The sequence below is a fragment of the Coregonus lavaretus genome, assembly GCF_964263955.1.
Source record: "Coregonus lavaretus genome assembly, chromosome: 10".
Taxonomy (NCBI): Eukaryota; Metazoa; Chordata; class Actinopteri; order Salmoniformes; family Salmonidae; genus Coregonus; species Coregonus lavaretus.
In genome coordinates this window covers 7125397-7268158 of record NC_139997.1, presented here as the reverse complement: position 1 = coordinate 7268158, position 142762 = coordinate 7125397, and the positions used below count along the sequence as shown (strand labels likewise).

At 44.6% G+C, this 142762-nt stretch overlaps 4 protein-coding genes and 1 pseudogene across 10 annotated transcripts in view; 3 read left to right on the top strand and 2 right to left on the bottom strand.

Annotated features, from left to right (window-relative positions):
• LOC311135810 (uncharacterized protein) overlaps positions 1-15568 on the top strand; it is a gene marked incomplete at its 3' end in the record, with an annotated part of 21801 nt that extends 6233 nt beyond the window's left edge. Inside the window, exons 4-5 of the mRNA XM_084169850.1 lie at positions 13810-13887; positions 15548-15568. Of these exons, the coding sequence (XP_084025976.1) occupies positions 13810-13887; positions 15548-15568 (99 nt within the window). The remainder of the gene's footprint in view (positions 1-13809; positions 13888-15547) is intronic.
• A 6022-nt stretch (positions 15569-21590) lies between these two features.
• On the top strand, positions 21591-23085 carry LOC311136093 (vimentin-like; the record flags this gene model as incomplete). Its single annotated transcript, XM_084170176.1, has 2 exons — positions 21591-22080; positions 22409-23085. The coding sequence occupies 2 exons, from the start codon at positions 21591-21593 to the stop codon at positions 23083-23085; spliced, it is 1167 nt and encodes a 388-aa protein (XP_084026302.1).
• A 1277-nt stretch (positions 23086-24362) lies between these two features.
• LOC311135809 (nucleolar protein 14-like) lies at positions 24363-46539 on the bottom strand (annotated as a pseudogene). The gene is made up of 15 exons (XR_014615414.1): positions 46534-46539; positions 45668-45811; positions 45334-45513; positions 44747-44889; positions 43870-44272; positions 39808-39977; positions 39513-39684; positions 39228-39347; positions 37880-38126; positions 37010-37141; positions 32112-32265; positions 31096-31255; positions 28014-28100; positions 27192-27310; positions 24363-26892 (listed from the first exon to the last, which is right to left on the bottom strand). The product of XR_014615414.1 is annotated as a nucleolar protein 14-like (transcript).
• Positions 46313-90402, bottom strand: LOC311136695 (alpha-adducin-like). Of its 5 annotated transcripts, XM_084170931.1 has the most exons (18): positions 90273-90402; positions 76783-76995; positions 73403-73565; positions 70064-70215; positions 69617-69697; positions 66380-66529; positions 65928-66071; positions 65409-65507; positions 64724-64891; positions 64129-64383; positions 61019-61114; positions 60433-60525; positions 60065-60082; positions 56266-56349; positions 55818-55974; positions 54876-55268; positions 53533-53625; positions 46327-48887 (listed from the first exon to the last, which is right to left on the bottom strand). In XM_084170931.1, exons 2-18 carry the CDS (start codon positions 76975-76977, stop codon positions 48556-48558), a joined length of 2673 nt encoding a protein of 890 aa, XP_084027057.1. In that variant the 5' UTR covers positions 76978-76995; positions 90273-90402; the 3' UTR covers positions 46327-48555. The 5 variants fall into 5 exon arrangements, with proteins under 5 accessions (XP_084027053.1, XP_084027054.1, XP_084027055.1 ...); XM_084170927.1 differs by lacking the exons at positions 56266-56349; positions 60065-60082 and having other exon boundaries at positions 46313-48956; XM_084170928.1 differs by lacking the exons at positions 56266-56349; positions 60065-60082 and having other exon boundaries at positions 46313-48887.
• Positions 90403-105574: 15172 nt separating this feature from the next.
• Positions 105575-142762, top strand: part of LOC311136623 (dymeclin-like) — a 142527-nt gene continuing 105339 nt past the window's right edge. Inside the window, exons 1-8 of one of the 2 annotated variants that reach the window (XM_084170812.1) lie at positions 105575-105746; positions 107247-107462; positions 113530-113582; positions 113933-114026; positions 116792-116925; positions 125180-125252; positions 133274-133399; positions 134950-135092. In XM_084170812.1, the coding sequence (XP_084026938.1) occupies positions 107323-107462; positions 113530-113582; positions 113933-114026; positions 116792-116925; positions 125180-125252; positions 133274-133399; positions 134950-135092 (763 nt within the window). In that variant the 5' untranslated portion in view covers positions 105575-105746; positions 107247-107322. The remainder of the gene's footprint in view (positions 105747-107246; positions 107463-113529; positions 113583-113932; positions 114027-116791; positions 116926-125179; positions 125253-133273; positions 133400-134949; positions 135093-142762) is intronic. The other variant, XM_084170813.1, reaches the window with a different exon arrangement.

Genomic DNA, 142762 nt, shown 5'->3' with positions numbered 1-142762 from the left:
TCTCCCATCTCCACAGAGGAACTCTGGAGCTCTGTCAGAGTGACCATCGGGTTCTTGGTCACATCCCTGACCAATAACCTTCTCCCCAGATTGCTCTAGGAAGAGTCTTGGTGGTTCCAAACTTCTTCCATTTAAGAATGATGGAGGCCACTGTGTTCTTGGGGATTTTCAATGCTACTGACATTTTTTGGTACCCTTCCCCAGATCTGTGCATTGACACAATCCTGCCTCGGAGCTCTACGGACAATTCCTTCGACCTCATGGCTTGATTTCTGCTCGGACATGCACTGTCAACTGTGGGACCTTATATAGACAGGTGTGTGCCTTTCCAAATCATGTCCAATCAATTGAATGTATCACAGGTGGACTCCAATCAAGTTGTAGAAACATCTCAAGGATGATCAATGGAAACAGGATTCACCTGAGCTCAATTTCGAGACTCATAGCAACAGGTCTGAATACTTATGTTAATAAGGTTAAAAAAATCTAAAATCTAAAAACCTGTTTTCGCTTTGTCATTATGGGGTATTGTGTGTAGATTGATGAGGGGAAATAATTATTTAATCCATTTTAGAATCAGGCTGTAACGTAACAAAATTTGGAAAAAGGGAAGGGGTCTGCGCTGTATTTCATCAAATTGCAATATTTGATTTCTCTGTTAATCGCCTTTGCGACGACACAATCCCCCGTCCATTTGATTTGTTTTGAAAGAGGTTTGATTGTGGTATTTCCTGTAGCCAAATGGCCACCAAGCTCTTTATCTCCAAACCCTGTGTAACGCCTAATCATGTCCTCCGTGTAACGCCTAATCATGTCCTCCGTGTAACGCCTAATCATGTCCTCTGTGTAACGCCTAATCATGTCCTCCGTGTAACGCCTAATCATGTCCTCTGTGTAACGCCTAATCATGTCCTCCGTGTTATGCCTAATCATGTCCTACATGTAACGCCTAATCATGTCCTCCGTGTAACGCCTAATCATGTCCTCCGTGTAACGCCTAATCATGTCCTCCGTGTAACGCCTATTCATGTCTTCCAAAAGTAGTGCACTATGGGCCCTGGTCAAAAGTAGTGCACTATGGGCCCTGGTCAAAAGTAGTGCACTATGGGCCCTGGTCAAAAGTAGTGCACTGTATAGGGAATAGAATGCCATTTGGGACGAAGCCAGAGACTGAATTGGATTGATCTCATTTGGAGCTTTAATATGTTCCCTGCTTGTGTTCTGAGCCCCAGTCATTACAGTGTCCTAGCTTTAGTATGTTCCCTGCTTGTGTTCTGAGCCCCAGTCATTACAGTGTCCTAGCTTTAGTATGTTCCCTGCTTGTGTTCTGAGCCCCAGTCATTACAGTGTCCTAGCTTTAGTATGTTCCCTGCTTGTGTTCTGAGCCCCAGTCATTACAGTGTCCTAGCTTTAGTATGTTCCCTGCTTGTGTTCTGAGCCCCAGTCATTACAGTGTCCTAGCTTTAGTATGTTCCCTGCTTGTGTTCTGAGCCCCAGTCATTACAGTGTCCTAGCTTTAGTATGTTCCCTGCTTGTGTTCTGAGCCCCAGTCATTACAGTGTCCTAGCTTTAGTATGTTCCCTGCTTGTGTTCTGAGCCCCAGTCATTACAGTGTCCTAGCTTTAGTATGTTCCCTGCTTGTGTTCTGAGCCCCAGTCATTACAGTGTCCTAGCTTTAGTATGTTCCCTGCTTGTGTTCTGAGCCCCAGTCATTACAGTGTCCTAGCTTTAGTATGTTCCCTGCTTGTGTTCTGAGCCCCAGTCATTACAGTGTCCTAGCTTTAGTATGTTCCCTGCTTGTGTTCTGAGCCCCAGTCATTACAGTGTCCTAGCTTTAGTATGTTCCCTGCTTGTGTTCTGAGCCCCAGTCATTACAGTGTCCTAGCTTTAGTATGTTCCCTGCTTGTGTTCTGAGCCCCAGTCATTACAGTGTCCTAGCTTTAGTATGTTCCCTGCTTGTGTTCTGAGCCCCAGTCATTACAGTGTCCTAGCTTTAGTATGTTCCCTGCTTGTGTTCTGAGCCCCAGTCATTACAGTGTCCTAGCTTTAGTATGTTCCCTGCTTGTGTTCTGAGCCCCAGTCATTACAGTGTCCTAGCTTTAGTATGTTCCCTGCTTGTGTTCTGAGCCCCAGTCATTACAGTGTCCTAGCTTTAGTATGTTCCCTGCTTGTGTTCTGAGCCCCAGTCATTACAGTGTCCTAGCTTTAGTATGTTCCCTGCTTGTGTTCTGAGCCCCAGTCATTACAGTGTCCTAGCTTTAGTATGTTCCCTGCTTGTGTTCTGAGCCCCAGTCATTACAGTGTCCTAGCTTTAGTATGTTCCCTGCTTGTGTTCTGAGCCCCAGTCATTACAGTGTCCTAGCTTTAGTATGTTCCCTGCTTGTGTTCTGAGCCCCAGTCATTACAGTGTCCTAGCTTTAGTATGTTCCCTGCTTGTGTTCTGAGCCCCAGTCATTACAGTGTCCTAGCTTTAGTATGTTCCCTGCTTGTGTTCTGAGCCCCAGTCATTACAGTGTCCTAGCTTTAGTATGTTCCCTGCTTGTGTTCTGAGCCCCAGTCATTACAGTGTCCTAGCTTTAGTATGTTCCCTGCTTGTGTTCTGAGCCCCAGTCATTACAGTGTCCTAGCTTTAGTATGTTCCCTGCTTGTGTTCTGAGCCCCAGTCATTACAGTGTCCTAGCTTTAGTATGTTCCCTGCTTGTGTTCTGAGCCCCAGTCATTACAGTGTCATTGCTATCGATCAAATTAAAAAGGTCCAATCGACCGACCGACCCCATGTTAGAACCCATCAAAGGGGCACTTCTGCCTAGGGGTCTCCGACCCAGGCTCCATCTCTCGTTACTGTTATTTATCCCTCTATCGTCTCTCAATCCCTCCTTCCTAAAGCAAGCAAGAGATCAGCAGGCGAGGGAGCTGAGGGATCCACTTTCATGTGGTTGTCCACAGCAGCCAGCCACCAGCCATCAATTAGAGATTGGCTGTCTGACGACGAGGGAGGAAGGGCGAGGACGCTGGATAGAACACACACCAGGGTTTCCGTTAGCCGGTAACAGCCGACTTTTGTCCGATATTTTTTTTTAAAAAGCCGATGTATAAAATTGCCGCTGGCCAATTGTCCAGGAGAAGAAGAAGAAATCCCATTGTGAAATAATGTTTTTAGCCTCTTCATTGATGTAAATACCAGTCCATGGAAATACATTTGACCGGTCATGCTTATCGGTTTATAGGTTAATTTGCAGAATTTATATTCGTATATTCGTTATGTATCTTTATTATGTTTATATTCGTTATGTATCTTATTTATCACACGCGTACAGCACACAGATACAGAGTCTTTGAGTGGAAAATCTGTCAGACGGCGCGAGAGCTACTGCTGCTGCAGCATCTTGTGGTGCTTTCAAGACACCTGGGAACTCAGAATAATACGAGGTCAATCATGACGTCAGTGATCTTCAGGTCGGAAAGTCAGCGCTCTAGAAAGAGGCCCATGTTCCCGAGTTGGAATTCCGAGTTGGATGACTGTTCAAAACGTTTTTTCCCAGTCGGAGCTTGTTTTTTTCCCAGTTCCCAGTTATCTTGAATGCACTGACTGTCACGGTTCAGACAGACGACCAGAGGACCACAATTGCGTCACACCAGAAAGTTTATTAAACTTAAGGAAAAAGGGAAGTAGGGAGTGAATGAAGGCTCCAGGGGTAACAGGGATCCCGTCCAGTGCGCTGGGTCTGTGCCCCCCCCAGTGGCAGCGATGCGTCCTATGAAGCCGGTGGTGGGTGGTCCAGAAGTCCTGGGGGGGGGAGACACAGACACAACAGGGCGGAATGAAACCAGGCAGCAGTACAGTTCAAGGGAAATCCAAAATACGTAGTAGCAAGGCAGAAGGCTGGTCAGAGTTACCGGGATTGAAGAGAAGTCAGGAGTCGTAATGGCAGAAGCAGGTCTGGATCTCCTGAGGCAGAAGAGTATCCAAAAAACAGGCAGGTCCGGGGTCACAAAACCAGGGTGAGCCAGAAGCGCGAGCAAACAGGTTCCGGGTGTGAGCTTTGCAGACGATCTGACACCGGAGAGCTGAAAGACAGGGCCTTAAATACTGGGAGAGGTAGTGGGTAATGCAGCGCAGCTGGCAGAGTAATTAGAGCAGAGCAGAGCAGGGACAGGTGGAGCTAGTTAGGCTGAGTAGAGAGAGTGGTGAGCAGAGTGGAAGAAAATTAAGGTGGTAACCCGGTGGAGTGAGAGGCCCATGACAGAACCCCCCCCCCAAGGGACGGCCCCAGAAGTCCCAAGAGCAACACCGCGCCGGGCGGGAGGAGGGGAGCCGGAGGAGGGCTAGAACTCCTCCGAACGGTCCGAGTGAACGTCCTCATCCTCGGAGGAAGCCGGAGGGCCGTGGTCGGGAGATGGGACAGGTCCCGAGACAGGATCAGGCACAGGACAGGAAGCCGAGCGGGCCGGACGGTTAGGGACCCCTCTGGGGCGGCCCCTACGGATTGTAGGTTGATCAGGATGCCGTTGGTGGAAAGCGGTGATGAGAGTCCTATCCACAATCCGACTAGCTGGCACCCAGGTCCTTTCCTCAGGTCCATAGCCCTCCCAGTCAATGAGGTACTGGAGACCCCTACCCCTCCGTCTGGACCGAAGCAGGCGGCGGACGGTGTAAACCAGACCACCATCGACGAGCCGTGGAGGAGGAGGACCAGGCGCAGCAGGGACCAGCGGACTCTCATGGATGGGCTTAATCTTAGACACATGGAAAGTGGGGTGCACCCTCAGGGAATTAGGCAGTTGGAGCCGGACAGCAGTTGGGCTAATCACTCTTATGATAGGGAATGGGCCAATGAATCGAGGTGCCAGCTTCTGCGACTCCACCCTGAGTGGCAGGTTCTTCGATGACAACCACACCCTTTGACCAACATGGTAGGTGGGAGCAGGAATTCTCCGACGGTTGGCCCCGGTAGTGTAGCTGGCAACGGATCTGAGGAGTGTGGCTCGGGCTTGTGACCAGGTGCGGCGACATCGACGGGCAAAAGCAAGTGCAGATGGGCAAGTAACCTCCTCCTCCTGGCTGGCAAATAGAGGAGGCTGGTATCCATAAACACATTGGAAAGGGGACATACCGATGGCAGAGCAGGTCAGAGAATTGTGTGCGTACTCCACCCATGTCAATTGCTGCGACCAGGAGTGGGGGTTGCGTGAAGTCATGCATCGCAGTGCCTTCTCGAGCTCCTGATTAGCCCGCTCTGACTGCCCATTGGATTGGGGATGGAATCCGGAAGTCAGACTGACTGTGGCTCCCAGCAGGTGACAGAACTCCTTCCAAAAAGCGGAGGAGAATTGTGGACCACGGTCAGAAACTACATCCTTTGGCAGTCCGTGGATCCGGAAGACGTGTTCCAGGACCACCTGGGCGGTCTCCTTGGCGGTTGGGAGCTTGGGGAGGGGAATGAAGTGTGCCATCTTGCTGAAACGGTCAACGATGGTGAGAATGACGGTCATGCCACTTGAAGGGGGCAGCCCCGTGACAAAGTCAAGGGCGATGTGAGACCAGGGACGTCTGGGCACAGGCAGGGGCTGCAGCAATCCGGCTGGGGGCTGGCAGGACGACTTGTGTTGGTTGCAGATGGGGCAGGCTTGGACGAATTCCCGTACATCCTTCCTCAGAGAGGGCCACCAGAACCTCTGGGCGAGCAGGTTGTAAGTGCGGGTGGAGCCAGGGTGACAAGCTAGGCGGGAGTCATGTCCCCACTGAACGACCTGGGACCTCAGGTCTTCGGGGACAAAAAGGCGGTCAGCTGGGCAAGTGCTGGGACCTGGCTGGTTACGGAGAGCCTCCAGCACCTGTTCCTCAACAGCCCAGGTCAGAGCTGCAACGATGCAGGGACTTGGCAGAATCGACACAGGGTCCTTGGAGGGGGTGTCATCCTTCTGGAATTGACGGGAGAGGGCGTCTGGCTTGGTGTTGCGTGATCCAGGCCGGTATGACAGAGTGAAATTAAACCTGGTGAAGAACAGGGCCCAGCGGGACTGCCTGGAGTTCAACCGTTTGGCCGTGCGGATGTACTCCAAGTTCTTATGATCGGTCCAAACGAGAAATGGAATGGTGGACCCCTCCAGCCAGTGACGCCACTCCTCCAAGGCAAGCTTCACAGCCAGCAGCTCACGGTTCCCTATGTCGTAATTGCACTCAGAGGGGGACAACCGACGTGAGAAAAAGGCACAGGGATGGAGCTTCCTATCCTCCGCAGCCCACTGAGAAATCACAGCACCAACTTGGTAAAAACAGTGGCTCCCTGGAGCAACTCAAAAGCAGAGGTGAGCAGAGGCAGAGGGTAACGGTTTTTCACTGTGATGTCGTTGAGTCCCCTGTAGTCGATGCAGGGGCGAAGAGATCCGTCCTTCTTCCCCACAAAGAAGAAGCCAGCACCAGCAGGAGATGAAGATGAACGGATTAATCCTGCGGACAGAGAGCCATTGATGTAGTCCTCCATGGACTTTCTTTCAGGAGCAGACAACGAATAAAGACGACCCCTTGGAGGAGCTGTTCCAGGGAGGAGGTCGATGGCACAGTCGTACGGTCGGTGAGGGGGCAGAGATGTGGCTCTTGCTTTGTTAAACACCTCTCTGAGACCATGGTAGCATTCTGGGACATTGGAGAGGTCAGGAGCGGAGTTAGTAGGTACTGGCCGAGGGGGTAGTGCGGCAGCAAGCAGGCAGGTTCGGTGGCAGTCCTCTCCCCACTCCCTGATCACCCCGGTCACCCAGTCGAGCTGAGGGTTGTGCCGGCGGAGCCATGGGTAACCCAGGATGAGGGGTTGGCCTGGAGAGGGGAGCAGGTGAAACTGGATAGTTTCTTGATGGTTTCCGGACAGACCCATCGAGACCGGGGCCGTGACATGAGTGACCGATCCGAGTAAGTGTCCGTCCAGTGCCCGGGCAGGAATAGGAGGTGTCAAACGGAGGTTCTCCAGTCCCAGTTGGCGTGCCAGCTTGATGTCCATTATGTTGGCTTCGGCGCCAGAATCCACCAGAGCAGCCAGGGTGTGAGTTGAGTCAGAGAGGCGGAGGTGAACTTGCAGCAGGGGTTTGCGGTCGGAGGACTGGATGGTCATTGAACTCAACCGGACTCCCCCTATGCCCGGTGAGCTTCGGCCCTTTAAAGGGCAGGTTACCACACGATGTCCATCACCTCCACAATAGAGGCAGAGGTTTGAGGTGAAGCGGCGCTGGCGCTCTGCAGGAGTGAGGGAGGCTCGCCCAATCTCCATAGGCTCAGACTGATCAAGCTGACCTGGGTGAGTGGCAGTAGATGACAGGAGCCCAGTCGGATCTCTCCGAATGCCGGTAGTAGGTGGACCTTGGCGCCCCCTCTCACGACGACGGGTCTGTATCCTTCTGTCGATCCTGACAGTCAGTGCGATGGCTTCATCAAGAGTGGAAGGCAGTTCATGGGAGACCAACTCGTCCTTGATATAGTCAGCCAAACTATGGAAGAACGCGTCCACCAACGATGGTGTGTTCCAAGAACTTCGTCTAGCCAGGGTTCGGAAGTCGATGGAATGGTCTGCGACTGTACGTCTGCCTTGTCGAATACTGAACAGTTCACGAGACGCCTCTGCGGTGGGTGAATCCAGGTCAAACACCTTCAGCATCTCCTCAGCAAACAGGTCGAAGGTTGCACATGCGGGGGTTTGACGTTCGAACTCTGCTGTTCCCCAGAGTCGAGCTCGGCCCGTCAGGTGAGTGATGGCATACCCAACTTTAGCCCCCTCCGTGGCGAAGGTCCTTGGCTGCAAGGAGAACTGAAGTCGGCAGCTAGTCAGGAATGGCCGGACCTGGGTTGAATCGCCGTTGAACCGCTCGGGGTTTCCAATCTTGGGTTCCGGAGCAGCGGCTGCAATGACCGGGGCAGGTAACTCGGGGGCTGGGCTGGTGGGCAGACTGGCTGGGGTAAGGTTGGTGAGGAGTTGAATGATCATGGCGAGTTGTTGTTGCTGCTGCTGGAACTGCTGCTCATGCTCATCGGTTTCCATGTCGGGGAAAGTGTGCGCTGAGTCCATAATGGTCAGATCGTACTGTCACGGTTCAGACAGACGACCAGAGGACCACAATTGCGTCACACCAGAAAGTTTATTAAACTTAAGGAAAAAGGGAAGTAGGGAGTGAATGAAGGCTCCAGGGGTAACAGGGATCCCGTCCAGTGCGCTGGGTCTGTGCCCCCCCCAGTGGCAGCGATGCGTCCTATGAAGCCGGTGGTGGGTGGTCCAGAAGTCCTGGGGGGGGGAGACACAGACACAACAGGGCGGAATGAAACCAGGCAGCAGTACAGTTCAAGGGAAATCCAAAATACGTAGTAGCAAGGCAGAAGGCTGGTCAGAGTTACCGGGATTGAAGAGAAGTCAGGAGTCGTAATGGCAGAAGCAGGTCTGGATCTCCTGAGGCAGAAGAGTATCCAAAAAACAGGCAGGTCCGGGGTCACAAAACCAGGGTGAGCCAGAAGCGCGAGCAAACAGGTTCCGGGTGTGAGCTTTGCAGACGATCTGACACCGGAGAGCTGAAAGACAGGGCCTTAAATACTGGGAGAGGTAGTGGGTAATGCAGCGCAGCTGGCAGAGTAATTAGAGCAGAGCAGAGCAGGGACAGGTGGAGCTAGTTAGGCTGAGTAGAGAGAGTGGTGAGCAGAGTGGAAGAAAATTAAGGTGGTAACCCGGTGGAGTGAGAGGCCCATGACACTGAAGTCGGAACTCTGAGATTTCCGAGTTCCCAAACTGCATCAAACTGCAACTGAAGGCAGGCTTCATCAGCACGTCACTTTGCAATGGGCTGGAGACCGTATGCATGTGCAGTGCCCTTTTGACAACAGTGTTTTCTCGCTAAATGCATTATGGATGAACAATCGCGCGTAGCCTACTGCCTTGTGCACATTGCTGCACTTATAATGTGAAGAAATAATAATTGATCAACATTTTAAGCTAAACGTTCTGATCTGTTACAACAGATTCATTGCTTTTTAACGTTAAAAAATTAATAATGTAGCCTAGGCCAACTGGTTGTATGATTTAGGGATCCATCTTCCCACAACTGTCCCAGAGTCTGTTTGGAATAGGCTATTCTTTCTTGACAAGCTGACCAATAGAATAGGTAGGCTTAACTTTTCTACAATAGTAGATTGACATAGGCTAGTGATTTTTCTGTTCGTTACTCGTCTTGTTGGCTGAGGAAAAGTAAATGTGGACAGTTATTCTAACAGTGCACATCAGAATTCCGTAAGAAGGGCCGCACATCGTTGCATCCTCGACTTGCATGTTAATATTAATTGCCATAATCTAAATGTGATTTCTGTCATTCTGAGCACCGTGGGTGGACGCCCTAATTAGGTTACACACCCAATGCATATGGGTCCGGTACATTTTTCAAATGTCTGTTCAATTAAAATGTTGCCAGTCAAATGTCCGGTGCCACATCTTCCTAACAGAAACCCTGACACACACACACACACACACGGCTGCTGGTGATTGTTTGTGTGAGGAGGAGACGGCTCAGGCTGGTAAATGGATTTGTGCTGGTAAGACAAAACAGAGAACCAACCTCATCAGCTCCCGTAGACTGACTCATTGACTCATGTCACAGATGCTGTTCTGTGGTAAGACCTGTTGTTGAGCCACACAATCAATATCCTGTCAATGTTTCATATGGGAAATGAAAGGCTTAAGAAATGGTGAAGAAATGAACGTATTACTTAGTTACAAGTTACTACTTAGCTGGATAAATATTGTCTTTATACGATAAGTATTATCATGTACTGAACTAACTATATAAGTCACTGAGCTCTTCAGAACGGCCCATTCTACTGACAGAGTTTGTCTATGGCGATTGCATGGCTGTGTGCTCGATTTTATACACCTGTCAGCAACGGGTGTGGCTGAAACAGCCGAATCCACTAATTTGAAGTGTCCACGTACTTTTTTGGTTTCTTGAGATGATTAGCAGAATAGAAAGTAGAACAGTAGAGACAGTATTCATTGGCCAGGGTGAGTGTTGGGAGATGATGTGTGGTGTGTTTCTTTCTGTGTGTGTATGTGTGTGTGTAAGTGTGTGTGTATGTGTGTGTGTGTATGTGTGTGTGTGTATGTGTGTGTGTGTCTCTGGCTCTGCTGCGTGAACAGACGGAGACACGGTGGGCGGTGTCAAATGGAATGGCAGGAGGAGAGAGAGAGGGAGAGGGAGAGCGAGAGAGTGAGCGAGGGAGAGAGAGATAGGGAGGGGGGAGGGAGGAGAGAGAGAGAGGGGGGGAAGAAAGGGAGGGGGAGGGAAGGAGGGGGGAGGGAGGAGAGAGACAGAGAGAGAGAGAGAGAGAGAGAGAGAGAGAGAGAGAGAGAGAGAGAGAGAGAGAGAGAGAGAGAGAGAGAGAGAGAGAGAGAGAGAGATAGGGAGGGAGGGAGGGAGGCAGGGAGAAGAGAGAGATAGGGAGGGAGGGAGGAGAGAGAGAGAGAGAGAGAGAGAGAGAGAGAGAGAGAGAGAGAGAGAGAGAGAGAGAGAGAGAGAGAGAGAGAGAGAGGGAGCACCTGGGCCTGCACTACATTGTAACTGCTCTCAGGTTGTGTCAGCTGGTAGCCGTGTCTCACACACACACACACACACACACACTGAGAGTGGAGCTGTGTGTGTCACCTGTGTATCTTATTAGAGAAGGTCACACCAATGCCAAGCACCAATCAAGCTCTACTCTCTGCTGTGTGTGTGTGTGTGTGTGTGTGTGTGTGTGTGTGGAGGAGCCTCTCCTCCTGTATTAACTCGTAATGCCTTGTATTGTTGCACAGCACAGAACAACACATGGATCAAGAAGCAACTAACTGTTTGGTTTGTTTCCCACATCCTGTAATTGTTAGTACGGTTGTCATTACCAACAATACAAGGCATTACGAGTTAATACAGGAGAATAAGAGCACCTCCTCCCAGCTGCCCACTGCACTGAGGCTAGGAAACACTGTCACCACTGATAAATCTACGATAATTGAGAATTTCAACAAGCATTTTGCTACTGCTGGCCATGCTTTCCACCTGGCTAACCCCTACCCTGGCCACCAGCTCTGCACCCTGCGCTGCAACTTGCCCATGCCCCCCCCCCCCCCGCTTCTCCTTCACCCAAATTCAGACAGCTGATGTTCTGAAAGAGCTGCAAAATCTGGACCCCTACAAATCAGCTGGGCTAGACAATCTGGACCCTTTCTTTCTAAAATTAGCCGCCGAAATTGTCGCAACCCCTATTACTAGCCTGTTCAACCTCTCTTTCGTATCGTCTGAGATTCCCAGAGATTGGAAAGCTGCCGCGGTCATCCCCCTCTTCAAAGGGGGTGACACTCTAGATTCAAACTGTTACAGACCTATATCCATCCTGCCCTGCCTTTCGAAAGTATTTGAAAGCCAAGTTAACAAACAGATCATTTCGAATCCCACCGTACCTTCTCCGCTATGCAATCTGGTTTCTGAGCTGGTCATGGGTGCACCTCAGCCACGCTCAAGGTCCTAAACGATATTATAACCGCGATCGATAAAAGACAGTACTGTGCAGCCGTCTTCATCGACCTGGCCAAGGCTTTCGACTCTGTCAATCACCGCATTCTTATTGGCAGACTAAATAGCCTTGGTTTCTCAAATGACTGCCTCGCCTGGTTCACCAACTACTTCTCAGATAGAGTTCAATGTGTCAAATCGGAGGGCCTGTTGTCTGGACCTCTGGCAGTCTCTATGGGGGTGCCACAGGGTTAAATTCTCGGGCCGACTCTATTCTCTGTGTATATCAATGATGTCGCTCTTGCTGCTGGTGACTCTCAGATCCACCTCTACGCAGACGACACCATTTTGTATACATCTGGCCCTTCATTGGACACTGTGTTAACAAACCTCCAAACGAGCTTCAATGCCATACAACACTCCTTCCGTAGCCTCCAACTGCGATTAAATGCTAGTAAAACTAAATGCATGCTCTTCAATCGAATGCTGCTTGCACCCGCCCGCACGACTAGAATCACTACTCTCTGCGGGTCTGACTTAGAATATGTGGACAACTACAAATACCTAGGTGTCTGGTTAGACCGTAAACTCTCCTTCCAGACTCACATTAAGCATCTCCAATCCAGGGGACGTTGTCCCACTTATTCTGGACATGTCCTAAATTACAGGCTTACTGGGCTCTCATTTTTGATTACTTATCTAAGGCCTTTGATAGAGTTCTAGCCCCAGACCCATTGATCGCTCTGTTTGGTACAGTTGATGGGAATAACCAGGAGGGGAAAGCTGTCTCTCTTTGTACTCTATTAGCCAAAAGGCTCATATTGCAATTTTGGAAATTGGAGACTGTACCTACCTTTGAAATGTGGTTACGGGATTTAGGGAATGTAATCCATATGGAAAAGATTCGATACAACACCTCCAATAGAAGTCCATTGTTTTACAAAATATGGCAGCCGATACTGGATAAATGGTCTAGTCCCGCTTCATAACTGGGCTGACGATCTGCTGCTACTCTGTGCTGTACTCCACTCAATATTTATTTTTGGCTGAACTACACTGCTTGTAATGACTATATGCTGTCTTCTTATACACGTACCACCTAATAGGATTTTGTTTTATTTTGTGTATGTGTGAGTTAACTTTTGTTTTGTCCTCTAAACTGGCCATCCCATCCAACAGTACAATGAATGTCATTGTTTGTATTGCTGTCTCTTTTACTTTATTTTTATTGGAAAATAATAAACATATTATAAAAAAAATAATAATAAAAAAATAATAATAAAAAAAAATAATAATAAAAAATAATATAAAAAAAAAAAAAAAAAAAAAAAAAAAAGCATCTCCAATCCAAAGTTAAATCTAGAATCGGCTTCCTATTTCGCAACAAAGCCTCCTTCGCTCATGCTGCCAAACATGCCCTCGTAAAACTGACTATCCTACTGATCCTTGACTTCGGCGATGTAATTTACAAAATAGCCTCCAACACTCTACTCAGCAAATTGTCACCAAAGCCCCATATACTACCCACCATTGTGACCTGTACGCTCTCGTTGGCTGGCCCTCACTACATATTCGTCACCAAACCCACTGGCTCCAGGTCATCTATAAATCACTGCTATGCAAATCCCCGCCTTATTTTAGCTCATTGGTCACCATAGCAACACCCACCCGTGGTATGCGCTCCAGCAGGTATATCTCACTGGTCATCCCCAAAGCCAACACCTTCTTTGGCCGCCATTCCTTCCAGTTCTCTGCTGCAAATGACTGGAACGAACTGCAAAAATCTCTGAAGCTGGAGACTCTTATCTCCCTCACTAACGTTAAGCGTCAGTTGTCAGAGCAGTTTACCGATCACTGCACCTGTACACAGCCCATCTGTAATTAGCCCACCCAGCTACCTCATCCCCATATTGTTATTTATTTTGCTCATTTGCACCCCAGTATCTCTACTGTCCTATTTATTGCCTTACCTCCATAACTTACTACATTTGCACACACTGTATATAGATTTTCTATTGTGTTATTGACTGTACGTTTTGTTTATCCCATGTGTAACTCTGTGTTGTTGTTGTTGTTTTTATCGCACTGCTTTGCTTTATCTTGGCCAGGTCGCAGTTGTAAATGAGAACTTGTTCTCAACTGGCTTACCTGGTTAAATAAAGGTGAAATAAAAATAAATAAATAAAGAGGAATATACTGCAGCAACAACCAACTAACACAAGTTGTTGACAATAGTCCACTGGGGTTATTTCCAACACTTCTCCATTGTTGACCTGGTCAGTGAATGTGTTATTATTGCAGGATGAAGATGCTATGACTAAAGACTTGCCCATCAAGGAGTCTCCAGCGGACCCAGAGGGTGATGCTGCTGCTGCAGAAGTAGGACATTTACCTTCACTCTTAACATCTTCTAGATCACTATTTCAACAGGTTTACTGTAGATGAAACCTCAGTGTCTGAGGCTCTAGAACAGGGCTCTCCAACCCTGTTCCTGGAGAGTCACCGTACCGTCCTGTAGGTTCTCTCTCCAACCCTGTTCCTGGAGAGTTACCGTACCGTCCTGTAGGTTCTCTCTCCAACCCTGTTCCTGGAGAGTCACCGTACCGTCCTGTAGGTTCTCTCTCCAACCCTGTTCCTGGAGAGTCACCGTACCGTCCTGTAGGTTCTCTCTCCAACCCTGTTCCTGGAGAGTTACCGTACCGTCCTGTAGGTTCTCTCTCCAACCCTGTTCCTGGAGAGTTACCGTACCGTCCTGTAGGTTCTCTCTCCAACCCTGTTCCTGGAGAGTCACCGTACCGTCCTGTAGGTTCTCTCTCCAACCCTGTTCCTGGAGAGTCACCGTACCGTCCTGTAGGTTCTCTCTCCAACCCTGTTCCTGGAGAGTTACCGTACCGTCCTGTAGGTTCTCTCTCCAACCCTGTTCCTGGAGAGTTACCGTACCGTCCTGTAGGTTCTCTCTCTAACCCTAACCTAGCACACCTGATTCTTGTAATTAGCTGGTTGATAAGCTGAATCAGGTTAGTTACAACTGGGGTTGGAATGAAAACCTACAGGAGGGCAGCTCTCTAGGAACAGGGTTGGAGAGCCCTACTCTAGTCTCTTGTGACAATCAAATCAAGATTTCTGAGATATCAAGAGGATCAAACTGAGTCATTGAATCAGTGATTAATGGTTAACTCCTCATCATCCTCCCGTTGTCACTTAGTCATCATTCTCCATGTTTTACTGAGTCATCATCCTCCTGTTATCACTGAGTCATCATCCTCCATGTTTTACTGAGTCATCATCCTCCATGTTTCACTGAGTCATCATCCTCCATGTTTTACTGAGTCATCATCCTCCATGTTTTACTATGTCATCATCCTCCATGTTTCACTGAGTCATCATCCTCCATGTTTTACTGAGTCATCATCCTCCATGTTTCACTGAGTCATCATCCTCCATGTTTCACTGAGTCATCATCCTCCATGTTTTACTGAGTCATCATCCTCCATGTTTCACTGAGTCATCATCCTCCATGTTTTACTGAGTCATCATCCTCCATGTTTCACTGAGTCATCATCCTCCATGTTTCACTGAGTCATCATCCTCCATGTTTTACTGAGTCATCATCCTCCATGTTTTACTGAGTCATCATCCTCCATGTTTTACTGAGTCATCATCCTCCATGTTTCACTGAGTCATCATCCTCCATGTTTCACTGAGTCATCATCCTCCATGTTTTACTGAGTCATCATCCTCCATGTTTTACTGAGTCATCATCCTCCATGTTTCACTGAGTCATCATCCTCCATGTTTCACTGAGTCATCATCCTCCATGTTTTACTGAGTCATCATCCTCCATGTTTCACTGAGTTATCATCCTCCATGTTCCCGTTTCTTCACAATAATGTTTTTGGGTTTCATGCACTATCATCACCCTACGTCTATAGTATGTTTGTGATGAACTTTTCTCATTTGTTATCAGTTATTACACAAGTGGGAACATAACTTAATACTAATAATTCCTAAAGTAACTTTTCCCTCTCTGTACTTGCAGGAGGATTCTGAAGGCTATTAGAGTACAGTGATCCAGAACTACTGTAACCTTCCAGAATCAATTATTAAAACACTCCATGTCGCCCTGCCAAGTCCCGTCGTGCCTCGTTATGGTCCTCAATGGAGTCTGTGCTGTATGTGTGTGTGACGATATGTGTGTGTCTGTGTGTGTGTGTATAGCCTACGTCAGTGTGTGTGAGAGTGTGTGTGTGTGTGTTTCTGTACATCAGTGAGTGTGTGTGTGATGGTGTGTGTCCTGGAGTCTCCGTCAGTCAGTCAGTCCTGAGGGCGCTCTATATGCCCTTCTGGTCCAGCTGTCACCTTCAGTGACTCCCACCCACTAAGACAGCCACCTGGACACAGGGCTACTACCTGTCTGTCTGTCTGTCTGTCTGTCTGTCTGTGTCTGTGGACTTTGTGGATTTGAAGTAAATACAAATACTGTATACAGTAGACTCTGTTAATAGTTAATACTGTATACACCACTCTGCTAATAGTGAATACTGTATACACCACTCTGCTAATTGTGAATACTGTATACAGTAGACTCTATTAATAGTGAATACTGTATACACCACTCTATTAATAGTAAATACTGTATACAGTACACTCTGTTAATAGTGAATACTGCATACAGTACACTCTGCTAATAGTGAACACTGAATACACCACTCTGCTAATTGTGAATACTGTATACAGTAGACTCTATTAATAGTGAATACTGTATACACCACTCTGCTAATAGTGAACGCTGTATACTCCACTCTGCTAATTGTGAATACTGTATACAGTACACTCTGTTAATAGTGAATACTGCATACAGTACACTCTATTAATTGTGAATACTGTATACACCACTCTGCTAATTGTGAATACTGCATACAGTACACTCTATTAATTGTGAATACTGTATACACCACTCTGCTAATTGTGAATACTGCATACAGTACACTCTATTAATTGTGAATACTGTATACACCACTCTGTTAATAGTGAATACTGCATACAGTACACTCTATTAATTGTGAATACTGTATACACCACTCTGTTAATAGTGAACGAGGTTATAGTGATCAACTGCACAGATTAGCACTATATGCGATGTGTACTGTATTACAATTTATGAAAAAGCGCCTAAGTATCTATATAATTATATAACGACTATATGAATTTGAAATGAAGTATACTGTACTCTATTTTTTTTGTGTAAATCGTCACAGTTGTTTGTGGTGGACTACAGTGCTATATGAGGTATTTATGGATTTATAAACTGTATTTTTATGTGCTCATTGTGCAGATAGATCAAATATTGGGTGGAGTTTGAAACAAACACTAGCATGGAACCAAACAATTCAACTAACTATAACGTTGGAGTTTAGTTACTTTTGTTAAATGTTGAATAAAGTATAAATAAAAACATAAAGAATATTTATTTATTCATCAGTTTGCCTTATTACGTCTATTTACAACAAGTGAGTTTGCCTCATAGAAATATAATCCATAGAAGGAGTATAGAACCTCTCCCTTCGGCTGTGACTGGGAAACTCATGGGTACACTCAATATGGCTGACCTGGTAGAGGATTTCCATTCTAGAAATTCTATTTCTATGGTTTGCCTGCTTTCTCACAATACAATATTAGTATGTGACAGGCGAGCCGACTGAGAGATGACAAGCAGCAGACGATCAATAAGAGGTCCTGTTTTGAAGACTATCACCACCATCTATTACCATTACAATCAATCATATCCGTCATACTGTTGTCAGGAACAGGAGAGAGGGAGGGGAAGCGAGAAAGAGAGTGTGGGAGGGACAGGGGAAGTTCAGCCCATAACTGGAGTGGGAGAGAGGGAGAGAGAGAGTGAATTTGATGGAGGCTTTTCCACCACCAATGCCAGTCTCAGCAGGGTCTGAAGGCAACATACCCTCATTATATCAGCTCAGAGAGACACGTGACACGGTGGGGGCTGAGAGAAATGGGACAGAAGGCAGTGAGAGTCCCCAAAGACACTAGTTGTGTGTGTGTGTGTGTGCGTGCGTGTGAGTGCGTGTGAGAGAGAGAGTACATGTGTGTGTCTGTAGTCAGCTTTCTGTTTGTAGATGAACTGCCAAAGGCATCTTAATCACCAGAGACTCGAGATAATGTAAATCAGATGTTATAGACAATGCTCTTTATATGGTTTTAACTAGGTGATTCTCACACAAAAAAAGAGAAACACACACCTTGTGTTCATCAACAAATCTTCCAAGTTTTATTGGCAATTAAATATAGAAACATCATTATTAAGTAATGGTACGGTACTTTTCTAAAATGGTAGTCTCAATGTTACCAGGCACTAGTCGCCCGTCAGAGCTTTAACTTAAAACATTTTAATAATCCAGTATCTGATTTGGCTCTGGTGTCGGTTCTGGTGCCGTAGAGACGTATTATCTACAACCTTCTGCCACTAACCAACCCCGGAGTCAAAATGGCAACTGAGCACTTCAACAACACTCTAAATCAAATCAAATCACATTTTATTGGTCACATACACATATTTAGCAGATGTTATTGCGGGTGTAGCGAAATGCGTGTAACAGCGTCCTCTAAAGTCACTGTAACCATGGTTACAGTTATCAGGTCTACAGAGTAGGTTAGGCCACAAACTTCAGTGAACCTGGAATGCGTTAAGTAGGCACAACATTTAACTGACGACTTGCCGAAGTGGTACTACCTGATCTTGTCCAATAAGAAAGCTTGTTTCTGTCCATCTTCCGTTTCAGAACACGTTTTCCTCCTTACTACTTCCTCAATATGACCCTGGCCTGCATTTGGGACGAAACCTAGTTTATGGTTGGAGCCCGCATTGTTGGTCTCCATGACTCCTGTCACAGCAGAGGCCCAAGCCAATTAACATGCACCCTAGAGATTGAACCTGCTCAGTGCTGAGGCTGGGGCTGAATGCATTATACAGATACAGAGACACACCCACACAGAGATAGCCATGTAATACATACATAGCTAATGTTAGCTAATGCAAAAGCATTACTTAATTTGGTCAGGAGAAGTCATGTCAAATTCATGAATGCAGACTAGAGATTGAACCTGCTCAGTCCTGATGCCCTCACAGGTGAATAAGGCTGACTGGGACTGGACATATAAGGCAGATGCATCCCTCTACACAGCACACATAGCTAATGTTAGCTAATATTTGGTATTACTTCACCATTTGGTCATGTCCATGAATGTAGAGTGAAATTGTTATGAAATGGGGGGGGGCTGGCTGGAGCTGGAGGCATCACAGATACATATACACACAGCTAGCTAGCTAATCATCATGACTATCTACTGAACATAAGCTATTATATACAATATATACACTGAAGAAAAATATAAACGCAACATGTAAAGTGTTGGTCTCATCTTTCATGAGCTGAAATAAAAGATCCCAGAAATGTTCCATACGCACAAAAAGCTTATTTCTCTCAAATGTTGTGCACACATTTGTTTACGTTCTTGTTAGTGAGCATTTCTCTTTTCCCAAGATAATCTATCCACCTGACAGGTGTGGCATATCAAGAAGCTGATTAAACAGCATGATCATTACACAGGTGCACCTTGTGCTAGGGACAATAAAAGGACACTCTAAAATGTGCAGTTTTGTCACACAACACAATGCCACAGATGTCTCAAGTTTTGATGGAGCTTGCATTTGGCATTCTGACTGCAGGAACGTCCACCAGAGCTGTTGCCAGAGAATTGAATGTTCATTTCTCTACCATAAGCCGCCTCAAACGTCGTTTTAGAGAATTTGTCAGTACGTCCAACCGGTCTCACAACTGCAGACCAGGTGTATGGCGTCGTGTGGGCGAGCGGTTTGCTGATGTCAACGTTGTGAACAGAGTGCCCCATGGTGGTGGTGGGGTTATGGTATGGGCAGGCATAAGCTACAGACACCAAACACAATTGCATTTTATCAACGGCAATTCAAATGCACAGAAATACTGTGGTTTGATCCTGAGGCCCATTGTGAGGCCCATTTCTTTTTTAAAGGTATCTGGGACCAACAGATGCATATCTATATTCCCAGTCATGTGAAATCCATAGATTAGAGCCTAATGAATTTAGTTCAATTGACTGATTTCCTCATATGAATTGTAACTCAGTAAAATCTTTGAAAATTGTTGCATTTTGTTCAGTATATTATAAAGGAATGTGAGTGGGGGTATGCGGGTTTATCCAGGCCTGTGAAATAGCTGGCATTGGGGCATGGGGCTGTCTGTGGCTAATAATGTAGCGATGCCACTTTTGTTCGATCCAAAAGCTTGTTCAAGATTCTAAACATTCCATTTACAACAATTGAAATGTTCCTCTATTCTCTCTTAGTTAAAACCGCTAAATCAGTTAACCCAAAACTACACCTCCTGCACAGTATCCAAAGCTGTCTCTCTCTCGCTGCGTTTATATTTTTGTTCAGTGTATATTAATTCACCATTACTTTGGTCAAGAAGACAAGTCAACTCATGTCAATGAATGCAGACTAGCGATTGAAACTGCTCAGGGCTGATGCCCGCACAGGGGAATGGAGGCAGATCGATGGATACACCCACACACAGCACACACACAGCTCACTAACGCTAACAGCAAGCTAATCATGACTCACTACTAAACATGTGGTACATCGAGGTATTCACCATTTGGTCAAGACATGTCATCTTATATCAATGAATGTAGAACCCTCACAAGGGACTGCCAACTGGGACTGAAGGCATCACAGAGACAGATACACCCACACACAGTCCACAGCTAGCTATGTAATACATAGCTAATGTTAGCTAATACAAGAGTATTACCTCACCATTTGGTCAACAACTGTTTTAATTGAATTGAATTGAATTTATTTGGGTAACAGACATATACAACAACATGTAAAATGTGGACCCAGAGGATATCGCTTAAAAGCGAAATAATATCACGTCCATGAATGTAGAGATGAGTGAAAAAGTAATGAAAAGATTGTTTGGTTGGTTGAAGGTTGTATAGTGATTTTCAATCTGATTTGAGTGAGGAGAAACAGAGTGTATGAGCCAACTTTACAAACTACAGAAACCAATAGTGTCTCATCAATCATGCAGATTTCCCTTTTTGTCAGTTCAGATTACCACATCAAGTCAAAAACATCTCCAAACATTTCAATAGTGTGCAGTTGCAGATGCTTTAAACATTTTTTACTAATAAAGTGGTTGTCCATAGTTCTATTAAAATACTTTTCTAATACAAAAAGAGGCACCTGAATCTAAAATATTAAGAAATAGCTTTACTATTATTATTGCCGTTTGGCATAATCCATATCCTGAGACTACATTGAGACTCAAATGAAGCAGTACCCTACTGCTCTCCTTAACGCCATTCCCGGCATTAGGAAGTCTCTTGGTATTCTTGGAGATGGTTTAATTGTATTGTTTAAAGAATGACTCCACTGCAGACCGGTGTCTGACACTTTGATTCATATGTGAGGGAGGCTACAGTGGAGCTGTGTCAGAAAGTCTGACAGGAAAACCTGTTGCCGAAGAACATAAGTCACTTCGTCAGTGTTTTCCAATGCACTTAATGCCCTCCCTCCCTACCCTCCCTCAAGAGTCCCTAGCGGCGCCCTAAGTGAGAAGAGAGTGAAAAATAGCGGGCATACATGATCATATCACTATTTCATACGGAGGCGTTAGGGCCGTGCAAACTCCACCCGTCCTCGCTACTAACAATGCAATGCGAGCTAGCAAATAAAGACTGTGGTGCTGCAGGTCTTTGAAGGGAGTCATGATCCACATTTAAAACATGTCAAAACCCTGCAAGAGTTTCAAGGGAGTCTGAGACATTCTTTGTGGCCCTATAAAAGCCACAGGTCGATCTGAGAGACTGTCAGCACAGTAGCAAGGTGGGCCAGCCAGCAAAGGGAGAGAACACCAGAAGAGGCCTTCAAATCCTTTTTAGTGGAACAGGAACTATACTCAAGAACAAACAAATAATCTGATTCTAGAAAACACTTTGTAATACACTGAGAACCAAACATGAGAGGAGCTTCCTATTCCCAGAAATCCCAGTCCCTGCAGGTGAGCGGGACCCGCAGCAGTATGCGGGTTCAGAGCCCCTCTCCCTCCAGATGCCGTGGATCCTCGTACAACAACCGCGGACGCTCCGGACACCAGGGCGGCAACGTGTCCTCAGCCGTGGAGTTGGGCACAGAGATACACCAGGTCCATGCCAACGAGAAGGAGGAGATGCAGGAGCTGAACATGAAGTTCGCCGGCTACATCGAGAAAGTCCAGGCCCTTGAACAGAGGAACGCCCAGCTGACGGCCGAGCTGGCAGCGCTACAGGGCCGCTTCAAGGGAGGCCCCACCGGCATCGGTGAAGAGTACAACCTCAAGTTCAAGGAGATGAGGGAGCTGATCGAAGCCTTGACCAATGAGAAAGGAGCTGCTGATATCGAGAGGGGATACATTGAGGAGGAGGTGGAGGTGTGGAGGATGAAACTGGAAGAAGAGCTGGCACTGAAAGGTAGGGTCTGGGACTGGCTGGGGAGTGGGGAGATTTTCTGACACCAATCGTATAGATTCACGTCATTGTTAAATAGATGTAAACAGTTGTTGGAGAGGGTATGATGCACTGTTGTTTGCATGAAACATGGAACCAGATATTTTCCTTTTTTGATGTAGAATCCTAGATTGTCACATTTGATTAGTGTGTATGTAGTCAAGTGTATGTAGGCAAGTCTTTGGCTTATCATACACCCCATTAAATACAATTGATGCCAATACTGTATATAGTACTAACACCACCACTGTTGTGTTTTTAACCTATCCACTCTCTATTTGTCCGTCTCCAGAGGAGGCAGAGATGATCCTGAGGGAATTCCGTGAAGATGTCGACAACGCCACTCTGCAGAAGGCTGAGCTCGAGAGGCGCGTCGAACAGCTGGTGGCCGAGATTGAGTTCCTCAAGAAGCTGCATGACGAGGAAGTCGCCGACCTCATGAAACAGATCGAGGACTCCAAGGTGACCGCGGAACTCGACGGTGACCGCCCCGACCTCGCCGCCTACCTCCGTAACATGCGCGCCGAGATTGAGACTGTGGCGGCCAAGAACGTCCAGGAAGCCGAGAAGTGGTACAAGGGCAAGTTCGAAACCCTCAAAGAAGTCGCCGGCAAGAAAGAAAACCAGATGATGGCCATGAAAGAAGAGATCACCACCTTCCACAGCCAGGTGACAGACCTCCAGAACCAGATTGACGGGCTGAGGGCGAGCAACGTGGCCCTGGAGCAGCAGTTGCAGGACATGGAGATGGCCCACATGGATAAGGTCGGAGGCCTGGAGGGCATCATTGCTCAGCTGGAGCACCAGCTCTGCGAGACCAAGATGGAGATGGGCAAGTACATGGCTGACTACCAGGAGCTGCTGCACATCAAGCTGAAGCTGGACGCTGAGATCGCCGTCTACAGGAAGCTGCTGGAGGGAGAGGAGAGCAGGCTGGGGATCTCGGCAGGGAAAGAACCAGAAGCTTAAGGTGTGTTGGTTAATGGTCTTCATGGATCACGGATGGGCAACAGCGCCCCTAGTAGGGCATGAGTCATGTCAGATTGGAGGGAAATGTTTGGGAAACATTAACACAAGTTTCTGCAGCGCTCGTCGAAATCTGAGGCTTACAGGAACGTGCTGATATCAGAAAATAATTCACAAGTCAAATTTTGCTTGCAAATCAACCAAAGCACTGTTCATACTGTTTGCGAGCAGAGCACTGCTCACACTTAAAATACAGCAACATTTACACTTTTATCCCCATTGTTTAGGTTTCTAAATATCATTCCAGACAGAGGAGCACTTCAGATCAAAAGGTACTCACCCAAATTAGATCATTACTAAATTGTTCTGTTTACTTTCTGTCTATGCTCCGTTTTCTTGACCCCCCATACGTAACTGGTTTCTCTCCTCCCCTGTAGGAGCCGTCACAGAGGAGAGGACCACCTCAGTGTCCCACAGTTTGGAGACCCACACAGCTGCCAGACGGTCCGCCTGTGCACCCCACGTTCTCCCCTACCACCACCCCTGTCACCTCCCAGCTTCCCTCCTCTGTTCAACCTTCCCTCCCACCCCTTCCTTCTGCCCCTCCCCACTGTCAACCCCGCCCCAGCCCAATCCCTACCACATTCAATCATACCTTCCCAACCAGCCCACCCCCATCAACCTCCTCCCAGTCCTGCCTGTCCCTGTCAACCCCCCACCACCTCCTCCCTACCAGCCCGCCCGTCAACTCCACCACCTCCTCCCAGTCCTGCCCGCCAGTCAACCTCCCACAAACGTTGGAGTACCCTTGTCATGTCCTGCTGTGCTACTGTATGGTTAACTCTTCAAAACATCACCTTTATTTAAAATGTAATTTAAACCCCCTGACCCACCTATTTTCATTTTATGTAACATAACTGAAGACGTTTACATAAATGTATACTAAGTACTACTTAATAAACAAAGCTTGTCTTGAGTGCATTACAGCTGCTGTGGTTTGTTTCTGGTATTAATTGTGCATCTCTAAACTGTGCCAATCTAAAAATGATGTCTGGGTTTGTTGTTAGAAATGTAGTAGTTCTCATCCACCTTGTATTCGAATATCATAAAGACAAATAGAATGTTTGTGACTTTGAACAGATGCATACTTTTTGCAAATGTGCATAGTAAGATAAGTCAACGCAAAGGCTATTGGGACAAAGGAAGAACATTTTAATTGTATTCCATTTCAAGTAATAACACAGATATTGCATACCCTTGACCCATGGTGGTGACAAAAGTTGAGACCTCAAAATGTAGAGAACATATTTTCATGATAGGATGTGTCAATGTCAAGAATCAATAACATCAGGGGCGGCAGGTAGGTAGCTTAGTGGTTAAGAGCGTTGTGCCAGTAACCGAAAGGTCGCTGGTTCTAATCCCCGAGCCGACTAGGTGAAAAATCTGTCGGTGCCATTGAGCAAGGCACTTAACCCTAATTGCTCCTGTAAGTCGCTCTGGATAAGAGCGTCTGCTAAATGACAAATTATTATTATCATCAAAACCATAAGCATTCTATACACACTGGTTAGAATAAAGCAGCTCAATTAATATCAACCAACAACACAACAGGGCTTTGCAAAAGAATTCAGACCCCTTGGATTTCGTCACATTTTATTGTGTTACAAAGTGGGATGAAAATGGATTGAATTGTCATTTCTCTCTATCAACAATCTACATAAAATACTCCGTAATGTCAAAGTGGAAGAACAATTATTAAAAAAAGATAGAAAGCTCCTTGAGTGAATACATGTTAGACACACCTTTGGCAGCGATTACAGCTGACTTCCATGGGTAAGTCTATAAGAGCTTCGCACACCTGGATTGTGCAATATTTGCCCATTATTCATTTAAAAATGTCAAGGTGTTGGGGATCATGGCTAGATAGTAAGTCTTGTCATAGATTTTCAAGCAGATTTAAGTCAAACCTGTAATTTGGCCACTGCTAAGCAACTCCAGTGTAGGTTTGGTCTTGTGTTGTTGTGTTGTAGGTTATTGTTCTGCTGAAAGGTGAATTCCACTCTCAGTCTCTGGTGGAAAGCAGACTGCTTCTATTTATCTTGTCAAGCATACCTGACGTCCTGATTCCAAGCATACCTGACGTCCTGATTCCAAGCATACCTGACATCCTGAGTCCAAGCATACCCATACCATGGGCAGCCACCACCATGCTTGAAACTAAGGAGGCAGTTACTCAGTGATGTGTTGTGTTTGCCCCAAACGAAAGGCTTTGCATTTTTGTTTAGTTGTTTTGCAGTATTACTTTAGTGCCTTGTTGAGCAGTTTCATTCCTGTCCACCAGCTCAAATTCAGAAGGACGACTATATCTTTGATGTGTCTGGGTGGTTTAATATATAATCCACAGCATAATTATTAACTTGACCATGCTTAAAGAGATATTCAATGTCTGATTTGTTATTGTTACCTATCTACCAATCACTGCCCTTCTTTGAGGCTTTTGAAAAGCTCCCTGGTCTTTGTACTTGAATCTGTGCTTGAAATTCAATACTTGACTGATGGACCTTACAGATGTTGTATGTATGGAGGACAGAGGAAGGATTAGTCATTCAAACATCATGTTAACCCCTCCTATTTCACACAGACTGAGTTCATGTAACATAGGATTTGTTAAGCCAAATTTTACTCCTGAACTAATTTAGGCTTGCCTAAACAAAGGGGCTGAATACTTATGCAACAACTATACACTGAGTATACAAAACATTAGGAACACCTGCTCTTTCCATGACAGACTGATCAAGTGAAAGCTATGATACCTTATTCATGTCACTTATTAAATCCACTTCAAATCAGTGTAGATGAAAGGGAGGAGATGGGTTAAAGAAGGATTTCTAAGCCTGGAGACAACTGAGACATGGATTGTGTATGTGTGCCATTCAGAGGGTGAATGGGTAAGACAAAAGATTTAAGTGCCTTTGAACAGGGTATGGTAGTAGGTGCCAGGCGCACCCGTTTGAGTGTGTCAACAACTGCACCGCTGCTGGGGTTTTCACGCTCAACAGTTTCCTGTTTGTATTGAGAATGGTCCACCACCCAAAAGACATCAAGCCAACTTGACAACTGTGGGAAGCATTGGAGTCAACATGGGCCAGCATCCCTGTGGAACGCTTTCGACACCTTGTAGAGTCCATGCCCCAACGAATTGAGGCTGTTCTGAGGGCAAAAGGAGGTTCAACTATTTTAGTTGTGAATTTTTTATCAAAAATACAATTATTCCACTTTGTAAATTGGTGACAAAAAATGAATTAAATCAAATGTAATCTCACTTGAAATGAAATCCAAGGGGTCTGAATACTTTTGCACTGTAGTTGTTCTCAGCAATTTTCTCCAACAATGTTGAAAACAAAAAGAGAATATAAAAAAAATACTAAAGTTTGTAACTGACAGTACGAAGCAGGTCAGTGTCTGTTCCTCCTCTTCAGTTGTGAACAGGTCAGTGTCTGTTCCTCCTCCACTTCAGTTGTGAACAGGTCAGTGTCTGTTCCTCCTCCACTTCAGTTGTGAACAGGTCAGTGTCTGTTCTTCCTCCTCTTCAGTTGTGAACAGGTCAGTGTCTGTTCTTCCTCCTCTTCAGTTGTGAACAGGTCAGTGTCTGTTCCTCCTCTTCAGAGGTCAGTGACCTCTCAGGCCAGGAAGCGGGTGTCTTTACGGATCTCTCTCAGAGCTCCCTTAAACTCCTTCGTATAGTTGTGGTTTAACCTCTCCTTTTCCCTCTCCTACTTTGTGTTCCCTCACCTCTTCCCATAGTCCAGCCTAGAGAGAGAAAAATAAGAAGAATCGAGAGAAAGTTTCAAATGAATGCCATGTAAAAAGAAATATAAAAATGTTAAGTGAAGGTAACACACTAACGAGGAAATAGTTCCACTACCTAAATCTTCAAGGAGTAATGCTTCCCAACTAACTCAAATCAACTCTCTCTCACTTCCACAATCTGTCTACTATCTTTGGTGTGAGCAACATGAGTTAAGGTGACACTACAGAGGAATATCTTCCTTCTCTTTCCCAATCTTCAGAAAGGCACAAATAACTGAATTCAGAGATGTCTCACTCACACTTCTACAATCTTTGTTGTGAACAGTTTAAGAGGAATGGGTTTCTTCTTCTCAAACACCAGGGGATGACGTGATGTCTGGGAGCCGGATATGGCTGCAAGGACTTCCCCATGATCCTCCTGGAACAACAAAAGAAACACAAAGTACAAGGTTATATCAGTTATATTACAGCTGTCGAATATGAGTTGAATCAGTCAGTCAACATCCACAGATAAAAGGAAAACAGGAAGCTCTGCTTTGCGTCGGTAAAAATTATAAAAGGGTGTTCATTGGAAACATTGTGTTTTGCTGTCAGATACCATCCACTCACTAACCAGCTAGAAGATCGTACATGTTTAGAATACATTCCATTGTGTAGTGGAAAACCTCCTATACAAAAACATGTGGAAGACAACTTACAATCATTGACAACTAGTGGTGAAATAGCCTACATTTCATTGAGGGTGAGCTGTGAATAAGCATCTTTCTGGTCTGTGTGACCTCTGGTGAAGGTCATTTATCTACTGCTTGACCGCTATTCCCATTTGGTGATGGACAAAAACAAGGACTCACTGTAGTTGCAGGCAGGGGAATGAGGAGTAGTCCGGGGTTGGGGTCAATTCGATTTCAAGTCAGTCATTTCAGGAAGTAAACTGAAATTCCAATTCTCCTTATTGAAATTGACCCTGACCATAGTGTTACATACAGGGTCACTAAAGTGACCACTGCTTCTTTTAAGCAAACAAACATACCATTTGTTTTTCTACGCTCGATTTTGGACACTCATTTAGCGCCATAAAGCAACATTTGCCCAGGGCTGGCTGACAATGCAGTTCCACTCACATGTCAGGCTGTAGTGTACGTATTGACAGGAAGGTGTTTGGAGAGCAGTGTGCTGATTGGCTGGAAGATGTGGCTACAGGAGACAGCCTGAGGACAGACGGGGGGGGACATCATTAGGACAGAATACAAGTACACACTGATTTAATGACCATTTCAACAAACAGGCACATACACACGCGAACTAACGAAAAAACACACTCGGACACACTCACTCACTCACTCACTCACTCACTCACTCACTCACTCACTCACTCACTCACTCACTCACTCACTCACTCCGACACACAGAAAACACACACACACTTCTCTCTCTTGCCCGGGGTGGAATGTGTGAATGCAGTCCACTACCCTACAGGGTCATACTGACTCTCTCTAATCTCATGAGGCTGATTCCTAGCAGCTAACACAATGTTGATAATTACCACACGGCTGAGACTTCACACACACACTCCGTCTATTCACGCAGCACACACACACTCTCCGTCTATTCACGCAGCACACACACACACTCTCCGTCTATTCACGCAGCACACACACACTCTCCGTCTATTCACACAGCACACACACACTCTCCGTCTATTCACGCAGCACACACACACTCTCCGTCTATTCACGCAGCACACACACACTCTCCGTCTATTCACGCAGCACACACACACTGGCCGTCTATTCACACAGCACAGCCCTGCATCGGTCTTTGTAAGCCCCACAATAATCTAGACAATTACGATACGACCGCACACCCAGTGGCTATGGGTATAGATGGTTTATTAGTGGAGGGTGTGTGTGTGTGTTTCAGAGGAAACAATCAACTGATTTAAAACAGTAAAGTGGGTGCCAGTATCATTACTGCTCAAATAAACTAACTAGGGTTGTGACAGTCATGGGAGTCCTCTCCTTTGCTCCTGACTGCCACCGAGTGGGTGCTGTTTTTACTAAGGCATTGGGTGCATGTATTTAATGATACTCATTTGCTCCAAAACAAGCAGCAACAAAGTTTCATCACCTTGTAAAGATTCCACGTTGCCACGGAAACAGACTCAACAGCACATCGGCTGCAGCCTTCAGTCAGCTGTTTGTTCCACAACACCATTCTAAAACTGGCTAGTTTTGTCTCCTCTCTCCTTAGAAACCGACTGTTTGGCCTCCGAGAGTGGCGCAGTGGTCTAAGGCACTGCATCGCAGTGCTTGAGGCGTCACTACAGACCCGGGTTCGATCCCAGGCTGTGTCACAGCCGGCCATGATGGGAAACCCATTAGGCGCCGCACAATTGGCCCAGCGTCGTCCGGGTTAGGGGAGGGTTTGGCCGGCCGGGATTTCCTTGTCCCATCGCGCTCTAGCGACTCCTTGTGGCGGAAGAGGCACCTGCAAGCTGATTTCGGTCGCCAGCTGGACGGTGTTTCCAGCTGGACGGTGTTTGACACATTGGTGCGGCTGGCTTTCAGGTTAAGCGAGCAGTGTGTCAAGAAGCAGTGCGGCTCTTCTTACTCCAGGGTCGTGTTTCGGAGGACGCATGGCTCTCGACCTTCGCCTCTCCCGAGTCCGTACGGGAGTTGCAGCGATGGGACAAGACTGTAACTACCAATTGGATATCACAAAATTGGGGAGAAAAATAAGTAAAAATATTATTACAAAAAAATAGAAAGATAATTGACTGTTAGATGTGAACCAGGATTACTTTTACTTTACTGCTTTTGGGTAAAGTTTGTCGACTTGAAAATGAAGTTCATTAAAACGATAATGACGGTTATTTTATTTTCATGGTGGCGTTCCTCCATAATCATGATAAGGTCTCTACACCTGTTGAATTCGGCGCATGTGCCAAATAAAATGTGATTTGACAATCGTCAGTTACACGATTATACAATTACCATGCCAGCCCTACAACTAACAGCAGCACATATCTTGATGACAATTCTTCAGAATAGCACTACTTCATCCACGTTGACCCTCTTCACTGCTCCTCCTACACTACAATTGCATCCCAAATGGCACCCTATTCCCTATTGGCCCTGGTCAAAGGTAGTGCACTACATAGGGAATAGGGTGCAGACTACATCGTCCCACTCAACAACTTCAGAGGAGGGGTCCACTCGAGTTTGACACCTCATTATTAAACCTATTATTCAGAGTAAGGTCTAGGATAATGGCAGAGGAGGACCTGGCACATAACATAGGACATGGCTTATTTGCTAAACTGTTTCAGTCTTTCTCTCACTCTCCCTCCCCCTCCCCCTCTCCCTCCTTCACCCTCCCTCCCTCACCCTCCGCCTACACAACAAATGTAGTGTGAAGGAGCAATAGAATACTGCTGACTAATTCTGACCAATTGGAATTATCCCAGTGCCCACACTCACTGCCTGCCGGATCTCTGAAGACACACAGCCCAATTTGTTCCTTACTCCTTAGCATTGGGCCTAACCGTTCAAGATAGAGATCTAAAAAGGTCTGGATAGGTACAATCAGTGTAGTGGTGGAGCTGAGTATCTGAAGGGTCTGGATAGGTACAATCAGTGTAGTGGTGGAGCTGTGTATTTGAAGGGATAGGTACAATCAGTGTAGTGGTGGAGCTGTGTATCTGAAGAGTCTGGATAGGTACAATCAGTGTAGTGGTGGAGCTGTGTATTTGAAGGGATAGGTACAATCAGTGTAGTGGTGGAGCTGAGTATCTGAAGGGTCTGGATAGGTACAATCAGTGTAGTGGTGGAGCTGAGTATCTGAAGGGTCTGGATAGGTACAATCAGTGTAGTGGTGGAGCTGTGTATCTGAAGGGTCTGGATAGGTACAATCAGTGTAGTGGTGGAGCTGAGTATCTGAAGGGTCTGGATAGGTACAATCAGTGTAGTGGTGGAGCTGTGTATCTGAAGGGATAGGTACAATCAGTGTAGTGGTGGAGCTGTGTATATGAAGGGTCTGGATAGGTACAATCAGTGTAGTGGTGGAGCTGAGTATCTGAAGGGTCTGGATAGGTACAATCAGTGTAGTGGTGGAGCTGTGTATCTGAAGGGTCTGGATAGGTACAATCAGTGTAGTGGTGGAGCTGACACCATATCACTTCCAGACCTGCTCTCTCAGTCTCACCTGTAGTGGTCCGTGTCCAGGTCGGTGGCGAGGGTGAGCTGCAGCATGGCAGACAGAGGCAGGCTCTTCTTACTCCACGTCTGGCTGGACTCTGGGTCTGACAGCACCAGCAGGTCACTGTCCTTCCCGCTCTACCTGAAGGGCGGCACCACTGAGTAACCTGGAGGGAAGGAAGACGACACGGCGTAGTACCATAAATCAGCCACACCCGCTGTGATGTCAGTTTACATGCCAATCCATGTGTTATTATGTGCTGCTATGCAACTCAGTCAGCCATGTAGGCCTGGTCTCTCTCTCTTTCATCACATCTGACGTTAGAGCAGTAGAACGCTGCTCGTCCACTGCGGTCCTAATGAACACTTATAAATAACCAACAACTTCTGCCTGCCTGCCTGTCTCCACTGTGATTGCCTCGCTGTGTCTGCCAGCCACAGTCTAATACTGCAGAGTGCTGCAGAGTGCAGTCAGGGCACCATGGCAGTAGCAGGGCCCGGTGAAATAGTTTCACAGCCATGCCAAGCCGTCATCGGCAGAATTGAAGCTATGCTAGATGTCAAGATCTCAAACGCCGGTTCCTGCTGATAGACTTCGCAGACTTCAGTTTGTTGCTGTGTTCTAATATTATAATATAACACATGCCATTAAGCAGACGCTTTTATCCAAAGCGACTAAGAGTCATGCGTGCATACATTTTATGTATGGGTGGTCCCGGGAATCGAACCCACTACCATGGCGTTACAAGCGCCATGCTCTATCAACTGAGCTACAAAGGACCATTAAATCGGATAAAGCAGATTCCAGCAATCGTTTGCTCCAGAAATGAATGATTGTGTCACAGATGTTTGCCTCCAACACTGACCCCAACCCTGGTAGTAGACTGATAAACTGGGTCGTATTCGGTAGGAACCAAACGGAAGCAAATAGGCAGAAACGATGAGGGACCTAATTCAATTTGTCCAATAAGAGAAGATAGTACAATAACTCATGAAGATAGAGAGAGTAACACACTACCGTACCTGTAGAGGTCTTATCTGGCATGGCCAGGTGTAGCACACCCAGCAGGAAGTTGATGAGCTCAGGACAGAACCTCTTGGAGAAGGAGAGGTCATCTACAGCCAGGCAGCACAGCACCAGGCCTGATGTCACATCATCTAATGATGTCACTGGACACTGACGACATCACACAAACACACACCGGGGTAAAATATTTAAAAAAATATTAAGCAGAAATCACAACAAACATTCACAGTACACACTAGGCTTGGACGATATACCCTTTGTACCGGCTGAATCTAAAACCAAATCTTGTCCCCTTCGCCAATTGATAAAGGGCTACTTGCTGTTGTGTTCGATAGTGATCCCTCGAGTATGCAAGTGTTTTGGCCAAAATGAGCATTGACGATGCGCACTCAACGTCCCAACTGCCACTTATCAATATTCCAAAATAGCATGACTCACTTGCTACGAAACATGGGTACTGGGAACCTGGGGCACCCACAGGAGCATACTCTGATAGACAGTGAGAATGTTGTAAAAACAAAACTACATTTCTCTACTCCTGCACAAAATATGTGCAAGTATATCAGTCGCCAGTGATTTCATCAACTGGTTTTAGCTTGTTGTAGCCTGCCTGCTGCTAGTTAGCTTCACTGACAAACACAGGGATGGAATTTTAGCTAGCTAGCTAAGGATGTTGGGCATTGCACTGATAAACAGCATGTAGCTTGTCACTTATTTATGATAGTTTGACAGCTTGCTGATGAAGTTGTAGACATGTTCCCAGCAGTCAGTCCTCCTTATGGAAGGAGCATTGCATTTAGTGTTGCACTAGCTAGCTGGTTGGTTAGCTTCTCTTTGGTTTCATATGAAGTCACAGGCTCAGAGCTAGCTAGTTAATAATGGACAGTTTGTGTACATGATCAAACTTTTTTTTTTAAACACGAAACTCCTTACCTAGATGTAACTAAGACATCCTCGAAATTAAACTTCAAAATTATTTACAGATATCTTGATATATCTTGATTTATTCTGACTATTTTTGAGGGCGGCGTAGTAGTGACTGTTGTTGCTGGGTAACATGGTAAGATTCATGGGAAGAAGTTGCTGCCAGGGGCGCCGAGTCGGCATAGGATGCCCAGTCGATAGAGGCTTCGGAAGGACTCAGAGGAGCCCTCGATGACTCAACAACTAGCGTTTGAGATTGACTCGTGAACACGCATATCGAGCGATCGAGTGCTGGAAGGGCTCAAAGTATTCGGTTTGACACTCATACTGGGGTATTTAGACATACCGACTATATGATTTTCAATACCTTAAAAATAAGTTACCTATCGAAAATGTGCCAAATAAATTATATACAGAGCAGGGTTCCAGCTATAATTTGGTTTGCTAACTTGCTAGCTAAGTGGCTAGATGTCAAGATCAAGCTTATTGGTTACAGCAGACAATCAATCCCCTCCTAGATCAAGATCCATGTTCTTTAAATTGTTTTGTTTTGTGCGTCCCTTGTGTGCACTTCTGGTAATACCGAATACCCCGTTATGGTACCCTAGCACACACACTAGTGAAATGACTTTGCTAATGTACTAAAAAGAGGCAAACATTCACATATGCAGATCAACTATAATACAGGCAAACATTTACATATGCAGATCAACCATAATACAAACGTCAAGATGAAAAACTGTCTAAAATATGTTTTCTATCTCCTACTACTCCATGTTACTGCTGGTCGGCCTCTGGTTTTTCTCCAACTGCCATCTTTAACTTCATCTTGCTAGCTAGGGAAGTGATACCACCCATTTTCTGTGTTGGGGAAGGCTCTGGGGTTCTCCGGCCTGCCATCAACATTCACATAACTACAAGCTCATTAAGCTGTTGGAGTGTGGATGTTACATAATAATAACACTTTCATCATCTTTTCCCCTGGCTAGGTTTGCTTTGACAACACCACCATATTCAACACAGAAAAACGACATGACTCCTCGGGTTAAAAGGAAAGTCTGAGTCTTGGTGAAAGTGCAGGCATGTGGCAACAGAAACAATTGAGCAACATCTGGAGCTGAGCCCTCTACATAAACATCATGATCAAAGAGAGAACACGCCGCTCTTCTCCTCTCAAACCGGTTCAAAGCGGACCTAGAATTAAATACTATTCGAAATCATTTCAAATACTTTAGCTGTGCTTGATTGAGCTTGCCTGGCACAATGGATCCACTTGAATAGTCGCAAATCCCGCCCATCTGGCACTCCGAGCAGGCTAGAGCAAACGCTGAAAGTAATTGAAAGATTTCAAATAGTATTTGAACCCAGGTCTGGAGCTCCAACTCCCTTCAAAAAGGGAGACTGGAGGCCAATGGAGACTTCTAATGAGGGGTGGGAAAAGGGTTGATTCAAAGGGGATAGGAGATGATGAAATCCTATGAAAGACTTCAGAAGTTAGACAGGATGGATTAGTTGAGAACAGAGAAGAAGAGAGGAGAGGGTGATTGAGAAGTCTTTTAAATAGCTAAGAGACATGCTTGTTTGTGTTTCTATGGTTGTGAAGGAAGAACATTTCCATTCCAGACAACTTGACACAACCACAGGCTCACACACGGTGGGACAATGACCTTGGTGAGGGTCTGGCTGATGCACAGTAGGGCTGGGGTGGTGACGGGTGGTGGAGGTCTGACATTTCCATTCCAGACAACTTAATGATGAAATGCCTATGTACAATTGAAGTCGGAAGTTTACATACACCTTGGCCAAATACATTTAAACTCAGTTTCACAATTCCTGACATTTAATCCTAGTAAAAATTCCCTGTTTTAGGTCAGTTAGGATCACCACTTTATTTGAAGAATGTGAAATGTCAGAATAATAGTAGAGAGAATTATTTATTTCAGCTTTTATTACTTTCATCACATTCCCAGTGGGTCAGAAGTTTACATACACTCAATTAGTATTTGGTAGCGTTGCCTTTAAATTGTTTAATTTGGGTCAAACGTTTCGGGTAGCCTTCCACAAGCTTCCCACAATAAGTTGGGTGAATTTTGGCCCATTCCTCCTGACAGAGCTGGTGTAACAGAGTAAGGTTTGTAGGCCTCCTTGCTCGCACACGCTTTTTCAGTTCTGCCCACAAATTTTATATAGGTTTGAGGTCAGGGCTTTGTGATGGCCACTCCAATACCTTGACTTTGTTGTCCTTAAGCCATTTTGCCACAACTTTGGAAGTATGCTTGGGGTCATTGTCCATTTGGAATACCCATTTGCGACCAAGCTTTAACTTCCTGACTGATGTCTTGAGATGTTGCTTCAATATATCTACATCATTTTCCTTCCTCGTGATGCCATCTATTTTGTGAAGTGCACCAGTCCCTCCTGCAGCAAAGCACCCCCACAGCATGATGCTGCCACCACCGTGCTTCACGGTTGGGATGGTGTTCTTCGGCTTGCAAGCTACCCCCTTTTTCCTCCAAACATAACTATGGTCATTATGGCAAAACAGTTCTATTTTTGTTTCATCAGACCAGAGGTCATTTCTCCAAAAAGTACAATCTTTGTCCCCATGTGCAGTTGCAAACCGCAGTCTGGCTTTTTTATGGCGGTTTTGGAGCAGTGGCTTCTTCCTTGCTGAGCGGCCTTTCAGGTTATGTCGATACAGGACTCGTTTTACTGTGGATATAGATACTTTTGTACCTGTTTCCTCCAGCATCTTCACAAGGTCCTTTTCTGTTGTTCTGGGATTGATTTCTACTTTTTGCACCAAAGTACGTTAATCTCTAGGAGACAGAACGCATCTCCTTCCTGAGCGGTATGACGGCTGCGTGGTCCCATGGTGTTTATACTTGCGTACTATTGTTTGTACATATGAACGTGGTACCTTCAGACGTTTGGAAATTGCTCCCAAGGATGAACCAGACTTGTGGAGGTCTACAATTCTTTTTCTGAGGTCTTAGTTGATTTCTTTTCATTTTCCCATGATGTCAAGCAAAGAGGCACTGAGTTTGAAGGTAGGCCTTGAAATACATCTACAGGTACACCTCCAATTGACTCAAATGATGTCAATTAGCCTATCAGAAGCTTCTAAAGCCATGACATCATTTTCTGGAATTTTCCAAGCTGTTTAAAGGCACAGTCAACTTAGTGTATGTAAACTTCTGACCCACTGGAATTGTGATTATAGTGAATTATAAGTGAAATAATCTGTCTGTAAACAATTGTTGGAAAAATCACTTGTGTCATGTACAAAGTAGATCTCCTAACCGACTTGCCAAAACTATAGTTTGTTAACAAGAAATTTGTGGAGTGGTTGAAAAACAAGTTTTAATGACTCCAACCTAAGTGTATGTAAACTTATGACTTCAACTTTAGGTTATGTTGTACAGTACCAGTCAAAAGTTTGGACACACCTACTCATTCCAGGGTTTTCTTTATTTTTACTATGTTCTACATTGTAGAATAATAGTGAAGACATCAAAACTATGAAATAACACATATGGAATCATGTAGTAACCAAAAAAAGTGTTAAAGAAATCAAAATATATTTTATATTTGAGATTCTTCAAATAGCCACCCTTTGCCTTGATGACAGCTTTGCACACTCTTAGCACAAACATAGTAGGTGTGTCCAAACTTTTGACTGGTAGTGTAAATGTGAATATGAATTAATGCCCATATTTCAGATTACTCTGAAGTATTTATTGCACTGTACCTAATGATTTATGAAAACTTTCTTAGTGGGTCGATGTCCTCATTGTGGTTTTACAGACGAGTTTAATACGTTTTATGTACACACTGTATTAGAATATTGATGAAATGCACATTGTTACCCATTCACAGGTAGGTATAGCAATATATTTGTTTTCAGGGCCATTTATATAATGATCAGCATGAATTCCATGTCGAGATGGCTGAGGTAAACTCCACTAACCTGTAGTTTTAGTTTGTTGCCCACAGCCAGACTGGGGTGGTTAGACTTCTGCGTCCTGGCCAGGATGATACACCGGTGGTCAGCAGGATGACCCTGGAGCAGGGCCCTTCAGATCACTGGAGCTCTCTGGAGCTGGGAGGAGGAGAGGACAGGTTTACATTCTGAAATAACACCCCCTCCCCCTCCCCCTCCTTTGTCCTCAGAACAGCCTGAATTTGTTGGGGCATGGACTCTACAAGGAAATCTTTCCACAGGGATGCCGGCCCATGTTGACTCCAATACTTCCCACAGTTGTGTCAAGTTGGCTGGAGGTCATTTGGGTGGTGGACCATTCTTGATACACATGGGAAACTGCAAAGTGTGAAAAACCCAGCAGCGTTGCAGTTCTTGACACACTCAAACAGGTGCACCTGGCACCTACTACCATACCCAATTCAAAGGCATTTAAATCTGTTGTCTTGCCCATTCACCCTCTGAATGGCACTCATACACAATCCATGTCTCAATTGTCTCAAGGCTTAAAAATCCTTCTTTAACCTGTCTCCTCCCCTTCATCTACACTGATTGAAGTGGATTTAACAAGTGACATCAATAAGGGATCATAGCTTTCACCTGGTCAGTCTATGTCATGGAAAGAGCATTGACTGTTTTGTACAGTCAATGTACATTGTTTTGTTAGAGGACTCAACAAGAGAGAAACAATGTTTTTAAAATTCAATCAAAAAAAGAAAGGCAAAAAATATATATAAAAAATTGATAAATCAATATTAGCTTTCAATTTGGAACCAGAAAATCATTCTAGAGGTCTAGATGTAGAAAGGAATTAGACCTTTAACTATCCAAGATGGATGATATAAAACAAGGTCTTACCTCAAAGTGTCTGGGAGCTCTGCTTTAGCTGCCTCCGCCTGGGCCTTCCTCTCCTCCCCCTCAGCTGAGGTTTAGTTGCAGGCTCTTCATCCTTCTCTTCTTCCCCCTGCTCTCCTCCCTCGCTTTCCTGCTCAGAGTCCAGGTCTGAGTGGCTATCCTCCTCCTCACCACGCTCTCCTTCACCTCCCTCTTCATTGTCACCCCCCTCCATCTCTGCCACCTCCTTGTTGATGTTCCACTTCCCATCCTATAAAAGAGAAACAGAAGGCACGGTTACTCCTATTGGAGGGATGATGACATCAAAACCCAGAGACACGACGGTCAACTCATATTATAAACTGGGTGGTTCGAGCTCTGAATGTTGATTGGCTGAGATCCGTGGTATACCAGACCATATACCACGGATATGACAAAACATTTATTTTTACTGCTCTAATTACGTTGGTAAGCAGTTTATAATAGCAATAAGGCACCTTGGGGGGTTGTGATATATGTCTCCTGAGTGGCGCAGTGGTCTAAGGCACTGCATCGCAGTGCTAACTGTGCCACTAGAGATCCTGGTTCGAATCCAGGCTCTGTCGCAGCCGGCCGCGACCGGGAGACTCATGGGCGGCGCACAATTGGCCCAGGGTAGGGGAGGAAATGGCCGGCAGGGATGTAGCTCAGTTGATAGAGCATGGCGTTTGTAACGCCAGGGTTGTGGGTTCGTTTCCCACGGGGGGCCAGTATAAAATATATATATATATTCACTAACTGTAAGTCGCTCTGGATAAGAGCGTCTGCTAAATGACTAAAGTGTAAATGTAAAAATATGGCCAACATACCATGGCTAAGAGCTGACTGACTTACTTTCTCCTGTTCTTCTTATTTCTAGTTATCATGTGTTTTCCTTCCACCTTGTTGTTTTTAGTACTTCATTGATATTGATTACTGCGTTGTTGGGTTTAAAGCTGGCAAGAAAGGCATTTCACTGTACTTGTGCATGTGACAATTAAACTTGATATTGTCACCTTGGGGAAATGTCGTTTATGACCTCGTGCATATACAAGACATACACTAGAAATATCAAGCATAAACTCAGACATAGGCACCTCTCTTACCTGATAGGCCAGAGTCTGTATGGTCTCTTACCTGATTGGCCAGAGTCTGTCTGGTCTCTTACCTGATTGGCCAGAGTCTGTCTGGTCTCTTACCTGATTGGCCAGAGTCTGTCTGGTCTCTTACCTGATTGGCCAGAGTCTGTCTGGTCTCTTACCTGATAGGCCAGAGTCTGTCTGGTCTCTTACCTGATAGGCCAGAGTCTGTCTGGTCTCTTACCTGATAGGCCAGAGTCTGTCTGGTCTCTTACCTGATAGGCCAGAGTCTGTCATCTCCGTCCAGGATGAAGCCGTCGTTGAGGTCGTCAGCTGACAGGTGAGTCTGGGTCTTGGTGCTGTCTTCTACGACATCTCCCATCATCCTCCTCAGCCTGGGTCAAGGGTCAAACCACAGACAGGAAACAGTGTCAGTAGACGTCGGCACACAGAGAGGGACTGAAACATCCTTACTGGCTTCTTCTTCCTCTATGATCTGGCAGGACATAATTATATCCAGTACTTTCACCCATCAACGGCCATGAAGGAAAGGTAGAGACATCCATACCTCTAGTTTCTGCAGGCGCTCCCTCTCCTCCCTGGCCACCTCCTCTGGGGTCTTCACCTTCTCTGAGGGCTGAGCCTTCATCTCAAAGCCCAGCTCACGCACCTCCATGTCATACTCATCCAGCTGGAACATACAGGGGGGAGAAACAAAATGAGAACAGAAAACTTAGTAGAGGTAGAATCGTTTTTATCTAAAATGTGTTTCTACAGGTTAGTCTCATTCAAACTGACAGACGGGCCCAAAATACACTGTGCTCTAATGGATTTCTAACCAGACCAGTACAGCTCAGCAGGGTGAAGATGGAACAGATCCACAACAGGCCTGATCAGGTTCTCTCCCCTTGGTTTTGTCCTCCTCTGGTCTGTCAGCCTTGGGGGCATTCTTGTGGGACAGCGGTCGCTGGATGCTCTTCCAGTCCTGGCCCAGCTTCTCAGTCAGCACCTGGTTCTGCCTCGCCCTCTGAGGACATCAAACTACCTGTTAGTCTGGTCTCACCCCAGGCACCTGTATAGCTCTGCTAGGAAAGTTACAGTGAAATAACCCAGAACTGGTGGCTTATACTGTACAGTGGGGGGGGAAATACGAGGTTCCACAGTTACTCCTTATCATTTAGGCTAATTAGGCGAACCACCGTTTCAGCACACAGTGGACCTTTCTGAACCATTCACTCTACATTGTTCCCTTTACCAGGGCAACTGGCACCCCCCCGTTTGTAGGCTCGCGGATCAATTCCGGATCAATATATTTTTTGGAACTCAGTCAGTGTCTCAACTTAGAGTTAGAATAATAGAATACACAAGGTGCAATTTCTAAATTTGATTGGGCATCAGCAGTTTCTCTCTTGTTATTTCAGTCACTGACAGTCACTCAATTAGCAAAGTCAGCAAAAAAAGAAATGCGATTGGAAAGTTAGTCTATCCAGCTATCTTGTAGTAATCAATTACCAGCCGGGGGGCATTCAGATTTTCTATTAAAAACTGCAAACATTTCTCTCCATCCTATGGCACAATGTGTAAAATTGCAGCAAACATTTTAAAACTGTAACATTTTCTCTACGCCCCCATGGCAAAATGTGTAGAATTGCGGGAAATTAACTCTAAACTTCAATATTTTCTCTCCGCTGTCAAGAGGTGGGCCGCTAAAATGTTTTGCTCACAAGGTGTGTGTGGGGGGGGGGGGGGGACACCCAACAAAAATGTCGCTTAGGGCCCCCAAAAGACTAGGGCCGGCTCTGACTGCATGTGTGGGTACAGATGTGGGTCCACAGTGGCCACTACAGTGACTCACAGGTCTGTGGACCCACATCCGTACCCACACATGCAGTCAGAGCCGGCCCTAGTCTTTTGGGGGCCCTAAGCGACATTTTGTTGGGTCCCCCCCCCCCTCCCTCATGATTCGTTTTTTTTGTGGCCCCTCCCCCATCAAAGTTGCCCATAGCTGCTCTATACCATTTCTAAAAGTGTCTAAGAAATAGAGTACCACAGTATGAGTCATAATACCCATAAAACCTAGCGGCCAAAACAGGGAAATGGTTCCAATAGTTTTTCCACCATTCATTTTTCCCATAGGGGACTTTAGAAACACTTAAAATAAGGGCTGTGTTTCGTGTAGACTTACCCTAGAGTGACGTTTAGATAATCATGTAAATCTCTCTAGGACAAGGTGACGCAAAGAAAAAAATAAATGTTACCCCTTTTTTCGATCTTGTCTCATCGCTGCAACTCCCCAATGGGCTCGGGAGGCGAAGGTCAAGTCATGCGCCATCCGAAACATGACCCACCAAACCACGCTTCTTAACACCCACCCGCTTAACCCGGAAGCCAGCCGCACCAATGTGTCGGAGGAAACACCGTTCAACTGACAACCGAGATCAGCCTGCAGGCGCCCGGCCCGCCATAAGGAGTCGCTAGAGCGATAGCGCGAGGAGCCAAGTAAAGCCCCCCTGACCAAACCCTCCCCCAATCCCGGACAACACTGGGCCAATTGTGCGCCGCCCTATGGGACTCCCGATCACGGCCGGTTGTGATACAGCCCGGGATCGAACCCGGGTCTGTAGTGACGCCTCTAGCACTGCGATGCAGTGCCTTAGACCGCTGCGCCACTCGGGAGGCACGACAAGGTGACTTTTATCAACATAGTCGCCCGCATTTACCCCCAACAAATGAAATGCTAATTAGCTGCTAATGTGGCTATCATAAAGAACTACAAATGCCATGATGATCTGGATGAGACTGCCAAATCGAGGCAAAGGTAAGAATCTCTGGATTAACTACAGTGAGGGAAAAAAGTATTTGATCCCCTGCTGATTTTGTACGTTTGCCCACTGACAAAGAAATGATCAGTCTATAATTTTAATGGTAGGTTTATTTGAACAGTGAGAGACAGAATAACAACAAAAAAATCCAGAAAAACGCATGACAAAAATGTTATAAATTGATTTGCATTTTAATGAGGGAAATAAGTATTTGACCCCCTCTCAATCAGAAAGATTTCTGGCTCCCAGGTGTCTTTTATACAGGTAACGAGCTGAGATTAGGAGCACACTCTTAAAGGGAGTGCTCCTAATCTCAGCTTGTTACCTGTATAAAAGACACCTGTCCACAGAAGCAATCAATCAATCAGATTCCAAACTCTCCACCATGGCCAAGACCAAAGAGCTCTCCAAGGATGTCAGGGACAAGATTGTAGATCTACACAAGGCTGGAATGGGCTACAAGACCATCGCCTAGCAGCTTGGTGAGAAGGTGACAACAGTTGGTGCGATTATTCGCAAATGGAAGAAAAACTAAATAACTGTCAATCTCCCTCGGCCTGGGGCTCCATGCAAGATCTCACCTCGTGGAGTTGCAATGATCATGAGAACGGTGAGGAATCAGCCCAGAACTACACGGGAGGATCTTGTCAATGATCTCAAGGCAGCTGGGACCATAGTCACCAAGAAAACAATTGGTAACACACTACGCTGTGAAGGACTGAAATCCTGCAGCGCCCGCAAGGTCCCCCTGCTCAAGAAAGCACATATACATGCCCGTCTGAAGTTTATAATAATAATAATAATAATAATATGCCATTTAGCAGACGCTTTTATCCAAAGCGACTTACAGTCGTGCGTGCATACATTTTTTTGTGTATGGGTGGTCCTGGGGTTCGAACCCACTACCTTGGCGTTACAAGCGCCGTGCTCTACCAGCTGAGCTACAGAGGACCACAAGTTTGCCAATGAACATCTGAATGATTCAGAGGAGAACTGGGTGAAAGTGTTGTGGTCAGATGAGACCAAAATGGAGCTCTTTGGCATCAACTCAACTCGCCGTGTTTGGAGGAGGGGGAATGCTGCCTATGACCCCAAGAACACCATCCCCACCGTCAAACATGGAGGTGGAAACATTATGCTTTGGGGGTGTTTTTCTGCTAAGGGGACAGGACAACTTCACCGCATCAAAGGGACGATGGATGGGGCCATGTACCGTCAAATCTTGGGTGAGAACCTCCTTCCCTCAGCCAGGGCATTGAAAATGGGTCGTGGATGGGTATTCCAGCATGACAATGATCCAAAACACACGGCCAAGGCAACAAAGGAGTGGCTCAAGAAGAAGCACATTAAGGTCCTGGAGTGGCCTAGCCAGTCTCCAGACCTTAATCCCATAGAAAATCTGTGGAGGGAGCTGAAGGTTCGAGTTGCCAAACGTCAGCCTCAACCTTAATGACTTGGAGAAGATCTGCAAAGAGGAGTGGGACAAAATCCCTCGTGAGATGTGTGCAAACCTGGTGGCCAACTACAAGAAACATATGACCTCTGATTGCCAACAAGGGTTTTGCCACCAAGTACTAAGTCATGTTTTGCAGAGGGGTCAAATACTTATTTCCCTCATTAAAATGCAAATCAATTTATAACATTTTTGACATGCGTTTTTCTGGATTTTTTTGTTGTTATTCTGTCTCTCACTGTTCAAATAAACCTACCATTAAAATCATAGACTGATCATTTCTTTGTCAGTGGGCAAACGTACAAAATCAGCAGGGGATCAAATACTTTTTTCCCTCACTGTATCTAATGTTGGCTAACTGTAGTAATGAATAAATTGGCTACATTTCTTTAAATGGACAATTCTATTAACTGTCTTGTGCAAGTATTACATTGACACAATAGTCACGCCAGGGTAAGTCTACACAAAACACAGCCCTTATTTTAAGTGTTTCTAAAATCCCCTATGGGAAAAATGAATGGTGGAAAAACGATTGGAACCATTTCCCTGTTTGACCGCTAGGTTTTATGGGTATTATGACACCTCCACTGTGGGGCTATAATGACAATAAAGTGTATCCTCCAATAGTTGAGGGAAGCTCACCTTTTCCTGTTTGGACTTGAGGATGAGCTCCTCCATGAGTTCCTGTCTGGACTTGGCTGTGGTCCCCCTGATCGTCCTTCTCTCCTGGACTTGGCTGTGGTCCCCCTGATCGTCCTTCTCTCCTGGACTTGGCTGTGGTCCCCCTGATCGTCCTTCTCTCCTGGACTTGGCTTTGTGGTCCCCCTGATCGTCCTTCTCTCCTGGACTTGGCTGTGGTCCCCTTGATCGTCCTTCTCTCCTGGACTTGGCTGTGGTCCCCCTGATCGTCCTTCTCTCCTGGACTTGTCTTTGTGGTCCCCCTGATCGTCCTTCTCTCCTGGACTTGTCTTTGTGGTCCCCCTGATCGTCCTTCTCTCCTGGGGTCTTCCTGCTCCTCCTCCGTAGTGGGACGCTGTCAGCTCGGCTGGAGAACAGGTAGATGAGAAAATAATGGCATTGTTATGGTCCCTACTTCAACAGATAATGCTGCCTCATTTTTACAGACACAAATACTATGTACATCTTTACTGACTTATAGACGACTTCCCATTTGTTTCTCCTTCTCTCCTCTACCCCCTTCTCCTCCACACCCTTCTCTATACCTCCCTCTCCTCCATCCCACCCCCTTCTCTCACTCTCTCCTCCACTATACCTCACTCCTCCACGCCTTCTCTATACCTCCCTCTCCTCCATCCCTCTCCTCCATCCCACCCCCTTCTCCTCCACGCCCTTCTCTATGCCTCCCTCTCCTCCATCCCACCTCCTTCTCTCGCTCTCTCCTCCACTATACCTCTCACTCCTCCACCCCTTCTCTCCTCCACCACCTTCTTGCTCTCTCTCACATTGGTCTACAGCTCCCCACCAATTGTGTGAAGTCTAGGGTCATTGTGTGTCTCACCTGAGAGCATTCCTTTCTCATCGGCTTCATCACCACTGTCTACCATGTCGTTGAGCTTCTCCATCTCAGACAGAGACCGGCCATAGTGGGGTCAACTCCTCCTCCTCATTTAGGTTGTACATGTCCTTCTTGTCCTGGGTACGCTGAAGGAGGACAACATCAACACAGGACAATGTTAAGTTATGGACTTATGGTACATCTTTATACAATACAAATGTATTTGTCCAAATCTTACATTGAAAATGTGTATTTTCTCCTCTCAACCCCTCCACAACACACACTTTTGAGAGGAGCACAGGGTCAGCCAAAGTGTAGCTGCTTTTAGCAATGCGGTTGTATCTACATAAACTAGCGTTGCTCCCTGTTGTATTGGGTTGCACAAAAGGTCAGCGGGAAGCCAGAAGTTAAATGAAATGAAATTTCCAACTTACTGTGCGGTTAAATATACCAGCGTTGCTAAAAGCAGCTAGCCTAAGTGCAGCTCTGCTGGAGCTAGTTTTGCGGTTTATTCCATATAGGACAGGACATGGGAGTAAAATGCGCAGAGGAGAGAACAGAGACGTGTGTCAGTCTGTATAGGATCTTACCTGTCGCTCCATTGAAAACCTCTGCAGGATTTTCTCCTCTGGGTCCATGTTGGTGTCATATTCACCAAAGCGTCGGTCTATGAACTTATTGGCCTTGTCCTTGTATTCCTTCAGCAGTGTCTCTTTCCCCTTGCTGTTATTTAGCATCCATCTAGGCTGGTCCCAGATCTGTTTAGTCAACTCTTATGGACAATCAAAGACCATTGGAGTTGTTAAGACAACACAAACAGATCTAGAGCTAGCATAGATCCATCCACGCCGACATGTGTAACCCTTCATGACCCACTACACTCAGTCCAACCATTACGCTGTGTCTTCAGTATTACCGCTTTACCTGGTTAATGTCAAACTTTTCCCGGTTGATTTTCACCTCGAACGGATTGTTTTTGACCTCCGTGGAAGTTTCCGTCTTGCGAACCTTATCTGCAAGGTTCTTATTTTTCGGCGGTTTCCCATCTAGACCAAGAGTCAAGGCAAGCTAATATAATAACCATGTAAAGTATTGAAATACTGTAACGCTAACTAATGTGATAACTAGCCAACTAGCCACGAATGCTAGCTAAAGTTTGCATAAACATTGGTTACGTTGTCAAGTCAAACATCATGTCAATTATGACATACCTTCAGGTGTGCTGGACACGAGTTGAATCGAAGAGGTACATAAACCCCTTGAATATATTTTAGAGAATGTATTTATTTGTCATTGTATAGCTACGTTGTTTCACTCCAGAAATCCAGCATGTACGAGGTCGTAAAGAGGCGACTCCTCGTGAGTTGACTTGCAGGGAATATTATACAGCGCCGCCTTCTGGAAACCCCTAACAGTCCACTTATTTGGCCAACTAACAGAGAGCCTCTTTGGTGCTATAAATAATTAGTTGTGCTAGTAGCTTATACAATATAAAACGAAAATAATCTTGAATCATGAATCTTGAAGACATTAGTCATCTAATAATTAATTGAATCACACAAAAACAAATTGGTTTTGAAGGATTTTTATTCATGGTTAAAAAACAAACAGTACCATGAAAAGAGATGGTAGTGAATCTATAGATGGTATAATGACATGTTTGTATGGGAAATAGTTCAAAGAATACATTGCTGCGAGTTTAAAACAATTCTAAGTGACTACAAATAAAACAGTTACTAAGGACTTAGTATTTTTATTAGCACAATAATTGCAAAGTAAAAGTGAGTTACAGTCATAAATGTAGAGAGACATACAATACAAGCTCAAAGCCTTAGTTTCATGCCATGCAGTCCTTCAGGTTCAGGGAACAGGCTAATGTTCTCAGCTTACATCATGTAATATAGCAGGTTTATAATAGCCTGGACCTAGAGCAGTTAGTGCCGTCTTGCCAACTCCTAGTCATTCTCAAGACATTGTTTCAAGACTGCACAAACCGATCTAAGACCAGGCTAGGTTTTTATAGTGGTCTAAGCCAAGCTTCACAGACAAGTGGGATTCATTAATGACATTATCCGGTATTAATGCCCGTCTGCCTGCCAACCATTTTAAAAGACAAGGTGTAGTCGCTAGCCTGGTCCCAGATCGGTTTGTGTCATCTTGCCAATTCCTATCGTCATTGGCATGGCAGCACAAACATATCTGGGACCAGGCTGTAAGATCTCACCAACTAGATAGATTACTGTACTATATCTCCAGTGTCTTGAGTGCAACTTGAAAGCGAGATGTTTTCTTGAGACAGTCTTTTCATTTCAAAGGGGTTTCACAGGATAGTCCATTGAGCTGTGGTCACAGGTTATGCATGCAGCGTTAAAATGGTGAGATGTGCCTTAAAGCAACGGTATTCCTACATTCCATATTCCCACTATTAGTCTGAATCCAGATGGAATTGTTTCATTTCACCCTCAGTTTGGATCCAGGCAAGCCTACGGTTTCCTCTAAAAGCAATGGTAAAACAAGAGGAGAGTTCCAGGCAGTGTTATATTGAAGTTGAGGTGCTTCAGTTCACAGTGCTCTCACAGCAAGTGAAAATGACAATTGTTTTTTGTTGTTGAGAATGACAAAAGAAGTCGACTATAGCTATATCCTTAACCATACAAAATCTATTTGTGTTCTGTCTTGTAACTGTAGCCATCTTTTGTCCTCTTATGTTCCATTTGTCTTTCCTGTGACTGAAAGAAGGAAGAGCTAAAGCAAGCCAAGTATACCGGATTATATAACAACACTTCTGCCCTAGTTCCTACACCAGGGTTCTTCAATTCCGGTCCTGGAGGGCCGAAACACCTCTGTTTTTCATCCTCTCCTTCTAATCAGGGGCTAATTCAGACCTGGGACACCAGGTGAGTGCAATGAACTACCAGGTAGAAATTAAAAAACAGAAGTGTTTCGGCCCTCCAGGACCGGAATTGAAGAACCCTGCCCTACACATTCCTGCAACATGGCCATACAGCCTGTGTACACCGGTGCAATACCAGCAGTCTCACCAGGTACCACCAACCCTGGTTGATAGAGGTGACTGATATAGAATGTCAAACCCTGATTAAGAGTTAACTTCTGCTATTCTCGACATGATTTGAGTTCTTACGGGCCACAGGGCACACATGCATGATGAGTCACACAATAAATATGTATAAATGGTAGTGTTTTACTTTGTCCATCAGGCCCTTTTATATACCCAACTGTTATACTGCAGAGAGGAAAACCCGCTCTTGTACCCCATGTTGTTTGAGTTAACAGATTTAACGCTAATGTTAGACATCAGAAATTAGCACCGTGCAGTTGGTCGTTTTTAAATCTTGAATCAGTTTCCACCAGTTTAGTTAAATGACAGAGTACAAGCTTTTCTTTGTTTTTGCACTCCTTGTTTTTTTTTTTTTAAAGACACTTTGATATAATTCAATACAACCCCAATACATTCTAGTGGTTAATCAGGTTTTAGTAAAACACATTTTTTAAACAAATAAAAAAGGGAAATAAAAATCTACTTCTCACTTAAAAGTAGTAGGCCTAAATAAACAAGCGTAAGAAGCCACACACTGCACTGAACCAGACTGAATGCACACAGTCATTCACCACAGAGCAACCGTTATTAAAACTTAATAAGCACATTATTTTTAAATATAAAATTGGCACACACTAGGAGGTGAACACAGAGTTATAAAGCCAGACAAACAAATAATAATAATAAGCGTGTGGGGTCAAAGGTTGTGGGGTTGTGGCTCGCTCAAGGGGAAGCGTGAGAGGGGAGGAGTCATCTAGGGTTCCTTAGCTTTTTCAGCCTTTTCTTCAGTCTTCTTTTTGTTTTTCTTGAGGAAGGAAGGAGTGCGGAACTTCTTCTTCTTCTTGGAAGGCGATTTGCTGGGGGATTCGTCGCCGTCCTGTTCGCCGTCTTGGTCGCCGGCAGCATCAGCAGGCTCCTCCCCCTCGGCGGTGGGCTGTTCGGTGGCAGCGGGAGTGGCAGGATCTTCGGCAGGGAGGGAGGGGACTGGGGCGTCGGAGGGTTCGTCGTCTGGGGTCAGGTCAGGGAGGGTCTGTCTCAGTGTAGCCTGGTCACTCTCATCCTTATAGGTGTGCTCCAGCTGAGACTCTGTGGGTGAGTGGGTGGTGGGGGATGTAGTTAGGAGGAAATGGTTCATTTGCAGGACCTGCAAAGCGGCTGCAATACAGACAAAACTACCATTGAAAGCTAATAAGAGATTTGGCTTTTAAAATATCACTCTACTCTCACTTGGGAGGAGTGATACCTCTAATTTTCTTCTGCAATCATTTAGTCTTTGTTCCATAGTCCAGCTTGTGGAGAACACATTATCACTAAAGACCTGTATCACTATATCATCCATGAAAACTGACACGCTACAATACTTCTGCAGATCAGAATCTTTGGGCACCAATCAGACAACATGCTCCTCGGCCGAGGCATGCCTATACAGTGGGGAGAACAAGTATTTGATACACTGCCGATTTTGCAGGCTTTCCTACTTACAAAGCATGTAGAGGTCTGTAATTTTTTATCATAGGTACACTTCAACTGTGAGAGACGGAATCTAAAACAAAAATCCAGAAAATCACAATGTATGATTTTTAAGTAATTAATTTGCATTTTATTGCATGACATAAGTATTTGATCACCTACCAACCAGTAAGAATTCCGGCTCTCATAGACCTGTTAGTTTTTCTTTAAGAAGCCCTCCTGTTCTCCACTCATTACCTGTATTAACTGCACCTGTTTGAACTCGTTACCTGTATAAAAGACACCTGTCCACACACTCAATCAAACAGACTCCAACCTCTCCACAATGGCCAAGACCAGAGAGCTGTGTAAGGACATCAGGGATAAAATTGTAGACCCGCACAAGGCTGGGATGGGCTACAGGACAATAGGCAAGCAGCTTGGTGAGAAGGCAACAACTGTTGGCGCAATTATTAGAAAATGGAAGAAGTTCAAGATGACGGTCAATCACCCTCGGTCTGGGGCTCCATGCAAGATCTCACCTCGTGGGGCATCAATGATCATGAGGAAGGTGAGGGATCAGCCCAGAACTACACGGCAGGACCTGGTCAATGACCTGAAGAGAGCTGGGACCACAGTCTCAAAGAAAACCATTAGTAACACACTACGCCGTCATGGATTAAAATCCTGCAGCGCACGCAAGGTCCCCCTGCTCAAGCCAGCGCATGTCCAGGCCAGTCTGAAGTTTGCCATTGACCATCTGGATGATCCAGAGGAGGAATGGGAGAAGGTCATGTGGTCTGATGAGACAAAAATAGAGCTTTCTGGTCTAAACTCCACTCGCCGTGTTTGGAGGAAGAAGAAGGATGAGTACAACCCCAAGAACACCATCCCAACCGTGAAGCATGGAGGTGGAAACATCATTCTTTGGGGATGCTTTTCTGCAAAGGGGACAGGACGACTGCACCGTATTGAGGGGAGGATGGATGGGGCCATGTATCGCGAGATCTTGGCCAACAACCTCCTTCCCTCAGTAAGAGCATTGAAGATGGGTCGTGGCTGGGTCCAGCATGACAACGACCCGAAACACACAGCCAGGGCAACTAAGGAGTGGCTCCGTAAGAAGCATCTCAAGGTCCTGGAGTGGCCTAGCCAGTCTCCAGATCTCAACCCCATAGAAAATCTTTGGAGGGAGTTGAAAGTCCGTGTTGCCCAGCGACAGCCCCAAAACATCACTGCTCTAGAGGAGATCTGCATGGAGGAATGGGCCAAAATACCAGCAACAGTGTGTGAAAACCTTGTGAAGACTTACAGAAAACGTTTGACCTGTGTCATTGCCAACAAAGGGTATATAACAAAGTATTGAGAAACTTTTGTTATTGACCAAATACTTATTTTCCACCATAATTTGCAAATAAATTCATAAAAAATCCTACAATGTGATTTTCTGGATTTTTTTTCCCGATTTTGTCTGTCATAGTTGACGTGTACCTATGATGAAAATGACAGGCCTCTCTCATCTTTTTAAGTGGGAGAACTTGCACAATTGGTGGCTGACTAAATACTTTTTCCCCCCACTGTATATATATATATATATATATATATATATATATATATATATATATATATATATATATATATATATATATATATATATAGAACAACACTAGCCATCTCCACCGACTAGCTTTACATTGACGACTCAGACAAGTACAACACTAGGTCATTCCACAAAGCCAAGCCCAACACAATGATTTAACGCTCCAAAATAATAAAACTGTCCTATAACTGCAGCACGGTTCCGGCAACTATCGTGGACATGTATCCGGGCCAGCACAGTACAGCTCGGCTCAGTAATGTGAAAAGGGTCCATTAAGTCCACATTCATGTGCTCTAAGTATTCAAATCATTGATTTATTCAGATACACATGCATACTCAGTGCAGAGGGATCTTGTGCTGTAGACTAGTGTGCTTCTTGCTAATATTCATCGGTACAGTGCATGAACTTCATGCTGGTGTAGAACCATTGTGCAGTGTCAGCCGTTGGGTCTCCTTTTCTGACCGTGCATACAACAAGCCACAGACAATGTACTCTATTTCCAACTTGTATTACTTGCAAATATTGATGTCATCATTAGGCTAATTATCCACAGAAGTGTTGAAGCTCCTCAGAATATAGACGAAGATCAAGCATAACACAAAGCATTTAGAAAAACAGCTGTTTATCACCTTACCACTAAGCCAACAGCAAGTTTCACACTTAGCAAAGCGACAAAAGCACTTATTCTACTACAGCCAAATACATGAACGCTGTATACCTGAGATTGGGCTCATCTGGAAAAGAAATATAACATTCAATACATTTTAAAAACCTACATACATTACCTGTTTCATGTATTCATGGCAATTCTAATGCAGGAACATAGGATTTAATATAGATGTATTATAAGATGTTTGCATGTAATACTCAAAGGTTAAGTTCACAATAGGTCAACTCCGGGAAGGAATAGAACCCTAAAACGAGATTTGTTGCTGGGTCTCTCTCAGATCTCTCCACTGTCGCTGACAAGGACCATAAACTGTATAGAAATACGTCCATAGAGGATTGGTGTCTAACCTTCCTGAGTGGTGTTCAGTTCAGACAGGAGAGAAACACATCCATCCCATGAGTCACCATATGAATCATAATCGGTGACAAATCCATTATCTCTACATACTGTTTTCGGGTTTGATTTTGCACCATGAAGACAAGCCTGAGAACAGAGGCCGCCATTTTGTATTTTGTACATCAATTCCATAATTTGAGAAATCTTTTTAGACAGGGAGGACCTCTGAATCGGCACCTGACAACAAAAGGAAATAATGAAAGAAAGAACAGGAAGTCTAAGACCATAGTGAGGAGGAATAGATACTCAACCCTAGCGGATGGGTTTGGGCCACAGAGAAGGAGAACGAGAGAGAGGAGGAAGAGTGAAGAGTGAAACCATGCAAGGAACGGAGGGGTTAATGGTTTGAACACAAGCCGTGGAGGTGGTTGGAACAGTACGTACTTACTATGGCAACAGGTACTCTTTAGCATTCCCATCTCCTGATAGTAACGCAGCCACAAAGAAGAAGAAGAAGCACAGGTAGAAACAAACGTCTATAGATGCAAGTCAATCACAGCCACAGTGTTAAAATTATAAAATTAAAATCCAAATGAAAATAGGAGAAACACCAGGAGAAATTAAATTTAAAAAAAGAATGGCGACAAGCCATTCTTACAAGACTCCAAAAGATGGAGAATGGAGAAGTGAACGGGGAAGATTTAACTTAACGTAAAACAAGTGTTACAGTCTTGCAAGACCATCTTTGATTAGATTACACCAGTGATTGGCCTAGAAGACAGAACACAGTTTGTCATGGTTTATACTGGGAGAAGCACAGCCTGACTTCTGAATGTCAGGAGATAACTATGTCCCTCACAGGGCTCCATAGATCTTGATGCATTCATTCTTGTATAAGCCATGGCAAGTGTCTCTGAGAAATACTGTACTTTATGGTTTTAGAACCAGAAGTGTCACTATATTAGACATTCTCCTGCCGTATGGTTTTAGAACCAGTAGTGTCACTATATTAGACATTCTCCTGCCGTATGGTTTTAGAACCAGTAGTGTCACTACATTGGACATTCTCCTGCCGTATGGTTTTAGAACCAGTAGTGTCACTACATTGGACATTCTCCTGCCGCCTTTAAAAGGTGTAATCCAACCGTAATAAAGACCAAGAGGGATAAATATAATATGAAACAAAGTACTTTCTTAAATTATCATAATCTACTTAAATCTTAAATCTCATGTAAGAAAGAAAATCACCCAGCTGTCTAAAAATTATGGCTATCTTTGGTATAGTCCCCATTTGTAGAAATCTACTGATCTTGAGGAATCATAATCTAAGAGGATATTCCTTGGACGAAAATGTAATAATCCTCCATCTAAATTACACTGAACTTTCCATTACCTGATCTTACAGTTGGTTTGTTTCCCATATAACCCAATTAAGCCCCATTGACCTCAATTCGCCTCAAACCTCTTGGCCTGTTATTACACATTAAATGTCACATTCAACAGCACCTACAGTTATTATGTTAAAGACATCAAAGAAAAACATAGAAAGGAAGCCCAGTCCCAGCATTCCTTGTTGTTGACCCTTGACCCTGAACGTTGTCACCCAATAGTAGCACAGAGGAAGCCATGCTGGAGTGTTGTGTTGCTTGTTGCCAGGCGGACTAGGCCAACTAACCTTCCTCTGCTCTGACAGGGGTGCTGGGTGGTGTGCGGGTCGGACTTTGACCCTTTAACTCTTCCTCAGGCTCTGGTAACGCGTCTGAGGAGTCTGGGGGAGGAAATTAAATCAAACTTTATTTAAAGTCCATTTCACAAATGAAAATAGGTTGTCAACAGGTCAGATTAGAGCAATGAATTCATTGATTTTCAATATTTGTCAGTTACAAAAAAAACACACATCATCAACCCAGAGAAATCAAATGTAATACATACTACCCTTAAACCACCACATACAATAAATAAGAATAGCACAGTCAGAAAACAGGAGAGTAAAACACAGTTATTGATTATTATTAGAGGATATTGCACACAGTCACACACTGCAGAGCCCACAGTGGCAATAAGACCCATGTAATTCCACCTTCACCCCAGAGAAGGAACCGCTTCCATTGGAGACACCAGATTATTAGTAGTAAACATTTACAAACCAACCCAAAAGGACAACAGGTCCGTGTTAGGAGGAGGGGGATGATGACTGATCGATGACGAGAGGGGTCATTCATGTTCATATGGGAAGGCTTCCTTGGAGAGCCACAATCAGCATTAGGATTCCATTGGTTAAACAGAGATCAGACAAATCTGACGGTAGGGGGAGGGTTGCAAAATTCCGGAAACTTTCCCAAAATTCCCAGGTTTTCCAGAAATACTGGTTGAATGATTCCCAGTTGGAGGATTCCCTCCCTGCTGATTCCCTTTTGATTCTGGGAATCCTCCAAACGGGATGTCTGGAAAACCTGGAGGAACTTTAACCAGGAGGAAGGGGCATAGGCAAAGGACAGACAGGGGTTGAGGAATTGGGGATTGGGGGCCTAGTAGTGGGCAGGACGGGAGCAGGATTAACCCCAGAGAGAGAGAGGAGGGACAGGGACTCCAGTCAAAGGTCAGAGTGCAGGACGGGAGCAGGATTAACCCCAGAGAGAGAGAGGAGGGACAGGGACTCCAGTCAAAGGTCAGAGTGCAGGACGGGAGCAGGATTAACCCCAGAGAGAGAGAGGTGGGACAGGGACTCCAGTTAAAGGTCAGAGTGCAGGACTGAGAGCAGGAGGGCAGGCCAGAGTCAGTCTGCAGTCAGTCAGTCAGTACCTGGAGCCTCCGTGAGGACAGGCCAGAGTCAGTCTGCAGTCAGTCAGTCAGTACCTGGAGCCTCCGTGAGGACAGGCCAGAGTCAGTCTGCAGTCAGTCAGTCAGTACCTGGAGCCTCCGCGAGGACAGGCCAGAGTCAGTCTGCAGTCAGTCAGTCAGTACCTGGAGCCTCCGTGAGGACAGGCCAGAGTCAGTCTGCAGTCAGTCAGTCAGTACCTGGAGCCTCAGTGAGGGCAGGCAGCTCTGTGTTGGTGGTGCTGAGAGCCTTCAGCACAGCACAGTGAAACTCCTTGTGAGGAGACTCTGAGGGGGACTCTTCCCCGTAGCCCCCGGGCCCCGATCCCGCAGACATCCCAGGGCTCCCCTGACTGCCCCCCGACCCAGTCAGGGTGTCTCGGCTGGGGAGAGTGGAGGAGGAGGGAGGGGCAGCCTTGGAGGAGGCTGTGGGGGTAGGCTCAGAGACCCCAGGAATGACCAGTCCGACTCCAGCTCCCTGCTCTGGGATACAGAGGGGCTTTAGCGGCAGTGGGGGCTTCTGTGGTGAGGTAGAGGGGGACAGGCCCTCCCCAGGCCCAGCTGAAGGGAGCTGGAAGGACTCTTCACCCTGTACTGGATGAATGATGCAACACAACATTTTGTCTCCATGTCGCTCTGCTTGGTGACTGGTTGTGGACTCTGGGAGCTTTGTGGAGAACTACCTCAGACCCCACATATTTGTCATTCTGTATCTTCCTGCTGTTTTGTCTTATTATTATTATTACTACTACCACCATTACTAGTACTACTACTGCTACTACCACCATTACTAGTACTACTATTGCTACTACCACCATTACTAGTACTACTATTGCTACTACTACTATTGCTACTACTACTATTGCTACTACTACTATTGCTACTACTACTATTGCTACTACTACTATTGCTACTACTACTACTACTACTACTACTACTACTACTACTACTACTACTACTACTACTACTACTACTACTACTACTACTACTACTACTACTACTACTACTACTACTATTGCTACTATTGCTACTACTATTGCTACTACTACTACTACTACTACAGAAATAGGGTTTAATGGTGAAAAACAAAACTGTGTAGGTTTTTCTGTGTAGGTCCAAGAGCAGAACGGTGGCAGGTCGTACCATCGGGTCCTTTCTGTTTGAGTTCCACCTCCTTGCGGTAATCTTCCAGCTCCTGGTCATACTGCTTATTGAAGGGGTTGGGGCCTTTCTGGTTGATGATGACACGTGGCTGGTACTCCTTCTCTATGATGGCCTTAGACGCTGTCACCAGCTCCCCCTAGTGGTACAGACAGGGAGGGACACAAGACAAATTCTTGCTAAAAACAGGCCTGTTGTGCGTCACAAAATAAATCTTGTCACAATTTCAAATCAAATGCTAAAACTGACATTTTCTAAATAAGTTGATACTAGTATGGAGCATTTCAAAGCAGTCCGAGTCTGGACAATAGGGTCTATTCATGTTGTTTGAAGTGTTTAAACCAGCGAGGCACATGCCCCAGAAATCACACAGAGTAGCAGCAGAGAGAGGTTAGAGGTCATGTGAGAGGTCATGATGGTCAGGAAGTACCTTTCTAAAAGACTTAGCAGGGCTATTGGCCTCTGACAGATCGAGGTCGGCAATAGTGTCCGTACAGTCAGACAGAGGGGCGTCCTGCAATAGTAAACTGAGTGAGGGGGGTATAACCCAGCCCGAGAACACACACTCGTTCATAGTACTCACACGGTCAAACGCACACACGCGCACACAAAACACACTCACACATTAATGGTGTACACACACACACACACACACACCCACACATATGTCCGTACACCAGGGTTTCCGTTAGCCGGTTATTGCTGACTTTTGCCCCCCCCCCCCCCAAAATAGCCAATAAATACAATTGTTGCCGGCCAAATTGACCGAAAGAAAAATCTATGGTAGGCAGGCTATCAGCACGTCACCCACCACTTTACAATGTGAGCTGGATGCAGTATATATTTGCAGTATATATTTTGAAAACATACTGTTATAAAGACTTCATAGGTGGCGTGTGAGTTCCATTTCTACCAATCTGTGTGCCAGTTATATGTGCATTTTTGTGGAACATTTTGATAAATGTTCTCATTTCTCGAAATCACTGTCGCGTGGTTAATCATACAAATCTTAATTAAAATGATAAAAATATCAAAGTTAAAATTCAATTAATGTGAGAGCACCAGCCTCTGCCATATGGACACATTGATACACTGTGACCATTGATAGCTAAATAGCCTAAATGAGTGCATGGAACTCAGATGGCCAATGCAGCCGTTGGCCTCTAACTTCCATTATCAACCAAGTAAAAATACACAAAGCCGACAAATAAAAACTGTAGAAAATATACTGATGAAAATTCTGCTTCTTTGAATCACATTAATCTCTCTACTCCGCCTGTCAGCCTCCCTTTCTATCTGTCTTGACTTGAACCATCGCTAGTGAAGTGCAACATTGTATCAAATCAATCAACTAGATCAGTCCTGAAGCCGTCTCTAGCAAACTTGCAACATTGTATCAACTAGCCTATTTCAGGCCCTCAGAGTTTCCTGCACCAGTGAGTTCAGGACAGAAAGCTGTTTTTGCGCAAGGGAAAGGTATTTTATAATGATTCCACTGGATATATGAGATCATTATATTATGATTATTTTGCTCTTTCACACCGAGGCTTGGTGATCACCGAGGGGGAGATTGTTGGAAGGATTTTTCTTTATAGGTTGACTGTGAGGCACTATTAGGCTATCATTCATAATGGATGTAAAGAAAAAAAAACTTTAAAAAAATACAAAAAAACCAGCCTTCGTTGTCTTACTGTGTGAGGTGAAGAACTAATGACTAAGAAGCTCAGCTTATTAGTGGTGACTAAGAATCAGAAATCAGACATCCCCAAATGGGCACTTTCCTACATTTGTGCGCAGCAGGCCAGGTAGGCTACTTCTATGCGTGCTCAGGCATTAACAGGACAGAGAAACCAGACCCATGGTCATTGCTCACATGGAGCACTCCAAACAAAAGACAATAAAACAAAACAAAAATGGAGAACTCGTAAATGATGGTTATGAAATAAACCAATAAACAACGTTTCAACTCTGAGAATGGTAAATGACTGTAGGCCTAATTAGTAATACAATGCATTAACAGAAATGTATTTAACAAAATGACAGGGATTAACAGTACATTTTACTTCTGGCGACATTTGTAAGGGGGAATTGATCAAAATAAACAATCAAAGGGCAAACAATTCACATGAAACAATGAATGCACAAGAATTGGCAGAAGACAGCTGAGTGGATGGATTCTGCTCAGTGGATTCATTCTGGAGAGCTGAGTGGATGGATTCTGGAGAGCTGAGTGGATTGATTCTAGAGAGCTGAGTGGATGGATTCTGGAGAGCTGAGTGGATTGATTCTAGAGAGCTGAGTGGATGGATTCTGGAGAGCTGAGTGGATGGATTCTGGAGAGCTGAGTGCATGGATTCTGGAGAGCTGAGTGGATGGATTCTGGAGAGCTGAGTGGATGGATTCTGGAGAGCTGAGTGGATGGATTCTGGAGAGCTGAGTGCATGGATTCTGGAGAGCTGAGTGGATGGATTCTGGAGAGCTGAGTGCATGTATTCTGGAGAGCTGAGTGGATGGATTTTGGAGAGCTGAGTGCATGGATTCTGGAGAGCTGAGTGGATGGATTTTGGAGAGCTGAGTGCATGGATTCTGGAGAGCTGAGTGGATGGATTCTGGAGAGCTGAGTGGATGGATTTTGGAGAGCTGAGTGGATTGATTCTGGAGAGCTGAGTGAATGGATTTTGGAGAGCTGAGTGGATTGATTCTGGAGAGCTGAGTGGATGGATTCTGGAGAGCTGAGTGGATGGATTCTGGAGAGCTGAGTGGATGGATTCTGGAGAGCTGAGTGCATGGATTCTGGAGAGCTGAGTGCATGGATTCTGGAGAGCTGAGTGGATGGATTCTGGAGAGCTGAGTGGATGGATTTTGGAGAGAGCTGCGCCTATAGGCTATCTTCGCCACACACCACTCCCCTTCTCAACATTTTAAATTATACCCAAGACGCATTATCTTCACACATATTTTAGATGCTTTTCACTGACAGCTGCAACTCAATAATCAGCTAGGCCTTTTGTTCATGTTGCCCATGAAATACTTCCTCATAGGCCATTCCTCTCCTGTTCTATTGGTTTTCATATAAACTTTCTTTCGTTGTCCAGAAGCCAAAGGCACAATCCTAGTCATATTAGCAACCCATCCTAGTTGTGGTACTTTTAGATTCACCCTCTTTCAACATTTCTAACAGTTATATACCGCTGGCATCAGGCGCGTGGTCCCGTGTAGCTCAGTTGGTAGAGCATGGCGCTTGCAACGCCAGGGTTGTGGGTTCGTTTCCCACGGGGAGCCAGTATGAAAAAAATAAAATAAAAAATGTATGCACTCACTAACTGTAAGTCGCTCTTGATTTTGGCAAATGTTTGAAAATTATGTTTTATTGGCTGCTTCATTACAGGAGTTGCATGTTTTGTTAAGATGAATTACCATATTCTAAATGTGATTTCTGTCATTCTGTGCACTGTGGATGGACGCCCCAATGGGTTACACACCCAATGCATGGGGCCGGTACATTTCTCAAATGGCTGGTAAATTAAAATCTTCCCGGTCACGTTGTCCAGCGCCACATTTTCCTAACAGAAACCCTGCCGTACACACACACACACACACACGTCCACATAGTACACACATGCATGCAGAGTTTGTTTCAGTGGGGTAAATGGGGCAGTCTCAAGCATGATAATGATAATATATATGCCAGGACCATGCATCACAACGCCACACTTCACATAGAAGTGTGTGAAAGCATTGAAACACAAACCGAGTGCAATGCATAAGACATTATATTTAAATCGTAACTCTCAAATTATGCTACAAACAGTTACAGCTAACAGTGAAGAAAAGTTCAGAGCCAACCAGCAGTTATTTTTCAATTCAGGTAACAATAAAGGTCCTAAGATTAGAACATAAACAAACACTCCAACAATGGCCTCAGCAATCTCCTCAAAAACTCATTCAGATCGAGAGAAATTAACTTGTAAGGTAACACAATCTGACTAGCAGCAAATGAGTGGGATCCAACCGAGGTCAGAGAATGGACAGGAACTCAGAAGGCAAACCAACAACATGCAAACTCAACTCTGAAGTCATATGAAAGCAATCCGACAGACCTGAAAGCTAACAGCATGTTGGGGTTAGTCAACAAAAGGAGGCGGCAAATCCAAATCAACCAAAGGAGATGAACACAACCCGGCCTGTGACGCAGCATGAGGTTTACCTCTGACCGCCATGTTACTTACCTGACACACTGAACTTCTCTGTGTCAAAGAATAAGGTAGGTTAAGTTAACTTAAATATCAGCGGGGTGGGGTGGGGGGTGGGGGGGGAATCAGGTCAGACCTGGGTTCAAATACTATTTGAAATCATTGAAATACTCCTAGCATTTGCTTTAGTCTGCTTGGAGGGCAGGGTTTGCAGTTTCGCAACTATTCTATTTGTTACATTGCACCAGGCAAGCTCAATTCAGCCCAGTTTAAGAATTTAAAATGATTTCAAATAGTATTTGAATGCAGGTCTGACTCAGGGTAGGCAGCACACATATTGCTATTTTGCAGGGGCTGTGGGGCAGGGCGTGGCACAGGAGGGGCGGGGCGCTGGAGGGACTCACCTGGACAAAGGAGCGATCCACCATGCTTCCAGCACACAGCACCTGGGACTCTGGCCCTGCCGTCGTGATGTCCTTCAGGTTCTGCTCTCTGATCTAGAGGACGTGGCAGTAGAGGGGTTGGATACAGAGCCACGGGCATGCATTGAAGAACACAAACACAGAAAGACGTCCCGATTCTATACCCTTCTCCCAAAGTGTGCACTTGCACACTCCCTCTCATGGATTTATCAATGGTGGAAACTCCCTTCCAGCAATCCTAACACAAATCCAATGCTTTTAAATCCATAACGGGCAGTGTGCAAGATAAATGCACACTTCGGGAGTAGGGCAGATAGTCGGGACCAAACCCATGTTGAAATGATAGCATACATTTACATTTACATTTTAGTCATTTAGCAGACGCTCTTATCCAGAGCGACTTACAGGAGCAATTAGGGTTAAGTGCCTTGCTTAAGGGCACATCGACAGATTTTTCACCTAGTCGGCTCGGGGATTAGAACCAGCGACCTTTCGGTTACTGGCACAACGCTCTTACCCACTAAGCTACCTGCCGCCCCGAATACCGAAGCCTGTATCAACATCATACCTTGTTCCTCATCTCCAGCACCTCCTTGGGGTTTGTGTTGAGCGGGACAAACTGATTGGCCACTGCAGCCTGTCGCATTCCTTCCTCATTCGTCCACTGTAATCACCATAGCAACAATTAAAATAAACAAAATGATGCAGCCAAAATAACATGGGAAGAAAAAAAATAATGAACAAAATCTAGAAATATATAGACTATGCAGGCTTTAAAAGAACAATAATAATTGGTCATGCTTTTCAAAACAGAAATAACAGAGGAGGAGAAGGTACAAATGATTCTGTAAAGGAGTTCTAAATATATTACACCTGGAAGCAGTGAACCAATGATGATGCACCTTTGTCAGGATGGCTCGGTGTTACAGTTCTAGTCAGTGCTTTTCAGTATCAAGTTATCCCATGACCTAAAGCCTAAGCATCTGACCCTTTCTTATTGACTTGAAGGAAATGACTAGGCCCTCCTACATTACTCAAAGATGCACCATTATCATCATCATTGATACTCTTGCTGTTAGATTTCAATAACAGATACAAATGACCAAAAAAAAATAAAACAAAGAGCAACTGAAGGCATCACAAGATGACGAGAGACCGTGGAAGAGGGAGGGGTGAGGGCGTGGTGGGGTGAGGACGTGGACAGGTGAGGAGGTGATGGTGCTGGCTTACAGTACAGTAAAAGCTATGTGGACCAGCGACACAGTGGAGGTGGGGTGAGGCGTGATAGAGTGGGCATCACCAAGTCATTTCCCAGGCTAACGTAACGTACAGTAATAGTAACAGGACAACAGGGATAAAGAGAGAAACACAACGAAAGACGAGACACTCGTCCACCACTGACCGACTGACAGAAAAACTCTCATTGGAGAAAAATACAACTTAGGGTTCCCCCCAAGAATCGCACTTTATAAAAGTTAAAAGGTTTTTAGTTTACGTTTAGTTACAAAGGGATGCCCTGGCTTCTAGGATATTTTGATCTACTACTGAACTTTGTTTATATGACAGAAGTAGAAAAAAACCAAAGAAGAAGAAAAACTCTGGAGCTGTCCTTTTTGGAAGGTAATGAACTGGACTGTTTTTGGAGTACTTGACAGAGGCGTTTACATTTACATTTACATTTTAGTCATTTAGCAGACGCTCTTATCCAGAGCAAACTTACATGAGCAATTAGGGTTAAGTGCCTTGCTTAAGGGCACATCGACAGATTTTTCACCTAGTCAGCTCGGGGATTAGAACCAGCGACCTTTCGGTTACTGGCACAACGCTCTTACCCACTAAGCTACCTGCCGCCCCCAGTTTACACCTGAACACTGGTAATGCTCAGCCCGAGACAGAGAAAAAGATAGGATACATTTTTTTTCTCTCACACAGATATGATTGAATGAGCAGCAAGTAAATCTGACTTAAGCCTTCATGCACATCAGTATCCTTCTCTTGTTTGAGGCACTTTCAGAAAAGCAAGTTACTCTGTATTTTGCCTTGGCGTAGCATGAGCTATGAGGTTTTTTTTTTCTGCTGAGGAAATGTTTCAGCTGAGCTGTTAAAGCAGTTAGGTGCAAAAAAATCAAAAAACTAGATGAGGAAGAGGGGCATCTGAATGGTTTGTAGATAGGATAGGAACATGGGATGGACATGAAAACATGATATACTCACTGAATATGTACTGAGTCTCACAACACAACACTTTCTCCTACTTTACCAGAGGAGATAATCGTTTCAAAAGTTAGACCAGTCAAATTTGCTTCTTTTTTTTCCCCACCCACTATACAAATCCATGCATAGGAACACTTTAGGAAAGTTTTGGAGTATTATTATAATTTTTTTTAACCGAAATTAAACTTGGAAAGAGGGGAACTAAAATGACATGTCATATCATTAGGGGCATTTGGGGAGTGGTTGAGGATTGGGGAATAGAGGGGGAGGAGTCATAAAAAAGCAAGCTATGACTCATGGGATTCCGATTCCATACCGAAAGCAGAGTGGTCTTGGACAGGTCCCACCCTGTCTGTTGCTTTAACTGTGAAAGCTCCAGATGTGATTAGCTGTCTGGCTGAAAGACCAGCCACAAGAGCAGGAGGTCACTTCCTGGGTTCAAACATCAAACAATGCTACAAATAAAAAGTGGCATGCTAGCTTTAAAGCGCGTCTACAAACAGGGATGCTGTCTATAACTTTAGTGTATGGTTCTATTAGATTAGCTAGTAATCAGTAATATATTGTCATACTCTCATATCATTAACCGCGGTAAAAAAAAATTGTGCAACACACCTCAACATAGAACGGTGTGAGGTTTGCTTTAGTAAACGCATCCTACATTATGCTTCAGTTTTACACTGCAATAAGTTCCCTGGGTGCACACAGTTAGAAAAGCTCCAGACGCACAACACCAGACACCAGAACGAGAAGGACTCTAAAGCAGCAGCGGTGGTTGGTTAGCAACATCAGAGCCATGCCCACTCTGGGCTCATGCCACGCCCCCATCGCTCTTCCTCCCAGAGAGCACCCACAATGCATCTGGCTACTCATGCAACACAGCATGCGCTGGACAGCTGGGCTGGCACCCTAAAGCGCTAGGGAACAAAGGAGGAAAAGAGTGGAGGGGTGGGACTAACAGGAGAGAGAGAGCGAGGGATGGACCAACTGCTTAAGAGAGAGGTTAGTAGGGAAAACAACTTTAGACAGAGTGGGGAGTAGGAACAAAGAAGTTAGTATTCAAGGGAATGGAAACGGAGAATTGGGAAAATGTATAAATCTGTCTTAAGCAGTGTTGTCTTTTGGACTGGCTAGAGAGAGAGAGAAGGGTTTAAACGGCAAAACTAAGGACAGAGACTCACTAGAGTATTAATACGTATAACCAAACACTGGAGCTGTCTGGAGTCATCTGTTGAAGTAGACATATCACAAGCTCTAATAGATCCCAGGATCCATTCCCCCCCCCCCCCAACCTTAGAGTGCCAACCCGCTGCCCGTTCATCAAGTAGCTGAACGGTACGTCTAACTATGAACAATAAGGTAGGCACAGACCAAGCAGTTGGTAATACAGCTTGGCACGCAGACACCGGACGAGAGAGACTGCAGCAAGGGTTTGACGTGATCGTGTGTAATGCTCGTCCACACCTTAGTCTTCGACTTGGGACTGCCGCCGTCGGGCCCTTCCTCGTAGGCCTCTTCCGGCCGGCCCGAGTTGAGCCAGCGGGTCTTGTCGCGCTGCTGCCTCTGAAAGCTGTGCTTGAGAGGGGAGCGAGCGCCTGAGTCACTGTCCTCGGCATAGGAGTAGCCCGTGGCTGAGGGAGCGATCTCTACGTCGCTGCTGAACTTTTTTGCTTTGTCTCTCAGGGCAGGGCACCTGTAGGGGTAGCCCGTCCTGTAGCCCTAGAGAGACAGAAACGGGGTCAGTTAGATGCTGTAGTGGTAATACTGAAAGGATAATGCATATCAAACCCTGTGGTTAATAATCTACAGTATCAATCATTTAATCTTACATGAAAATCTTAAAACTAATATGAAAATATGTATTTTTTCAGCATTGCATGGAAAGTTAACAACACTAATTGTACAGTAGAACATTAACATATATTTCACACAAAAAACTTTGTAGCTTATGATTGTATGTGTTCATTTCAGAGTGGTCCTCAAAATTCTAATATAATCTATTGTCATTTTGTTACGAAATGTTTTTCTAATAAACTTCAATAGGGCAGTTCCTTCCTACCAGGTTATCCAGCATCCTCATGTAAGCCTCAAACTCCTGCTCCCCCACCAGCCACTTGGGGTGTGTGGAGCCCTCGACATGCTCAGAGCACCGCGGCCGAGCCTTGTACTTAGCAGGGTCCAGCATCACCAGGTTATCAGGCCCTCCAGCACTGGCTAGGGTGCGCACCTGGAAACGCACACAGAGACAAACACATCAGTCACACACAAAGTCATTCAGTCACAGACACGGTCATGTCACATGCAGCATAAAGTATTGTGTTGGGTATAAATTGGTCTGCATCACACTTGGCAAATGCTCCCAGAGCTGGCATCTTGTCTGAGAGTCACAATATAAGCCCCTCTTTATAAAAATACAACACAATGTATCATTTATTGAAGTCTGGGAGCAGTGGCAGAGCAGCATAAGAGCAGTGGCAGAGCAGCATATGAGCAGTGGCAGAGCAGCATATGAGCAGTGGCAGAGCAGCATATGAGCAGTGGCAGAGCAGTGGCAGAGCAGTGGCAGAGCAGCATATGAGCAGTGGCAGAGCAGTGGCAGAGCAGTGGCAGAGCAGCATATGAGCAGTGGCAGAGCAGTGGCAGAGCAGCATATGAGCAGTGGCAGAGCAGTGGCAGAGCAGCATAAGAGCAGCTTCTCATAGAAATCTAAGTTGGAGGTGAAAACAGTCCGGACAGTGTCCTACCTGGATCTCACACGCAGTGACCAGGTTGTGGATATAGTAGAAGGCTTCCTCCACAGTCTCCCCAACAGAAACCAGACCATGGTTTCTCAGGATCAGGACCTGTGGGACAAAGACAAACACAGGTGCTCAGTATACCTACACACACTTGTAGCCGGTCCCAATTCACTCCCTTCCCCCTCAGCCTTAAACCTTAGAGGTTGCAGATCTGTAAGGTGTAGGCAATTACACTGCTTATACCGATCCAGACATTTTAGATCTGTAAACACTAGACCAGGACTCTCCAACCCTGTTCCTGGAGAGCTACCGTCCTGTAGGTTTTCACTCCAACCTTAATCTAGCGCACCGGATTCTAATAATTAGCTGGTTGATAAGCCGAATCAGGTTAGTTACAACTGGGGTTGAAGCGAAAAACCTACAGGAGGGCAGCTCTCCAGGAACCAGTGTTGGAGAGCCCTGCACTAGAGGGTTAGGGCCAAGGGGAAGGACTAGAGTGTGACACACTCTCTCTGCCTCCGATACCTTGCTGGTTGGGCCCAGGTTCTTCTGTATGAGGACCTTCTCCTCCTCGTCTACGAGGATGCCGTGGTAGTCATGGTAGGCCACCTCCCCCAGTGTCAGGGCCTCTGGAGAGATGGGCAGCAGGCCACACTTCATGGCCGACACCTGAAACACAGACAGACTGTAGTTATTCACCACTGCAGATAGGGTGTGCTGTAGTTATCCACTACAACAGCTGACGAATGTTAGTACTTTTCGGTGCCAAACTCATGGGTTTCTCTACCAAGCAGCTGTGGGAAGAGACTAGTGACACTTATTATTTCAAGACCCAAGTTTGACCAAACTCATATCATTAAGAAGAGCATATCAAATGTGACCAGTATATACCCTTTTCACACTACTGAGCCAAGCCGACGTACTGAGCCGGCCTGGTTATGTATCCACCATAGTTGCTAGAATCGCCGGAAACTTACTGCAGCTCCAGCCGGTGTGTGAACGTGTACGATGCACTTGATGTCTGGCCGGGCCGCGTAGATGGCTGAGTGGAGGGTGAAGCCAGCCTGGTTGATCCCCAGGTTGGTGCTCCCTCGGTCCACCATCTCCCCTTGTATGTTAATCTTCACCTAGGATGGGACACAGAATTAAAAAACGATAGGACACATTACAATGTAGCTCAATGGGATAGGACCAGAGAGGCAACAGTGAGGCCTTATGACTGAAAGCCCACAGTGATGCTGTAAGTGAACAATAATTATAAAAAAAACGGGCTGTTTGGATCCTGGATGCTGATTGGTTGATACAGTATACAAAATACCACAACCTGTTAACGTCATAATTCCACTGTCCCGCAGCCCAGGTAGGAAATTAATAAACTTCATCTCCCTCAGCGTCTACACATTACTTTTCCATGCTACTATTTGTTTTGCAACAGTTGGGGGTTGTATAAACCTGCCTGTCTGCCACTACGACCTGTGCAACAATGTATCATTTTACAAATACGAACTCTCCCGTGTCAATAGGCTAACTAGCCCAAGAATGAACGTGAAACTAATAATTCACCATGGAAACAGTAAACTATTAACATCACCAATCAGCTTGGCTAGCTCGGACTCGCCAACCATAATAGTTGTTGCCTATGTTGGTATATTGGATATTTATCCAATCATTATTTATTGAAGTTCTTGTCTTTGTCATCGTTGAATCTCTGCTAGCTAAGTTAGCTACATGCCAACGATTTGTTTAGCATAGCAACGTGGAATGAATAGAATGATAAGAATTAATAACTGTGTGAAAACATGAGAAAATAACTAACAACCAGCCCGCTTGGGTAGCAACTTCAGAATGCAAAAACAAATCTACTCATTATTAATATTTGTATAAATATGTTGGCAACCATTTTAGAACATCAATAATGCCCTCGAACCCAGGAATGTACGCGTGACAACTCCCTCAAAGGGCTGTATCCCTTGACTTCACCTCAGGCCTCAGAACAGCCCATGTCAGGAGTTGTTACACGAAGATTCCCGGGTTCTCAGGCATTATTGCTTAAATAAACAATCTAAAAAAGATGATATACCTAGAATAGGACCAGACAGGCAGCAGAAAGTCAATGCCTTGTGACTTAACTTACGATGCTAGCCTGAGTCCCAGATCTGTTTGTGCCGTCTTGGCAAGGGCTAAGTGTTGAAGGCAGCTTCGGCCTTGAAGGACCAGTGACTCAGCATTTACATTTACATTTTAGTCATTTAGCAGACGCTCTTATCCAGAGCGGCTTACAGTTAGTGAGTGCATACATTTTCATACTGGCCCCTCGTGGGAATCGAACCCACAACCCTGGTGTTGCAAACGCCATGCTCTACCAACTGAGCTACAGAGGGCCTACAGGAAGTATTCATTGCCCTTCACTTAATCCACATTTTGTTGTGTTACAGCCTGAATTCAAAAATGTTCTCACCCAATACCCCATAAAGACATGTTTTTAGAAATGTTTGCAAATGTATTGAAAATGAAATACAGAAATATCTAATTTACATAAGTATTAACACCCCTGAGTCAATACTTTGTAAAAGCACCTTTGGTAGTGATTACAGCTGTGAGTCTTTCTGGGTAAGTCTAAGAGTTTTGCACACCTGGATCGTACAATATTTGCACATTATTCTTTAAAGAAATTATTCAAGCTCTGTCAAGTTAGTTGTTGATCATTGCTAGACAGCCATTTTCAAATTTTGCCATAGACTTTCTCCCAGTGTCTGTTGGAAAACAGACTGAACCAGGTTTTCCTCTAGGATTTTGCCTGTGCTTAGCTCTATTCCGTTTTTTATGCTCCCTAGTCCTTGCCGATGACAAGCATACCCAGAACATGATACAAGCATACCCAGAACATGATGCAGCCACCACCATACTTGAAATTATATACAGGGTTCCTTCTTTTTACTCTGTCATTTAGGATAGTATTGTAGAGTAACTATACTGAACAAAAATATAAACGCAACATGTAAAGTGTTAGTCCCATGTTTCATGAGCTGAAATAAAAGATCCCAGAAATTGTCCATATACACAAAAAGCTTATTTCCCTAAAATGTTTAGCACACATTTGTTTACATCCCTGTTAGTGAGCATTTCTCCTTTGCCAAGATAATCCATCCACCTGACAGGCGTGGCATATCAAGAAGCTGATTAAACAGCATGGTCATTACACAGGTGCACCTTGTGTTGGGGACAATAAAAGGCCACTAAAATGTGCAGTTTTTTCACACAACCCAATGCCAGTGCAATTGGCATGCTGACTGCAGGAATGTCCACCAGAGCTGTTGCCAGATAATTTAATGTTAATTTCTCTACCATAAGCCGCCTCCAAAGTAATTTTGGAAAATTTGGCAGTACGTCCAACCGGCCTCACAACCGCATACCACGTGTATGGCGTCGTGTGGGCGAGCGGCTTGCTAATGTCAACGTTGTGAACGAGTGCCCCATGGTGGCGGTGGGGTTATGGTATGGGCATGCATAATGTACAGACAACGAACAGAATTGCATTTTATCGATGGCAATTTGAATGCACAGAGATACCGTGACGAGATCCTGAGGACCATAGTCGTGCCATTTATCCGCCACAATCACCTCATGTTTCAGCATGATATTGCACAGCCCCATGTCGCAAGGATCTGTACACACTTCCTGGAAACTGAAAAAGTCCCAGTTCTTCCATGGCCTGCATACTCACAAGACATGTCACCAATTGAGCATGTTTGGGATGCTCTGGATCGAAGTGTACAACAGCGTGTTCCAGTTCCCGCCAATATCCAGCAACTTCACAAAGCCATTGAAGAGGGGTGGGACAACATTCCACAGGCCACAATCAACAGCCTGATCAACTCTATGCGAAGGAGATGTGTCACGCTGCATGAGGCAAATGGTGGTCACACCAGATACTGACTGGTTTTCTGATCCACGCCCCTACCTTTGTTTTAAAGGTACAGTGCTATTCAAGGCCACACTGCTGGCATTTTAAACACAATTGCTTTGCAGATAAAAATGCCATGTAGGACAACCTCTGTGTTTGGATGATGGAGGTTGAATGACAATCACTTATTTAAATCACTAATTAAAATGCATTCAGCATAACCTAAGATGGTAATTGTCTGTACGTTCACAGCGTTGTCACACATTATGCAGGCAGCCTTTAAGAGTGAGACACTGGGGGAGAATCTTACCAGACTGGAGGCGGAGACTTCACTGTACAGAAGCCCAAAAGGGACAATCAGGAACCTCTCCTGATCTGAATTCACCCGGACCTGGAAGACGTGAGTGCAGATGGCGGTCTTAACAAGCAGTAACAAACAAACAAGCCTGGGGAATTTACACCAAATGGCTCACACACTAGAATGCAGTTAGTATTTTTCACAATCTTTTGATGTTTCATCAACAATATAATGCTTACTAAACTAACCTCCTAACCTAGCCAACCCCACATGTTCATACAGAGCTGTCGGAAAATATATTCTGCAGGTTAAATGTGCAAAGCACTACAATATACTGCAGTAAAAAAAAAGAAATCCTGTCCTACATATCTCTTCTGGTGTTTTGTACTGACTAGGAGTCCATTTCAATGACATACCAGTGGATAAAGACTAGAGAAGTACATTAGAAGGCTGTCTTACGGTTAAGTGGTTGTAGATGAGCTGGGACCAGCCGAAGAGGTCTGTCAGGCGGTAGAAGGCGGCTAGCTTACAGCGAAACAGCTTCTCTCCCTTCTCATAGGAGATTGAGTCAGATCCACGCAGGTCATTCACTGGGGTTACCATGCCCAGACCTGTAAAGGGAGAGAGAAATATTTGCATTTCGTTATAACACTGTATATAGCCATAATGTGACAATTGAAATGTCTATATTCCTTTTGAACTTTTGTGAGTGAAACGTTTACTGTTCACTTGTTATTGTTTCACTTTTGTTGATCTATTTCACTTGCTTTGGCAATGTAAACATATATGTTTCCCATGCCAATAAAGCCCTTTGAATTGAATTCACTCACCTCAGTCAAATAATAATATGTCAATTTAAACATAGAGTCTGTCTATATTTACAAAGCGTCTATGGTTAAGAAGAATGTAGTTACATTCTACAACACTACTACCGACCTCTGAACTCAGCGGAGGCCATCTTGGCCTGAGGGGACCTAAGTGCTTGACGTGAACTGTACGTAAACACACAAAGCAGCATGGATGTATAAAAGCTAGGTACACTAGGTGCTGGAGTTCTGTATACTAGCTAGGTACACTAGGTGATGGAGTACTGTATACTAGCTAGGTAGACTAGGTACTGGAGTACTGTATACTAGCTAGGTACACTAGGTGATGGAGTACTGTATACTAGCTAGGTACACTAGGTACTGGAGTACTGTATACTAGCTAAGTACACTAGGTGATGAGTACTGTATACTAGCTAGGTACACTAGGTACTGGAGAACTGTATACTAGCTAGGTACACTAGGTACACTAGGTACTGGATAACTGTATACTAGCTAGGTACACTAGGTACTGGAGAACTGTATACTAGCTAGGTACACTAGGTACTGGAGAACTGTATACTAGCTAAGTACACTAGGTGATGAGTACTGTATACTAGCTAGGTACACTAGGTATACTGCACTACGGTATTTACTCTTGGTGGATGAAATCACATCACAGTAGCCAAATGCCTCATACCTCCATAATGTATGCATCAAAAGGCATTATTGGTAGGGGCTGAAGACACTGGAGAGGGTTAGATATATATATACACACACTACATGACCAAAAGTATGTGGACACCTGCTCGTCCAACATCTCATTCCAAAATCACGGGCATTAATATGGAGTTGGTCCCCCGTTTGCTGCTATAACAGCCTCCACTCTTCTGAGAAGGCTTTCCACTAGATGTTGGAACATTGCTGCAGGGACTTGCTTCCATTCAGCCACAAGAGCATTAGTGAGGTCGGGCGATTAGGCCTGGCTCGCAGTCGGCGTTCCAATTCATCCCAAAGGTGTTCGAGGGGTTGAGGTCAGGGCTCTATGCAGGCCAGTCAAGTTCTTCCACACCGATCTGAACAAACATTTCTGTATGGACTTCGCTTTGTGAACAGGAGCATTGTCATGTTGAAACAGGAAAGGGCCTTCCTCAAACTGTTGCCACAAAGTTGCAGAATAGTCTAGAATGTCATTGTACGCTGTAGCGTTAAGATTTACCTTCACTTGAACTATGAAAAACCATGAAAAAACTGCCCCAGACCATTATTCCTCCGCCACCAAACTGTACAGTTGGCACTATGCATTGGGGCAGGTATCATCCACCAAACCCAGATTCGTTCGTCGGACTGCCAGATGGTGAAGCGTGATTCATCACTCCAGAGAACGCGTTTCCACTGCTCCAGAGTCCAATGGCGGAGAGCTTTACATCACTCCAGCCGAGGCTTGGCATTGTGCATGGTGATCTTAGGCTTGTGTGCGGCTGCTCGGCCATGGAAACCCATTTCATGAAGCTCCTGACGAACAGTTATTGTGCTAAAGTTGCTTCCAGAGGCAGTTTGGAACTCTGTAGTAAGTGTTGCAACCGAGGACAGATGATTTTGACGCACTACGCGCTTCAGCAGTCCCGTTCTGTGAGCTTGTGTGGTCTACCACTTTGCGGCTGAGCCGTTGTTGCTCCTAGACATTTCCACTTCACAATAACAGCACTTACAGTTGACCGGGGCAGCTGTAGCAGGTCAGAAATTTGACGAACTGACTTGTTGGAAAGGTGGCATCCTATGACGGTGCCACATTGAAAGTAATTGAGCTCTTTCAGTAAAGCCATTCTCCTGCCAATGTTTGTCTATGGAGATTGCATGGCTGTGTGCTCGATTGTATACACATGTCAGCAAAGGGTGTGGCTGAAATAGCCAAATCCACTAATTTGAAGGGGTGTCCACATACATGTACACTATAAATACAAAAGTACCAAACTAGTGCTCCGCTAACTAGCTAGTGATTCTACATCATCTAGATATAATACTCACTCATGTTGAAGGCAGTCATGCCTCCTTGGGGTGCTGCAGGGTAGATGTATCACACATAGCTCATACTGTGTATTTAGCTCCATATACATTACATTAAAAGTATACATTAGATCAGTGTTTCCCAAACCTCTTCAGGAAGTCCACTTACTTTGATGTTGTTCCAGAAAAAACACAGCTGATTCAAAATGGTCACCTAATCATCTAGCCCCTCATTAGTTAAATCAGCTGTGATACTTCTGGAATACATTAAATACATGGACTGGCTGGGGGTACTGAGGAGAGGTTTGGATTGGCTGGGGGTACTGAGGAGAGGTTTGGACTGGCTGGGGGTACTGGAGGAGAGGTTTGGACTGGCTGGGGGTACTGGAGGAGAGGTTTGGACTGGCTGGGGGTACTGGAGGAGAGGTTTGGACTGGCTGGGGGTACTGAGGAGAGGTTTGGATTGGCTGGGGGTACTGAGGAGAGGTTTGGATTGGCTGGGGGTACTGAGGAGAGGTTTGGACTGGCTGGGGGTACTGAGGAGAGGTTTGGACTGGCTGGGGGTACTGAGGAGAGGTTTGGACTGGCTGGGGGTACTGAGGAGAGGTTTGGACTGGCTGGGGGTACTGGAGGAGAGGTTTGGACTGGCTGGGGGTACTGAGGAGAGGTTTGGACTGGCTGGGGGTACTGAGGAGAGGTTTGGACTGGCTGGGGGTACTGAGGAGAGGTTTGGACTGGCTGGGGGTACTGAGGAGAGGTTTGGACTGGCTGGGGGTACTGAGGAGAGGTTTGGACTGGCTGGGGGTACTGAGGAGAGGTTTGGACTGGCTGGGGGTACTGAGGAGAGGTTTGGACTGGCTGGGGGTACTGAGGAGAGGTTTGGATTGGCTGGGGGTACTGAGGAGAGGTTTGGGAAACACTGAATTAGATTAAATCAGACTGGTAAGGCCTGAAGGGAAAGGAAAGGTTTATACTGTATTTTACTCACTCATGTTGAGTGCAGCCATGCCTCCCTGTGGTGCTGCAGGATACATGGTGGGGATACCGGTGGTCATGAAGTCAGCTATCTGCTGCAGGGCCAACAGGCTGGTGGGAGTCTTTCCCCTCTTCAGCTGGTCCTGAATCATCGTATCCAGCTCATCACAGAACGCCTGGGGAGTAGACAGAGTCAGACAGGGACAGAGTCAGACAGGGACACAGTCAGACAGGGACACAGTCAGACAGGGACACAGTCAGACAGGGACACAGTCAGACAGGGACACAGTCAGACAGGGACACAGTCAGACAGGGACACAGTCAGACAGGGACACAGTCAGACAGGGACACAGACAGACAGGGACACAGTCAGACAGGGACACAGTCAGACAGGGACACAGTCAGACAGACCGACAGACACAGACAGGGACACAGACAGACAGACAGGGACACAGACAGACAGACAGGGACACAGTCAGACAGACCGACAGACCGACAGACAGGGACACAGACAGACAGGTACACAGACAGACAGACAGACAGGGACACAGTCAGACAGACCGACAGTCAGACAGACAGACAGATAGGGACACAGACAGACAGACAGGGACACAGACAGACAGACAGGGACACAGACAGACAGGGAAGGCGAAGGCACAGGACACGTCAACACACCGTCGTCGCTGATGCATTCTAACACCGTCACTAGTTGGCTATTCTTAGTTCCTCTACTACGGAATCCACGGTTCCGATTAAATCCAGACAGGAAGTGATTTGAAGTAAAAGAGCCTCTATGTTCTGTCTGTCTGTGTTCTCTTGCTATCGCTTCTTGACGATGTCACAAGTGCCTGTTGACTGCCGCATTGCAGAGGGGAGACTAGAAAGAAAGGCTCCAATCTGATAAACATTGCTAGCAGGAACAGGCAAAGTAAAGAAAGAAATCACTCGCATATTACAGAAGCACTGCCAACAAGAACTAAGGAGTTACATAGTTCCTATGTTGGCAACTGTTTTCCATGTTGTGTCAAACCTGACTACATGTCCTGATGGTAATAACTCATCTGCAGGGTGAAACAACAGATCTCTCAACAACATTCTTTTTACACAGTCCTTTTTGTTACCTCCAGCTGCACTGTCTCATTGTGTGTGTGTGTGTGTGTGTGTGTGTGTGTCATTGCAGCCCTGAAGGAGCTCATCTCCTTTCTGACCCATATAAATTCTGCCTAGCCATAGACCCTGCTCTGGTCCCCATCCACAGCATCACAAAGAATGCCTTGCTTCTGTCACTAAAAGGGCTGGGGTGTAAACACTGAGTTTTTATACACTGGGCTAAAACTAAGTGCTGCTGAGAGAACAGTACTGTGTTTGAGAGAGACAGTGTTAAGTGGTTATAATGTGATAGTGGTTATAACGTGACAGTGGTTATAACGTGACAGTGGTTATAACGTGATAGTGGTTATAACGTGACAGTGGTTATAACGTGATAGTGGTTATAACGTGACAGTGGTTATAACGTGATAGTGGTTATAACGTGACAGTGGTTATAACGTGATAGTGGTTATAACGTGACAGTGGTTATAACGTGACAGTGGTTATAACGTGACAGTGGTTATAACGTGACAGTGGTTATAACGTGATAGTGGTTATAATGTGATAGTGGTTATAACGTGATAGTGGTTATAACGTGATAGTGGTTATAACGTGATAGTGGTTATAACGTGATAGTGGTTATAACGTGAGTGGTTATAACGTGATAGTGGTTATAACGTGATAGTGGTTATAACGTGATAGTGGTTATAACGTGATAGTGGTTATAACGTGATAGTGGTTATAACGTGACAGTGGCTATGTGACAGTGGCTATGTGACAGTGGCTATAACATGACAGTGGTCATAATGTGATAGTGGTTATAATCCCATGTGGCTCACTTGGTAGAACATGGCACTTGCAATGCCAGGGTTGTGGGTTCGATTCCCACGGGGGACCAGTATGAAAATGTAGGAACTCACTACTGTAAGTCGCGCTGGATAAGAGAGTCTGCTAAATTACTAAAATGTAGATGTAATAATGTGACAGTGGTTATCATGTGGGTTATAACGTGACCGTGGTTATCACGTGACCGTGGTTATAACGTGACCGTGGTTATCACGTGATAGTGGTTATAATGTGACCGTGGTTATAACGTGACCGTGGTTATCACGTGATAGTGGTTATAATGTGACCGTGGTTATAACGTGACCGTGGTTATCACGTGATAGTGGTTATAACGTGACTGTGGTTATAACGTGACCGTGGTTATCACGTGATAGTGGTTATAATGTGACCGTGGTTATAACGTGACCGTGGTTATCACGTGATAGTGGTTATAACGTGACCGTGGTTATAACGTGACCGTGGTTATAACGTGACCGTGGTTATAACGTGACCGTGGTTATCATGTGACCGTGGTTATAACGTGACCGTGGTTATCATGTGACCGTGGTTATAACGTGACCGTGGTTATAACGTGACCGTGGTTATAATGTGACCGTGGTTGTGGCTATAATGTGACCGTGGTTATAATGTGGGTTATAATGTGACCGTGGTTGTGGCTATAATGTGACCGTGGTTATAATGTGGGTTATAATGTGACCGTGGTTATAACGTGACCGTGGTTATAATGTGACCGTGGTTATCACGTGACCGTGGTTATAATGTGACCGTGGTTATCACGTGACTGTGGTTATCATGTGACCTTGGTTATAATGTGGGTTATAACGTGACCGTGGTTATAATGTGGGTTATAATGTGACCGTGGTTATAACGTGACAGTGGTTATAACGTGACCGTGGTTATAACGTGACCGTGGTTATAACGTGACCGTGGTTATAACGTGACCGTGGTTGTGGTTATAATGTGACCGTGGTTATAATGTGGGTTATAACATGACCGTGGTTATAATGTGGGTTATAACGTGACCGTGGTTATAATGTGGGTTATAACGTGACCGTGGTTATAATGTGGGTTATAATGTGACCGTGGTTGTGGTTATAATGTGACCGTGGTTATAATGTGGGTTATAATGTGACCGTGGTTATAATGTGGGTTATAATGTGACCGTGGTTATAATGTGGGTTATAATGTGGGTTATAACGTGACCGTGGTTATAATGTGGGTTATAATGTGGGTTATAACGTGACCGTGGTTATAATGTGGGTTATAATGTGACCGTGGTTATCATGTCAAAAAAAGTGGGGAAAGCTTTTGGACAAAATATGTTCTTATAGTCATATGTTGGTGACATGACATTGGGACATAGGCTAGAAGATGAGTAGCACTGTATACCGTGTGTACACATGCGTGTGTATGTATGTGCGAGTTCTGTGTTTGCACATTAATGTGTGTGTGTTCTACCGGGCTCTGCAGGATCATGGAGACCCTCTTCCTCTGCTCCATCATGTTGAAGTCCTGTCTGAGGTCTGGTGCCATGTTCCTCTCCCTCTGGTACTCTGGGCTGCTCTCGTCCACACGGTCAAAGTAGCGCTCCTTGTGGGGGGCGGTGGTGGGAGGGGGTGCAGTCACCACCCCGGCACCTGAGTCACCGTTCATCACCGGGTCTGTTGGCTCCTGGTGATGAAAAGAACGGTCCGGAGTGAGAACATGGGTTGTGTTCATTAGGGCAGGGGGTTCCAGGGACCCCTTTTCTGATCGCAAATTATAGAAAATATTTTAAAAAATCAGGGACCCCCCTCAAAACTAGCATACAAGGAGTTTTAATATGACTTCTGCAGTGCATGGCCGGACTAACCAAGTCTCAGGCCCTGTGAAAGAACATTTTAAAGGCCCCACTTCACATTGGAGAGAACATTTAGCAGTTTTACAGCTAATTTCCTGCAACTCTACACATTTTCCCATGGGGCAGAGAGACAATTTTGCCGTCTTAAAGCTTAAAGAACAGTGCCCTTATGTTCAAAACAACTTTAGGGAATTCAATAAGTATTTAATTGAAAACTGGATCATTGATGGAGTACTATGGATCCCTGTGAGCCTCCCAGGCCCTGTTGTGCATATAAGGGTATATTGTAGATGAATAATATCACATTGTATTGTATTGCACTAGGGTTGGGCGATGTAGATTGTAGACAGAACGGAAAGCACCAAAGCGGCGCAAAACGTCAGATAGGGCCTAATGTGTTTCCCCCCCCCCGTCTCCTGTACAATGTCGGATGATCATGGACACTCCGTTGTCTGGCTTCATTTCTGTTTTTCTCCAAAATCCCCATTCGATTAGGGATTACCTCCGCCGACCCCGAGTTTAGGAAACACTGCAGATCGTACCAAAATGTTTTAAAAACAGAAAACAAAAACGAGCATGTATTATTAGATAATCCCAGGTAGTCTCTCCCCCGCTTCAGTCCATTAAGTTTGATGCCTAATGAACACATAGTTTAAATCAAGGTTACATTTAATATCCAAGGCAGGCAGCCAGATGGAGTCACGTCACGCTTGGTTCCCCAAACATCACCTCTGCTGCTTCCTGTTTTGATAGTGTGACCACACCCCCCAGGGCTTATTGATTTCCTGTCCATTTCCTCTGGTTTAGTCAGTCTAGATACAAAACAGACACTCAACTGTCATCATTACAGGGGATAAAATGAAAATGTATCCATTTATCAGCATACCAACCAAACATTGACGTTGCTAACACAGTGAGTAAGGGAGTTACAGTGAAATGCCATTATCTGTCCAGAGAGTGGAAGGCAGTGATTCTGTTGCATAGCAGAGCTATGAGAGCTTGTTGTTGCGATACATGAATGGCACAGGACAGGTTGCACCACCATCTCCCATTTACACAGAACAGCATTGATATCAGGGCGAGATGGATATGAGACAGAGGACAGTAGTCTCACGCTGCCAGACATCACACGGAGATTTTCATTTGAGAATCAACGTAGAGCGGCTGGAGTCGATTGATCCAGGCTCATTTCTATCAAGGCTGTCTGAGGGGATAACGTAATGTGCATCCTTCCTTCCTCCCTTCAGTGAAGTAATCAATCCCTGATCTGACATGATTGGTGAACTCAATGCAGTGGATTCCTCTTTAATCCAACCTATCCAATCATGTTAGACCAGTGACTACCTCAAGAAAGAAAAGGATGGGGATCAATCATTGTGACAGTATTTGAGCGGGGCCCAAGGCTAGGGAAGTCTGACAACTCAAGTAGGCCTCTTTGGACACCACCGTCTTGGGAGCTCCCGAGTGGCAGTGATTGGGCGTCCCATAGGGCGGCACACAATTGGCTCAGCGTCGTCCGGGTTTGGCTGGAGTAGGCCGTCATTGTAAATAAGAATTTGTTCTCAACTGACTTGCCTAGTTAAATAAATAAAAATATATAATAAGTCTCCGGGCTGCCCGGCAGACACCACCGTCTCCGGGCTGCCCGGCAGACACCACCGTCTCCGGGCTGCACGGCAGACACCACTGTAGACCATTAGTCCTTCTCAGTCCACAGCAGTTAGAGCAAATCTCAGCCAAAACTGGACACAGGGCTGCTATGATAACTACTAGCCAGGACCAAACAATCCAGCCCTCACAGCAGAGATATATGGGCCCAGTCCATTTAGTGCCAGAGACTAACTGAGAAGAGTTTGGGGGCAAAGAAAAGGGGGAAATCAAGAAGAAGAGAAAACCCATGATGATACATGCTTCATCCATACAAATGGTATATATATATATATATATGCAGCGTTTCTACACTGTTTTAGTGTCAGTATTGAAGCTATGGTTCTCTTTTCTGACCTGAGGGATTCTTTTGATTGGAGTAATTTACACCCACGAAATACAAAGGAACTAGTCTGGAATCCATACTGATATACTCTGTTTCACAGTTTGGATTTCAGGCTACCAAATACCAACATGAAAAAGGTCTTCCTGTGCCAATCTCATTAGGGCCAAAAAAGACCTCGAACCTCTGGCCTGTTACTAATCCGATTGTATCACGAATTTCCTATTTATTGTCCAACAGAACAGTGGATAATGCTGCACTGGCTGGTAGAGAATGGGTTCTTGCCAGAGACCCAAATGGAATGCTATTCCCTATATAGTGCACTACTTTAAGGGCCTATAAGGGCCTGCTCAAAAGTAGTACACTATAGGGAAAAGGGTGCCATGTGGGACACAGCCATTGGCTTCTGTGTCCAGGAATGGAACGGTCCCTTAATGGTCTCGGTCTCTTAGCTCTGCTCTGGGTCATCCACTCTCTGACTGACTCAGCACTGTTGATTGTTGAGGATCTTCTGTGAACGTTGTGGTGCCAGTACCGTGGGAAGGGAACATCACAGACGAAATCTGATTCCTCATAGAAGCAACTGTGGTTGAGTAAAAGTATCTGTTTATACAAAGCTTCAACAAACTAAAGGACAAAAAAAAAATGTTGGGTAATTATACACTGTCCCTGGCATCTGATATAGACAACAAGCAAGCTGACTCCATTGTAACCTCTAACTGTGGTCGAGATTCTTTTAGATTACGTACAATACCAGTCAAAAGTTTGGACACACCTAGTCAGTCATTCAAAGGGTTTTTCTTTATTTTTACAATTTTCTACATTTTAGAATAATAGTGAAGACATCTAAACTATGCAATAACACATATGTATAGGTCCCCTGTAGCTCAGTTGGTAGAGCATGGCGCTTGCAACGCCAGGGTTGTGGGTTTGTTTCCCACCGGGGGCCAGTATGAAAAATGTATGCACTCACTAACTGTAAGTCGCTCTGGATAAGAGCGTCTGCTAAATGACTAAAATGTAAAATCATATGGAATCATGTAGTAACCAAAAACGTGTTAAATCAAAATATATTTTATATTTGAGATTCTTCAAATAGCCACCCTTTGCCTTGATGACAGCTTTGCACACTCTTGGCATTCTCTCAATCAGCTTAACCTGGAATGCTTTTCCAACCATCTTGAAGGAGTTCCCACATATGCTAAGCATATTTTGATTTGTTTAACACTTTTATGGTTACTACATGATTCCATATGTGTTATTTCATAGTTTTGATGTCTTCACTATTATTCTACAATGTAAGAAATAGTAAAAATAAAGAAAATCCCTTGAATGAGTAGGTGTGTCCAAACTTTTGACTTGGAAGTGTACTTCTTCAAACTAAGAAGGACGAAAACACACAAAATGGGGGTAGATACACACAGCTAAAACAACATGAACTAAGTGCTTACAGAGCTAACAGAGTGCCCACCATCACTATCCGTATCCCTGCTGCAGCAGCCAAGCTCAGGAAATAACTGAGGCATTGTGTAATAGGATCCCCACCGTCTCCAGGCAGCAACAGCTACACTGCTGCAATGCTGCTGTTCCCTGCGCTCTAGACTTTATTTGACATCCTTGGGAACACAGAGAGGGTCTGCAAAATGGCTTCATCAACTGTTATTCATTTTGGCCAAATCTTACTGTACAATAAAATCTGACTACCGTAGCTATATCACTTCTAAGTCATAAAAAATGTAAACCATTTTCTAAATGTCCGATTTTACGGAGTTTATTTGTTCTATTCCATGTTATTCCACAGTTTAGAGTAGCTTTGGATAAATATTCAGTCCTCCATGTCGGTCCTGTATGCTAAATGAATAAGGAGGGGGGGGGGGGGGGGGGGGTCAGCTCAGGTATACAGCCTTGACCTCGCTTACAGAACCCAAGGAAGAGCCCGCCCATAGAAATATAATTACTACTCTATTAATGAATTATATTAAGTCATTATATTAAGTCATTAAGCCATTCTATTAAATTAGTTAGAATTGTTCTACCTCTGGTTCGTTGGTCATTCCAATTGGGGAAATGAATGGGGATAAACGCTAAAAATAAGGTCTGTTGTAAACACAGGCTTAGGAGCTCTTATATGTTTTGTTCCATTTAACCCCCCTGACTCAGAGATAACACCAGTCAGTTAACATGACCTTGATCAATTATGAAGCCTTGGTGCTTTACGTCCTTGGTTTGATTACATAAATTCGTCAAAATTCACAAAAAGTTACATTAGCTGATTGAGATGATCTTATAAAACAAAACATATGATCTCCTAAGCCTGACTTTATTTATAGGCGTTTATCCAAAAAAAAAAAAACATTGGCTTTGGCCAATGAGCCATGGCGGAGTTAGCCTTCGTTAATGCCTACAAAAAGACGCCATTACTATTGCCCTCTATAAAGGACATTGTTTTTTACACCAAATGTTATACTAGGAAAGAGTACAGGAGATGAAATACACTTCCTGCTTTTGTCACGTCATAATGCTGTGAAACTATTAGAGTCCTACCAGGAATCTTCTGAAGAGATAGTCGTGACCAGACTAGCAAGCAGTGGCTATCAATTCAATTCCCTTTCAGACTGCAGCTTCTTGAGAATTTGACGTATAGTGCTATTTTTCTTGTGTTGTGCTACATTTTCTGATCATGGTTATAAATTGAAAACTAGGGATGTGACAAATGAAAAAAATGTCGTTACGGTTTTCCATTAAAACAAAAAAAAATTATCCTAAAATTCCACGTGAATTCACAATGCAGCTGTGCTGCTGCCAGCAACGGTTTGGGTCTCACGGTGCGTCCCTTTCAGATGGTTAAGCATTGCACCTGTACTACCATTACTGTACCTCAATTCAACCTTGCAAAGTTTGCGTTTCCTTCTCATTTAACTTGTCAAAGTATTGTCATTCAGGACTTAGTTGCTGTTGCTTGCCTTTCTCTGCCATTTTCCAAATGTTAATGATGCTGACGTAGTGGTGGAGAGTCGACTCTTCCTCGCGAAGTTCAGCCTCGCGCTTCAACGTTGTTGCGGAAATTGACCCACAATGTGGTTTACTTTCTACAAAAAAAAAATCTACAAAAACATAGTTTTTTCGCTAATAAAAACAGCATTACTGATATCAGTTTCCTGTTCTGAATGGTACACTACTAGGCCTACTCATGTTACTGCCAGTCAACCGAGCAGACATGGCTGACATTCATAACATTCACTGATTCAGTTCCTCACACACCCTTACTTCTGACAGCAAGTGAAGTCAGCCGCTGGCTGCACATACTTCAGTTAACTCGCCGAGTCGTCTGACTAAAAAGACTGAAGCTGCACAAAAACACTCCCCATTTAAACCCATACTGACACACCCACAGCAGGTATCCTCCATCCACCGGTTACCAATGTCCTATGACAGACAGAAAGAAGTCATCAGCTTACCGTTTTCAATACATTATGGGAAAAAATCACTATCAACATTTACGGGATCTAGCACTGTGCAGCTACTGACAACATCTGCTACTGATACAATCATAGCATCAGGCCCAGGGCTTTACATTTCAGCACTGGCTGGTTCATCTACATACAGTACTAACCCCAGCCATCACACTGCTCCCCTCTCCCCACTATTACATACAGTACTAACCCCAGCCATCATACAGTACTAACCCCAGCCATCACACTGCTCCCCTCTCCCCACTATTACATACAGTACTAACCCCAGCCATCACACAGCTCCCCTCTCCCCACTATTACATACAGTCCTAACCCCAGCCATCACACAGTACTAACCCCAGCCATCACACTGCTCCCCTCTCCCCACTATTACATACAGTACTAACCCCAGCCATCACACAGCTCCCCTCTCCCCACTATTACATACAGTCCTAACCCCAGCCATCACACAGTACTAACCCCAGCCATCACACTGCTCCCCTCTCCCCACTATTACATACAGTACTAACCCCAGCCATCACACAGCTCCCCTCTCCCCACTATTACATACAGTACTAACCCCAGCCATCACACAGCTCCCCTCTCCCCACTATTACATACAGTACTAACCCCAGCCATCACACAGCTCCCCTCTCCCCACTATTACATACAGTACTAACCCCAGCCATCATACAGTACTAACCCCAGCCATCACACTGCTCCCCTCTCCCCACTATTACATACAGTACTAACCCCAGCCATCACACAGCTCCCCTCTCCCCACTATTACATACAGTACTAACCCCAGCCATCATACAGCTCCCCTCTCCCCACTATTACATACAGTACTAACCCCAGCCATCATACAGTACTAACCCCAGCCATCGCACAGCTCCCCTCTCCCCACTATTACATACAGTACTAACCCCAGCCATCAGACAGCTCCCCTCTCCCCACTATTACATACAGTACTAACCCCAGCCATCAGACAGCTCCCCTCTCCCCACTATTACATACAGTACTAACCCCAGCCATCAGACAGCTCCCCTCTCCCCACTATTACATACAGTACAAACCCCAGCCATCACACTGCTCCCCTCTCCCCACTATTACATACAGTACTAACCCCAGCCATCACACTGCTCCCCTCTCCCCACTATTACATACAGTACTAACCCCAGCCATCACACAGCTCCCGTCTCCCCACTATTACATACAGTACTAACCCCCAGCCATCACACAGCTCCCCACTATTACATACAGTACTAACCCCAGCCATCACACTGCTCCCCTCTCCCCACTATTACATACAGTACTAACCCCAGCCATCACACTGCTCCCCTCTATTACATACAGTACTAACCCCAGCCATCACACAGCTCCCCTCTCCCCTCTATTACATACAGTACTAACCCCAGCCATCACACAGCTCCCCTCTCCCCACTATTACATACAGTACTAACCCCAGCCATCACACAGCTCCCCTCTCCCCACTATTACATACAGTACTAACCCCAGCAATCACACTGCTCCCCTCTATTACATACAGTACTAACCCCAGCCATCACACAGCTCCCCTCTCCCCTCTATTACATACAGTACTAACCCCAGCCATCACACTGCTCCCCTCTCCCCACTATTACATACAGTACTAACCCCCAGCCATCACACAGCTCCCCACTATTACATACAGTACTAACCCCAGCCATCACACACCTCCCCTCTCCCCACTATTACATACAGTACTAACCCCAGCCATCACACTGCTCCCCTCTCCCCACTATTACATACAGTACTAACCCCAGCCATCACACAGCTCCCCTCTCTCCACTATTACATACAGTACTAACCCCCAGCCATCACACACCTCCCCTCTCCCCACTATTACATACAGTACTAACCCCAGCCATCACACTGCTCCCCTCTCCCCACTATTACATACAGTACTAACCCCAGCCATCACACAGCTCCCCTCTCCCCACTATTACATACAGTACTAACCCCAGCCATCAGACAGCTCCCCTCTCCCCACTATTACATACAGTACTAACCCCAGCCATCAGACAGCTCCCCTCTCCCCACTATTACATACAGTACTAACCCCAGCCATCACACTGCTCCCCTCTCCCCACTATTACATACAGTACTAACCCCCAGCCATCACACAGCTCCCCACTATTACATACAGTACTAACCCCCAGCCATCACACAGCTCCCCACTATTACATACAGTACTAACCCCAGCCATCACACACCTCCCCTCTCCCCACTATTACATACAGTACTAACCCCAGCCATCACACAGCTCCCCTCTATTACATACAGTACTAACCCCAGCCATCACACAGTACTAACCCCAGCCATCACACAGCTCCCCTCTCTCCACTATTACATACAGTACTAACCCCAGCCATCACACAACTCCCCTCTCCCCACTATTACATACAGTACTAACCCCAGCCATCAGACAGCTCCCCTCTCTCCACTATTACTCAACAACTGGTGCACATCTGAAGTGTGCAGGGGTGTAGTGTTGACTGTGGTCACTATGGAAACAAACCACATTACCATGGAAACTGGGATAGCCTTTTACACCATTATGTAATAGTATAGCAACCCATCATTACAATACACATCCCAGGTCTAGTCCACAGCAACTGTGCTATTAACACCTTCCACACTTGTTGTGAACTGGGAGTTTACATCTATTTCATCACTGTACTAGTAGTAGGGACACACAGGTTGTCAAATCAACGTTCAAGTCGTCCAAATGGGTCTTATGTTCTAACTAATCAATGTGTTACAAATGCACTCTCACGGATGCAACAGCACCATTTAGAACCTTCCGATGGAATCAAAGGAATGATTCAATCTGGGCCACATTCCAACATGGAATCCCTGGGGGAAACTAGCCAAAAGACAGTAGTATTGATTACAGTAAGACAGCTCTGGAGATATTCTGCAACAGTCCAGATGCTGTCCATAACTTATTCCACTCTCCAAGCCCCAGGCCTGCATCCTGCCATGTGGCAATGATTAGAGCATCGAGAGAGAGAGAGAGAGACAGAAAGAGAGCGACAGAAAGAGAGAACATCAGGAGAGATAATAGAGGGTAGTGTTCAGCTCTCCATCTCTACAGATGGGCTTGATAACAGGGAGGGTAGGGGTCCATTACAATGAGATGAACGTATGTGTTCTTGACTTAGATCTCCAATAATAATAAAATAGCAAAATATTTCAGTTAGCTTTTCAGCTCATCTCACTCATTAAATGTTATGTACACCCACTCTGCACCCCATTAGTCATATTTGAGGGAACATAATTGGCTTGGCTGACTATGCATATATTTCATATTGCTACGCTGCTGTCAATCAGAGCAGGAAGTTCTGTTGAATAGGCCTTTTCATCCATTCTAGTTCATATCCTAGGTCAGAAAAAATACAAAACAAGGATTAAGACTACTTGAGTTAGCTCCAAAAACATGCCAGTCAAGTCATACTTAGTGAATTGATTTTGCCATGAGAAGAAACTGATATTTGGTTTCAAACTCCCCCCCGCTCTTTTCCTGAGTGTGTGGTGTGTGTCTGACACCCTCTCACATTTTACATTTACGTCATTTAGCAGACGCTCTTATCCAGAGCGATTTACAGTTAGTGAGTGCATACATTTTTCATACTGGCCCCCCGTGGGAATCGAACCCACAACCCCGGCATTGCAAGCGCCATGCTCTACCAACTGAGCTACAGGAGGCCCTGCACTATGCTAGCCTTCCAGGAATTCAGTCGAAGTCAGTCTCGTTTTAACTCTGCAGTGAATGCCTGTCAAAAGCTGGAATCCATAATAATCCTTGCTTGGGATAAAGGAAACCACTGCTGCATGTGCCTCAGACAACTAACTACTACTACTGTGTCTGAACTGCGGACAGAAGAATGCATTATATACTCTTGTTCCTCATTGAAATGTAATGGGCAGTATGCCGGTGTTTGATTCTGCGTTTATGTGACACGCTCTGGTAACCTGAAAGCATCCAATAACGCACAACATCGAACTGCACAGTACCGCAAACACCTTGCTTGCTTTTTGACTTCTTAGAATCCTCGTAACAAGTTATGATTGAATACGACTCCAAGTCGCATTATTTAACCAGAATTCATGAAAAATTACATAAATATTTATAATCCTCTGTTCCCCGATAATACAACTCTGATATAATACGCCATTTCTCAGGGGCTTGAAATAAATTCTTAGAAATACAGTTAAACGTCATTTTGTGTTATTGGAGTTAGAAGTCTACATATATCAATTATAAGTCTACATTCCAACATTGATTTGTTTTGGACAGAGATGATAAAGCTTAGATGGACCCTCATCAGTGCCATAAAGCATCATCAGTCTGCCATAAAGGTCAGCTCTCAAACCATTATGTTCATCAGGTGGATTGACCTTGACCTGGGGATTACATGACTGTTAGCTGGAAGAGGAGGAGCAGCATTTCTCCTAATTCATTACCTTGCGTTTCCACTGGAAAATCAGTCATTTTTAATGGAAGGAGGCGAGGTGAGGAGTCTATGATCGTTTTGCAATGCGATTTGTTACTACAAAGTACTATCTAGTGAAAACATACTGTTTGAGTGCTTCACTATCGAAGGAGGGAAGCGGGAACTTAAAAATCTTGTCCATTCCAACGATGCTTGATACAGATTGGCCCAGTAGTGTGAAAAGGGTACTAGTGTCTTCAAAAAGGACCTCCTGCTGGCTGCTACAGCACACGAGAGTAGTGCCTGGGTTAAACAGATGGCAGTGTTATCATTATGCAAGACTGATCGTGCATCCCAAATGGCACCCTATTCCCAATGTACTAGTGCACTACTTTGGAACAGGACCCATATGTGCACTGATTATGTAAGGAATGGGTTGCCATTTGGGACACAGCCTCAGCAGGAGGTGACTGTGTAGCGGCTGTGAATATGGCCCCAAATTAGAATGATCATTTCTGAAATGTAATCCATAGAGGTCCTTTGAGGGACGGAAGGTTATTTTACATTTGCACATAAAAGGATTATTGAGAAATTATTAACTAAAGTCGCTCTGGATAAGAGTGTTTTCTAAATTACCAAATGTAAATGCAGGCTAAATGTTGAGACTCTTGGGCCTTACCAAGGCCTCCTCATAACAACGTCTAAAGCTGACGCTGTTAGCATGGAAATGTGGTTTTCTGAGGCAGAGTGTTGTGTTGAGGGAACAGGGGTTGGGGTTGGGGAGGGAGGGTCCTCTTCAGCCTTTATCTGGGTGTCACATGGGAGAGAGAGAGAGTGGCAGGAGATCACTGTCTAACAACAGCACTGAAAAGAAACCCTGCTTAGGGAGTTTGAGGAGATTAGCTTGAGCAAGGTGAGAAACAGAACTTCTAATTTTGACCACATAATGAATAGTTATTTGGGATGCAAGATGATCTGTAGATCAGTGATTCTGCGCAGCCTGAATGCAATGTAGTTGCTCTCAGACACGCAGACTGTCATTACATAGCTACGGTATCATCTGCGAGACCCTGAGTCTACGTATGGGCCAGTGGCAACTATAGAAGTAGTTAGACAAAGCAGTGGTCTTGTGACCCGCTCCAGGACAGAAGTGCCACTGGGCTGGTTCGAGACGTTTTCCTGGTAATATTGTAAATATTAACCTAGGTAGTCAAATCCATTTTTAGAACGTCCTCAGAAAACGTTGTTTCTTAAGTGTTACACAGTATACACCCTCTGCCTGCAGTGCACTGAAACAGTGCCAAACATTTACACTTGGAGAAAGGAAGGAAAGAGAGCGAGAGAAAAAAATAATAATGTTGAAACGAGGAACACATTTTCATCATCATCCGCACCGGGGTCAAGGGTGTGGGTGGGTGTAGTAGACCTAAAACAAACACAGACCACAAAAAACGTGTGTGTGTGTGTGTGTGTGTGTGTCGGGTACTGCTAGCCCCACTCCAATGGGTGTTCCTCTCATTCCAACAGAATAACGAAATCCAGGGAGTTACCCCTCCACAGTTATCTCTACGGGGCTTCTAGCCTAGTCCCTCTCTACTAATCCTCACAGAGGGAAAGAGAAGAGAGAGGGGAGGGGAATTAGGCTACAGCCCACCGACCGACTGGAAAATGGACAGTATCTACAGCTAGTACACTAGAGAAGCAACATCTTAGTGGAATCTGCTCTGCTCTCCAGTGTTGTCCTAAAATCAACATGTATAACGGCCAGAGATGGCACACATTCATCGTGGTTTTATCATTATTACACACCGCAGCAAAACGCTTTCCAACAGAAAATGAAAACAAATGTTTCTTCCACACACATCCATGTTCATCCTCTGAACAACACTTAATGCTCGTATCAAAGGTTTTCACTGCGTGACCATGTGATGATGCAGACAATGTACGGAGAAGGACTAGGATTTCACCTCAAGCCATTTTTAATAGAGCATCCTTATCCTTTGGGTTGTTGAAGATGTGTACTGGATTGGCTGGATTGGCATCATTAGGAAAGAGAGTATTCCTGAAGATGTGTACTGGATTGGCTGGATTGGCATCATTAGGAAAGAGAGTATTCCTGAAGATGTGTACTGGATTAGCTGGATTGTCATCATTAGGAAAGAGAGTATTCCTGAAGATGTGTACTGGATTGGCTGGATTGTCATCATTAGGAAAGAGAGTATTCCTGAAGATGTGTACTGGATTGGCTGGATTGTCATCATTAGGAAAGAGAGTATTCCAACAGTCTCTTGGGAGATTGGAAGATTGCTCAAATAGACAATGAAATGGTGGGATGTTCAAATGAAATACTTCATTATTATTACAGTACACAAGGAAAACTACATGCATTAAGTTATACATGGTTGAATTAGGCCTACAATATCAACACACACCAGTACAGTTCAGTGCTAAAATAACATCTGGCTATTGGCAAAGACTCCTTCCTTTCCTGTCCCATTCAGTCTTCAGGCCTACAATACGCATAGTAAGTTACCAGTCATTATAATATGCCATTTAGCAGACGCTTTTATCCAGAGCGACTTACAGTCATGTGTGCATACATTTTTACGTATGGGTGGTCCCGGGGATCGAACCCACAACCCTGGCGTTACAAGCGCCATGCTCTACTAATTGAGCTACAGAGGACCATTAGAGGGCCAAACATAAACACATTTCCTAATAACATTGCATAATAGATAATACCGCACCATGGATTGTATATTGTTATGATAAATACATAACAGTAAACATGCACTAATTCGACCTAAACTCAGTTTCCTATCCTGCTGGCTGTGCAAAATACAAAAAACAACAGCCTACTAAAATGTGGCCTTGGAGCCTCACTTCTGCGTTTGAAGGAGACTGGTGGGTAGTGGGATCAAGTAACACATAGTGTTGTTACTAACCTTCGAAGGGCAACAAAACGATTTACTGTATAATACTATTGTTACAGTAGAATAAAAAATAAAAACATATGTCGCACACGCCCCTGTGAAGAGTCCACTGGGCGACGCGCAGTCAATAATGGAAACATTGTAGGTCTCTACATATTGTACAAAGAGAAACGACAAAAACGTTTAAATAATTAACATGGTCTCGCGCTGTCCGGACCTTACTACTACGAAACAACATTATCGGTTGTAACTTACCCTCGTTTAGTTGAAATACGGTTGGAAAGACAGCACCTTCTCGTAGAAAGCAAGACTACTATTTTCACTATTTTTATCCGCTACCCTGCTGCTTTGAAAGGGGTCTGCTTCTGCATGTAGTTGCTGCGATGCTCCGCCCACCACCGCCCTCTCACTTGGGTGCGGCAAAACGGTGAATGCTGGTGCGCGCTATTGGTCGTGCTCAAAATCCATTGCGGCACATGAAAGCAACGACGAACCTGGTTGGAGGTTGTACTGAGAGAGCTCGATTAGACTAAACCGGCATAAACCGGGCAAAGCGGTGAGGGAGGAGCGCCGGCTCAAATCGAACATCACCGGGCCATAATGTCAACAAAATAGTTTGATGAATCGTTCAGAAACATAAACTATTTATTTTCACATAGCCTATGTTACAATATTCAATGCAATTTTCCTTAGGAAGATTCTGATTCTGAAGGTAGGTAAAACAATATATGCATTATGAGCAAACACTTTTGCATGTGAAAACACTGAATCCCTACTCATTACTCCACGTGCTTGACATACAGTACCGGTCAAAAGTTTGGACACACCTACTCATTCAAGGGTTTTTCTTTATGTTTACTCTTTTCTACATTGTAGAATAATAGTGAAGACATAAAAACTATGAAATAACACACATGGAATCATGTAGTAACCATAAAAGGGTTACACAAATCAAAATATATTTTATATTTGAGATTCTTCAAATAGCCACCCTTTGCCTTGATGACAGCTTTGCACACTCTTGACATTCTCTCAACCAGCTTTACCTGGAATGCTTTTCCAACAGTCTTGAAGGAGTTCCCACATATGCTGAGCACTTGTTGGCTGCTTTTCCTTCAATCTGCCGTCCGACTCATCCCAGGTCGGGGGATTGTGGAGGCCAGGTCATCTGATGCAGCACTCCATCACTCTCCTTCTTGGTAAAATAGCCCTTATATTTACATGTAATCATTTAGCAGACGCTCTTATCCAGAGCGACTTACACTTAGTGAGTGTTTTTTTGTGGGGGGTTTTCATACAGGCCCCCGTGGGAAACGAACCCACAACCCTGGCGTTGCAAACGCCATGCTCTACCAACTGAGCTACACGGGACTACCCTTACACAGCATGGAGGTGTGTTGGGTCATTGTCCTGTTGAAAAACAAATGATAGTCCCACTAAGTTCAAACCAGATGGGATGGCGTATCGCTCCAGAATGCTGTGGTAGCCATGCTAGTTAAGTGTGCCTTGAATTCTAAAACAATCACAGACAGTGTCACCAGCAAAGCACCCCCACACCATAACACCTCCTCCTCCATGCTTTACGGTGGGAACTACACATGCAGAGATCATCCGTTCACCCACACCGCGTCTCACAAAGACACGGCGGTTGGAACCAAAAATCTCCAATTTGGACTCCAGACCAAAGGACACATTTCCACCGGTATAATGTCCATTGTTCATGTTTCTTGGCCCAAGCAGGTCTCTTCTTCTTATTGATGTCCTTTTGTAGTGGTTTCTTTGTAGCAATTCAACCATCAAGGCTTGATTCACACAGTCCCCTCTGAACAGTTGATGTTGAGATGTGTCTGTGACTTAAACTCTGTGAAGCATTTATTTGGGCTGCAATTTCTGAGGCTGGTAACTCTATTGAGCTTATCCTCTGCAGCAGAGGTAACTCTGGGTCTTCCATTCCTGTGGCGGTCCTCATGAGAGCCAGTTTCATCATAGCACTTTATGGTTTTTGCGACTGCACTTGAAGAAACTTTCAAAGTTCTTGACATTTTCTGGATTGACTGACCTTCATGTCTTAAAGTAATGATGGACTGTCGTTTCTCTTTGCTTATTTGAGCAGTTCTTACCATAATATGGACTTGGTCTTTTACCAAATAGAGCTATCTTCTGTATACCCCCCTACCTTGTCACAACACAACTGGTTGGCTCAAACGCATTAAGAAGGAAATAAATTCCACAAATTAACTTTTAACAAGGCACACCTGTTAATTGAAATGCATTCCAGGTGACTACCTCATGAAGCTGGTTGAGAGAATGCCAAGAGTGTGCAAAGCTGTCAAATATATTTTGATTTGTTTAACACTTTTTTGGTTACTAAACTCAGCAAAAAAAGAAACGTCCCTTTTTCAGGACCCTGTCTTTCAAAGATAATTAGTAAAAATCCAAATAACTTCACAGATCTTCATTGTAAAGGGTTTAAACACTGTTTCCCATGCTTGTTCAATGAACCGTAAACAATTAACGAACATGCACCTGTGGAACGGTCGTTAAGACCCTAACAGATTACAGACGGTAGGCAATTAAGGTCACAGTTAAGAAAACTTAGGACACTAAAGAGGCCTTTCTACTGACTCTGAAAAACACCAAAAGAAAGATGCCCAGGGTCCCTGCTCATCTGCGTGAACGTGCCTTAAGCATGCTGCAAGGAGGCATGAGGACTGCAGATGTGGCCAGGGCAATAAATTGCAATGTCCGTACTGTGAGACGCCTAAGACAGCACTACAGGGAGACAGGACGGACAGCTGATCGTCCTCGCAGTGGCAGACCACGTGTAACAACACCTGCACAGGATCGGTACATCCGAACATCACACCTGCGGGACAGGTACAGGATGGCAACAACAACTGCCCGAGTTACACCAGGAACGCACAATGCCTCCATCAGTGCTCAGACTGTCCGCAATAGGTTGAGAGAGGCTGGACTGAGGGCTTGTAGGCCTGTTGTAGGGCAGGTCTATGGGCACAAACCCACCGTCGCTGGACCAGACAGGACTGGCAAAAAGTGCTCTTCACTGACGAGTCGCAGTTTTGTCTCACCAGGGGTGATGGTCGGATTCGCGTTTATCATCGAAGGAATGAGCATTACACCGAGGCCTGTACTCTGGAGCAGGATCGATTTGGAGATGGAGGGTCCGTCATGGTCTGGGGCGGTGTGTCACAGCATCATCGGGCTGAGCTTGTTGTCATTGCAGGTAATCTCAACGCTGTGCGTTACAGGGAAGACATCCTCCTCCCTCATGTGGTACCCTTCCTGCAGGCTTATCCTGACATGACCCTCCAGCATGACAATGCCACCAGCCATACTGCGCGTTCTGTGCATGATTTCCTGCAAGACAGGAATGTCAGTGTTCTGCCATGGCCAGCGAAGAGCCCAGATCTCAATCCCATTGAGCACGTCTAGGACCTGTTGGATCGGAGGGTGAGGGCTAGGGCCATTCCCCCCAGAAATGTCTGGGAACTTGCAGGTGCCTTGGTGGAAGAGTGGGGTAACATCTCACAGCAAGAACAGGCTAATCTGGTGCAGTCCATGAGGAGGAGATGCATTGTATTACTTAATGCATCTGGTGGCCACACCAGATACTGACTGTTACTTTGGATTTTGACCCCCCCTTTGCTCAGGGACACTTCACTATTATTCTATAATGTAAAAAATAGTAAAAATAAAGGAAAACCCTTGAATGAGTAGGTGTGTCCAAACTTTTGACTGGTAGTGTATGTCATTTGTTTTCAGCCAACTTCACCATCCGCTTTGACGGGGGCACCCTGGAGGCAGCCCGGTTTCAAAACTAATGCAATCAACGCTAACCCAGTTCACCCAGGGCATGCCCGGGGTATTAATCGAATCCCGTCACTTATAGGAACGTATGGAGCCCATGATGGAGCCAAACAATTTGTTTTTTAGTGTCATCTCTAAAGACATATAGCAGTTCCTACAGCCTATCTAACATGAGTGTGCATAAAAAGCCAATCCTGATAAGTCCCAGAAGATTATCTAGGTATACGAATGCGTCACATTCCTCTAAATTGGGGCATTCATGCTTTAGGCATAAATTGTCCTTTTTTATAGAGAGAATTAATGTAATTAATAGTAGGCCTTCTTTGATAGACAATAACATGAGACAGTCCCCCCCTTTACTGTGTCCATTGGATAAATAATCCCTACCCTAAACCATAACCCTAAACTTAACTCCATACCCTTACCCTAACCTTAACCATAACCATAACCATAACCCTTACCTAACCCTAACCTTAACCCTTACCTTAACCATTTTACATTTCAACTTTAATGGGGTAGGTCCGAATGGTTGTTGGACTTGGAGATGGAGTCAGGGGAACCCATTGAGGTCGGTAAGAAGGCGGGCAGGGAAAAAAGGAAGACAGTGGAACATAATAAGAATAAATATGGAGTGCTGCAGAAGGAAATTGAACATGACGAGAGTGAGGATGAATTAACTGAGGTGGCGTGCCCGGTGCGGTTAAGAACGCCGAGTTTGAGCCTCGTCCTGATGGTGTTAAAGATGTTTTTTCCCCCAGTGGGAGTGAGATTTTTGGAGAGAATGGATCCTTGCCTTCAGGCTGATTCATATGTGGTGTCAGATTGGGTGGAGAAGAGGTTGGGGAATGTTGGGTTGGTGAAAGTGACTCAAATTGGAATCGTGTAGATTTTTTCCGGCACCATGCGACTGGGGACAAGAACTGTGACTAGCTTTCCTCTCCGGTGAAGGGCACCGTTGAAAGGAGTGATAACTGGAGTGGCGTTAAGTGTTGAGGAGGGTCAACTGAAGTTGAACATTTCTGGTGTCTGTGACACCCGCCATTTGGTGCGATGCAGTAAAATCAAATCAAATCAAATCAAATTTTATTGATCACATGCTCCGAATACAACAGGTGCAGACATTACAGTGAAATGCTTACTTACAGCCCTTAACCAACAGTGCATTTATTTTAACAAAAAAAGTAAAAATAAAACAACAACAAAAAAAGTGTTGAGAAAAAAAGAGCAGAAGTAAAATAAAATAACAGTAGGGAGGCTATATATACAGGGGGGTACCGGTGCAGAGTCAATGTGCGGGGGCACCGGCTAGTTGAGATAGTTGAAGTAATATGTACCGGTGGAGAGCGTGGTGAAACAGAGAAGACACTGTCTGTACTTCTGAGTTTTGATGCAGAGTTTTGACCAGATAAAGTCAAGTTAGGATGTGTCAGTTATCTTGTGAGAGCTTTTGTCCCGAACCCATTATGGTGTTTTAGGTGTCAAGCTTATGGTCATGTGGCAGCAGTGTGTAGGAGGGAGATTCCTAGATGTGAGAAGTGTGCAGGAGGACATGAGACAAAGGAATGAGTAGTATTGGTGGGAAAAGTTGTGCATGTGAACTGTTGGGGTACCCATGGTGCTGGAGATCAGAGGTGTCCTGTGAGAGAAAGTCAGGTTGAGGTTGCCTGGATCAGAATAGTGCAGAGGGTATCATATGCTGAGGCAGTGAAGAGAGTAGTACATGGAATATTGTCTCAAGCCGTACCACCCTCTCAGGCCCTAGAGCCTGAGAAGGGAGAAATTGAGATTTGAAAGAAGGAAGAAGTGTGAGTTTTGTTTTGTTTTTGTCAATGTACTACTTGTATTTGGGTGGATTAAGTTAGTTTCCCTATCACATATGGATTTTCTTTTTACCATGTTTTGGTTTTTCAACCTGTCAGGTTGGTGGCGGCAATACATCTTTTTACGTTGTAGTCTGCCATAAAACCCACAGAAGAAGAAGAACAATGGACCGGCGCTGGAAGCGGAAGCGGACGATGAAGTGGATTCTGAATCCAATGGCGGTAGAATCAAGGAGAATTGGAGTATTGTCCAAAAAAATGGAAAATGGAGCAAAGTAGAGTACAGTGATGAGAATGTCCCTTCGTATTTAGTACCAGTACGGTTGTTCATGAGGAGCAGCTGAGCAGATTACCAATCTTGAAGAAACCATTTGAAATATCCAAACTGGTGGAGAGAGTGCTGGGTAAAGTGAAGGCTGTGAGGATCACAGGCTTTTTTAAATTTCTTGTGCTTCTGCGGATCAGAAGGAACGTGCGTTGCGTCTCACCCGATTTGATAAGTTTGAAGTGTCGTGTGTGACTCTTCGGAACATGGCACCCCTCAAGGGGGTTATATCTGGTGTCTCGTGGGAAGTCGATTTTGAAGAGATTATAAATATTCCTGGAGTGATTGATGCACGTCGGATGAATCGTGTGGTGAATGGTGAAAAAGTGAATAGTCTATCTGTTCTTTTGTTTTTTGATATGGAGTCTCTCCCTACTCGAGTGCAGTTAGGGTATATTAACTACAGAGTCAGAGCATCTATCCCAAGACCAATGCAGTGTGATCACTGTAAAGCTTTTGGTCATGTTTCAAGTGTTTGCAGAAGGGAGAAGCCGAGATGTCCAAGTTGTGGAAAATATCATATAATGTGTTTTAAAAGTGAGGAAAATGTGACATGTTGCAATTGTAGTGGGAACCATGAAGCTACATCTTTCGATTGCCTGACAAGGGTGAAAGAGAAGGAGGTGGCCAAAGTCAGGGCTGTCCAGAGCATTTCATATGCAGCAGCTGTTAAAAGGGTTGAGGGTTTGAATGGTGCTCTTGAAGAGTCCAAGGTGGTGCATAGGCCTTCACTGCAGGCAGCAGGGGATGTCTTTCACCAGCAGGACCCTGACATTTTAAAGGTTAAACAGGTGGACTTTGTGGCCTTTATAGCTATGGTGATTAATGGCACTGCCAAGGTGGAGAGAAGGTTCAGGAAGATAGATATCATTGTGGATGCGGCGGAGCGGTTCCTGGGACTGAAAGATTTCTCGGCGGAGGAGTTACATGGAATATTGTCACAAGCCGTACCACCCTCTCAGGCCCTAGAGTCTGACAACGGAAATATGGAGATTTGAAAGAAGGAAAATGTTGGCGTTTTGTTTTGTTTTTGTCAATGTACTATTTTATTTGGGTGGATTAAGTTCGTTTCCCTATCACATATGGATTTTCTTTTTACCTTTTTTTGGTTTTTCAACCCATCCAGTTGGTGGCGGCAATACATCTATTTGAGTTGTAGTCCGCCATAAAACCCACAGAAGAAGAAGACTAATGGACTATTAGGAAATGTCATCATTTCAGTCTGCGTCTGCGCATTGTGCACAACGTCAAAAGACTTCCACAGTGAAACGTCCATTCGCTGTTATCCAGTAGGAAAAATCATAATATTTTCTGATTTAGGTAAGCATCAAAAGCTCTTTGAATAGCTATTTAGAAGGTTTCTGGAGATATCAAACGTATTGACTTATTGTAGGCTAACGTTACTGTTAAAGTTGAGGAATAGGAATAGGTAGCTTAGTGGCTAGCTTGCTAACGTTAGCACGATGCGATGAATATGTTTATTGCCAATTTCTTGATTCATATTAGGAGGATAATACATTTTTGAAACACAGCTAACTTACAGGACTTACAAACATATAGCAGCCCTTAATGATGTGCAGCTAAGCAGTCTGCCATGTAGTACAGTGTTACGGGGACAAAATGAAACTTAGGTTCTGGTGTTAGGCAGGACAAACCCGTTTTACAGATTCTTGGGATATCATCAAAATAAATCAATCGCAGCACGTTTTTGTAACCATTCAACAGTTTATACCTGATTAAGTACAATACCATGTAAATTAATGTTACCATCTAAACCTCCTGTGAAATATATTTTTCATAAGTAAAAATATAGTACTTTCAACTGTTTGAAGCTGGTGTACCGAAAGTAAACATTTACATTACATTTACGTCATTTAGCAGACGCTCTTATCCAGAGCGACTTACAAATAGGTGCATTCACCCTATAGCCAGTGGGATAACCACTTTACAATATCTTTATTTTTATTTTTTATTTTTTTATTTTTTAAGGGGGGGGGGGGGTAGAAAAAACGACGCAAAAACGAAACTTGACAACGGCAAGCATAGAAATAGCGCACAACGAACAGATCTACCGGTTCTTAGTCTTGTTTTCAATGACAATAACAGATCTATAAGACACATTTCTATGTGAATTTGGTCGGGTCGCCCAAAAAGTTACATATTCCCAATAGTGTGCAACTGCAGCCAACCTCGAGCATCCCCCCTCAAGCACAACATCTTCATGCTTGTGACACTTTTGAATGTGGATCAAAAGGGAAATAAAAGTATTATCTGTGTTTTTTCCCCTCCCTCCCTCCCTCCCTCCCTCCTTGCTAGCTACCAGGGTCGACACCGGTACAGTATCCTTCGCGCCCGCCTACCGAACACCTGCCCTCACCATCGTTAACAGAACTGAGTGAAAGTGCCCAACAGGTGGGGGCGAAGGACACGGTCTACCGGTCACACCCTGCCTCCCATTAGCACAGCAGGTGTGAGGCTTCGGCGATACTGTGTGCTAGCTTGCTAGTTAGTGACACCGTGTTTTTGCCATTTAGCACACGGTGTAGCCCCCGCCTCCCTTGTACCGGACTAGCTGGCTAAGATAGCACAGTGTAATTCACTCCCGTCTGCTGAACACCTGCCCTTGCCGTTGTCTATCAGAACTGCGGGAAAACAATGCCTGACAGGTGGGGGCGAAGGACACTGTCTACCGGTTGCCCACGTTAGCACAGCAGGCAGGAGGCTTGGGCGATACTGTGCTAGCTAGCTTGCAATTTAGCGACACTGTGCTAGCTACAAATATTTATATTGCTAGCTAGCACACGGCGTAGACGCAAAAACTACATTTAAGAACGGGAAGCATAGAAATAGCGCAGTGCCTTCAGAAAGTTTTCATACCGCTTGACTTATTAGACATTTTATTGTTACAGCCTGAATTAAAAATGGATGAAATAGATTGTTTTTCTCACCCATCTACACACAATTTATTTGTAACCATTATTTAACTAGGCAAGTCAGTTAAGAACAAATTCTTATTTTCATTGACGTCCTACCAAAAGGTAAGAGGCCTCCTGTGGGGACGTGGGCTGGGATTAAAAATATAGGACAAAACACACATCACGACAAGAGACACCACAACACTACATAAAGAGAGACCTAAGACAACAACACAGCATGGCAGCAACACATGACAACACAGCATGGTAGCAACACCACATGACAACAACATGGTAGCAGCACAACATGGCAGCAGCACAAAACATGGTACAAACATTATTGGGCACAGACAACAGCACAAAGGTACAGACAACAATACATCACGCAAAGCAGCCACAACTGTCAGTAAGAGTGTCCATGATTGAGTCTTTGAATGAAGAGATGTGCTGTCCAGTTTGAGTGTTTTTTGCAGCTCGTTCGAGTCGCTAGCTGCAGTGAACTGAAAAGAGGAGCGTCCCAGGGATGTGTATGCTTTGGGGACCTTTAACAAAATGTGACTGGCAGAACGGGTGTTGTTTGTGGAGTATGAGGGCTGCACTAGGTATCTCAGATAGGGGCGAGTTAGGCCTAAGAGGGTTTTATAATAAGCATCAACCAGTGGGTCTTGCGATGAGTATACAGAGATGACCAGTTTACAGAGGAGTATAGAGTGCATTGATGTTGTCCTAATAACGAGCATTGGTGGCAAATCTGATTGCCGAATGGTAAAGAACATCTAGCCGCTCGAGACCACCCTTACCTGCCGATCTATAAATTAAGTCTCTGTAATCTAGCATGGATAGGATGGTCATCTGAATCAGGGTTAGTTTGGCAGCTGGGGTGAAAGAGGAGCGATTACGATAGAGGAAACCAAGTCTAGATTTAACCTTAGCCTGCAGCTTTGATATGTGCTGAGAGAAGGGCAGTGTACCGTCTAGCCATACTCCCAAGTACTTGTATGAGGTGACTACCTCAAGCTCTAAACCCTCAGAGGTAGTAATCACACCGGTGGGGAGAGGGGCATTCTTTTTACCAAACCACATTACCTTTGTTTTGGAGGTGCTCAGAACATTAAGGGCAGAGAAAGCTTATTGGACACTAAGAAAGCTTTGTTCTAGAGCATTTAACACACAATTCGGGGAGGGCCCAGCTGAGGATAATACTATAATATGCATCTAAATGGATGAGAGAGCTTCCTACTGCCTGAGCTATGTTGTTGATTTTAATTGAGAAGCCTTGGGGTACTCCCTTGGTGACAGGCAGTGGCTGAGATAGCAGATGTTCTTCTGACTTTATACACTAGACTCTTTGAGAGAGGTAGTTAGCAAACCAGGCCAAAGACCCCTCAGAGACACCAATACTCCTTAGCCGGCCCACAAGAATGGAATGGTCTACCGTATCAAGAATAAAAATAGCAGCACAACATTGCTTAGAATCAAGGGCAATGGTGACATAATTTAGGACCTTTAAGGTTGCAGTGACACATTCATAACCTGAGCGGAAACCAGATTGCATACCAGAGAGGATATTATAGACATCAATAAAGCCAATTAGTTGATTATTGATACGTTTTTCCAACACTTTTGATAAACAGGGCAAAATAGAAATTAGGCTACAACAGTTTAGGATCAGCTTGTTCTCCCTCTTTAAATAAAGGACGCACCGTGGCTGCCTTCCAAGCAACGGGAACCTCCCCAGAGAGGAGATAGGCTTGGCGATGATAGGGGCTACAACCTTAAAGAAGAAATGTCACTGTTTCACACAGGAAACAATGGCAGAAACATTTATGTACAAAATAAGTTAGGATCAGCCTAAAAAAAGACACAAAATGGCACAATTGGTCAGTAGCCTGTAAAACGGCTGCTATTCCCCCCAGCGCCATTCCATCATTGCTTTGGCTGTATGGTTGGGGTCATTGTCCTGTTGGAATGTAAATCTTCGCCCCAGTCTGTCGTTTGCACTCTGAAGCAGGTTCTCATCAAGGATTTGCCTGTATTTGGCTCCATTCATTGTTCCCTCTATCCTTACCAGTCTCCCAGTCCCTGCAGCTGAAAAGCATCCCCATAGCATGATGCTGCCACCACCACCATGCTTCACGGTAGGGATGGTGTTATACGGGTGATGAGCTGTGCCTTGTTTTCTCCAGACATATCGCTTTGCACTCAAGAGTTCAATTTTTGTCTCATCAGACCACAGAATCTGTTGTCCTTCTGGCAGGTTCTCCCATCTCAGCCAAGGAAATCTGTAGTTCTGTCATTGGGTTCTTGGTCACCTCCCTGACCAAGGTCCTTCTTGCCCGGAGCTAAATTTCGAGTTTCATAGCAATAATGAATAATTATGTAAATAAGGTATTTCTGTTTTTTATTTTCAATAAATTAGCAAAACTTTCTAAAAAAAAAAAAATCTGAGGAATTATTTATTTTATCAATTTTAGAATAAGGCTGTAACATAACAAAATGTGGAAAAAGTCAAGGTGTCTGAAGTTTTTCAGAATGAACTATAGATAAGAGCAGCCATTTAGCCTACTAAATGAAACAACATTTGTTTAATGACCTTGTTTTCTCTGTCCCCTCTGTTGCAGGTTGTCCTTTGATCTGTCCAGTTAAGCTATAGTCATGGTCTGCATTCCCTGCATCGTCATTCCAGTCCTCTTGTGGGTGTACAAGAGGTTCCTTGAACCAATCATCTACCCTTTCATTGGTCCATTTATAAGCCGATTCTGGCCAACAAAGAATGCTGTCCAGGAGAGTGGTATAGGAACTGGTGATGTGAAAGCCAGTGAAAAGAGCAATGGATGTCCAGTGATGAGCAATGGAGCATGCAAGGTAATACATTAACCAAAATCTGTTATTGGATTATGGACTAGGAGAGCGTGCTGTCACTAGTAGACTGCATTTGTAGCAACGTCCGGTGACCAAGCCCCAGACCGGCTACACATGCTGAGGAAGTCATGACACACATTGCAATATGCTTGACACCAATGCTTGACACCAATGCTTGACACCAATACATATACATGCATAGTCTCTATAGGCAGACAGGTTGCCTCCCACAATGTTAACAATGTTCTAGCATACAGTGCATTCGGGAAGTATTCAGACCCGTTGACTTTTTCCACATTTTGTTACGTTACAGCCTTATTCTGAAATGGATTTAGTTGTTTTTCCCCCTCATCAATCTACACACAATACCCCATAATGACAAAGCAAAAATAGGTTTTTAGAACATTTTGCAAATGTATATAAAAAAAAAAAAAACGATCACATTTATATAAGTATTCAGACCCTTTACTCAGTACTTTGTTGAAGCACCTTTGGCAGCAATTACAGCCTTGAGTCTTCTTGGGTATGATGCTACAAGCTTGGCACACCTGTATTTGCCAGGTATTTAGAGGTTGAAATAGCAGGTGCGGTAGAGAGAGAGAGAGAGTTGAAAACAGCAGGTCCCGGACAAGGTAGCACGTCCGGTGAACAGGTCAGGGTTCCATAGCTGCAGGCAGGAGAGTTGAAACTGGAGCAGCAGCACGACCAGGTGGACTGGGGACAGCCAGGAGTCATCAGGCCAGGTAGTCCTGAGGCATGGTCCTAGGGCTCAGGTCCTCCGGGAGGAGAGGGAGAGAATTAGAGGGAGCATACTTAAATTCACACAGGACACCGGATAAGACAGGAGAATAACACCAGATATAACAGACTGACCCTAGCCCCCCGGCACATACACTATTGCAGCATAGATACTGGAGGCTGAGACAGGGGGGGTCGGCTACCAGTCAATAGGCTACCAGTGCGGCAAGTGCTGCTGGTAAGCTCTCGACTAAATACATATTTGCCAACACATGGCTAACCTTTGTTTAACCAAGTAAACAGCTACTATAGCGAGAATGTGTTTGGAGTTACCTTTCTATCTAATAGCCTATGTAAGAGTTTACACTTCCAATTATAATAAAAATAAAAACGATCTACATATTATTTTAATGTTGATTACTTCTCCTTGCCTGATGGTAGACAATAAATGTGCTAAAGTATTTTTTGCTAACATATGATGGGACCCGCTGGTTCGCCTGGGCGGGGCTCCCTGGGCAAGAAAAGGTTGAAGACTCCTGCTTTAGAGTGAACATGTTGTTTACAAAGCTTCTAGACTGTTGCTACTTCTATTGTTAACTATTGAAGCCATCTCTCTTTTCAGACTGAAGTCAATGGTGTTGCTGCAAATGGGCCGGCTGCAAATGGGCCGGCTGCAAATGGGCCGGCTGCAAATGGACCGGCTGCAAATGGGCCGGCTGCAAATGGACCGGCTGCAAATGGACCGGCTGCAAATTGGCCGGCTGCAAATGGACCGGCTTCTACAGTATCTGACAAGAAGACTGACTAACATTTCACTCGTTTTTCAACTGTGAAAGTATTTTAATACAATATGGGGAGAACTTAACTTTATCGTTATTTTATGAAGTTGACTAATGTAGAATATTTTAATGCTGGCCTGGATTTAACATAGCAACACACATTGTACATTATCCATAATGCTCATTACAATTGTTTTGTGAGATAGAAAAAAATATATATATAATATTTCTGCCTTTGTTTTATCATGCTTGATTTCCTGATGTATTTATTGTAACATAGATACAATACCTAGTTCTTTATAGTATTAAGTACATATTTTATTTTCTAATTCCGAAATAAATTATTATCAATAATTAAAAATTACTTTTTAAACAAATTCCGACCTTGTGATTTTCCCATTTTTAAAGCATTCCTTTCCCCCCCCCCCTTTATATACAATGTATAAATAAACCTATGGATTACTATTATTGTTTTTGCGTTGCTAGTGGATCTCATTTAGCCTTGTCTCAACTGTTTATACTCTTAACCTTTTTTTATTTAACCAGGCAAGTCAATTAAGAACAAATTATTATTTACAATGATGGTCTGGCAAGAGGCAAAAGGCCTCCGGTGGGGACGGGGTAAAACAAAAGAAGAAGAAAAAAGTAAGACAATGGACAACACAGACAGAAGACACTGGCAACAGCACAAATACAACAGCAAACAAACTGTGTGTGAAATAATACAACATGCTTCCTTACATAAGACAACGCAAACTAGTGACATCGGGTGACAATTAGAAACAACTACATCTCAACCACCTGTTCATCTATTTGTCCCTTGAACTCCTCCAGGGACACCAGGTCCTGGAGTTTTAGGTTGGCTTGGAGAGAATTCCAAGACCAGGGGGCTGAGTAATGAAAATACCTTTCTCCGTGCTCGGTTCTAATATTCGGGACTGTTAGCATAAAACAAGAGTTGCGATCTGAGCTTCTATGTGTGTTCATTTTGAGCTAGAAGAGAGGATAGATAAAATGTCAGATTTCCAAAAAATCCAGCAACTTCGCACAGCCATTGAAGAGGAGTGGGACAACATTCCACAGGCCACAATCAACAGCCTGATCAACTCTATGCGAAGGAGTTGTCGCGCTGCATGAGGCAAATGGTGGTCACACCAGACACTGACTGACTGGTTTTCTGATCCACGCCCATATTATCTGTGACCAATAGATGCATTATCTGTATTCCCAGTCATGTGAAATCCATAGATTAGGGCCTAATTTATTTATTTAAATTGACTGATTTCCTGATATGAACTGTAACTCGTAAAATGTTTGAAATTGTTGTATGTTGCATTTTATATTTTTGTTCAGTATAGTATCACCATAGTCCAACAGAGAGAAAAGTACAATTAATAAACTATTTTCTGGCGACAAATGGAAAACATGCTTTGTGCCTGTAATAAAACCCAATATGCAGCTTGAGTTTCCTGGCAAGGTTCTTTACATGGGTGGTGAAGCTTAACTTCTCATCCACGCGAACTCCCAGATATTTGTCTTGCTCTATAGAATGTCATTCCAAGCTAGTAATTACATGGTTTTCAGAGTGTTTACTATTGGAAAATACCATGCATTTTGTGAATGAGTGCTTGGGAGTGTCAGCTAATTTCACAGGGGGCTCATGTTGATCTTTAACCCTATCAAATAATCCACCTGCATCAAGAAAATGTTGATTAAAAGAGTTCAGAATAGAGGTTCTCTCAGTTACTACATGCGAATCCATCAGCAGCGGTTTAGGGAGCTGTGCATCTTTTTTTGCACTCTAAACCTTTCACTACTTGATACAATTTGGAAGGATTATTCAGATTATCAGCAATAGATTTGAAGTAGTGGTCTGCTTTCAGTTTTCGGTTCATAGCCACACCTTGATTCTGAAGGTGTTTAAAAGCCATCCAATCATCAGCTGAATCAGACCTTCTTGCTTTAGCCCACAAAGCATTCTGTTTCCTTATGAGTTCAGCTAGTTCATCTGAGAACCAGGGGTTGTCTCTGCCCTTCTGTCTTGTTTGAAAGGGTCATGCTTGTTGCATACATCCTGGAATGCTTTATGAAAGTAAGAAAAGGCTAATTCAACATCCGGGATGAAACTGCCCTTTCAGAGTTTAGGGCTGAACAGTCGATAGTGAATGTTTTAGATAGAACAATAATGTGTAGAATCGACTCGGCTTTGATAGTGTACAGTGTTGGGTTCGTTCTATGCATTTCTATCTTCAACGTACGCACGTTCCCCTTCCGCTCAACTGTCACGCTCACGCATGTCTGTGACGACGTGGAAATATGGTGGAAGAGCACTAGAGTTAAGTCGGAGTTTTCTCAAATTCTTCATTTAGTAAACTTTTGTTTATCATTGACATTTACAGCTATAGCAACTGTACAACCTAAGCTGAAGACTGTCAAGAACCTGGGAGAAGAACGCGAGCTAGGTAGGTGCCACGAGAGCAGTGAATTTGACAGATCAGCTGGTGATGCTAAATGTGGCTAACGTTGGATAGCTAGTATAGTTGTTAGCTCACTACCCAGACATAGCTAGCTAGTTAATCTATTAATTAGCTAGCTAGCTAGTGTAATATCATGTCAGTTACACATTCAGTTTCAACTGACCTGTTTCACAACCTTTAAGGAAGCCTGTCTCTGCCCGCTGCATTTAGAGCGTGTGTTTAGCTAACGTTGTTAGCTAGCTACAGCTAGGGGGTGTGTTACGTTACTAACGTACAGTAACTAACAGTAGTTAGTTAGCTAGCTTGCTATCTAGCAAGCAAGTCCATGAACACCTTAATGTATTAACTAATACTTGTCTGGTCGTTATTTGTTATTTTTTTTACAGAAAATGTATCACTACTTTAACTGTCAGACACAGATGTGCAAGGAGAGTGAAATGCAGTTTTGCGGCTGCTGTAGCTGGCTAGCTAGTTAGTTTGCTATAGACTAGCTAGCAAGTCCATGAACACCTTTCTGTATTAACTAGGTAATACTTTAATGTCTGGTCGATATTTATGATTATTTTTTTACTGAAAATGTATAGATATCTGTCAGACACAGATGTGGCACTATGGCTGATGGCTATGACAAGGGTGTGATCAAATGGATGTGTGTACTAAAGGTGTGGGGGCAAACCTTAAGTCTATGAGGCAAACTCATCCTGTATTGCACCACGAATGTTGAACAATGAACATGCCACGTAATGCATCACTATGCACCAGGCAGTCAATGTTTATGTTACCTTTGCTTGCATTTTGTGACAAAGGGAGAGCTTGCACTTAAATTAATTCAGCCTGTCACGTTTGGAAGGAAGCCTGAGTACTGATTTGATGTCGTGACACCTTGTTCCCAGTGGTTCAGTGTAAACCGAGACCCCTAACAGCTAAACTGTTTAGGACAAGTGTGTATTCATCAACAACACTGGACATCTGAGTCATTATGTTCACATTCTGCCAAATGGGTCATATTTCCAAAATCAAGACAAGCTCACAAAAGGCTTCCATACAGGGCTGAAATCCCCAAGGCATATTATGTGAAGGATATAAGGATGCAGCCAGACAGACAGATAGATGTGCGTCATGAGCCAGATTTGGGCCCGAATGTAATTAGGTCATTAGTCAATTAAATAAGAAAAAAATAACATTTCTCATAGCTTTGCAATACAGAATTGAATGCATGAAGTGGAGCATTGCTGACTCCACAGCCAATGTCAAATATAAGCAGCTCTCACCAGGGAACAGGGAGATTCTTCTAGATCAGAAGTAGGCCTAAGACTCAGTTAGAGGAGAGGATTGCTAAACTACATAGGTCCCCATTCATTTAGAATTAGAAGTCAGGATTTTGTCTTGTTCCCTATATCATGAACCAGACCTATTCTATCAGATTCAGATTAAAAAGTAGACCTAACCTGAGTAGCCTAATCCCATCTCCGTTCTGTTCCCCAGTACAGTGCCTGGTGTGGTAGTGGGAGATGAGGCAGTGAGAAAGAGAGCCTCTCCTCAGACCTCGGGTACTCAGGAGATGGGAGCCAACACCAGCCAGGTCAGTGACCTGTGTGAGAACCAGAGCCTCAGGACCCTGATCGGAACAGAGTCCATCTCAGAGAATGACCCCTTCTGGAACCAGCTCATCTCCTTCACCTTCATCAGCCCCACTAGCCGGTAATTACATGATCATCTGTATGATAAAGTAGCAGCACTAGCTTGGTCCCAGATTAGTTTGTGCTGTACAACCAACTCTTATGGTCATTGATATGCCATAGCCTGCCCTGTTCATCCCCACTATCAGGGAAGAACATGTTAAAGTAGCAGACAACAACTGGTTGTGCTCAAGGGTGAAAGTAGATTTTATTTCTTACCATTACGGGCTACCGAAGGGCGCACACATTTTTTTTATAGCCTAGATCAGGGGTGTCAAACTCATTTTAGCTCAGGGGCCACATGGAGGAAAATCTATTCCCAAGTGGGCCGGACCGGAAAAATCATGGTATATATAACTTAAAAACAACAACTTCAGATTGTTTTCTTTGTTTTAATACGATCAACATACAACATAAAGCTGGAGCCTGAGGACAGTGTGTCCAAAATAGTACAAGCACAACATCACTATTAATCATAAAACACGTCAAGTTTATTTGAAAATTCTAAAGAAAAAGAACACACAAACACACAATGCCTCAGTGATTAACAGAACTGTTTCACAGATCACAGAACTATATCAGGGTGTCATTTCTCAGGCAGAAATGTAGATAAAAATAATGAAATCCTGTTCCCCAAACAAGTGCAAGAACCACAGAGTCAAGAATAGGTTAAATATACAAATAAAATAAAATAAATTAAAAACAATAGCACATCAACATAAAAACATATAAACATAAATCTGAAAGCGTTGCTCAAACTCCCGTAACAGTCCCGTTATTTTATCTTTGAACCGCTTCATGTCTGCCACATGTTGGGTCGCGCACACATTTTTCAGACAGGGGAAGTGAAGCTGCATCACCACCGGCAAGTTGCGTCTCCCACAATGACAGCTTCAACTTGAAAGAACGTATGCTGTGATAATACTGCGTGACAACTTTGTTGCGCCCTTGCAGCTGTTTGTTCAAGTTATTCAGGTGCTCTGTAACATCCACCATAAATGCAAGGTCCTGCATCCATTCTGCGGAATGAAATTCTAACACTGGTTTGCCCTTTTCTTCCATGAACTGTTCAATTTCTTCTCGTAAATCAAAGAAATGCCTCAGCACAGCACCTCGGCTTAACCATCTTACCTCAGTGTGGTATGGCAGGCCATAGATGTGGTCTTTCTCTCTGAGAAGGCTGTCAAACTGACGGTGATTCAGGCTTCTGGATCGGATGAAATTAACAGTTTGGATGACCACCTTCATGACGTTATCCATCTTTAATGACTTGCAACACAAAGCCTCCTGGTGCAAAATACAGTGAAAAGTCAAAAAATCACGTCCTCCATTTGCAGATTGCACTTTCTCTCTGAACTTTGTCACAACGCTTGCTTTTTTCCCCGATCATTGATCAATGTGTCATCAACTCCGCGGATGAAAATGGCCAGTTGTGCAACATCTATAATGTCCGTGCTTTCATCAATTGCAACCGAAAATGCAATAAATGACTTTACTTTTTGCTTCAACTGGCTGTCCAAATCCACTGAAAGATCGGAAATCCTGTCTGCAACTGTGTTTCTTGTCAGGCTGATATTTGCAAAAGCCTGCCGCTTTTCAGGGCACACAATCTCTGCTGCCTTCATCATGCATGTTTTTACAAATTCACCCTCACTAAATGGTTTTGAAGCCACTGCGATTTCATTAGCAATGAGGTAGCTAGCTTTCACTGCAGCGTCACTGATGTCTCGGCTGTGAGTAAACACAGACTGCTGTTTCTTCAGACACGCCAACAGTTCATTCACCTTCTCTCATCTCCGCTGTCTTTGAAAGTTGTCATATTTGTCGGCATGAAGACTCACATAGTGGCGACGAAGGTTATATTCTTTCAGCACTGCAACATGCTCTGAACACACCAAACATACAGCTTTCCCATTCAATTCCGTGAATAAATAGGATGACCATTTTTCTTGGAACACTCTGCACTCTGCGTCCACTTTTCTCTTTTTTGACAGAGACATATTGGGGCAATGAGGGTGCCAAAGCACATAATGTTAAAAGTAGAAGCCATAATAAATATCGCGGGCAAAACAAAGTAGCTCATTGGCTGCACGTGCTTGACCTACTTGCTCTGCCCCGGTATAAACAGTTTGCTTGCTTAACACAATTGCTATTTCGCCATCCAGTGGACGCAATTGGAACAGCAGTTTATTTTATTGAAAAATTGCAGCAAATTTTAATTTTTTTTATTTTTCCAAAATCATCTCGCGGGCCGGATTAAACCCGTTTGCGGGCCTGATCCGGCCCGCGGGCCGGACGTTTGACACCCCTGGCCTAGATATTATTATTATTATTATTATTATTATTATTATTATTATTTACCTTTTATTTAACTAGGCAAGTCAGTTAAGAACAAATTCTTATTTACAATGACGGCCTACACCGGCCAAACCTGGACGATGCTGGGACAATTGTGCGCCAATCATAGAATTACATATAGAATTCCTACATATAGAATTCCTATTAATTTCATATGATCTCTGTAGGCTTAGTAGCCTAGGCCTAGTAAAGATTTGTCATATCACTTTCAACTTGTACACTGAACAAAAATATAAATGCAACACGTAAAGTGTTGGTCCCATGTTTCATGAGCTGAAATAAAAGATCCCAGAAATTCCACATGCCACAATCAACAGCCTGATCAATTCTATGTGAAGGAGATGTATCGCGCAGCATGAGGCAAATAGATGTCACATCAGATACTGACTGGATTTCTGATACCTTTTTTTTAAGGTACAGTGCATTCGGAAAGTATTCAGACCCCTTCACTTTTTCCACAATTTATGTTACAGCCTTATTCTAAAATGGATTAAATAAAAAAAAATCCTCATCAATCTACACACAATACCCAATAATGACAAAGCAAAAACAGGTTTTTAGAAATGTTTGCAAATGTATTAAAAATAGAAAAAACAGATACCTTATTCATATAAGTATTCAGACCCTTTGCTATGAGACTCGAAATTGAGCTCAGGTGCATCCTGTTTCCATTGATCATCCTTGAGATGTTTCTACAACTTGATTGGAGTCCACCTGTGGTAAATTCTATTGATTGGACATGATTTGGAAAGGCACACACCTGTCTATATAACGTCCCACAGTTGACAGTGCATGTCAGAGCAAAAAAAAACATCCCTACGGTGAAGCATTGTGGTGGCAGCATCATGCTGTGGGGATGTTTTTCAGCGGCAGGGACTGAGAGACTAGTCAGGATAGAGGGAAAGATGAACGGAGCAAAGTACAGAGATATCCTTGATGAAAACCTGCTCCAGAGCGCTCAGGACCTCAGACTGGGGAGAAGGTTCACCTTCCAACAGGACAACGACCCTAAGCACACAGCCAAGACAACGCAGGAGTGGCTTCGGGACTAGTCTCTGAATGTCCTTGAGTGGCCCAGCCAGAGCCCGGACTTGAACCCGATCGAACATCTCTGGAGAGACCTGAAAATAGCTGTGCAGCGCAGCTCCCCATCCACCTGACAGAGCTTGAGAGGATCTGCAGAGAAGAATGGGAGAAACTCCCCAAATACAGGTGTGCCAAGCTTTTAGGGTCATACCTAAGAAGATTTGAGGCTGTAATTGCTGCCAAAGGTGCTTCAACAAAGTACTGAGTAAAGGGTCTAAATACTTATGTAAATGTCATATTTCCGTTTTTTTGTGTGTTTTTTTTTTGCAAACATTTCTAAAAACATGTTTTTGCTTTGTCATTATGGGGTATTGTGTGTAGGTTGATGAGGAAAAAAACGATGTAATCAATTTTAGAATAAGGCTGTAATGTAATAAAATGTTCAAAAAGTGAAGGTGTCTGAATACTTTCTGTATGCACTTTACCTGTGACCAACAGATGCATATCTGCATGTGAAATCCGTAGATTAGGGCCTAATGAATTTATTTCAATTGACTGATTTCCTTATTTGAACTGTAACTCAGTAAAATCTTTGAAATTGTTGCATGTTGTGTTTTATATTTTTGTTCAGTATATTTTACTGTGGCATAAACACAACCAGTCATATGATGTTGTCATCTCTAGGCTACCTTTGTCCTTAACAAAAATAATTCCATAATCCAAACGGTGCACTGTGCACCCGCAATTAGATGAATGGAAAGAGACATCTGTTACAGAACGCCTAAACGTGATTATTATTATTATTATTATTATTATTATTATTATGACATTCTGCGATGGTCATTAGGCCTACACTTGTAGCCTGAATAGATGCGTTCACTGCTGTCCACGTGCATGTCTTGGTCTCACGCCTCGGTCTCGGCTGCTCATCTCCGCCTTGGCAATGAGTGTTGTCGTCTAACCACAACGCAATTTGGACCGTATACCACCCGGTTTCCAGTCAATTCACACATTTTTCATGCGGCCGACATGCGGTAATGTTAATTATTTAACATTTTACATTTTAGTCATTTAGCAGACGCTCTTATCCAGAGCGACTTACAGTTAGTGAGTGCATACATTTTCCACACTGGCCCCCTGTGGGAATCGAACACACAACCCTGGCGTTGCAAGCGCCATGCTCTACCAACGTAGCTACAGGAGGCCTATTAGTGTGTAATAGCCTTTAGTTCTTGGTATTTTGTGTTAGTTATTGTGATAGGCTCACGTTTTACCGGTACGGCGTACCCCCACTATTTATTTAGGACGCCGGACCAGACCGGCTTACTTTCACCCCTGGTTGTGCTATAATGCCAACTCTTTATCACTCAATGAAACAAGGGCACAAACAGATCTGGAACCGGTCTAGACAACTACAACAACAACTCTAATTAAATTGGATTAAACAAATAGGCTAAAGTGAATCTATGAGATGGGTACTAGGTTACTTTAGTAGCCTGGTCCCAGATCTGTTTGCTGAATAGCCAACCCCTTGCATCAATGACCATGGGAGTTGGCAAGACGGCACAAACAGATCTGGGACCAGGCTAATCAAGTAGGCCAGGTTAGATGATGTATTCTCTTAAACCTATTTGTTTAATCACATTGCAAGGGAGTTGTTGTTGAAATACAGGTGGTGTTGTCACACAGAATTGCAAGTTTCTCCTAAAACAGGAAATGGGTTTTAGTAGAGCAAACAAAATAATTGTAACGTTTACCATGGCTTTCACTGCGCTCTAACCTTTTCCCCCAATTGCGTTGTTTCCTGTCTAACATACACACTGTGTTTTTTAACTCAGGTTCTAACAGACTTTTCTGGCTGTTACCTTGACGATAAGTTATTCCTGGCCTGTCAACATTAGCTAAGGTGCAGCAACAGAGAGTAGGTCTTAGTTAACTTCTTCGTAGTCTAACAGCTTTTATGTTACTATTTGCAGACCTCAGCTGACTTGCTGTAATGATCTAACCGACTTTATGATGTGATGTGACAAGTAGTATGGTTGACCTTAAAGACGCAATCCAGCTATTTTGGAACTTTTCCTGTTGAAAAACAATATCCCACGTATAAATACAGTAATGTACACACTTATGGGTTAAAAAAATATGTAAACACACTTATGGGTTAAAAAAATATGTAGTAGAGATATGTAATACTCTAATTATATTTATATGAACGAGTGTTGCGAGTATGTACTAACATGACAGTAGAGGGCACATTAGACTATCAATGATGGTGAAGTGAATGAACTTGTGATGGTTTAGCTGACACTGATTTAGTCAGTTCTCAAGTGGAAGGACTGCAGTTTGCTTGTCCCTGGTAAAGGAAGGACCACAGCCATGGATCTCACATGTGAACTCTTGAGATACAGAGCCCAATTGAAAGCTTGCCAATATCCGATCAAGAGCTGTTGTGGCTGCTGTAATGGAATTGCTCTTGCTTCTACATCTGCATTGCTTATTCTTTGTTTTGTTTTGGCTGGGTTATGTATAAGCACTTTGTGACATCTACTGGAGTGAGTATCATGTGAAACCAAACTGTAAAAGGGCTTTATAAATACATTTGATTGATGTCTTTTCTCTCTCTCTCTCTCTCTCTCTCTCTCTCTCTCTGTCTCTCTCTCTCTGTCTCTCTCTCTGTCTGTCTGTCTGTCTGTCCCCCCCAACAGTGGGGACTCCAAGCTGTTGGAAGAGGCAGTCATTCCCCTCGCCAAGATCCTGAGTACGTCTCATGTTTGTGTATTAAGCCTGTCTGTCCTGACTGTTAACCTTTTCTACTTATTTGGACTTTGATGACACCAAAACAAGCTTTTACATTTACTCGTTTCAAACTAAAAACTTCATTGAGTGCTACATTTTTAATCTTCCGATATTTCCAGCCTTTTATTTGACAGATTGACCTGTAGTTAACATGCTTTCTACATGTTATCATCAGTATTTATAGTGTCTTTGTTTCATAAAGAAGACAATATAGATGATTGATATACTATGTGTCAATCACCAAGCAGTCCTTTTAAATACTACACATAGTATTTAAAAGGATCTTCCTCTCTCCTGCCTCTCCCTCTACAGTTGAGAACAATCCCAGAACAGGGAATTTTGGAGCCCTGGTGAGAATATTCCTGGGAAGAACCAAAGAGCTGAAAATATCCACAGAATGCCAGGAGTGAGTATCATGTGAAACCAAACTGTAAAGGGGACAGAATCATCTAAATGAATAGTTCAGTCATAAATACGGCGTGTGTTGTACTCCCGATGTTGAAGTGGTGTTGATGCTGCAACCATTGACATTTGTCATTGGAATCCAGAGGTAGGCCTATAGTTTTGGGACGGTGACATTGATAGTTCAATAATAAATAAGCCCTGGGCTGTACACCATGGAGTGGTGATGCTGAACCTTTGACATTTTCCATTTCCCATGGGAATCCACCCAGAGGTATAATTTGGGCTGTGTGTGAGACATGGTGACATGGTCCCAACCCCACTCCGGATGGAAGATCCAACTCATCCAAGCTGAAATCCAGATTATCTGAGAAAGTGTTTCATTCATAAACCTGAGGGGTGGAGTAATTTAGTTATCCTTCCCAATTACACCCCCCCCCCCCCCCCCATTCCTCCATTCAATCTGGTTTTCCACTTTCCCCCACATAATTGGTGTACTATTTAATGAAACTGCCAGTTGAGGACCTGTGAGGCGCCTGTTTCTCAAATTAGACACTCTAATGTATTTGTCCTCTTGCTTAGTTGTGCACCGGGGCCTCCCACTCCTCTTTCTATTCTGGTTAGAGCCAGTTTGCGCTGTTCTGTGAAGGGAGTAGTACACAGCGTTGTACTAGATCTTCAGTTTCTTGGCAATTTCTCGCATAGAATAGGCTTCATTTCTCAGAACAAGAATAGACTGACGAGTTTCAGAAGAAAGTTATTTGTTTCTGGCCATTTTGATCCTGTAATCGAACCCACAATTGCTGATGCTCCAGATACTCAACTAGTCTCAAGAAGGCCAGTTTTATTGCTTCTTTAATCAGCACAACAGTTTTCAGCTGTGCTAACATAATTGCAAAAGGGTTTTCTAATGATCAGTTAGCCTTTTTAAAATGATAAACTTGGATTAGCAAACCCAACGTGCCATTGGAACACAGGACTGATGGTTGCTGATAATGGGCCTCTGTATGCCTATGTAGATATTCCATTAAAAATCAGCCGTTTCCAGCGACAATAGCCATTTACAACATGAACAATGTCGATACTGTATTTCTAATCAATTTGATGTTATTTTAATGGACAAAAAAAATTGCTTTTCTTTCGAAAAACAAGGACATTTCTAAGTGACCCCAAACATATATATTGTAAACTATTTCCCAAGGCTGACCAGCCTATAGCAAGGCAGGAGAGCCACCAGGCGGAGCTTCTCCAGGCCTATAGCAAGGCAGGAGAGCCACCAGGCTTAGCTTCTCCAGGCCTATAGCAAGGCAGGAGAGCCACCAGGCTGAGCTTCTCCAGGCCTATAGCAAGGCAGGAGAGCCACCAGGCTTAGCTTCTCCAGGCCTATAGCAAGGCAGGAGAGCCACCAGGCTGAGCTTCTCCAGGCCTATAGCAAGGCAGGAGAGCCACCAGGCTGAGCTTCTCCAGGCCTATAGCAAGGCAGGAGAGCCACCAGGCTTAGCTTCTCCAGGCCTATAGCAAGGCAGGAGAGCCACCAGGCTGAGCTTCTCCAGGCCTATAGCAAGGCAGGAGAGCCACCAGGCTGAGCTTCTCCAGGCCTATAGCAAGGCAGGAGAGCCACCAGGCTTAGCTTCTCCAGGCCTATAGCAAGGCAGGAGAGCCACCAGGCTGAGCTTCTCCAGGCCTATAGCAAGGCAGGAGAGCCACCAGGCTGAGCTTCTCCAGGCCTATAGCAAGGCAGGAGAGCCACCAGGCTTAGCTTCTCCAGGCCTATAGCAAGGCAGGAGAGCCACCAGGCTGAGCTTCTCCAGGCCTATAGCAAGGCAGGAGAGCCACCAGGCTGAGCTTCTCCAGGCCTATAGCAAGGCAGGAGAGCCACCAGGCTTAGCTTCTCCAGGATTAGTTGAGTCAGGGCGGCTCAAAGTGACGAAGAAGATGCGTGCGGTGGAAAGGTGTCTGTGAACCTACTCTGCTTCTCATCAAACACTGGGGTTCACATTCACATACCAAGTTCACCACAGTTACAAGAGAAGCCATTGCATAGTTGTAAGTAATAGAGCTACATTGGTCATATATTGGCTTGAATGTGTGTTTATGAGTGTTGATTGGTGTGCGTTTATGAACTCATCATGGCCCATATCATAGTTACAAGGAATACTATTACTTTATTCATGTTTTGGCTTTAATGTGAGTGTTGTTGGTGTGTGTGTGTGTTATATTAGTGTTGATTGGTCTCAGTGTGTGTGTGTTTATGTTGATTGGTGTGAATGTGTGTTGATTGGTGTGAATGTGTGTGGATTGGTGTGAATGTGTGTGTTTATGTTAAGGAGGATCTCACGAGTCACAACAACTGTTGTTACCCTGCAGGACCCAGTGTCTTCAGTTCCCCTCAAACCCCTACTTTGGGATGTCCAACCAAATCACTTTACGTCAACATTGACCATATTGGCGAGTGTAATAACTTGTCATTTGGGAGCCTGGGGCGTCCAACATGGCTATTCCCCTCTGGTCTTGTCTTATTTTCATGCCTAGTAAGCTACTTGTGAAAATGATTATGCCTTCCTACATCAAATCAAATGTTATTGGTCACATACACATGGTTAGCAGATGTTATTGCGGGTGTAGTGAAATGCTTGTGTTCCTAGCTCCAGCAGTGCTAGTCTATATATGTCTCCTGAGCTAGTCTGTGTGTGACAGATTTCTCTCGTCTACATAAAGTAAGTCTCTAATGACAATAAAGTAACGTTGCTCTTCTTTTCCCCTCTCCAGTCAGCTGTTCATCTGGCAGGCCCACAATGCCCTGTTTATGATCCGTTGCCTGCTCAAAGTCTTCATCAGTGAGATGACAGAAGAGGAGCTGCACCTACAGTTCTCCTACCAGGAGAGGGCGCCAGGCTCCTGCGGTGAGGAATCCCTCCATCCCTCGCTCTACAGTCCTGGTCAAAAGTTTTGAGAATGACACAAGTATTGGTCTTCACAAAGTTTGCTGCTTCAGTGTTTTTAGATATTTTTGTCAGATGTTACTATGGTATACTGAAGTATAATTACAAGCATTCCATAAGGTGTCAAAGGCTTTTATTGACAATTACATTAAGTTTATGCAAAGAGTCAATATTTGCAGTGTTGACCCTTCTTTTTCAAGACCTCTGCAATCCGCCCTGGCATGCTGTCAATTAACTTCTGGGCCACATCCTGACAGATGGCAGCCCATTCTTGCATAATCAATGGTTGGAGTTTGTCAGAATTTGTGGGTTTTTGTTTGTCCACCCACCTCTTGAGGATTGACCACAAGTTCTCAATGGGATCAAGGTCTGGGGAGTTTCCTGGCCATGGACCCAAAATCTTGATGTTTTGTTCCCAGAGTATACTTAGTTATCACTTTTGCCTTATGGCAAGGTGCTCCATCATGCTGGAAAAGGCATTGTTCGTCACCAAACTGTTCTTGGATGGTTGGGAGAAGTTGCTCTCGGAGGATGTGTTGGTACCATTCTTTATTCATGGCTGTGTTCTTAGGCAAAATTGTGAGTGAGCCCACTCCCTTGGCTGAGAAGCAACCCCACACATGAATGGTATCAGGATGCTTTACTGTTGGCATGACACAGGACTGATGGTAGCGCTCACCTTGTCTTCTCCGGACAAGCTTTTTTTCCGGATGCCCCAAACATCCCTTCTTGACACCAGGCCATCCTCCAAAAGTCTTTGCCTCACTGTGCGTGCAGATGCACTCACACCTGCCTGCTGCCATTCCTGAGCAAGCTCTGCACTGGTGGTGCCCTGATCCCGCAAGCTGAATCAACTTTAGGAGACGGTCCTGGCGCTTGCTGGACTTTCATGGGCGCCCTGAAGCCTTGTTCACAACAATTGGACCTCTCTCCTTGAAGTTCTTGATGATCCGATAAATGGTTGATTTAGGTGCAATCTTACTAGCAGCAATATCCTTGCCTGTGAAGCCCTTTTTGTGCAAAGCAATGATGGCGGCACATGTTTCCTTGCAGGTAACCATGGTTAACAGAGGAAGAACAATGATTTCAAGCACCACCCTCCTTTTAAAGCTTCCAGTCTGTTATTCTAACTCAATCAGCATGACAGAGTGATCTCCAGCCTAACACACTCTCACCTGTGTTAACGAGAGAATCACTGACATGATGTCAGCTGGTCCTTTTGTGGCAGGGCTGAAATGCAGTGGAAATGTTTTTTGGGGATTAAGTTCATTTTCATGGCAAAGAGGGACTTTGCAATTAATTGCAATTCATCTAATCACTCTTCATAACATTCTGGAGTATATGCAAATTGCCATCATAAAAAAACGGAGGCAGTAGACTTTGTGAAAATGAATATTTGTGTCATTCTCAAAACTTTTGACCACGACTGTAGACCTGTATCCCTTCATCCATCCATCCACCCCTCCCTCCACACACGCACACATCCCTTTCCTATACTGAAGCACAGCCAGGACAGTGTGTCCTTGCAGATGGGAGGGAGGAGAGAGTAGTTAGTGGTGGGAATTGGGAGATTATTTTCTTTTACAGTAAAACCAGTGAAGAAACGAATAAACATGTTAATTAAGTAAATGATGGTGTAATGATGTGATTCACTCTGATTTCAAATAGTGAATTTCACATAACTCATACAGAGACTGACAAGGTCTTAAACAGTCTGAAGGTACCACACAGTGAACTGCGGTTAGATGGGATGTGTGGGGTTGACTCATAACCTCCATTCCTCGCGGTTATAGCTGTGGGCGGCCAGGTTTAGGGTCATGAAATATTGTGTTGAATAAAGAGAAAATGATACATAAAAAATTTCATAAATGTATCATTCTTGTGCAATTTATATCTATAGACTACATTTAGCCAAAAATAATTAAAGAAAAACCTATCTGGCATTAATGCGTAAGCCTAAGCTTAAGGGCATAACTGTACGCGCAACAAATAGCCGACACGCCAATCGCCAAATGCTTTTGGGAACGGGCAGAAAAAGTTAAAGGAGATCCACTAGGCAAAAAGGACAATGTGGGAGTTTAATTCAATAAGAGAAAAGCTGTGAAATGTAGAGTTGAAGATAAAGAGAAGGAAGGGACAGAAAATACATGTTTGGGAAAGATTTGGTGAAGTGGTAAAAGAGGATGATGGCAGTGTCAGCTATGTTATGTGTGATGGTTGTGAGGCTCTATGCAAATTCCACAGTCACAAGACAGGGACTTCAAATAGGCCAATGGCAGGTCAAGGGAACCGTAGCCTACTGTTCAGATGGGTTAAATGGAAACTGAAATCTGGACACTGACTGTAGGTCTATAACCTATCACATTGCCTTAATGTTAACTCCTGCAGAATTAAGCATTTCTTGTTGTAAAATGATACACCAAATGTAGGCAACATTTTTTTACTCAGGAACAGGAGTGGAGAAATATGATTTATTTCTGTCAGCGTCTTGAGAGAATGTGAATGCCAGTTAGATACCGTCTGTAGAGGCGCTATCTTTATCAGCATCGTAAAAGCTGATAGTATTTCAACCACATAAAATCTGCATCCAACCCGAACTGAAATCTTATCAGAAACATGTTGGATCATTTTCACAGCTTTCTATTTCCTTACAACCGGTCAAACTGTTATTATTATTGCATTTTCTCCCCGGTCCCTAAATGTCTTTGCTCTGCGAAAGAAGCAGAAATGACAGCGAAATTTTTACCAATGTCAACTAGATTGAAGCATTCATTCTATCGATTTATGACATTCTGATGAGCAAGGGTTTATTTAGTCTTCTAGGGAAACATATATATATATAATGACAGAAGAGAAGCTGCATGTATCTAATTATAGGCAAGTTCAATAACAAATAGTCTACCAAAATGTCGGAAATTATAAGCAGAAAAATATCTAGATCAGGCACAAAAGATCCTGCACCCCCTGTCAGAAAATAGTTCTGCCGTCTCTGACTGTAGCCTGCAGCACATTTTCTATATTAGCGGGTTAGGGTCAGGTGTAGGCCTCAGATTTTAACTATCACATATAGTCGGGCGGTTGCGGATGGGTTATTAGCTACTGCGGGCGGGTGTGGGTGAACAGCTGACCCGCGCACCATTAGCGGCTATTATGGTCACCTTTTTCTTTCATCCATGCCAGTAAGAGTCAATGATGGAGAAATGATGTTATTTGTTATACTCCAGGCCTATGACAAAGAACACATTTCCACAGATCACATAGCCAAACTAACCCATCTGAGTGAATATAGAGACTGCAGTGATGAGACAGTCAACCTGTAGAGTGAGGAATGTTTCGCTTTACACTAAAACCAAGTAGAAAGGGGTAAACATCCTAATTGTTGAGTGAATTATTAGGAAATGATGTTGTGTTTTACTGAGATCTATGAAAGGGAAAACATTTGCACACGCATACATACAATCTGAGAGAATGTAAAGACTGATGATTTCTTAAACACACACTCTGAAGCTGCCACAGTTACATAAACTGCAGTTTATGGCCCCCTTTTCCATGATTCATCCCTTTACCAGTCCATTCACTGCATTTCCTCATCTGGTATTGTCTTCAGCGGCTGGGTACTGTAGGTAACCCTTCCATTGTCACAGAGAGAGAGAGAGAGAGAGAGACAAAAAGAGAGGGAGAGAGACAGGGCGAGAGAGAAGGAGAGAAATGTGGAAAAATAGCATCACATCCCATCAAGTTAATATCTGCTCTGCAGTCTAGAATGGCTTTCCAATAAACCCTTGGCTCCCAGGGTTGGGTTGGACCAGCGAGAGGGGGGAGAGAGAGGAGAGGGGGGAGAGGGGGGAGAGAGAGGGGGGAGAGAGAGAGAGGAGAGGGGGGAGAGAGAGAGAGGAGAGGGGGGAGAGAGAGAGAGGAGGGGGGAGAGAGAGAGAGAGGAGAGGGGGGAGAGAGAGGGGGGAGAGAGAGAGAGGAGAGGGGGGAGAGAGAGAGAGAAGAAGGGGGGGAGAGAGAAGAGGGGGGAGAGGGAGGGGGAGAGCAAGAGGAGGGGGGGGAGAGCAAGAGGAGGGGGGGAAGAGCGAGGGGAGGGGGGAGAGAGGGGAGGGCGAAGAGGGGAGGGGAGGAGAGGAGGGGAGGAGAGAGAGAGCATGGGAAGGGAGGAGGGTGTTAGTGGGAAGAGAAGAAAAGGGGATGTTAGTGGGAAGAGGAGAGGAGTGCTGGAAACACGCTTAATTGGAAGTTGTTGCAGACAGAGAAGGAGATGGTGCCAACAGGCTGTCTTCACCCTCCACTGTGTCTCTCTCTTTCTCTGTCTCTCTCTCTCTCTCTCTCTCTCTCACCCCCTGAAAGAATAAAGGAGAGAGAGGGAGTGGGGACAGGAGGGGGAAAATGGAGCGTGTGAGAAGGAAAGAGAAGAGGGAGGGAAGGATAGAAGGGAAGGAGGGGGAAAATGCCAATGGTGTATTGCCAGGGGTTATGCAGGGACCAAAACTGACTCAGAGCAGAGTGTTGTTTTTGTTTTTCTGCTTGTGATTTATGTTGCCTGTCTATGTTGCTGTTCTATAACACAGACTGATGAATGTGTAGACAGGGAATAGTCTAGTAGTCACAGGAAATTTAACATGCAGAGAGTAACATTGAATATGCATAGGATGCTTTATAAAACAGTGTTTGGTACTTGTGTCCATTACAAGGTCAATTTGAAGTGAACTGTAAAGATAACAAAACATATATCCTAGGGATGTAACGATTCACTGATACGCATCGGTCCCCGATTCAAATGTTTAAGATACAAGTGCATCGGTCCTTGGACCCCAAACCGATCGAAATGTAGCGTGCATCGGTCAGAAAATCAATTCAAAAGTTACGAATCGCCGGTTCACTAAAATGTTTTGCTCATATTACATTCTTTCTACCTTCCGAAAATACCTCTCATCTTTTGTGACAACTGATGCGTCCTCTCCTTCAGTGTTGAACTGAGCATGTAACTGTGTTGACAGTCATTGACCTACAAGTCATTTTGCATTCTGAACAACCCCAGGCAATATCAGTAGCTTAGTCAAACTGTGCACTGTTCCCAGTTTCGCGCGCAGACTAACGGCCTGTTCCTGATCTTGCACATCTGCGCGGCACCTTCAGCATTCAAATGCTAAAATGGCTTGCTTGATATTAGGCTTTATTAGTTGAGTGACAACCTGTGTAATTTGCTAGGTAATTGTCATCTATCCGCTGTTGAAAGTAAGCTACCGGAGACAACTCTCATCTGACTATACCTGCTGAATGGGGATTACAATAGATTCTATTTTGATTGTTCAGGTTCACCATCAGCAATCGTTTTGGTAGTTTTGCTTTAAACAATCGGTGTATATGGTCATTTTTTGATATACTATACAGGGTAAAGTTGATAATTTCATAACGAGAACAGCAACCACAGAGGAGAAGAGAAGATCACTCCCAAACGGTCAAAACCATTTGATTTTTGAGTTGGGATGAAATCCAATGTTGTGCTATATATTCATTGGCTATGTCATGGCTAATTTGTAAATGATAAATATTGATACATTACTAGCTCCAACACAATCTGCAAAAAATGACAGGTGAATTAGTGGGTGATGGGGATTTCAGAACCAAAGTGGGGGGACAATAAAACACAGACTACACACACACAGAAGTCGGCTCAGACAGATCCAGCTCAGAGACCCAGCTCAGACAGATCCAGCTCAGACAGATCCAGCTCAGACAGATCCAGCTCAGAGACCCAGCTCATGAGCTCCATCAGCAGCAGATATGAATTTAAAATGGAAAATTAATGTGTTGATGCAGCAAATGTTAGTGCATCGAATCGTGTCGCACTGATTCGTTCTCTAATCAAACTGAATCGTTTCAAACTGAATCGTTGCTGTACGGAGCTCACGTATACGTATCGAGTCGTCTTGAAAGGGAAAGATGCACATCCCTAATATATCCAGAGACCCTTACGGTCAATCACAGCAGGTAAACGATAAATGGACGTTGCCATGATAAAACGATCTACAAGACCGCCCGTTTCTCGTCTCTGTTGCCATAGCTCAGAGCATATATACAATCAGTTGTCAGTTTATTAGGTACACCAGCCCATTGACAAAAATCGTTAGCTCCTACAGACAATGAGTCACGTGGCCGTGGCTTGCTGTATAAAGCAGACTAACCTGTGCTTTTCACGCACGACATTGTTCCCAGTTCCTGTTGCATCATGCTGATGGCAGAGTGAAATGTTACTTTTTGGTCCACCTGCAGGTAGATCAAAAACATCTACCAGCCACTCAGATTTTTTACCAGCTAAAATCGTTTTTGGCGCTAAAATTACCCCAACAAAACACAAAAAAAGGATGAGCATGCTTTGTAATGTTTCTAAAACAATAAATGTATTACAAGTAAGAAGTAATCTGGTACAGTGCTGTGAAAAAGTATTTTCCCCCTTGCGATTTTTTTCTACTTTTGCATATTTTTTCTACTGAATGTTATCAGAACCTAATATTAGATAAAGGGAACCTGAGTTTACAAATACAAAAAAAAGAATGTATATTTATTTTATTTATTTAATAAAAGTTATGCAACACCCAATTCCCTTATGAAAAAGTAATTGCCCCCTTACACTCAATAACTGGTTGTGCTACCTTTAGCTGCAATGACCTCAACCGAATGCTTCCTGTAGTTGTTGATCAGTCTCTCACATCGCTGTGGAGGAATTTTGTCCCACCCTTGCATGCAGAACTGCTTTAACTGTGGGTTTTCAAGCATGAACTGGTCGTTCCAAGTCCTGCCACAACATCTCAATAGGGATTAGGTCTGGAAATGGCTAGGCCATTCCAAAACTTCAAATGTGTTGCTTTTAACCATTTTAATGTAGACTTGATTGTGTGTTTTGGATCATTGTCTTGCTGCATGACCCAGCTGCGCTTCAGCTTCAGCTCACAGACGGATGGTCTGACATTCTCCTGTAGAATTCTCTGATACAGAGCAGAATTCATGGTTCCTTCTATTAAGGCAATTTGTCCAGGTCCTGAGGCAGCAAAACATCTCCAAACCATCACACTACCACCACCATGCTTGACCGTTGGTATGAGGTTTTTACTATGGTTTTCGCCAGACATAATGGGACCCATCTTGTCCAAAAAGTTGACTCGAGTTTGCCAAAAAGCACCTGGATGATCGTTAAGACTCTTGGAAGAATGTTCTATGGACAGATGAGTCAAAAGTATAAAATGTTGGACGACATGGGTAGACTTTAGTTAAAAGTAAATTAGACCAACTGTTATGTCTGTGTGCAGCACATCTAAAAATGATTCGTTACTCAGCTCTTCACATGCTCACAGCCCCCCAGCGTTGCCGTGCGAGGTGGGATAAGCAATATACGATTCCTAGTCTTTTACTTTGTGCGATTTATTTACCAGCTATGAAACAGAAACGGCAGAAATACTTTGAAAACAGCTACTGCAGCATTTATTTTACTATAAATGTGATCATATTTGACTTTTTATTCCCAAATGCGAGTGAAATACTAGCGCTGTGGAGCCCTGACCACCCGCCAACGTGGCTGGTGAAACAGACATCTTACCCGCCAATGCCAAAATCTACACGCAGCTGGTGGGTGTCAATTTTAGGCCCTGATCCATGGCCCCATCCTGCCTGGTGTCAACGGTGCAGGCTGTTGGCGGTGGTGTAATGGTGTGGGGAACATTAGTTCCCTCGTTACCAGTTGAGCAATGTTTCCATTCCCAGAAGAAATCAAGCTGTTCTGGAGGTAAAGAGGGATTCGACCCGGTACTAGACCTAATAAACTGGCCACTGAGTGTATATTTAATAGCTATCAAGGCCATGCATCCAACAGAGCCACCCCACTGTACCTTGCGGTCTTCTCATGTGCGTAGGTTTTCCTGTGAGATGAGCTTGGGTCTCCACTCTCCACGTTTTTCCATTGAACCCAAATGGACACAAAGTACTCTTTGTAGTCGAGTAGGGGGTCATTGTAGCTATTGGCTGGTCTAATTGAAAGGTGGGTGAAAGCAGAGACAGGCTAGGTAATTGGCTAAACTTCTGTCTCTCTCTCTCTCTCTCTCTCTCTCTCTCTCTCTCGTCTCTCTCTCTCTCTCTCTCTCTCTCTCTCTCTCTCTCTCTCTCTCTCTCTCTCTCTCTCTCTCTCTCTCTCTCTCTCTCTCTCTCTCTCTCTCTGCAGACACGGGGAGCGAGGACCTGCTAGAGGAGCTAATGTGTAACCTGGTGCACCTAGTCGTCGAGGTGCCCCTGCTGTGAGTACCTTGGGGAGGGGTAGGGGTGGACTGAGTCTGGACCCCCTATTGCTCCCACCTGAGGTGGAGGGAGGGTGAGGGGTACACCGTGGAGGTGGTGCAGAGGGGGAGGGATGGGGACTGAGTCTGGAGCCTGTCTGGGCTCCTCCAGCTGTTTTAATGGGCTCTCAGATGGTGACAAATGAAAGGCCAGCTCTACAAACTGCAGGTGTTCTAGATACCTGCTGCATTGAAATATTAGATCTCCACACACCGACTGTGTCATCAGCATTTTATACCCCTTTCACATAAAAGCCTCTTATAATGAGACCCTAAGTCCTAAAGGTACCATCTGTCGTGGGGAAAGATGATCCTGTCTTCTGTACCTACTCCCCCCAAAAGGTTGAATATAGAGAGCTCCAGTGTGAATGGGCCATTAGCACCAGGTCAGGTTGAATATAGAGAGCTCCAGTGTGAATGGGCCATTAGCACCAGGTCAGGTTGAATATAGAGAGCTCCAGTGTGAATGGGCCATTAGCACCAGGTCAGGTTGAATATAGAGAGCTCCAGTGTGAATGGGCCATTAGCACCAGGTCAGGTTGAATATAGAGAGCTCCAGTGTGAATGGGCCATTAGCACCAGGTCAGGTTGAATATAGAGAGCTCCAGTGTGAATGGGCCATTAGCACCAGGTCAGTCTGGTGTCAAACCAAGGACATTGTCTTTGTCTTTCAATTCATCATTCTTTCTCTGACTCTGTCTGTACCTGCCAGACACTTTCTTTCTTCAGGCTGTTTTCACATTGGTGATAGCAAAGGGACGTTTTCACAAGGTTCTCCAGACACAGTACTGTTGTGTAAACTTGCGAAATTATCACATCTCGAGCGCTACCTCCCGAGGGTTGCGCATGACTCACGCCCGACAGTTGCCCCCCCCCCCCCCCCCTCCGATCAGGGCAGTGTGAACAGAATTGTCTCGTTGAGCTCAAAGCTCCTACAGTATAATGGGAAATAGCAGAGCAATGTTTCTGAAACAGCTCAAATGTATAGACATTTTCCTTATATTTGAGACTTGTTTTATTGAGGTTTTACCTGAAATTGCAGTAACAGCCTGTTACATTCTGAACATGTTGCCGTAGCTGCCGGCTGCTCTGAGCCATGGAAAACTATGGAAGCCCATTCCTTGCACCAACATCTTTTTTTTTTAAATACTGGTGATGCTATCTCAAAGTGTTGACATATGTAAGTCAACATTTTGAGAAACGTAAGTCAACATATTGAGATGGTAGATCATACAAATATGTATTTTTTTTCTTCATTTCTAACATTGTTTGGTCATTTCAGAGGTGGCACCACAGGTCACAGAGTGGGGGTGGGGTATTTAATAAAAAATAAAAAAACTCCTGGCCCTAGGGAGCATGAAAACATAAAAATCATGTCAAACAATTCATGAGGCGAATCAATCCAAACAACAGTACTTTATCCCTCTTTTCAACACTTTTGTGTCAATATTTTTTATTCAACCAAATCAAAAGTACTGGGGGTAATGCCAGCTCGCCACACGTTTGCCAGCAGCCCTGCTGTGCTGATCTCTGCCACGTGGATAGATGGAAATCGCCACACAATGCTACAAATAAAGATACATATCATCTATATGTACAGTATTTATTATATTTTTGGGTGGTGGGAATGACCTTCCATATAGAACAGCTCAACATCTCAACTCCCCAGTGAATTATAGCCTACCCACGTTTTCAGTCGCAAATTTGCTTTTACCACATGTAGCCTGAGCCTAATAATTTGCATGATGTTGATAAAAAAAATAAAGCATGGTTTGTTGTAAGGTAGACCTACTTTATATTGGTATTAGAGGGGTAATCGTTCATTTTTGATAGGCTAACGTTACTAAAGACATGTTAGCTTTAGCTAGCAGTAACTGTGATATTGTCTTGAAGGTAAAATGTAATGAGAGGAGAAAATAAACCCTTCAGGGCATAAAATTGAAACCCGCCAAATGAGGGTAGATTTAGGTATTGGTGAGTAAGAATGGCTATTTCACTAGCCACGTTGGCGGGTGGCCCTACAGTGCGAGCATTACATTCGCATTTGTGAATAAAAATAGAGTCAAAAGTAAAGTATGAGCATATGTGCGATTTTAGTAGCCGTTTTCAAAGTATTTATTCTGTTTTGTTTCATAGCTGCTAATCGCACAAAGAAATACGAATCTTACAGCTTTGCGCACTGTAAGTGAAGCGCTGATAGATTTGTTTTTGGAGGCGCTGGCACAGGCATAAAAGTTTGTCTAATTTACCCAAGTCAACAAAGTAAGACTTTGTCCAAGTGTTTCTTGGCTATTTACATTGTTTTGTTCAAAAGCTCGGTTGTTTTTCAATGTTAGTTTGAATCTGCTGCTTCAACTGATAGCGAAGAGACGCTGTAGACCAGGGTTTCCTAAACTCTGTCCTTGGGACCCCAAGGGGTGCATGTTTAGTTTTTTGCCCTAGTACTAGACAGCTGACTCAAATATTGAACTAATCATCAAGCTTTGACAATTTGAATCAGCTGTGTAGTGTTAGGGCAAAAACCAAAACGTGCACCCCTTCGGGTCCCAAGGACCAAGTTTGGGAAACGCTACTGTAGACGCTGTCTACTTACTACTAGTCACATCCCAAATCTCACACACACACAGACACACGTGACGTGACTCGAGTGACCCCATTACCACGGTAACCTCACACCCTTAAAGGGGCAGCTGAACATTTTGGTTAAAAGACTCAAGTCACAAAAAATGTAATGAAATTGAGCATTATACCACATTATTTCTTACTAATACATTTCTTGTTTTAGAAACATAACAAAGCATGGTCATCAGTTTTTTTTAAATAGTAATTATGGCCCCAAAATATTTTGGCTGTTAAAAAATCTGAGTGGCTTGTAGTTTTTAAAAAAACCTACCTGCCACGGTGGCTAGTGAACAAAACGTACATTTTAGGCCCTGAAATTCTCTGTACATGCTTGTGAATTGTTGCTTTATTCAAGAGTGTAATATGGAAGAGTTGCTTACTTAAAGGAACATTTCAGAATTCATCATCTCCAGCACCACCACAACATCAACATATGTGAAAATAGCGCGTTTCTATATTTTGTACAGAAAAAGATTGAGGAATATATATTTTTCTGTACAAAATATAGAAACGCGCCATTTTCACATATGTTGATGTTGTGGTGGTGCTGGAGATTATGAAGTAGAACATTTTTGAAATGTCCCTTTAACATTAGCTAGTAGAATAGTTTGCAATGAATTATCGAATTATCTTTGAAAGACAGGGTCCTGAAAAGGGGACGTTTCTTTTTTTGCTGAGTTTATATATATATATATATATATATATATATATATATATATATATATATATATATATATATATATATATATATATATATATATATATATATATATATATATATATATATTATATTCATTTTCGAGAATGAAAAGCGCGGGATGGAAAATCGATACGATTCGATGCACTAACATTTGCTGCATAAATACATTAATTTTCCATTCTAAGTTCAAATCTGCTGCTGATGGAGCTCATGAGCTGGGTCTCTCTGAGCTGGATGGGTCTCTGAGCTGGGTCTCTGAGCTGGGTCTCTGAGCTGGGTCTCTGAGCTGGGTCTCTGAGCTGGTTCTCTGAGCTGGGTGGGTCTCTCTGAGCTGGGTCTCTCTGAGCTGGGTCTCTGAGCTGGGTGGGTCTCTCTGAGCTGGGTGGGTCTCTCTGAGCTGGGTCTCTCTGAGCTGGGTGGGTCTCTCTGAGCTGGGTCTCTCTGAGCTGGGTGTGTGTGTGTGAATGATGTTTGTCTATGGTGTATACTATGTAGGCAAGCTGATCTGAGCCATAAGGGAGACTAGGCGTTACCACCCCACTACCACTATCAGATTAGAGCCATAATGGAGACTAGACGTCTACCTCCCCACTACCACTATCAGATTAGAGCCATAATGGAGACTAGACATTACTACCACTATCAGATTAGAGCCATAATGGAGACTAGACGTTACCACCCCACTACCACTACCAGATTAGAGCCATAATGGAGACTAGACGTTACCACCCCACTACCACTATCAGATTAGAGCCATAATGGAGACTAGACGTTACCACCCCACTACCAGATTAGAGCCATAATGGAGACTAGACGTTACCACCCCACTATCACATTAGAGCCATAATGGAGACTAGGCGTTACCACCCCACTACCACTATCAGATTAGAGCCATAATGGAGACTAGACGTTACCACCCCACTACCAGATTAGAGCCATAATGGAGACTAGACGTTACCACCCCACTATCACATTAGAGCCATAATGGAGACTAGGCGTTACCACCCCACTACCACTATCAGATTAGAGCCATAATGGAGACTAGACGTTACCACCCCACTACCACTATCAGATAGGGGGAGGAGCAGGCAATGTAGCCTGTCGTTGTCAATAGACGGGTTGGTTGTTTAGCAACAAAAGTGACACGTGCACAACTATGGGGTAAGACATAGGGGGTTGGCTTAATCGCTCTCAACATTTGTCCTATAAAATGTTTTAGCTACAACAGTGACCCGAGTGCGGTAGCTAAACTACAACAGTGACCGAGTGCGGTAGCTAAGCTACAACAGTGACCCGAGTGCGGTAGCTAAGCTACAACAGTGACCCGAGTGCGGTAGCTAAGCTACAACAGTGACCCGAGTGCGGTAGCTAAGCTACAACAGTGACCCGAGTGCGGTAGCTAAGCTACAACAGTGACCCGAGTGCGGTAGCTAAGCTACAACAGTGACCCGAGTGCGGTAGCTAAGCTACAACAGTGACCCGAGTGCGGTAGCTAAACTACAACAGTGACCCGAGTGCGGTAGCTAAGCTACAACAGTGACCCGAGTGCGGTAGCTAAGCTACAACAGTGACCCGAGTGCGGTAGCTAAGCTACAACAGTGACCCGAGTGCGGTAGCTAAACTACAACAGTGACCCGAGTGCGGTAGCTAAGCTACAACAGTGACCCGAGTGCGGTAGCTAAACTACAACAGTGACCCGAGTGCGGTAGCTAAGCTACAACAGTGACCCGAGTGCGGTAGCTAAGCTACAACAGTGACCCGAGTGCGGTAGCTAAGCTACAACAGTGACCCGAGTGCGGTAGCTAAACTACAACAGTGACCCGAGTGCGGTAGCTAAGCTACAACAGTGACCCGAGTGCGGTAGCTAAACTACAACAGTGACCCGAGTGCGATAGCTAAACTACAACAGTGACCCGAGTGCGGTAGCTAAACTACAACAGTGACCCGAGTGCGGTAGCTAAGCTACAACAGTGACCCGAGTGCGGTAGCTAAACTACAACAGTGACCCGAGTGCGGTAGCTAAACTACAACAGTGACCCGAGTGCGGTAGCTAAACTACAACAGTGACCCGAGTGCGGTAGCTAAGCTACAACAGTGACCCGAGTGCGGTAGCTAAACTACAACAGTGACCCGAGTGCGGTAGCTAAACTACAACAGTGACCCGAGTGCGGTAGCTAAGCTACAACAGTGACCCGAGTGCGGTAGCTAAGCTACAACAGTGACCCGAGTGCGGTAGCTAAGCTACAACAGTGACCCGAGTGCGGTAGCTAAACTACAACAGTGACCCGAGTGCGGTAGCTAAGCTACAACAGTGACCCGAGTGCGGTAGCTAAGCTACAACAGTGACCCGAGTGCGGTAGCTAAGCTACAACAGTGACCCGAGTGCGGTAGCTAAGCTACAACAGTGACCCGAGTGCGGTAGCTAAGCTACAACAGTGACCCGAGTGCGGTAGCTAAGCTACAACAGTGACCCGAGTGCGGTAGCTAAGCTACAACAGTGACCCGAGTGCGGTAGCTAAGCTACAACAGTGACCCGAGTGCGGTAGCTAAGCTACAACAGTGACCCGAGTGCGGTAGCTAAGCTACAACAGTGACCCGAGTGCGGTAGCTAAACTACAACAGTGACCCGAGTGCGGTAGCTAAGCTACAACAGTGACCCGAGTGCGGTAGCTAAGCTACAACAGTGACCCGAGTGCGGTAGCTAAGCTACAACAGTGACCCGAGTGCGGTAGCTAAGCTACAACAGTGACCCGAGTGCGGTAGCTAAGCTACAACAGTGACCCGAGTGCGGTAGCTAAGCCATTTGGATATTTATTCTATGGTAGCCTTCCTGTTAAACTGAAACTGTAAAGTAAAGTGAACCGTTAACAGGGCCTGGATGGGTTTTACAGACCGTTTAATCTCTAGATGCCAGTCTAATGCCAAGAGGAAGACTAGAGCTCTCCTCTCTCCCTCCCTCCCTCAGTGTATGTATCACTACCAGTCAGTGGTATAGCAGCCCCACTCTAAGTGAGAAGAACCAGGTGTAAAAATAGAACCCTGTGTGTCTCTGAAAGTGTTAGGCATCCGTGCCGTGTGACATCACAGGCTGTGCAACGGAACTGGAAGAGCGGGGGGACAGGAAGGAGAGGAAAAATGGAGGGGGAGAGAAATAGAGTGGGAGGGATAGAGAGAGCTGGGGAAGACCATAGGGCTCTCTCTGTGACGACCAGTGTCACTTTAGACATGCAGTTATGTCCGGTGCTCGACTTGGGCAGGTGTTCTCCGGGAACTGAGTAACGGCACCTCAAATAGAATATTAACTCAATAGTATTGAGGAGATCCACCTCAATTTAAACAGTAACGGTACCCAAAATGAGTACTGGTGCCTATTTCAGTCGAAATCAAGCACTGGTTATATCACACAGAGACATGGAGATGCTGCTCCATCTGTTAGTGTGGTCCAATTCATCAGAAGGTAATAGTACCACAACCTCGTTTCCTCAGGATGGAACCGGTTCAATAAACACAGTAGAATCCCTGTGGTGGTGGTAGGATGGAATGGATCCCTGTGGTGGTGGTAGGATGGAATGGATCCTGTGGTGGTGGTAGGATGGAATGGATCCTGTGGAGGTTGTAGGATGGAATGGATCCTGTGGAGGTTGTAGGATGGAATGGATCCTGTGGAGGAAGACTGGTGGTAATGCTGAGGCTGTAGGACCATGTTTGTGTCACGACGATCACAAACGTAGAATGTTAGCTGACAATGTCACAAACGTCGACGTGGTAACTGACATTGTCACAAACGATGCGCACGCTTCAATGGGGCAGAAGGCCGTGTGTTGTGATTCTGGATGGCCAGATGGCTAGCAACAATGACAAGAAGCTGCCATGTGGGGAATCCAAGGGGGCTCGTTTCAGCTCGGTTCATCTTATTGATACCATGTCTTGTTTTGAGGTGTTTTGACTGATGTCACGTCTATGCTAATATGGCAAAATAAATGCTAGCTAACCAACAACTGTAATGATATATTTGAGACAACACGTGCTCATTGTGCAAATGTATTTGTTTTCAATAAACATTTGAGTCAGAATTGTTGTTTACATGTTGTCAACAATCTAAGCCAATCCCATCTGTTTTGCCCCATACTGTAGTTGCGCACGCTTCGCTTTTGTTGCTAAACAACCAACCCGTCTATAACAACGAGGACATGTCACACAGAGACATAGAGATGCTCAATCTGTTAGTCACTACATGTGGGCCAATTCATGAGGGGGAGAGCAGCTTATAGGTCACGCAAACCCTTATGGGTTAGCTTAGGTTACCTCGTCCTCCTCTCAACGACACACCACATTCATTCAGAATGCCATGTTTCCTGTCAACTGAACAGGCTTTGTGCAACACAGTCACCAAATAATGGTACTATAACAGGTATTTCTCTCTCTCTCTCTGTCTCTCTCTCTCTCTCTCTCTCTCTCTCTCTGTCTCTGTCTGTCTCTCTGTCTGTCTCTCTCTCTCTCTCTCTCTCTCTCTCTCTCTCTCTCTCTCTCTCTCTCTCTCTCTCTCTCTCTCTCTCTCTCTCTCTCTCTCTCTCTCTCTCTCTCTCTCTCTCTCTCTCTCTCTCTCTCTCTCTCTCTCTCTCTCTCTCTCTCTCTCTCTCTCTCTCTCTCTCTCTCACAGGGACATCACTTACAGTATCCTGTTTGAGGCTGTGACTACCATGCTGGTGTTACTGTCCTACCAGCTCTTCCACAAGGAGATGCTGAGAGACGGACTAATTTACCAGTACCTGATCAAGGGACGATGGTGAGTGGATACGTGGATCTACACACACACATACACAGATCCTGTGAGACAAACTCATTTATCAGTACCTGATGAAGGGACGATTAGAGTGTGGAGACATTTGAAAGAAATCGAATACAATTTGAACCCAGGTCTGCTAGATACCTAAACAGATATGGGTGGTGTGGCTGTAGTCTCCCCATTTACTCTTATTTAGCACAATGACACAATCACATGACCTAAAAGTAACCTAGACTCCTGACAAGGGAGTATCCACAATAACACAATCACCTGAACCTAACTAAGGAACTTTAGCAAGTCTTCATGAGTCCTTGGAAATTAGATTCAGATTCAGGGTTCCGGAGTAACATTCTCGGGTTCCTGGTAATGTTCTCAGCTCTCACTTTCTGTGAAAAGTGGCCCAGCCAAGATGTCTGTCTGTCTCGGGCACTAAGCAGAGAGCCAGTCATCTCCCTGGTGGTTCTACAGGGGTGCTTCCCAAATGGCACTCTATAACCTATTTAGTGCGCCGTTTTTGACCAGGGCCCATTGTGGGGCTCTGGTCAAAAGTAGTGCATTACATAGACAACAGGGTGCCATTTGGGGCACAGAAGTGGTCTGGCCCTAACCCGTCTGGTAGTGGGTAACCAAGGGTGAAGAGGAGGCAGAACACATAGTGATTGTGTCTGTGGCGTAAGGATACGGGGGAGGACGGGCAGGGGTAGTGCTCCGGTCAGTGTTGTGTCAAAGGTTCAGGGTTACAGAGTTCCTGCCTGGCCTGGCTGCCGCCATGCCCGAGTGTTGTTTTGTTGCGAGAGCACGGTGTTCGTACACACTCACAAAGAGACGCACATACACACAGAGCAAAGTACACACACACACACAGTGCGACCCTGTCTGGGGTCCAGTGGGAGCCTGGCCAGGGCACACAGGAAGCCTCGGACTAAAAACAGCGGCCACAAAAACACACAAGCTGTTTCTCTAAGCCGTCCACTTCTCTCTGTCTCACTCACACACACACACACACACTCACCAGCCTCTCACAATAGAGTTTGTGTTTCTCTCCTCACATTTTAAACACAACAAACGTAAGCCCACTGCTGCTTTTCTTGGGCCGTTTTCCCGTATCTGTCCAAGCTATTTTCATGTTTTAACGTTGGTTTCCCACAAAAACATCCAAAAACAGTAAACTCCTATTATCATTAACACAGAAAGGCCAGTCATCCTGTCTCCCTTTTTGTCTTTAACATATTTCATTATTTCAACATCGGTCTTGAGATTATAAGAACAACTCTCCTCTTGTTCACTGTTTCTTCAGATATGTGTTATTATGAAACAGTTACAGCATATGATAACAACCGTTCATGGTGGACGTCGTGCCCATCTACTGCCAGCAGATCTGTGTTTTCTGTTGCTGTGCCGGCCTTTGTGTTACAGACTGTGGTCCTGTTGTCTTTGCCGGTGTGTCCCTGACCAGTGGGTTAGTGAAGACCCTGCTGTATAACTTCATCAGACCTGTTCTGTCTTACTTTCTGTCCCTGACCTCCTTGTCTCTGTCTCTGTTCTGCCAGTGTGTCCCTGACCAGTGGGTTAGTGAAGACCCTGCTGTATAACTTCATCAGACAGGAGAAGTGTCCACCTCCCGCCACACACATCTTTGAGCAGCGGTCAGACGGCGGAGGCCTGCTCTACGGCCTTGCCTCGGGGGTAGCGAGTAAGTACGAGAAGGAGCACACTAGGGTTGGGTGGTATCCAGATACATACACCCAGATACGGTATAACCGGCATTGCACACAAGGGGGCGCTATTTCTTTACAAACGTGAATCTTTTTTTAAATAATATGCTAACAAATGCTAACAAAGTACTAGAGAATTCCCATAGCGGACGCTAGCTAAATGCTAACATGCGCAAGCGAACATAAACTAATTGCAAGGACAGACACCCCAGCTCATAAAGTTATACAACTGTTTTGCTGCACACACAAAACAAATATTAGACAGCAGGGATGTTGATCAAGGAGGGGATTGATTGTTTCCGCTGGAACCAAGAAACGTGATCTTGCCAGCTAGTCACAAAGCAAGTTAGCAAACCAAATGCATCGCTGGATCCCTGAGCTGGAGATAATTTATTTGGCACGTCTTGGATAGTTAACTTATAGTTGTAAGGTAGTTAGCTGGCAAACATTAGTAGTGAATTTCAAGTGTAACTTGATCACCTCTCTTGAGCAGCACAACAGTAGATTGTCATGTCAGGAAAGCTTTCATTTAGTAAACAAAGCATACCATGTGACTGTCTCGATCAGCTGCTGTGGGGAACGGCTTCATAATGAAAAAAATTATGCAACCCGCGAACTGAAGAACTCTTTATTTATTAACCTAGTGCACAAGTTGACTGCAGGTATTTATTTCTAAAGAACAAATAAAATCAAAATATTTTTGTTGTTGCTATTTGACGGTATTGAAAATCATACCGTTGGTATTTCAAAATACCCTGGTATGCCGCCCAAGCCTAGCATACACGCACACACACACACACACACACACACACACACACACACACACACACACACACACACACACACACACACACACACACACACACACACACACACTGATATATGTTGTGAGGTTGTGTTATTTTGGGCTGTAGCTGTACTGTAAGTACAGGGTTGATCTGCGATGAAATGACATCACCTCCCAAATTGTCTGACTTTATACTCTGCCTCGTCACACAAATCACAGGATTGGTTTACATCCCTTCATTTGAACGTTGAAATGTAATTGTACTGATGTAAGCCAAGACTCTCTCAGACATTAGTAGTGGAGTCAGAAAGACTCTCTCAGACATGAGTAGTGGAGTCAGAGGACAGCGCCAGATAGACTTTACTAGATCTCTCTCTCTCTCTCTCTCCATCATCCAGCGAGCTAGGATGCATTTCAGGTTAATGAGCAGCTCTGAGACGCCGTGTTGCCTGTTGTCTTTCCTCATTGTCAGACCAAGACAGTAATGTTAGACTTCTTGTCTGTCTAGATCTTTTATCAATGTCTGTAATGACTGTGGTGGTGTGATGTCTTTGTTTTTGAATTGGGTCTTTGCAGTTAGTTAGTAGAGACCTCGCTCTGTGATACCAGGCCTCCCGTCCCAAATAGCATCTTATTCCCTATATAGTGCACTACTTTTGATCAGGGACCATAGGGTTCTGATCAAAAGTAGTAGTGCACTACATAGGGAATAGGGTGCTATTTGGGACGCAGCAGGCCAGTTGTTTTAATGGGAAGTAGTGAAGTACTATAGCAGAGTAAACCGTTGATTCATGGTCCCTTAGAGTCAGACCACTGCCTGTAGTGATTGAACTGTGGGAATCTCTCAGTGCCAGGGATGTGGCTGGTTAGGTCTCTGACACACACAGACACAAAAACATATTCATGGACACGCGCGCGCACACAAAACTACAAGACATTCTCTACCTCTAATGGCTGGAGTGGAGCCTGAGATAAAAATATAAACCGTTATAATAAATGTTTTGCTAGCCTGGCCAGGGAAACCAGGAAGCCCGCTGACCCCAGACCCAGCTCTCTCTCTCTCTGCCTGGAAGTGAATGCTAGTGTACTGAAAAGCGTACTGACATTTACTCCTGGGGTGCTGACCTGTTGAACCCTCTACAACCACTGTGATTATTATTTGACCCTGCTGGTCATCTATGAACGTTTGAACATCTTGAAGAATGATCTGGGCTTAATGGCCATGTACTCTTATAATCTCCACCTGGCACAGCCAGAAGAGGACTGGCCACCCCTCAGAGCCTGGTTCCTCTCTAGGTTTCTTCCTAGGTTCCTGCCTTCTAGGGAGTTTTTCCTAGCCACCGTGCTTCTACATCTGCATTGCTTGCTGTTTGGGGTTTTAGGCTCGGTTTCTGTAAAAGCACTTTGTGACAACTGCTGATGTAAAAAGGGCTTAATAAAATACATTTGATTGATTGATGGATTGGAGAGACTTTGGCCAAAAGGAAGAAATGGATTTAACATTTTCTTTGTAGTGTTACAGTGGGGAAAAAAAGTATTTAGTCAGCTACCAATTGTGCAAGTTCTCCCACTTAAAAAGATGAGAGAGGCCTGTAATTTGCATCATAGGTACATGTCAACTATGACAGACAAAATGAGGAAAAAAAATCCAGAAAATCACATTGTAGGATTTTTAATGAATTTATTTGCAAATTATGGTGGAAAATAAGTATTTGGTCAATAACAAAAGTTTCTCAATACTTTGTTATATACCCTTCGTTGGCAATGACACATGTCAAACGTTTTCTGTAAGTCTTCACAAGGTTTTCACACACTGTTGCTGGTATTTTGGCCCATTCCTCCATGCAGATCTCCTCTAGAGCAGTGATGTTTTGGGGCTGTCGCTGGGCAACACAGACTTTCAACTCCCTCCAAAGATTTTCTATGGGGTTGAGATCTGGAGACTGGCTAAGCCACTCCAGGACCTTGAAATGCTTCTTACGAAGCCACTCCTTCGTTGCCCGGGCGGTGTGTTTGGGATCATTGTCATGCTGAAAGACCCAGCCATGTTTCATCTTCAATGCCCTTGCTGATGGAAGGAGGTTTTCACTCAAAATCTCACGATACATGGCCCCATTCATTCTTTCCTTTACACGGATCAGTCGTCCTGGTCCCATTGCAGAAAAACAGCCCCAAAGCATGATGTTTCCACCCCCATGCTTCACAGTAGGTATGGTGTTCTTTGGATGCAACTCATCATTCTTTGTCCTCCAAACACGACAAGTTGAGTTTTTACCAAAAAGTTATATTTTGGTTTCATCTGACCATATGACATTCTCCCAATCCTCTTCTGGATCATCCAAATGCACTCTAGCAAACTTCAGATGGGCCTGGACATGTACTGGCTTAAGCAGGGGGACACATCTAGCACTGCAGGATTTGAGTCCCTGGCGGCGTAGTGTTTTACTGATGGTAGGCTTTGTTACTTTGGTCCCAGCTCTCTGCAGGTCATTCACTAGGTTCCCCCGTGTGGTTCTGGGATTTTTGCTCACCGTTCTTGTGATCATTTTGACCCCACGGGGTGAGATCTTGCGTGGAGCCCCAGATCGAGGGAGATTATCAGTGGTCTTGTATGTCTTCCATTTCCTAATAATTGCTCCCACAGTTGATTTCTTCAAACCAAGCTGCTTACCTATTGCAGATTCAGTCTTCCCAGCCTGGTGCAGGTCTACAATTTTGTTTCTGGTGTCCTTTGACAGCTCTTTGGTCTTGGCCATAGTGGAGTTTGGAGTGTGACTGTTTGAGGATGTGGACAGGTGTATTTTATACCGATAACAAGTTCAAACAGGTGCCATTAATACAGGTAACGAGTGGCGGACAGAGGAGCCTCTTAAAGAAGAAGTTACAGGTCTGTGAGAGCCAGAAATCTTGCTTGTTTGTAGGTGACCAAATACTTATTTTCCACCATAATTTGCAAATAAATTCATAAAAAATCCTACAATGTGATTTTCTGGATTTTTTTTTCTAATTTTGTCTGTCATAATTGACGTGTACCTATGATGAGAATTACAGGCCTCTCTCATCTTTTTAAGTGGGAGAACTTGCACAATTGGTGGCTGACTAAATACTTTTTTTCCCCACTGTATGTGGCAGTGAGTGCTGAGCAGCCATTTCACTCCAATGCCCGGGGTGAGCAACAAAGTTAGAGTGGATGTTTTTTTACTCTCTTCATCGTTCCAATCTTCCTTTTCTGCATTGCCCTTGTCTGTCTCTCTTCACACCAGGCCCTTCACAGATCACTAGAGGCTGCTGGTTAGGGTTCAGCACGAGTTCAGACCAGTCCGTCTTGTTGATTTGCAGCGGTGAAGGCTCCTCAGGCCTGTGTGTCTGTCTGTGTGTTTGTGGAGTCCTCCTTGAGATTGCCCCATAATGTCTTCCATTCACAGTACCAAAGAGAGCTGAGCCCTCACAGATAGAGAGAGAAAGGAATTGCTATGTCCTACCAGACAGACACTGTAGCATTGGCCAGACTAGACAGGTGCCTTACTGTGGTAGTCTCTTCATGACTTACTTCCTCTGTCTGCTTTGTTTAGGATTCTTCCACATCCTCTCTCATTCTAGAATGGCAGCTAGCTAAATCCGTTTACTGTCTGTCTGCATGCCATGGCTGCAGCTAACTACAGTCTAAAATGCACCCTGGTTGTAAATCACGACTTTAGTACCCTACTCACACTGATGTCTTTATGTAGGACAACGAGCCTGTTCTGTCTGACAGCCAAGCGGAAGAATGAATGGTATTTGTACGGCAGAGGACAGCCTATAGTCCTCTGGACAATCAGAAGGGATGTGGAGGTGGTACCATGGGAGACTGGGCTGTTTACAGTGTTGTGTTGTGGTTATTATTTAGGGTCCGATTTGGCCTCTGATCAGACGGTTTGTATTGGCATGTTGGGCTCTCCTGCCTCCCCTGCGCCTCCTGCTCTTCCTGGCTACGCACACACACACACACACACACACACACACACACACACACACACACACACACACACACACACACTCCTGCACCGGGGATCAGCTAGCGAAGGGGCCAGTTGGAACGCTCCTCATCAGACGAGATGGAACCGCTACTCAGAGCTCTGTGGAAGACTGGGAGAAGAGCGGGAGGGAGAAAATAAATATATAGATAGTGAGTGAGTGAGACAGGGAATGGCTGTTTTCTTCTCCCATAATGTATTTTTCATCCAAGAGGTCCATCAGCATGAAATTGTCATATTTTCCTGGTGTGGTGCTCTATTTTCGAATGTTTCCTGTGCTTTTTTAGAACTGTTGAATTCTTCCATGCACTTTGTGTACATGAAAGATCCCATTTCAGAATGACGTAAAGAAACAGCAAATCGTGACAGGCAAAATCAAGCAAAGGGAAATTATATAAATGTAGTGCTTAGAACATTGTGATCATAAGGATGTAACGATGGTCTTATTTATCTCTGTCAGTCTGACACAGGGCATGGCACAGGCCAAGAGAGGGATGAAACCAACTACAGGGAAATATATTAAAGAACGAGATGAGATACAGCCATGGGTCAATCAAACAGGAGAACGATGGGGAACGGCCACGTACAGACACAGTGGGCGTAGCTTTGCTATTGAGAGAGGCCGTCGTAGGCAGACCTGGCTCTTGAGAAGACAGGCTATGTGAACACTGCCCACAAAATGAGGTGGAAACTGAGCTGCACTTCTTAACCTCCTGCCAAATGTATGACCATATTTCCCTTAGATTACAGACCCACAAAGAATTGGAAAACAAATCCAATTTTAATCAATTCACATATCTATTAGGTGAAATACCACAGTGTGCCATCACAGCAGCAATATTTGTGACCTGTTGCCATGAGAAAAGGCAACCAGTGAAGCACAAACAACATTGTAAATACAACCGAACAGTGGGAGGCCTGATTACCAACAACAACGAGACAGCCTACAGGGAGGAGGTGAGGGCCCTGGCAGGGTGGTGCCAGGAAAATAACCTCTCTCAACATCAACAAAATGAAAGAGCTGATCGTGGACAGCAGAGAGAGCACGCCCCCATCCACATCGAGGCCGCAGTGGAGAGGGTGAAACGCTTCAAGTTCCTCGGCGTGCACATCACTGACAGCCTGAAATGGTCCACCCACACAGGAGGCTGAAGAAATTCGGCTTGGCCCCTAAGACCCTCATAAACTTCTACAGATGCACCATCGAGAGCATCCTGTCGGGCTGTATCACCGCCTGGTATAGCAATTGCGCCGTCCGCAACCTCAGGGCTCTCCAGAGGGTGGTGCAGGCAGCCCAACGCATCACCGGGGGCAAACTGCCTGACCTCCAGGACATCTACAGCACCCGGTGTCACAGGAAGGCCAAGAAGATCATCAAGGACCTCAGCCACCCGAGCCACGGCCTGCTACCATCTAGAAGGCAGAGACAGCACAGGTGCATCAAAGCTGGGACTGAGTGACACCTATCTCCAGGCCTTCAGACTGTGAAATAGTCACTACTAGCCGGCTTCCACCCAGTACCCAGCCCTGAACTTAGTCACTGTTACTAGCCGGCTACCACCCGGTACTCTACCCTGCATCTTAGAGACTTCTGCCCTATATATATAGTCATTGATCACTGGTCACTTTAATAATGTTTGAATACTGTTTAACCCACTTCATATGTATATACTGTATTCTAATCAAGGCTCATTCTATATAACTACTGCTGTACACACCTTTTCTATTCATATACTGTCCATACTGTCTATACACACCATTATTATATATATATATATATATATATATATATATATATATATATATATATATATATATATATATATATATATATACTGAACAAAAATATAAATGCAACATGTTGGTCTGTTTCATGAGCTGAAATAAAAGATCCCGGAAATGTTTCATACGCACAAAAAGCTTATTTCTCTCAAAATGTTGTGCACTAATTTGTTTACATCCCTGTTAGTGAGCATTTCTCCTTTGCCAAGATAATCCACCCACCTGACTGGTGTGGCATATCAAGAAGCTGATTAAACAGCATGATCATTACACAGGTGCACTTTGTGCTGGGGACAATAAAAGGCCACTCTAAAATGTCCAGTTTTGTCACACAATGCCACAGATGTCTCAAGTTTTGAGGGAGTGTGCAATTGGCATGCTGACTGCATGGATGTCCACCAGAGCTGTTGGCAGAGAATTTAATGATCATATCGCTACCATAAGCCGCCTCCAACGTCGTTTTAGAGAATTTGGCAGTACGTCCAACCAGCCTCACAACCGCAGACCACGTGTTATAACGCCAGCCCAGGACCTCCACATCCGGCTTCTTCACCTGCTGGATCGTCTGAGACCAGCCACCTGGACAGCTGATGAAACTGAGGAGAATTTATGTCTGTAATAAAGCCCTTTTGTGGGGGAAAACTCATTCTGATTGGCTGGGCCTGGCTCCCAAGTGGGCTTCCCTGCCCAGTCATGTGAAATCCATAGATTAGGGCTTAATTCATAATTTCCTTATTAACTGTAACCCAGTAAAATCGTTAATGCTGAGTATACCAAATTTTAAGAACCCCCCCCCCCCCCGTTTGCCCTCAGAACAGCCTCAATTTGTCAGGTCATGGACTCTACAAGGTGCCGAAAGCGTTCCACAGGAATGCTGGCCCATGTTGACTCCAATGATTCCCGCAGTTGTGTCAAGTTGGCTGGATGTTCTTTGGGTGGTGGATCATTCTTGATACATCCAGGAAACTGTTGAGCGTGAAAAACCCAGAAGTGTTGCAGTTCTTGACACAAACTGGTGCGGCTGGCATCTACTACCATACCCCGTTCAAAGGCACTTAAATATTTT

Bases quoted from the DNA above. Each gene is read 5' to 3' on its own strand.
- LOC311136695 (XM_084170931.1), bottom strand. From the start codon at position 76,977: ATGAACGGTGACTCAGGTGCCGGGGTGGTGACTGCACCCCCTCCCACC. The intron at 60,526-61,018 runs GTATGATGTTGA...CACGTCCTCTAG, and splicing joins TGCTGGAGATGAGGAACAAG to ATCAGAGAGCAGAACCTGAA. The intron at 55,269-55,817 runs GTACGACCTGCC...TCATTCATCCAG, and splicing joins CAAACAGAAAGGACCCGATG to TACAGGGTGAAGAGTCCTTC.